Raw genomic sequence first — 144179 nt, 5'->3', positions numbered from 1 at the left:
GTCACATACCTTTCATCTCCCAGTTTGCACCTATGGCCTCATGGGGAGCTCCTTATGATCAGGTGACTGAAGGTGAGAAAACTCGTGCCTTGTTTACAGATGGTTCTGCGCAATATGCAGGCACTGGTTGAAAATGGAGAGTGGCAGCACTACAGCCCTTTGCTGGGTCCTCCCTGAAGGACAGTGGGGAAGGGAAATCCTCCTAAGGGGCAGAACTTGGGGCAGTGCACCTGGTTGTTCACTTTGCTTGGAAGGAGAAATGGCCAGATGTGCCATGGGCTGTGGCTAGTGGTTTAGCTGGATTGTCAAGGACGTGGAAGGAACATGATTGGGAAACTGGAGACAAGGACTTAGGGGGAGGAGAGCTATGTGGATAGACCTCTTTGAATGGGCCAAAGAAGTGAAGATATTTGTGTCTCATGTGAATGCTCACTAAAGAGTGACCTCAGCAGACAAAGACATTAACAGTGAAGCGGATAGGATAACGTGTTCTGGGGAAACCACTCAAACTTTTTCCCAGGTACTCCCATCATTGCTCATGAACAAAGTGGTCATGATGGCAGGGATGGAGGTTATGCATGGGCCCAGCAACGTGGACTTCTACTCATCAAGGTCGACTTGGCAATAGCCACCTCTAAGTGCCTGATCTGCCAGCAGCAGAGACCAACACTGAGTCCCCGATATGGCCCCATCCTTCAAAGTGATCATCCAGTAACCTGGTGGCAAGCTGATTACAGCGGACCACTTCCATCATGGAAAGGGCAACATTTTGTTCTTATGGGAATAGACATTTACTCTGAATATGGATTTGCCTTCCCTGCATGCAATGCTTCTGCCAAAACTATCACCCTTGCACTTAGAGAATGCCTTATCCACCATCATTGTATCCCACATGCATTTCCTTCAATCAAGGGACTCCCTTCACGCAAGTGAAATGCAGCTGTGGGCCCATGCTCATGGAATTCACTGGTCTTACCATGTTTCCCATCATCCTGAAGCAGCTGGTTTGAAAGAATGATGGAATGGACTCCTAAAGACACAATTACAGTGCCAGCTGGGTGGCAATACCTTGCAGGATTGAGGCAGTGTTCACCTAGAGGCTGTACATGCTCTAAACCAGCATCCAGTATATGGTGTTTTATCTCCCATAGTCAGGGTTCATGGGTCCAGGAATCGAGGGATGGAAATGGGAGTGGCACCACTCACTATTGCCCCTAGTGACCCACTCACAAGATTTTTTGCTTCCTGTATCCTAGCTTCTCAGTTTGTTTTGTTTTAGTATGCCCAAATGGGTTGCTTGAGTGAACTACCTTGATTATTCTTGCCTTTGAAGCTCTGACGTCCTGTCACCAGATGGCTAGAGTTGTTATCAGATATATCAGTCTAAGAGTCCATTCACTTTTCTTGTGTGGATTCAGCTCAGGTGTCCAGGTAGCTGATCATCAAGTGTGTGGTACAGGCTCTGTCCTACAGTCTTAGAAGGGCAGGAGTGATTGCTGTAGGTACTGGTATCTAGAGGCTGAGAAACATCCCCCAAGCGTCTGTGAGGAAAGTGCGTCCCTGTTCCCTAGAGCATACAGGTGGGTGGGTTCTGCAGATGGACCATGGGCACCCAATGCTTTTTGTTGTAAGGACTGGGAGGTACCCATTATCCTTGGACCCCTGTCGCAGGTGGCTGGGTGACCTGAGCAGAGCCACCAGTCCTTTTACCCCTTCTGTGAGTAGGTGAGGACCCTGTTTAATAGGCAAAGTGGTGTCAAATATCAAACACCCACCTCTCCGCCACACAGCTGAAATGGTTGCAGTCTGCCATCAAGGGCCTATTCGCCTGGAATAGGCCCTCACAGGTCCATGCAGGGGGAAAGATATTCAAAGTTCATGGACCGTTTATGCCTGAACAGGAGCTGCTTCTGTCCTGAGCTCTGCCAGTTAGTGGAACTGGCAAATTATCTTTTCGTCCAACTGTGAGTTTATTCCTGCTCCAAGGTCTGGAGGTTGACTCCAGGCACTCAGCAGGACCTATCTAAGGCCCAGGGAAATCAACAGCCACAGACGCTGGCTTGGGAGTGGGGGGCACGGTAAAATGTATGCAAGTAGTTAGCTTTTGCCAAAAGAGCTATTGTTCTCTTGTTCCTGTGAGTAGGCTGTTGCGGGTTGCTGCTTCTCCCTGAGGAAACTGAGGCAGAGTGCTACTACCAGCCCACCGCCGCCTCTCCAGGAATGTTGCCTGAGGGCTCCCTGCGATTCAGGTCCAGTAACTCCTTTCCGCCTCTGAACCGTCTCTTCCTCCCCCTGCCACTCAGTCCGTCTTCTAACTTTGCCTTTGATGTTCAGGGCTCCTAGCTTGTCATAAATATAATCGTTTCACTTGTTTTTTGGGGTATTTGTTGTAAGAGGGATCACCGGAACTGTCTGGCTATTCCATCATCTTGGCCCTATCTCCTATTTCTAGCTTTTTGAGGAAGCGTCATATCGATTTCCAAAGTGGTTGTACCATTTTACATTCCTACCAGCAGTGTCTAAGTGTTCCAGCCTCTCCAGAACCTCTCCAACATTTATTATTCTGTGTTTTTTGGATTAATGCCAGCCTTTTTAGAGTGAGATGGAATCTCATGGTAGTTTTGATTTGCATTTCTCTAATGGCTAATGAATGTGAGCATTTCCTCACGTGTCTTTTAGCTGCCTGAATGTCTTCTTCAGGGAAGTGTCTGTTCATATCCTTTGCCCATTTTTAATTGGGTTATCTGTCTTTTTGTTGTTGAGTTTTTGCAGTAACATGTAGATTTTAGAGACCAGTTGCTGATCGGAGATGTCACCAAAGGTATAGATCGTTATGGAAGCAGACTACCACATCTTTCTCCTATGGAGTGGCTGGTGGGTTCAAACCACGGACCTTTTGGTTAACAGCCAAATGCTTCACCATTGCACCACCAGGGCTCCTTTCTGCTGAATAGTACTGTTTTTTTGCTGTAACAGCTGTTCCTTCTTTAGCCGATGTTGCTACTGAGCACAGGCATCACAGATCATATTGGTAATGCTGAGGCCTGGGTACTAGAACTTAACACCCCTCATTGTCCAGAGAAGACAACAACCTTCACTGCCATCCTCCCCAGAAAATGGATGCCCCAGAAAAAGGTATGCATCTCTTCACCTTACTCTTTCTCTTCCAAACCAAATTCACCTGCAAAGCATCTGATTGGTGGAGCCAAGGTCATGTGACTGTGCCCTAGCTGCAAAGGAGATTGGGAAAATGGGACAGGTCTCATATTGTTGTATGGAATGCCAGTGTCAGGGCAGCGTATTCACAGGATGCAAGTTGGCAAGAAGGACTAATGTCCACCGCGTTTGCAAAGCAGATCCAGGATGAGGGTCCAGACTCAGACTCTAATAGGTCTAACACCACTGAGCTGCTTGGCATTTATGTTTATGCTTTGCGTTATAGCCCTTACTTTGCTACCAGACAGTTACATTTACACTTTGTCTTAATTTTAAGATCTTTATCAGCTCTACCAGACCAAGCAAACAGGGAAATAACATAAGCTAAAGGTTTGAATAGATGCTGAATGTTCTTTAAACATGACAAAAAATGTATTTGAAATTAAAATTTAATGCATATTTGTTACATATATATTTACTGCAATAAGAAAATGGTTTAGAAATAAAATGCTTCTATTTTATATTTATATGTGCATGGAGAAATAAAGCAAATGTGGCAAAATGTTAATACGTGGTAGGTTTGAAATTTTTTCAAAATGAAAGTTAAAAAAATCAGTGTATAGTAAATTCTGGAAACAGCCCAAATGTGCTTCAGCTGAGAAATAGATAAACAAATTATGGTACAACATACCAAAGAATACAGGAATGAGCTACTAATACACGCATCAACATAGATGAACCTCAAAAACGTTAAGCTAAGTGAAATAAGCCAGACTCAACAAGGCTGCATCCTGTATGAGTCCATTTATTTGGTATTCTTAGAAAGGCAAACCTTTAGGGGCAAAATACAAATTGGTGGCATGGGGGAACATTTGGGATGATGGACCTGTTCTGTATTTTGATTATGGTGGCGGTTACATGACTGTAAACATTTGTCAAAACTCTCAGAACTATACACCTACAAGGGTAAAAAAAAAATATGTAAATTTTACCTTAATTTTAAAATTTGAAAAAATTTCAATGATTAACACCTGCATTCATTTGTTCAACAAATATTTAGTGAGCACCTCCAATGTGCCAGATACTCTTTAACGGCCATATGCTTAAGAAAACTAATCCCAGTGTAGATAATGCGTTAGAAATACTCCAAGTTACTCTACCAATTCCATAAACTTGATTCAGAGCCAAATGTGATGCATGAAGAACTTTAGCAGTGGTGGGAAATGGTGGAAAGTAGTTTCTTTAATCCATAAATGACAAGCTACTGAAGTCTGGGGTGAAGGCACGTTACAGCCAATGAATTTGACACCTCCGGAACACCGATTTAGAAACTCAATTTTAGATGATAACTGGCTGTCTGAAACTCACCTTTTGGTGTGAGTAGGCCTAGAATTTCCGTTGGAAAGGACTGAGGGAAGGAGTGGTGAGGAAGGTTACATGCCTAAGTAGGAAGGTAGAGAAAAGAGACCACTGACCTAGGAGGTCAGGAGATCTTCCTGCTCCTATCCCTGTATTACGTATACACTGTTGGTCAAGGTAACTTTGCCTTCCCGGACACGTCTGCTGGCCCACAAAGTGAATGGGTTGGTAAAGTTATCAGTCAACCTGGAGTTCTTTCCCTGATCATCTGTGTGATTTTGGACAAGTCACTTGACCTCTCTAGGCTTTAGTTTCTTATGTATAAATGAGAGATATAGATGAAATGGCTGTATCTTATATTTTAAGTAATGTAGTTTGATCTATCTCTTACTGGTGGGATAAAGTTCAAATTCTTTAACAAAGTCACACATAGGGTGTGCAGACCCTGTTTATATAAAGAATTTGAGTCATCTAAAATCTATGTGTGAACACCATTCTGGTGTACCAATCTCACGTGATCCTTCACAAGAAGTACTGCTTTTGCCATCAGGAGTTATCTGCTCACCAGACTGCCATTGTAGATCCAGGGCCTAGCCCAGAAGCTCTGGGACAACCCCATGGATATATGGGCCAGAGTTTCTTGGGGCATCTGGTGAACCCTACCCATGAGGTAGAGAATTAGGGAGTGCTCCAAAGCACAAAACAGTCAACAAGGTCCATGTAGATCCCAGCCTGGGTTCTGGGCATCCTGCCCAGATGGTACTGCCCCACCTACAAGAGGAAGATAGAAAATTTCAAGGAAGCCCTCCAAAGCATAGGTTCCCTGAGGCATAGATCCTGAGAAGGGGAGCCCTTGGCCCATACCTAAGGGTGAAGCTTTTCTGTAGTATGCTTTACAAGTCTGTCAAATCCACCAGGACTGGAACCTCCTGATAATATGTTCCAGGCATGTGAGACAGGTCTCACCATCCTTGCTTCCAAGGAGCAATCTGGCTATGGGCTGTGTTTTTAAGATAAATCTGGGATCTTTGAATCTATCTTCTCTTTCTCTCTCTCAAATCTAATCACCAGAAACTTCAAAATAAAAGATAACAACATCCCATAGGAGTAGAAAACACGTTCAAGATCTGCTCCCTTCTTTCTATAGGCTGAGGAGAAGTGGGTAGTTCTGCATTCCCAGTTCTTAGGGAGGACGTCTGAAAAAGGAAGGTTGATATTAGCCCTTTTCTTTGCCAGTCCAAAGTCAATGATAGAGTTAGACATTAGTCGTGAGAGTATTTCAGCAAAGCCCTTAATCTCAAGAATAACTAGCACTGTTTTCCCAGCATCTCTGCCTGTGAGGTTTCTTTCCTTAAACTGTTCAGCTGTTTCATAGGGTAGAGATTAGAAACCAGCAGACTCCCTCTCCAAACTGTGTCTTTGTAGAGGCAGGTTAAGAAGTTTGTCTATGATCAAGTCTTGTGGAAAAATACCTTCAAAATACTTCTCTCCCTTAAGTGTCTTTCTTGTTCATTCACAGTGCTTGACAGTGAAAATCTCCAATTACAATTCTTTGCTTCCCATTTGGGCTCCTGTCCTCTTAGAGTAAATGCTACACAGTAGCCAGCATGGAAAGAGTCTCATGATCTAATAATGCAAGATAGCAGATTATCCCTCACTTCAAGCTTCCTTCAGTACTCAATGCAATGGCGTGGCCTACCCTTTGAAGCATTGTGTGCTCCTAACAAGTTTTCAGAGTCCATGTGCTCACAAATGACAGACTTATACCATGGCAAGTTGCCAGGAAAGCCTCCAGCCATGTCTGCAGGATTCACCAAGGGTCCCTGGCACACCACCGTTAACTACACCCGAGAGTAGGTTATGTCAAATATAACAGGGGCATCTGGAATGAAGGGACTCTGTGTTATTTGACTGTTATCTCTGGACCTTGTTTAGTGCCTTGAATACGGTAAGGAGCCATAAATGTTTGTCAAATGACTAAATGAAAGGATGAATGAATGAATGCATATAAATAAATGAAAACAATATAAGGGCACAATTTCAGTGGATTCAGAGACCCATTTGAATCTCATCTTCATGCCCGAGGGGGTCCGTGTTCTAGGAAATAATAAAAAAAAAAAAAAAGTAAGTTTTTGGAAAGAATGCTTCAGCTTTAGCTGTCTTGATGAGTCTCCAAACATACTGGACAGTAGTTCTCAGGCTAGATGTTTATGGGAAAGCTCCAGGGGAGGAGGTGAAGTCAGTAGTTAGAGAAGTGGGCTCAGTAGCAGTATTGAGCTCTGTGATGGTGTGGACACTATTCCTCCTGGTCAGGGTTGCCAGATAAAACAGAGGGTAACCAGCTAAATTTTAGTTTCAGATAAACAACAAATAAATATTTAGTATCAGTGTGTCCCATACAATATTTGGGATATATTTATACTAAATTTATTTGTCAGTTGTCTGAAATTAAAATTTAACTAGGTGTCCTGTATTTTTATTTGCCAAACCTGGCAACCTTTTTCTTGTCCATTCTACTTTGGCTGGATGCCCTCCCTTGGATTTGCTATACCTCTATCCTCTGTGTACCCATTTTGCCAATGGTTCCCCTTTTATCTCTAGATGCACTTTAGTTTGATCCCACACTGACAAGGATACAATGATGATTTTAGACTGGATAAAATGAGGGCACTTTGTTACTATCACTCTACTCTCAAAAACATAGGAAGAGTAAAACCTCATGTATCTGTGCCTGTGTGTGAGAGAGAGAAAAAGAGAGAAATGATGAATGAGTAAGAAAGAAGTTTAAGGTTTACTCTTTTGAGATAATCATGACAACTAGAAAAGGAATCCTAACCTGCGGTGGCCAGAGAAGGAAGTAGTACAACTAATGTGTGATCAAGATAGAGAAGTGGCTTCTGGGAAGAAATTAGGGAAAAAATCCTTGTGGTTTATAGAGAATTGCCAACTTCTTGTCAAAGAGAGTTAACTAGTTTTGAAAATCAGATGGTGTGGGAGTACTGGTAGTTGCTAATTCCAATCTCCATTCTCCTCTTTTTCTTGAAAATCAAAACTTTGAATTTCGGCTTTCATCGAGGCAGCAATGTGTCTGGCTAAAACATACATTTCCCATCAGCTCTTGCATCTAGAAATAGCCATGTGACAAGGTGTGGCCAGTGAGATGTAAACAGAAGATTGGTGGACATCTCTGGGAGATCATTCTTTTTTTAATATAGGTATTACCTCTTCTTCCTTGTTGCATCCTTCTTATTTCTGCCTTAAGTGCAGAAATAAGGCAGGGGGTGGAATAGTCATCTTGAGAGCATGAAGCAACCGTGAGCGTGAAAGCCAAATGCTAAGAGTGGCAGGTCAGAAAGGTAGAAGGAGCCTAGGATATGACGACTATGGTGGGCACTGACCTTCTCTACTGAGATCCCCTTCAGGACTGGAGTCTGTTACCCCCCACTGCTGGGAGTGTGGTTAGCTGATAGCCTTCAGCTGTAAGCCTTCTCTCGGAATTACCCTCAGCTGAAGATGGCACCTCTCCGAAGGTCATGCCTCCTTCCTGGTGGGGAACCCATGTCCAGTGACTGGCTTTTGAGGGAGTATAAAGGCCTGTTGCCTTGCCCCAACTCAGAAAATTTCTAAAAAACCATCACAGCTTCAGATCTCACGTGATTGGCTGAGGTCCTCTTGTGACGGCACCACAGCCCAACTTGTTCTCTGTCCAATCCTGCTTCCTTCCATTATCCCATAGGGATTGATCCCAAGAGCGCTCCTCAGTAAACTCCCAGCGTGCATTCTCCATCCCAGAGCTGCTTTCCCGGCAACCAATCCTGCAGCAATGACTTTGCACAGCTGCTGCCCCAGCCTGCCTCTGGACTTTTTGAGAAGGTTTTAAAAAATTTTGGATAAGCCACTGCAACTGGATTTCTCATATATATAGTCCAAAGCAATCCCCATCTAAGACAGAAGGGTATTTCATATTTTGAAATATAGTTTTAAAACCTAAATTAAGATTTGACTCACGAGACTTAGCGTGGGTTGCTGAAGGCTAATGTAATAGAAGTGAAACTGGTAGATTGACAGGGAAACAGTAATTCTTATTTGATTCCTGCTTTGGAATACGAGGATGAGGACAAGACATTCCCTAAAACTACAGGAAAGGGCAGCCCTTGACATTTCTCAGTGGAAGAGTAAAGAAGGATGAACTCCAAAGAGACTTGGCTTGATTGAAACACAAATATTGAGTCTACAAAAGCTGGGAGCCCACTTCGATGCAAATAGATGAAGGAACACGAAGAGCTGGCCAGCAAGGCCCAGAGTAAACAACTCCAGTAACAGGGATTTAATGTTTGTATGTGGATTTGTGTTGCTATTGACAGGCTCCTCAGGCATTATTAACCGCCCCCCCCCGCAAAAAAACCAAACCCATTGCCATCAAGTCCATTCCGACTCATAGAGACCCTACAGGACAGAGTAGGACTTCCCTGTAGGGTTTTCAAGGTGGCTGCAAACTGCCGACATATTGGTTAGCAGCTGAGCGCTTAAGGACTGCACCACCAGGGCTCCCAGGCATCATTAGCTCTAGAAAATCCTGATGACTAGAGATGTTAATTAAAGAAGATTTCATCATTGGTGGGGGAGTGTGGGGGAGAGCTCCACAAAAATGCCGAGAAATGAGTAAAAAGTAAAAATGGAAGCAAATGATTTTTCTTTCTTCCCAGTATATGGAAAATGAGGTTAAGTACAACATGATCTTCATAAAATTTGAAGATAGTAAATTCTAGGTAGAAATCAAGAGCAAATCCAGGTCTCTTAAGACTACAGAAAAAACAACCTAAGTGCCCATCATTGGCTGAAGGGATAATCAAACCACGATACATACACACAATGGAATAGTATGCAACGTTAAAGGATAACAATGAATCCTCAAAATATCTCACAACATGGATGAACCTAGAGGACATTACGCTGAGTGAAATAAGTCAATCACAAAAAGACAAATATTATGTGAGATCAGTATCATAAAAAGTCAAGAAAAGGTTTACACACAGAAAGAAACATTCTTTGATGGTTACCAGGGATGGGAGCAGGAGGGAAGGAAAATCACAAAGTAAATAGTAGACACATATTAACTTGGATAAAGGGAAAGGCAATACACAATAAGGGGGAGGTCAGCAACACATGCCCAAGGCAGAGGAAGGCACTGGCAGGTAAATACTATTACATACACGATTCTGCAATAACTTAACCACAAACAGTAATTTAAGAGTGGATACATAGGTAGATATGTAAGCTGAACAGGTGTGGGAGTACACCCATGAGCGTATACATAAATGCAAGTGCTGCCAACGTATCAATGTATACAGTAGAGCACACAGGGGGCAAAGTTATGGAAACTTTTTAGCCATAACCAAACTCCTTAAGGGACTGAGTCATGGGGCTTGAGGGCTTAGGACCATAGTTTCAGGGGACATCTAGGTCAATGGGCATAACATAGCCCATAAAGACAAGGTCCTACGTCCTACTTTGGTGAGTAGCAACTGGGGTCTTAAAAGCTTGTGAGTGGCCATCTAAGATAGAGCTATTGCTCTCTTTCTGTCTGGAGCAAAGAAGAGTGAAGAAAATCAAAGATTCAAGGCAACAATTAGTCAAAAGGACTAATGGACCACACGAACCAAAGCTTCCACTAGCCTGAGACCAGGAGAACTAGATGGTGTCTGGCTACCACTGCCAACCACTCTGATTGGGATCATAATAGAAGGTCCTGGACAGAGTGGGAGAAAACTCTAGAACAAAATTCAAATTCATAAAAAAGACCAGATTTACCGGTCTGATAGAGACTGGTGGAACCCCTGAAACTATGGCCCTTAGATACTCTTCAAACCTGGAACTGAACCCACTCCTGGAGATCACCTTTCCGCCAAACAAAAGACCGGCCCCTAAAGTGAATAACACCCTTGAGGAACCTGCTCCTCAGAACAATCAACCACACAAGACCAAAAGGGCAGCATTTTCCCCAGAACAAAATTCAGAAGGCAGGAAGGAGAGGGGAAGATGGGCTAATGGGAACCCAGGAAGGAACCGGGGATTGGGGGGATTGCAGCTTCTGTCACGAAAATAATGTGTATAAATTGATGAATGGGAAACTAATTCGCTCTGTAAAATTTTACTCAAACCACAAGAAAATGTTAAAAAAAAAAAAAAAAGACTACAGAAAACCTGAAACTGATACTCTGCTCAGTGTCTTAACTAGATGTTTTGCTCCTATGTTGTTTAAGGCAAAGCCCAGAGAATCTAAAATCAGAAAACACTGTGGCAGTCCAGAGGGCTTGATCAACCCACACCCATTGATGTAGCATCATTACTAGTCGATTATTGCCTTCTCTTTCACATTTTAAAGTTGGTACATCTAACTCTTGGATAAGACGGTCACTGACGTGAAAACGAGAAATGTGTACTTGGTTCATACAGCTTTTGACTTCAGAGACATTTTCCTAAGTAATTTAAATCTAATGACTCCTCAGACATTTGCTTCTCTTGAGGCTGGGACAGTGACAGGACAAGTACGTCTGTCATGTATTGAAAGCCCCAGGAAAAGCAGGGATTCAGGTTTGAATTTCTTGCACCTGGTATTTCTAGCATATATTTCCTTTCCCATTTGTCTGCTTTCCCCAGACACACCCTATATTGATAATGGCCACATTTAGCACAGTGATTGCAGTCCTTTAATTGAATACAGTTGTATAATAAAACAGTAGAAGTCACATTATACTCAGGCTAGTTGCTTGATCTAGGGACCTCCAGGGAACATTCAAGAGCAGGGAGAAAGGAGGTTGCTGAGAAGGTAAATGTTTGTGGAATTCCCTTAGACCTAGTATTCAAAAAAAAAAAAAAAAAAGCCTCAAAGCCTGGGGCATATTCCCTCCTTTGGGTCTGTGGTCTCCTTCTTGCTTAGTAGCTGAATCCAGGTTTTACTACAACGATTTAACCCAGGTTTACTACAACGATGCACTGAGTTTAAAGCAAACAACCAAAAAAATCAGCTTAATTTCCCAGCCTCCCCTGCACCTAGCAGTGGTCATATGACACAGTTCTGGGAAGGGGTTTGAGAGATTTTAGGCTGGGGAATTGACCCCTTTAGCTAAGGGTTGTAGCTGTGGCTCGTATCTGATTTGTAGATGTGTTTTGCTTGGCCCACAGAGATTTCTTTTTTAAAAATGGGTAAGTTCTCATACAAATCCAGATTTCTAGATCACGATGGAAGGGCTGACTCGTTAGGGGGAGAGCAAGTGGGAGTACGGAGTAAGGCGTATATAAACTTATGTGTGACGGTCTGACTTGATTTGTAAACGTTCGCTTGAAGCTCAATAAAAGTTAATAAAAAAAAAATCACGAGATACGGCAGATCTTGCATTCTCATGTTGCAAAAATGGGCTGCAATTTAGTAATACCACAGTCCCCAACTTTTCTTACTGTCTTATCGCTGCCTGTTTCATTCGTTCGCTTTACTTGTCTCACCCTATAGGCATCTGTCTTGTAACATCTGCCTTAAACCACAGTCTCTGTCTCTCTCACTCTTTTTTCCCTTTCTCTGTTTTATGCCATGTTTTATCTGTCTATGCCTCAGCTACGGGTGACTGCTGCATCCCAAACCTTACACACTTATCAGGACTAAATTACCATACCCAAGGAGCTCTTCCTCAAAGCTGGGGCATGTGTGAGTGAATGAATGGGATTACTATTCATTAACCTTAATATTTTTAGGGAAGCTAACAAACAGTTGTCCCCAAGTTGACTCCAACTATGGCGACCCATGTGTGTTAGAGTAGAGCTGTCCTCCACAGGGTTTCCAAGGCTGTGAACTTTCAGATACAGATCACTATGCCTGTCTTCTGAGACACCTCTGGGTGGGTTCAAACTGCCAGCCTCTGCGGCTAGTGGTCCAGCGCTTAACCGTTTGTGTCACCCAGGAACTCCCATAAATAGCTATAAGAATCTATAAAGACTATGGTTTTTGCACCCTTATTAGCAGGAACTTTTTGCCAGAGGGCTGTTGCTGATACAGCTGGAGATAGCTGATGAAATTCCAGAAGGGAGCCCAGTACAAAATGAAAGAACACTGGGGCTGGGAGGGGAGAGTGGACAGCCTGGAATCTATTCATTGGTTTTCTGAAGTTTTATTTATTTATTAAATCAATTTAAACAGTTAACATTTATTGAATGCTTACTGTGTGCTGGGCTTTTAGTTCATTTTAAACCTGTAACTTTAACAGGTTAATAAATGCACAAGTAATAGTAAGGTCATAAGAGATAAGCAAAAATACAATATGGTGATATGTAATTCTTATCCTGCCTAGTCAAACAGGAAGACAGTGTATATGATGAGGGCATTTGAAGCATGTCACATTTTGAAAGTAATCTACTTAGCAAACACTTAAGTATTTCTTTACTACAGGAGTTAAGAAGTAGGTGTATGTTTAATGTGATCCCTGAGGATTCCTACTCTTTGGACTTCATTCAGAGGAGGGCACGTTGCTGTCTATTGATTGTGCAGTATTCTGTGGTCTGTACCCCTGTTGCCATCATGGAGAGCCCAGTTAAAGTCAATTGGAAAGAAATATACTAGCCCAGAAGATAGTCATCAGTTCTCATTTGTTTAGTGACCAGCACATGTCTCCTGAAACCAGCAAATCAAGCATGCTTTTACTTTTAAAATTTACATTGTCTTTCTTTCCAAAGATGATTTTTGTTTAAATATAAAGTGATTTTTTAATCGGTGTTATAGGCTCTGTGACTTTGCCTGGTGTTAAAGTAAGACTCTTCTGACCATGATTCTTCAGGTCTCCTCTGAACTCCCTCTATGCATGAGGTTACAGCTACACATTTGTAGATATAAGCCACCCATCTGAGTCAGCAGATTCTCCATTTCTCTGCCCTGACATTTTGTCCACATTGATTTTGTCCAGCCTGGTAAAGTATCTTGAGTAGCATGCAGTCAAGTAATTCCAACTAGTCCATCTTTGGGGACATCATGGGAAAGGAAGTCTCCATTAATTCTTTCCATTGGGATCAAACAATTCAGCCTGTAAGATGTCCCCTTTTCCGTTCTTGACCAAATCCTTTACGAGGATCAAAGATCCCACTTATTCTTTGAGTGACTTCCATTTACATGTTGAAACAATCTCCTTTTATTGGTTTCTAAGATACTTGCAAGGTGCTTTTCAAAGTCTTTCTGGTGTAGTTATTATTCTCCTCATTTATAGTTTATTGGGTGTCTTTATCCTATTCACATAAGCTCTCTTGCCAGTCTGGGGAAAATGCCCTATTTTTTCTCTAGTAATTTATATGGCTTTAACTTTACCAGTTCTCTTTTTAGCTTCTACCCCAAAATGCTTGTTATTTTTATTTCTTGGTACAAACTTTTCATGGACAGCAGGGGAAAAAGTATATAGGATTTTCTTGTGGGTTATTGACTTTTTAAAGTACTTCCTTTCAATTATCTCCTGAGTGGGGCCTACATTGATCATATTTTCCTTTTTAAAAATCTAGAGTGCATGAACAGGTTTCTTGGTTTTTCTCTGTTTCATGAGGATGCAGAATTTAATTATGTTTTTAATTCTTACTGAGTGGCTCACCCACAGCAATCTCTAGAGTCCATTTCTGATCCTGTCTGGAATGAAAAAAAGAAAAAAAAAATGAAAGCCCGCTCTATTTTCTGTTGTTAAGGGTTGTAGAAAACATCCTCAAATTATTAACCCCTCCCCCATCTCTCATTCTGATTGAGCAGTTGGTCATTTACTTTTGGATGACGAAAGCATTCTTTTATTAGTATCTGGACTAATATTTTTAGCTTTTCCAATTCTTTTAACATTTTCTGTCTTATCATACCACTCAGGAAATCCATAATATACATATTTGTGCATATAGAAGTTTTAACATGAATTGTTTTAAAAATGGAAAAGCTTTTAAAAAGTTATAACAAATTGCTGCTGTGGAGTTTATTCAACAAATATATTTTGAGTGTCTACGCTATACCAGGAAAACCCTGGTTGCATAGTGGTTAAGAGCTATGGTAGCTAAGCAAAAGGTCAGCATTTGGAATCCACCAGGTGCTCCTTGGAAACTGTATGGGGCAGTTCTACTCTGTCCTATAGGGTCACTATGAGTTGAAATGGACTGGACTGCAGTGGATTTGTTCTTCTTACTATACACCAGTTCCAGGCATGGAGGATAAGCAGGGAACAAAATCAAGGTCCATATGCTTACATTCTAGAGACAAAGATATCATTCATGAAATGTTGATAAGAGCTCAGAAGAAAAATCCAGTGGGATAACCATTTACAGCAGCCCTTTTCTATCAGTTCCATGGGAGAATTAAACACTAATGCCCTAAAGCACCTGTTACATACAATGAATTAACTTCTTGTACGCAACTAGAAGGATGTTAGCTATGTACCATCCTTGGGAGGTATGAAAAAAGTCACTGACATGGTTTTCTCTAGGGAAATTCTCTCACGGAACCCTGGTTGAGAAAGGCTTGGTTAGAGAGCACCGGTTGCTGGAGGAAATGCTTCTTTGGATCATTTGACCAGGGAAGGCCTCTCTGACAAGGACTCCTTTAAGCAAAGATCTGTTCAATGAGGGAGAGAGGGCCCTGTGCGTACATGGGGGCAGAAGATCCCATCCAGAGAGAGAGTAGTGTGTTCCTGCGACAAGAGTGGGCTTGGAGTATTTGAGGAAAAGTTAAGAAGATAGTTGTGGCTGGAGCTAAGTTATCAAGGGGCAGAGAGGTGGGGCCGAGTTACGTATGTGAGGCAAGTAGACTGAGAAACAGAAAATGAATAAGGGCCTAGATGTGCTTTATACAAATTCATATCCTCAAGTAAGCATCTCTTTGTTTCCTGTTGCCTCTGTTTATAATGATGACACCCATAAAGGAAAAACAATTTTTTTTCTAGTTTAAAATTCACAGTATTCATGCTAGTTAAATATCAGTGAAATCTGTCCTTATTTTACCCAATAGATAGAGCTACAAGTTTACAAGGCGAAAAACATTCCTCCCGTTTGGATGGTGTCAAATATATTTTTAGAAGCATCAGAGCAGGACAGAAGCTAGTTTGAAGGCTCACACATTGGGCTTCCATATTTTTGGTGTCACAAATAAAGTCACTTTAGAAAAAGATGGCTGTTGTTAGGAGAGCGTTCTCAGGGGACCTCACTAATTGAGTTAAAAACTGAGTCAAGCTCCACTGCATTACACATCATTTCATAGAAAAACTCTGTGCAACAACAGCATCCCGATGCCTTATTAAAAAAAATAATAATAATGACAGAGCTTCATAAAATCCCAGTAAACAGAACGGAGAATCTCTTGGAGTTTTTAAAAATGGGATGGCCCTCCTATATTTAGCCAGCATGGCAAACTAAACTAATATCATAGCTCTTTTACTTGAGGGCTTGCCTATGTGTAGATGCTCTCTATCAGGAGGTCCAGTCTCGACTCCCATTTAACCAATACTGACTTCAGGACTGTTACATGAGAGAGGTAACAGGAGACTCTGGGGTGAGTCCTGGGGATCTGCATTTTAACAAGTACCCCTGGTGACTCCTTACACACTTTTGGAAAAGCCTCAGAGAATAACTGTTAATGATATTCAACCAGAAATTTGCTTTTGGTAAGAGGGGCATAGTATAAGTGAAGATATCACGAGAGAGCTGGTTCGCTTGGCATGGTTTACAAAAATAATAGGTTCTTTTTGAAATATTTAGCTAATCATCTACAATGAAACTGAGTTGTGGACCTGGCTTTTCAATTTGTACCACTGAACTGTCCTTGGTGTATTTATTTCCTATGGATGATTTTTGGCCTTTCTTACGTATTCTCACATATTGTGTGGAAAATGCCCTCTGTTTTCACAGTCTTCGTGTCATTAGTTATCTGTGTTGCAGAGGTGACTTTTCCTTGTGAGAGAATGACTCCATTGATCTAGCAACTTACACAGGTGTTCTCACACATGCTGGATAGCAAATCACCTGTGGGACTTTTTAAACCTGTAGCTACACAGGTTCCACGCCTGACACCAAGCAGAACCTCTGGGTACAGGGGCCCCAAATCTACACCCTTAAAACCTTTACTGCACAGCCACACTTAAGAACCACTGGTTTAATGATAAACCCGAAATCAAACCCATTGCCGTGGAGTCGATTCCGACTCATAGCGACCCTATATGACAGAGAAGACCTGCCCCATAGGGCTTCCAAGGTTGTAATCTTCACAGAAGCAGGTCGCCACATCTTCCTCCCATGATAAGCCTGATGGGTTTAAACCACTGAGTTTTGGTTAACAGTAAAGCACTTTACCACTGAGCCACCAGGACTCCTCCAGTTGGTTTAATGCTAAAACCAAGTCAAACCAAAACCATTGTCATCGGGTTGATTCCAACTCATAGCGACCATAAAAGACAGCAAAGGAAATTTTCTTTGAGACTTCAAATGTATTTTTCTCCATTGGACAGCTGTTTATTCCTGCTGTAACCAGAACTTGATTTAATGTGTTCCCAGAAACTCTGAATTTTATGCTATGTCTGCTCTGATACTGAGCAATGTGATGAACAATCTCTGAGGTTTCTAATTGGGCTTCACTTCTAGTCCTGATAAGACACACCAACAAGGACAAAGTTTTCTCTAAGTGGCAGTTTATTCCCCTTGATGAAGAGTGAGAGATAACTGCTTGAAGCAGTGTGGTGGAATATCACACCACCTGGTCTGAAAGTTTTGGAGAATTTAGCCCTTAGACTCTTGGAGCACATCAGTACAACACTGGGTAATAAGAGCTTGGCTATGCTGAACAATAAAGCTTCTAGATGCACAGTCTGTACACTAAGTTCATGTCAAGTTTGAGAGATGGCGGAGGAAATGGGCTTCTTGATGTCCTGACTCTGGAATTACAGAAGAGTATCTGGAAAATTTTTTAAGACTTCTAAGGCAGGTTAGATTACAACCACTCTAGCTTAGACTGCAAACATCAGATACCTGCATCTTTTTCCTGTACTCCAAGCTCCCTTCCTGAACTTGCCCTTGGAGTTCTATAACAGGCTGTAAATTCCACAAAGTAGGGGGCACTTTATGCCAGAGTCTGGCACAGCTGCCGCTCAGAAACACATGCCCACTATTTTAGAACAAACAGTCCTGTCATTTCCAAGGATCATACAGTCTCCATTTCTACTTTCCACACTCCAACCCCAAGTTGGCATAGGTTGTTGACCCTTAGCCTAAGGGTGGGTGGTGCGGGAATTAAACACAGCAGAGTGGTGGAAGGTCAGGGGTTCTGATCCACCAGCTGCTCCTGGGACAAAGCAGTCTGCTTCCCTAAAGATTTACAGCCTTGGAAACCCTATGGGGCAGTTCTACTCTGTCCTGTAGGGTCTATGAGTCCAAATTGACACCATAGCAGTGGGTTTGGTTAGCGGGTTTTTGTCCCTCAGCCGGTGCCCAAACTATGAGCGTCACCAGGACACCCAGTGCTTAGTCAGTCACTGGAATGCTCTGCATCACTGGAGGAAGAGGTCTCAAGACTTGAACATAACATGGGAAGGTGCAAAACCGACGCTTCCTGACAGATTTCCTTAAAATCTTGCTCCTCAAGGGTGGTCCTGGGACCAGGAGCAGCATCACCACCACCTGGGAGCTAGTTAGAAAGGTGGACGCTCAGGTCCCTACCCCAAACTTACTGGATCAGAATCTGCATTTTGACAAGATACCCAGGTGATGACTATTCATATTAGGATTTTAGAAACTAACAGATGTAGCAAATGATCAATCGAGCGCTTCTCAGTCCCCCGACACGGAGACTCAGTCTTTTGTGCATGCCCCGCACCCTCTCCACAGATAGTAAAGGAGCCCCCAGGGACCTAGGAGCCTGTGATGCTGAGGGCAATTTGGTGATTGGCTGCTGTGGCCACGTGACCGGCGCTTGGTCTCCCGTGCGAGCGGATTGGCTGTCGCGGACGCTGACGGACAGGGCAGGGGCGGGCCAGAGCCTGGTCAGAGGGGCGCGCGCGTGCACTAGAGGGGCGAAGGCGCGAGAGCGCTAGTGCGCGTGCGCGAGCGGCAGGGCTTTCTCTCGCGCAGTCGGAAGAAGCCGGAGCGCTTGTCCTGAGGTGAGCGAGGCCGTGGGGCTGCCGGTCCTATCGCGCCTTCGCCGTCCGGGCGAGCGGGATCGCAGGGCGGGGCGTGGCGGGGATAGTCTGGGGTTAACTACCGTCAGGGAGCCTCGCTTCTGAGGTGGCCGCAGACCCAGGCTCAGCCACCCCTCGGTGCCTCGGTTTCCCTTTCCTACCCTCTTAAGCGTCTCTACATCCTCCCCACCGCGGAGACGGGGCCGCCGGAGAGGAGTTGCCCACCTGGCAGCGTCGCCTCCGCCTTTGTTTCCCGCCCAGAGGGATGCTGGCAGGTAAAGGGCGCTGGTGGTGAGGTGGGGGCGTTCCAGGCGCGGACCCGGGCTGGGGCCCAGCAGAAGGTGGCATTAATGCAGCGGGAAAATGAAGGAAGAAATGGAGTGTCACGTTAAAGTGGCCCAGGCCTTGGGACGCGAACCTCTGAAGCCTCGGGACCCGCACTGATCCCGGGGCTGTGAGCGACGCCCAATTGCAGGCGCAGCTGTGCAGAAGCGCTCTCTGCCACGGTGCGGGCGGGGTGGGGGCGGCGTGACCCCGGGACCGAGCCCGAGTGTCGCCTGGAGAAGCTTCTCTGCCCGCTGGACCTGCAGGCGAGCCTTGGGCCCAGGTTCCCCGCAGTCGGGCGCTCTGAGTGGGCTGAAGGTCCCAGGTTCCCCGCAGTCGGGCGCTCTGAGTGGGCTGAAGGTCCCAGGTTCCCCGCAGTCGGGCGCTGTGAGCGGGCTGAAGGGCCCAGGTTCCCCGCAGGTGGGCGCTCTGAGCGGGCTGAAGGGCCCAGGTTCCCCGCAGGTGGGCGCTCTGAGTGGGCTGAAGGTCCCAGGTTCCCCGCAGGTGGGCCCTCTGAGTGGGCTGAAGGGCCCAGGTTCCCCGCAGGTGGGCGCTCTGAGTAGGCTGAAGGGCCCAGAGATTGGTTACAGGGGTAAAAATGTTCTAAGCAGCTGGGCGCTGGCGGAGCAGGTCTAAATGAGACCCTTAACTCTGGTGACTGGTAAGTTGTGAGGAAAGAAATGCGTGCAGTGAACTGCGGACCAGGTCAGCACACTGAGATTCTTCTTCAAGAAGACAGATTTTGTGTGTGTGTTTTGGGGGGGGGGGGGGGAGGTCGCTGTAAACTAAGGTTTTTCAGGGGCTGTTGAAGCGCGTAATTACTTGTTTTCTGCTTATTAATGGACTGTAGGGAGAGGAACGCAGGGTCTAAATTAAGCCTCTTCAGACCTCCTCAGTTCTTTGAAAAGGGTGTGTTTGAAGAAGACCATTTGGCTGGCAGAAAAGGGATGTGTGGGGAGGGAATCTCTCTTGTAAATCACACTTTGAAAAGGGGAGGTGTGTGCAGGAGTTTCAGAGCAGATTAAAACTGCAGGGTATCGCCTACCTCTCTCCTCCATTTCCGCAGACCTGCAATAGGAAGGGTATACTGTACATCCTTACAGTGAAACATAAAAGGTCCCTTCAGTTTTCCCCTGGTTAACTACTTTGTTAATTTTCCTGTATTCTGGAGTTTCAGTGTAATCGACTTAGAATTTATTCTGGCATGAGATTAACAAAGGTGTTTATTTACCTGATTCCTTGGAGACATCCTGATACCTTTTCAAAGCCCTTTTATTCCTCTTCTTGCTACAGATTGGTTTCTTTAGGAAACAGTATGATTTTCAAACATCTAAGACATACTCCAGAGATGGATTATCCAATAAGCAAGGTACACATGGGGTTACTTGTGCCTACTTACTAGTCTGTAGTCAAAATTTTACCTGTTTTTCACCACATGAAAGTGGTGATGAAACCCCCATGAAATTGTGCCCTACTGATTGGTAAGCAAACACAATTAAGCCTGTTGCACACCTCGCTTAATGTAATCCCGTGAGTACCTTGCTTACTGCTTAATCCGCCCCTGCATCCTGACAAAATGTCTACACTTGATAGGAAACCAATTAGCTTGACAAGTCACAAAAAAAAAAAAAATTGAAGAGGGAGCACTTAGATTTGTTAGGGAGCAGAGAACTCTGAGGTGCATGAAAGTAAAAGAAGTTGCTGTGAAGCTCAAGGTCTCTGGGAACATAACAACTGTTCCTAGTAAAGTGAAATACAGGTTGTTAGTTAGTGGTTGGAACACAAAGCAAATTATTGGGAATAACTTAAAACTTTGCCTAAAAGTTTTAAGTTGGTATTGGTGATGGTGGGGGAAGGAATTCTGAAGGTTGAGAGAGGTGGTATAACTTGAAAAACTATATGCTTTCTGGTCTAAAGAAAAAAAAATGTCATTTTTGTCATGCAGGCGGTTCCTGGATTACGAACGAGTTCCGCTCCTAAATCTGTCTTTAAGTTGAATTTGTACGTAAGTCGGAACAGTTAGGTACGGTTGGTATCTAACGTCAGTTAATCAAATGTTTGTCTTAGGATGTAGTGTTCCTTTTCTATACATAAACATTAAAGAATCATTTCCAGCTACACTAAAATATCTTTAACATGATAATATGGTAATAATAACAGTGTTCTAATGCGCTTCCCAAAGTAGCGCCAGTTTATTATTACGAACCTTTGTATACACCTCAAATTTTTAATGTAAATAGGCTTTACGGGGATTGGTTTGTAACTACAGGTTGCACGTTAGTGGCACGTTTGTAACTGGGGACTGCCTGTGAAAACTACACAAAGGGCATGCAGTTCTTACGTTCAGCCTACAGAAGGGGCTTTGAAAACGTGGAAAAATACTGATCAGTTTAAGGAAGGGAAACCAGGAGGATTGGCAGGCTTAGTTCATCTTGAGGGACGCAACATGTATCAGTGACCTATAGCACAAGGTTTTATTGTCTGAATCAATGAAAACTCATTACTGTTACTTTCAAAACAACAAAATCATTTCCTTTCTGTTGTTTCTGTCCCTTGGGTAAGGCACCGGGAGGATGGAGAGCAAATGAAAGAAATTAGAGTCCGACCTGCATGCCTAAGGAGTAGTGTCCTTTGAGAAGGATCTGTGTCACATTGTGTACATGTAAGAGCCTTCACATTGAGAGGGGTCTGAGCACCTTCCTTAGGATGTGAGACAGAGCTAGATAGCATAGCCACATTTCGGGGCTGGGAGTGCTATTATGCGATGCTGAAGCAGTGGGGGAAAAGGAGAGCCAGGAAATGTTGAATTCAGTGAGGCTCTTGCATTTGCAGCATTGAGGAGGCATTTCCAGGCAGAAGTGCCTCATTGTTGGCTAGCCTGGCTTTGCTTTATATGGCTTCCAGACGACCTGCCAGTCACAGTGGAGGCTCCTGTGGAGGTTATGCATCTCAGGTGGTAGCTTATGCTTATAATGTGCTCTAGGAAAGAAAGGCTCCCAAAGACAGAAATCTAGGCTGCCATTCCTGTCACCCATAAAAAAAAAAAAAAATTTCCAGAAAGCAGATTGTGCCCTCCCTACCAGCAGGTGGCACTGCTGTCTCTGGGAATTCCTTGAGGAGATGAAATAATGGAGCTGGCAAACCAGCAGTATGTAGCATCTAGTCTAGAAGATCTTGAGAGGCTTTGTGCGATCTCAGTCAAAGAGAAGCTCAAAGAAAATAATTGTGAAAGCCAAACTTTTTCTATAAGGTTTCTAGAGCACATTACAAGCGTAAGCTACAACCTGAGATGCATAACCTCCACAGGAGCCTCCATTGTGACTGGCAGGTCATCTGGAAGGTTGGATGGTTGTGGTTACTTTGCTGGTTGTGTGTGTGTAGTGGGGGAGAAGGCAGAATGTAACCTACTAATTAAGCATCATAATACAGGGTTTGAAAGCACTTTGAATAAATTGGTTAATTGAATGTGAAGTTGAAATCATAATTCAATCAAAATTCCCCATAACTTCATAGTTTCTAATTCTTTCCTTGTAAAGCTAGTCTACACACATGGGTGGGATTTTGGAAATATACATTATTGGATCAGTATCCAATAATCACATACCCTGAAGGTAGGGATGAGAGTATTAGTAAAAATACTGTTGGTTAATTAGCCACTATATTTCAGGGCTGACACAGAAGGCAGGTCAAAGTTATTCTCAAATCAGTTTCTTCTGAAACTTGAAACTTCCTAAGAAGTATGGATTTTCTTAAATTCTGTCCTTTTGAGATTTTATTCACAACCGAAAACTTGGACATTGGTTTTATTGACCTTAGGAGCCAGGGTCATTCATCCATTCTCTCTTTGGAAATAACTAGATGGCTGTTGTTTGAAATGGATTTTGTAGACATGATGTTTGAGAGAGATGGGTGCTGTTGCCAGTGATGGGGAGGTTACAGTGTATAATGAGGCCCTCAGCTTTGACCCTGACCCAGGTAGAGTACACTGCCTTTGGTGCCAGTACCCCAGCCACCTGCTTCCTCTTGCAGTTCGTATTCTATGCTCAGCTTATTGGAGGTTTATTTCTGTCTGTCTTCAAATGAACGGATGAGCTTGCTTTTATTACCAATGACAAATCCTAAAATTCTGCTGGTGCTAGCTCAACATTATTAGTCATTAAAAAAAATCAAACCCACAATGCCATACCACCTCACCCCCACTAGAATGGGTATAATTAAAAAAAAGAGGAAAAGAAGAGGTGTTGGCAAGGATGTGGAGAACTTGGAACCCTTGTTCATTGCTGGTGGGAATGCAAGATGCCATAGTCGCTGTGGAAAAGTTTGGTGGTTCCTCAGAAAAGTTAAATGTAGAACATATGACCCAGCAGTCCCAGTCCTAAGCATGTGGCCCAAAGAACTGAAAGCAGGGATGCAAACAGCAACCTGTATACCAGTGTTTATTGCAGCCCAACTCACAATAGCCCAAACTTGAAAACAAGAAAAATGTCCATTAAGAGATGAATGGATAAAGAAAATGGAATATACATAACAATGGGCTATTATTCAGCCATGAAATCCTGATACATGCTATAAGGTGGACGAACCTGGAAAACATCATGCTGAGCAAAATAAGTCAGTCACAGAGAGATACTGTTTGATCCCTCTTACATGAAATAGGCCGATTTTTTTTTTTAGAGAGACCAGAGCTTATTAGTGATTGCCGGGGTGGGAGGGAAGAGTAAAGGGGAAGTCAGTGCTTAGGGGCCACTGAGTTTCTGTTAATGGTGGTGGGATAATTTGGAAAAGGATAGTGGTAATGGTTGTACAACATTTTCAATGTAATCAATGTCACTGAATTGTACATATAAAAATTGTTGGGGAAAAGATCCTGCTAGTACTAAATAGCAATAGTCACAGCAGCTTATTAACATTGCCTCTTTATGTGACCCCAGCTCTCTTCACTTTTCTGAACCTCAGTTTTCTCGCCTGTTCTCTGGGATTGGTGAAGTGGCAAGTGTTGCTTAAGATTCCTTCCAAGCCTGAAATTGTCTGACTACGTGATTTGTGTAGGTATTTCTGAAGCCTCTGAAAAATTCTCATTTAGAAGGCGTTTTCCTACTGTGAGTGTAGGGAGTCTTAGTCATGTAGTGCTGCTATAACAAATACCACAAGTGGATGGCTTTAACAAAGAGAAGTTTATTCTCTCTCAGTCCAGTAGACTAGAAGCCCAAAGTCAGGGCGGTGGTTTCAGGACAAGGCTTTCTTTCTCTGTGGGCCCTGAAGGAAGGTCCTTGTGATGCATCTGTCTTCCCTTGGTCTGGGAGCATCTCAGCACAGGAACCTCAGATCCAAATGTTGCGGTCTGCTCCTGGTGCTGCTTTCTTGGTGGTATGAGGTCCCCAACTCTCTGCTTCCTTCCCTTTCCTTTTTATCTCTTGAGACATAAAAGGTGGTGCAGGCCAGATCCCAGGGAAACTCCCTTTACATTGGCTCAGGGAGGTGACCTGGGAAGGGTGTTACAATCCCACCCTACCCGTCTTTAACATAAAATTACAATCACAAAATGGAGGACAATCACAGAACACTGGGAATCCTGGCCTAACCAAGTTGGTACACATAATACAATTTTGGGGTGACAATACAATCCATGACATAGGGTGAGAAGAAATTTAAAGTCTCATTAGTATTTTTTTTTGATAGCAAATTTTATTGTAAAATAAGAAACAGGTATAAAAATGGGATATACAAAGGGGCGAGGAGAAGGGATACAGGTGAAGAATGCAAACGTGCCTTCCAGAGTGCAAAGAACTTAGACTCTGAGCACTGGGGGCAGTAAGACATGGTGGTGGGTGCAGATCCCACGGAAAAGCTGGAATCCTCCAGGGGGTGGGATGGGGCGAGGTTTCCTTTTAGGTGCTGAGGTTTACCTGGAGGCTAGACAGGACGTGGCTAGGTCAGCAGAAAAGGGACTTGGAAACTCCCTTCCCTTAAGCAGCTGCCCAGTCAATCCATCAACCAACAGGGACAGGGGGACCAGCACTCCCCAGAGGCCAAGTCCCAGATACCATGTAATCTAAGATGGTTTTAAGGCCAGCAGCCTGGTGACTTCCAGCCCTCTGGGATCTTTGAGTCCTACACACGTCATTTCATTAACCTCATGTCAAACCCCACGAGGTAGGTGGTGGGTGTCAGCATTTCACAGACGTGCACATTGCTGTCAGGAGGAGTGAAACACCTTGAGATAGTTTCCCTGGCTAGTCTGCTGGTGACCTAGGCTTCCAACCCAGGTATGGCCAGTTCTATGACTGGTTTTAAAATCTAATTCTTACATGCAGGAATGCTATCCTCTCTCTCCCAAGCATTTTTTATAGTAAAAACCTTAAAATCTAAGCTGGATTGTCCCAGCTGCCCTCATGCCCCCCAAAACACCAGTGTAGGCCAACATCTTTAGTGGAGGCCCAGACCAAGGTAAGTGAAAAGTTCCTGAGTGTTTTGGAGGCACACCTGTATGAAGCAGGGGTTCAAGCATGTGAATTTCAAAATGGTAGGGAAGGAAGGCAGGGGCAGGGTGTGTAAATGGGGGACAGGAAGTGAAGGACGTCAGTCTGAGTCAGGCTGCTCTCTCTTGAACATTAGTTTTTTATGGCGGGAGGTAGATTGCCTTTTCTTAGACTTGGGAAGGCTAGATTGAGCCCTGCTCCCCTCTGGCTGCTTCCCAGCCTGGGCATCCTTCAGCTCCAAGGCCTCATTGAGCTTTAGGAACATCTTGAAACATTCATGCCCATGGATCTGAAGGGTGAAGTATTTTTCATCCAGTGGCTTCTTCTTTGGCTTCGTAGAGGAGCTGGTGCTGGTGGGCAGTGTTTGCGTAGTGATCCTCCCAGAAGGTGGCTCAGGGCAAGGCTCCCACTTGTTGTGGAAATTGTCTTCCTCTGTACATCTGTGTCTCCCAGGACAGGTACAAATATGCACCTCGAAACTGTTGTGTCCCACCGGATTACCATTGGAGTCTTCCATTGTCATAATGGTGAGAATGGGTTCATGCGCCCCATGCAGGAGCTGTTACACATGAAGTTGAAGTGGATGGTGGTAGTCAGAACCGACCTCTGGTGGCTCCTAGGGCACCCCACACTGTGTCATAGAGTGATGGTGTCCTCCAAATACTCAGCATGCAGGTTTCCTCCCACTGCATGAGGTGCTGAGGAGGGTCCAAGCAATCGCTATGGTCAGAGCGGCACTCAAGGTGGCGGCAGTGCTTCACGACCTCCATCATATGCTGACGTCTGGTAGATGGCCATGGTGTGAACACAGGTGCTGGACGGGGGTGTTGAGGTGACCCATGGCTGCACTGGACAGGCCTTTGCCAGCTGGCAAAACAGCATGTTAAGTTCAGGGGAGTACGTGTAGGTGACGGACTTGGCTGTCCCAGAATGCAAGAAGCCCAGACAGAAACGATAGGTGCTGGGTAGGTCTTCTGAGAAGGGACAGAGGATGACAGCGTCCAGGAGGTGGCTAGTGTAGGGGCTTCTGATATTCCTTGAGCCCCAGCTTGGCTTTCTAGCCAGTCTGTAGCATCTTCTGGGAGTAGCAGATTGACTACTGCCTCTGCTGCTGGGGACAGTGAGGCGGATAGAACCAGCTTCTCAGAAAGGAGTTTCCCCAAGTATGAAAATGTCTCTTGACTCAGAGGGAGCTCAATGCTCAGATCTGACTGAGGCTCCTCCACTGCAGCTCCAGGGAAGGCAGTCTGGCTACGGAACCTCAGGGAAGTGTGTAACCTTCTTGGGAAGGACTCTCCAAGTCCAGAAAGAAGGTGCCCCCAGAGCCCAGCAGCTAGCTGTGCCCAGGATGGTGGCTTCGGGCTTTTGACTCGTTAACATTTCTTCCAGATAGTTATGCATTATCTTAGAATCACAAAGTCATAGCTAGAAAGAATTCCAGAGATGGTTTAATTCAAACTTTTCATTTTATAGCCAGGAAGTTTCAATTCAGAAACTAGGTGACCTGACCAAGCTAACAGGGCTAGTTAATGGCAGAAAACAAGGGGACTAAGACTGAAGCTTGGATCTCATCTGGATCTTCCAGTTCTCAGTGCTGCCTCCCTTCACCTGCCATCAGGACATAAAACATGTTTTGTCTGCAGGGCTGGGGCCAAGCAAATTCTCTGGGTAATTCCTTAATGTAGGATTTTAAAGGCACGTCATGAATAGCGTTGGGTTTGGGGAGAAAGTCAAGGTTAGACTTCTCTTTGCAGCTCATTCTTTTCTTCCCTGACTGATCCCGAGCAGGATTTTTCTGTGCATCTTTGGGTTTTTAAAACTTTTCTGCACACCGTCTGTTTCCTGTAAGAAAAAACTTTGACCATCCCAGAAGAGTCCTTCCCCAATCACTTGTTCTTAAATTGAAGTTCATGAACTCCCTAAGGGCTAATATTTTCAGGGGTCATCCATGTGGTAGCATGTATCTGAACGTCATTTTTCCTAATGGCCGAATAATAATAGTCCATCATGTGTATGTTCCAGGTTCTGTTTATCATCCGTTGGTGGACACTTGGGTTGTTTCTGTCTTTTGGCTGTTGTGAATAATGCTGCCTTGAAAATTTGTCTGCAAGTATCTGTTTGAGTGCCTGCTTTCAGATATTTTGGGTATATACCTAGGAGTGGAATTGCTGGGTCATATGGTAATTCCATGTTGAACGTTTTGAGAAACTGCCAAACTGTTTTCCACAGTGACTGCCGTTTTACAGTCCACCAGCAACGCACCAGGATTCTAATTTCTCCACACGACTTCCTTTTTAATCCTATGTGTTTCATCCTGCGTTTAACACATCATTCTGAGGAGGGAGCCCTTGGCTTCAACAGACTGCCAGAGAAGCCCACGGTACAAAGAAGACTAATAACGCTCCAGTCTGTAGTAGATTCTGGAAAACCCCCAGCATGGGAGAATTCTTTTTTTTTTTTTTAATAACTTTTATTAAGCTTCAAGTGAACGTTTACAAATCCAATCAGTCTGTCACATATAAGTTTACATACATCTCACTCCCTACTCCCACTTGCTCTCCCCCTCTTGAGTCAGCCCTTTCAGTCTCTCCTTTCTTGACAATTTTGCCGGCTTCCCTCTCTCTCTATCCTCCCCATCCCCCCTCCAGACAAGAGTTGCCAACACACTCTCAAGTGTCCACCTGATATAATTAGCTCACTCTTCATCAGCGTCTCTCTCCCACCCGCTGACCAGTCCCTTTCATGTCTGATGAGTTGTCTTCGGGGATGGTTCCTGTCCTGGGCCAACAGAAGGTCTGGGGAGCATGGCCGCCGGGATCCCTCTAGTCTCAGTCAGACCATTAAGTTTGGTCTTTTTATGAGAATTTGGGGTCTGCATCCCACTGATCTCCTGCTCCCTCAGGGGTTCTCCTTTGTGCTCCCTGTCAGGGCAGTCATCGATTGTGGCCGGGCACCAACTAGTTCTTCTGGTCTCAGGATGATGTCAGTCTCTGGTTCATGTGGCCCTTTCTGTCTCTTGGGCTCTTAGTTGTCGTGTGGCCTTGGTGTTCTTCATTTTCCTTTGCTCCAGGTGGGTTGAGACCAATTGCTGCATCTTAGATGGCCGCTTGTTAGCATTTAAGACCCCAGACGCCACATTTCAAAGTGGGATGCAGAATGATTTCATAATAGAATTATTTTGCCAATTGACTTAGAAGTCCCCTCAAACCACGTTCCCCAGATCCCCGCGCTTGCTCCGCTGACCTTTGAAGCATTCATTTTATCCCGGAAACTTCTCTGCTTTTGGTCCAGTCCAATTGAGCTGACCTTCCATGTATTGAGTGTTGTCTTTCCCTTCACCTAAAGCAGTTCTTATCTACTGATTAATCAATAAAAAACCCTCTCCCACGCTCCCTCCCTCCCCCCTCGTAACCACAAAAGTATGTGTTCTTCTCAGGTTTACTATTTCTCAAGATCTTATAATAGTTGTCTTATACAATATTTGTCGTTTTGCCTCTGACTAATTTCGCTCAGCATAATGGCTTCCAGGTTCCTCCATGTTATGAAATGTTTCACAGATTCGTCACTGTTCTTTATCGATGCGTAGTATTCCATTGTGTGAATATACCACAATTTATTTACCCATTCATCCGTTGATGGACACCTTGGTTGCTTCCAACTTTTTGCTATTGTAAACAGAGCTGCAATAAACATGGGTGTGCATATATCTGTTTGTATGAAGGCTCTTGTATCTCTGGGGTATATTCCCAGGAGTGGGATTTCTGGGTTGTATGGTAGTTCTATTTCTAACTGTTTAAGATAACGCCAGATAGATTTCCAAAGTGGTTGTACCATTTTACATTCCCACCAGCAGTGTATGAGAGTTCCAGTCTCTCCGCAGCCTCTCCAACATTTATTATTTTGTGTTTTTTGGATTAATGCCAGCCTTGCTGGTGTGACATGGAATCTCATCGTGGTTTTAATTTGCATTTCTGTAATGGCTAATGATCGAGAGCATTTTCTCATGTATCTGTTGGCTGCCTGAATATCTTCTTTAGTGAAATGTGTGTTCATATCCTTTGCCCACTTCTTGATTGGGTTGTTTGTCTTTTTGTGGTTGAGTTTTGACAGAATCATGTAGATTTTAGAGATCAGGCGCTGCTCGGAGATGTCATAGCTGAAAATTCTTTCCCAATCTGTAGGTGGTCTTTTTACTCTTTTGGAGAAGTCTTTAGATGAGCATAGGTGTTTGATTTTTAGGAGCTCCCAGTTATCAGGTTTCTCTTCATCATTTTTGGTAATGTTTTGTATTCTGTTTATACCTTGTATTAGGGCTCCTAGGGTTGTCCCAATTTTTTCTTCCATGATCTTTATCGTTTTAGTCTTTATGTTTAGGTCTTTGATCCACTTGGAGTTAGTTTTTGTGCATGGTGTGAGGTATGGGTCCTGTTTCATTTTTTTGCAAATGGATATCCAGTTATGCCAGCACCATTTGTTAAAAAGACTATCTTTTCCCCAATTAATTGACACTGGTCCTTTGTCAAATATCAGCTGCTCATACGTGGATGGATCTATGTCTGGGTTCTCAACTCTGTTCCATTGGTCTATGTGCCTGTTGTTGTACCAGTACCAGGCTGTTTTGACTACTGTGGCTGTGTAATAGGTTCTGAAGTCAGGTAAAGTGAGGCCTCCCACTTTCTTCTTCTTTTTCAGTAATGCTTTGCTTATCCGGGGCTTCTTTCCCTTCCATATGAAATTGGTGATTTGTTTCTCTATCCCCTTAAAATATGACATTGGAATTTGGATCGGAAGTGCATTAAATATATAGATGGCTTTTGGTAGAATAGACATTTTTACTATGTTAAGTCTTCCTATCCATGAACAAGGTATGTTTTTCCACTTAAGTATGTCCTTTTGAATTTCTTGTAGTAAAGCTTTGTAGTTTTCTTTGTATAGGTCTTTTACATCCTTGGTAAGATTTATTCCTAAGTATCTTATCTTCTTGGGGGCTACTGTGAAAGGTATTGATTTGGTTATTTCCTCTTCGGTGTTCTTTTTGTTGATGTAGAGGAATCCAAGTGATTTTTGTATGTTTATTTTATAACCTGAGACTCTGCCAAACTCTTCTATTCATTTCAGTAGTTTTCTGGAGGATTCCTTAGGGTTTTCTGTGTATATAATCATGTCATCTGCAAATAGTGATAACTTTACTTCTTCCTTGCCAATCCGGATACCTTTTATTTCTTTGTCTAGCCTAATTGCCCTGGCTAGGACTTCCAGCACGATGTTGAATAAGAGCGGTGATAAAGGGCATCCTTGTCTGGTTCCCGTTCTCAAGGGAAATGCTTACAGGTTCTCTCCATTTAGAGTGATATTGGCTGTTGGCTTTGCATAGATGCCCTTTATTATGTTGAGGAATTTTCCTTCAATTCCTATTTTGGTAAGAGTTTTTATCATAAATGGGTGTTGGACTTTGTCAAATGCCTTTTCTGCATCAATTGATAAGATCATGTGGTTTTTGTCTTTTGTTTTATTTATGTGGTGGATTACATTAATGGTTTTTCTGATATTAAACCAGCCTTGCATACCTGGTATAAATCCCACTTGATCAGGGTGAATTATTTTTTTGATGTGTTGTTGGATTCTATTGGCTAGAATTTTGTTGAGGATTTTTGCATCAATGTTCATGAGGGATATAGGTCTATACTTTTCTTTTTTTGTAATGTCTTTACCTGGTTTTGGTATCAGGGAGATGGTGGCTTCATAGAATGAGTTGGGTAGTATTCCGTCATTTTCTATGCTTTGAAATACTTTCAGAAGTAGTGGTGTTAACTCTTCTCTGAAAGTTTGGTAGAGCTCTGCAGTGAAGCCGTCCGGGCCAGGGCTTTTTTTTGTTGGGAGTTTTTTGATTACCATTTCAATCTCTTTTTTTGTTATGGGTCTATTTAGTTGTTCTACTTCTGAATGTGTTAGTTTAGGTAGGTAGTGTTTTTCCAGGATTTCATCCATTTCTTCTAGGTTTTCAAATTTGTTAGAGTACAATTTTTCATAATAATCTGAAATGATTCTTTTAATTTCATTTGGTTCTGTTGTGATGTGGCCCATCTCTTTTCTTATTCGGGTTATTTGTTTCCTTTCCTGTATTTCTTTAGTCAGTCTAGCCAATGGTTTATCAATTTTGTTAATTTTTTCAAAGAACCAGCTTTTGGCTTTGTTAATTCTTTCAATTGTTTTTCTGTTCTCTAATTCATTTAGTTCAGCTCTAATTTTTATTATTTGTTTTCTTCTGGAGCCTGATGGATTCTTTTGTTGCTCAGTTTCTCTTTGTTCAAGTTGTAGGGACAGTTCTCTGATTTTGGCTCTTTCTTCTTTTTGTATGTGTGCATTTATCGATATAAATTGGCCTCTGAGCACAGCTTTTGCTGTGTCTCAGAGGTTTTGATAGGAAGTATTTTCATTCTCGTTGCTTTCTAAGAATTTCCTTATTCCCTCCTTGATGTCTTCTATAACCCAGTCTTTTTTCAGGAGGGTATTGTTCATTTTCCAAGTATTTGATTTCTTTTCCCTAGTTTTTCTGTTGTTGATCTCTAGTTTTGTTGCCTTGTGGTCTGAGAAGATGCTTTGTAGTATTTCGATGTTTTGGACTCTGCAAAGTTTTGTTTTATGACCTAATATGTGGTCTATTCTAGAGAATGTTCCACGTGCGCTAGAAAAAAAAGTATATTTTGCAGCAGTTGGGTGGAGAGTTCTGTATAAGTCAATGAGGTCAAGTTGCTTGATTGTTGTAATTAGGTCTTCCGTGTCTCTATTGAGCTTCTTACTGGATGTCCTGTCCTTCTCCGAAAGTGGTGTGTTGAAGTCTCCTACTGTATATGTGGAGGTGTCTATCTCACTTTTCAATTCTGTTAAGATTTGATTCATGTATCTTGTAGCCCTGTCATTGGGTGCATAAATATTTAATATGGTTATCTCTTCCTGATCAGTTGTCCCTTTTATCATTATATAGTGTCCTTCTTTATCCTTTGTGGCGGATTTAAGTCTAAAGTCTATTTTGTCAGAAATTAATATTGCTACTCCTCTTCTTTTTTGCTTATTGTTTGCTTGATATATTTTTTTCCATCCTTTGAGTTTTAGTTTGTTTGTGTCTCTAAGTCTAAGGTGTGTCTCTTGTAGGCAGCATATAGATGGATCATGTTTCTTTATCCAGTCTGTGACTCTCTGTCTCTTTATTGATGCATTTAGTCCATTTACATTCAGGGTAATTATAGATAAGTAAGTGTTTAGTGTTGTCATTTTGATGCCTTTTTATGTGTGTTGTTGACAATTTCATTTTTCCGCATACGTTTTTGTGCTGAGGCGTTTTTCTTAGTAAATTGTGAGATCCTCATTTTCATAGTGTTTGACTTTATGTTAGTTGAGTCGTTACGTTTTTCTTGGCTTTTATCTTGAGTTATAAAGTTGTTATACCTTTTTGTGGTTACCTTATTATTTACCCCTATTTTTCTAAGTAAAAACCTAACTTGTATTGTTCTATATCGCCTTGTATCACTCTCCATATGGCAGTTCAATGCCTCCTGTATTTAGTTCCTCTTTTTGATTATTGTGATCTTTTACCTATTGACTTCCATGATTCCCTGTTATGTGTATTTTTTTTTTAATTAATCTTAATTTGTTTGTTTTTGTGATTTCCCTATTTGAGTTGATATCAGGACGTTCTGTTTTGTGACCTTGTGTTGTGCTGATATCTGATATTATTGGTTCTCTGACCAAACAATATCCTTTAGTATTTCTTGTAGCTTTGGTTTGGTTTTTGCAAATTCTCTAAACTTGTGTTTGTCTGTAAATATCTTAATTTCGCCTTCATATTTCAGAGAGAGTTTTGCTGGATATATGATCCTTGGCTGGCAGTTTTTCTCCTTCAGTGCTCTGTATATGTCGTCCCATTCCCTTCTTGCCTGCATGGTTTCTGCTGAGTAGTCTGAACTTATTCTTATTGATTCTCCCTTAAAGGAAACCTTTCTTTTCTCCCTGGCTGCTTTTAAAATTTTCTGTTTATCTTTGGCTTTGGCGAGTTTGATGATAATATGTCTTGGTGTTTTTCTTTTGGGATCAATCTTAAATGGGGTTCGATGAGCATCTTGGATAGATATCCTTTCGTCTTTCATGATGTCAGGGAAGTTTTCTGTCAGGAGTTCTTCAACTATTTTTTCTGTGTTTTCTGTCCCCGCTCCCTGTTCTGGGACTCCAGTGATCCTCAGGTTATCCTTCTTGATAGAGTCCCACATGATTCTTAGGGTTTCTTCATTTTTTTTGATTCTTTTGTCTGATTTTTTTTCAGCTATGTTGGTGTTGATTCCCTGGTCCTCCAGATGTCCCAGTCTGCATTCTAATTGCTCGAGTCTGCTCCTCTGACTTCCTATTGTGTTGTCTAATTCTGTAATTTTATTGTTAATCTTTTGGATTTCTACATGTTGTCTCTCTATGGATTCTTGCAACTTACTAATTTTTCCACTATGTTCTTGAATAATCTTTTTGAGTTCTTCAACAGTTTTTTCAGTGTTCCTTGGCTTTTTCTGCAGTTATCCTAATTTCATTTGTGATATCTTTAAGCATTCTGTAAATTAGTTTTTTATATTCTGTATCTGATAATTCCAGGATTGTATCTTCATTTGGGAAAGAATTTGATTCTTTTGTTTGGGGGGTTGGAGAAGCTGTCATGGTCTGCTTCTTTAAGTGGTTTGATATGGATTGTTGTCTCCGAGCCATCACTGGGAAACTAGTTTTTCCAAAAAATCCGCTAAAAAAAAAATGCAGTCTGATCTGTATCAGAGTTCTCCCTCTGGCTCAGGCTATTTGGATGTTAATGAAGCCGCCTGGGGAGGGTGGGGGAGGGAACAGAGAGATAGGAGAGTAGCACCTCAGAATATAGCCAGAGCTGCTTGTCTTGCTTGGAATGACTATTATATCTGAGATTCCCGCGGGCGCGTGGCCTATGTGTGCTGGCTGTGTGGAGATTGCCCCCGGGGGGTCTGGTCCGCTGGAGTCACGGTCAGATCCTCCGCTTCCAGCCCCACGCCCAGCGTCAAGGCTCCCCTACTGGGAGGGTGCACTCTCGACTCCAAAATCAGTCGCTGCCTCCCGGGGACTTCTCGTCCCTCCTGCTGCGTGGCCGTGCCGCCCCTGCGATCCAGGTGGGCCCCCTCCCGGGGTTAGTTCAGATGGGTGGAGCAGCTCCTCGTGCTTGTGCCGTGACCGAGTGTCCCAGCTGGGACGCTGTTCTCCCCGCTCCAATACCAGTCGCTGCCTCCCAGGGACTTCTCCTATTGGCTGAGTCCCACGCCGCCCGCGCGACCCGGCTGGGCCCCTTCCCGGGGTTAGTTCAGGGGGGTGGAGCAGCTCTCCGTGTTTATGCTGTACCTGTGTCCAGTCCAAATCCCGGAGAGACGGTTCCCCGGCTGGGATGCTGCTCTTCCTGCTCCAAGACCAGTCACTGCCTCCCGGGGACTTCTCCTACCGGCTGCGTCCCACGCCACCCGTGGAACCAGCTGGTCTCCCTCCTGGGGTTAGTTCAGGGGGGTGGAGCAGCTCTCTGTGCTTGTGCCGTACCTGACTGGCACGCTGGCTCCAGGCTCTGGAAACAATCGCTGCTTCCCCGTATTAGTTCGTTCTCTGTCTCTAAATCTGTGTTTGTTGTTCAGGGTTCGTAGATTGTTATGTATGTGATCGATGCACTTGTTTTTCCGTGTCTTTGTTGTAAGAGGGATCCAAGGTAGCGTCTGCCTAGTCCGCCATCTTGGCTCCGCCTCCCATGGGAGAATTCTTGATTGAGGAGTCAAAGGCCTTCTGGTGGAAGAGGGTTGTGAGGTGGGGTATGGAAATTCCTAGTAGTATTTTAAACTTTATTAAAAATACTTAAAATTGCTCACTAAATGAAGATACTCATATTTACTCATCTTAAATTAATAATGAATATGCAAGTATTGGAAACCCTGGTGGTACAGTGGTTAAGTGCTACAGCTGCTAACCAAGAGGTTGGCAGTTTGAATCTGCCATGCGCTCCTTGGATACTCAATGGGGCGGTTCTACTCTGTCCTATAGGGTCGCTATGAGTCAGAATCGACTTGACAGCAATGAGTTTGGCTTTTTTCATGCAAGTATTGATTTTCATTTACCATTCCTTGCTCAATAAGTTGTTGTTGTTAGGTGCTGTTGAGTTAGTTCTGACTCATAGCGACCCTGTGCACAACAGAATGGAACACTGCCTGGTCCTTAGCCATCCTTACAGTCGTTGTTATGCTTGAGCTCATTGTTTCAGCCACTGTGTCAATCCACCTCATTGAGGTTCTACCTATTTTCTGCTGACCCTGTACTCTCAAGCATGATGTCCTTCTCTAGGGACTGATCCCTCCTGACAACATCTCCAAAGTATGTGAGACGTAGTCTCGCCATCCTTGCTTCTAAGGTGCATTGTGGCTGTACTTCTTCTAAGACAGATTTGTTCATTCTTTTGGCGGTCCATGGTATATTCAGTATTCTTCGCCAACACCACCAGTCAAAGGCGTCAGTTCTTCTTTGGTCTTATTCATTGTCCAGCTTTCACATGCAGATGATGTGATAGAAAATACCGTGGCTTGGGTCAGACGCACCTTAGTCTTCAAGGGTGACATCTTTGCTCTTGAACACTTTGAAGACGTCCTTTGCAGCAGACTTACCCAGTGCAATGCGTCTTTTGATTTCTTGACTGCTGCTTCCATGGCTGTTGATTGTGGATCCAAGTAAAATGAAATCCTTGACAACTTCAACCTTTTCTCCTTTTATCATGATGTTGCTCATTGGCCCAGTTGTACTCCTACCTGATTTCACCAAGACATGTTCAAATTCACTTTGCTTTGTTGGAGATGACAACTGCGATTTGGTTTCCAGATATTCTGTGCCTTTCTGATTTATGACTTGGGAGTTTTTGACTCTTGTCTTTCATGTCAGTGATCCTACATCTGATGTTCTTCTCTAAGCACCTAGGACCCACCATCATCTCAGATGCAGGATAATTTACATGTCAGGAATACAAAAAAGAAAAAAAGCTTTAGATTTTTTTGTCTTCATGGCTCGCCACAGAAACCACTGTTGTTCTTCAGGGAACTCATTTATTTCCTTTTTCTGTTTGCTACTCCAAGCTCTCTCTTTTTCTAATTATCCCTGAATAGGAATGACTAGAGTTTGTATACATTGGAAACAAAATTCTGATTTTTGCCAGAAAGTAAAAAGAAGGAAATTTGTGTTTACATGATATTTTGGATACATGGGACGTAACTTTGTTAGGGCTCACTGCATTTTGAAGATCATTTTCCTGAAAAATCCCTTGCTGTGTACCATGTGACAGCTTGCCTGTATTTAGTACCCTGGTGGCCTTTCTTGGTGAATTTCACCTTCTGGGACCTTTTTGGGTATGGACCAGAATCATATTTGTTCTAGTTTTAGTGAAGCATAAAAGTACCTTTTCCTTAGAAGGTTATCGTTGAGTTTATTTAATGACAGAAAAAAAAATAAAATGTTTGCATTCTAATCCTACCACCACTAAGTTACTGAGAGATTTTGGGGGCATCAGTGATTTCTCTGAATTTGATTCCTTGTCTTAAAAATAAGCAGGGGGGGCGGTGGTGGTGGATAGTAACTCCTTAAATTCTTCCTATTCTCCAAACCCTGTGACTGTCAAATTCTATCTGATGCTCATACTAAACACATCCTAGAACTGCTGGCTAGTTGGGGATTCATTTATAATCAGTTAAAGTGAGGACCAGGAAAATTATTCTTTATTTCTATAGATCACTTTGTGGTTTACAAAAATATTCTCTAACTATCCCTTTTTACTTTCTCTTCTGTTCCTCTGAGGCCAGCAGCATTGACATCACCTGGGAACTTCCCAGAAAAGCACAATCTCAGACCTCACCGTGTCCTCCTGAGTTAGAATCTACATTTTACCAAGATGCTGAGGCGATGTGCACGCACAGGGAGTCTGAGAACTGCTGCTTTGTCTCATTCTGAGTCTCCTAATATGGTCGCGATGAGTTGGAACCAGTTCACCAACACCTGACAACACTGACAATAGTGACCCTCAGAGGAAGGCAGGGTATTTTACAGATGAGGAAATCAAGACTCAGAGTTGTTAAGTAACTAAGTCAGGGTTGCAGTGCTTGTATCTTATCCAAAATTTCTTGCTCTAAACCTTATGCAGCCAGGATGCTCATTAGATGTGAGGATAGCAAAACTTCATGTCACGTACTTTGGACGCGTGATCAGGAGGGTCCAGGCAGTGAAGAACATCATGCTCGGAAAAATAGAGGGTCACCCAAAAAGAGGAAAACCCTCAATCAGACGGATTGACACAGTGACTGAAACAGTGGGCTTTAACATAGCAACTATTGTGAGGATGGCACAGAACCAGGCAGTGTTTCATTCTGTTGTACACAGGGTCTCTGTGAGTTAGAATTGACGGCACCTAACAACAACAACAACAAACCTAATGCTCTCTTCCTGATTGGGCTGGATTCAGCCTTGTACAACAGAGACTCCTGGCTGCCTAGCAGTCCATGTGGATAGTTCTAGCCAACTAGTGGCTGAGTTCTAGCCAGCATAATGTGAGTGGAAGTAGGAAGTACTGTGATCTGTTTCTAGGGAAAAGAGACAAACTGAACAAGATAACTCCCATGCAAGCTCCTCCATTGTGTTTTCCACTGCTAACTGGCTTGAAAGGAGAGGACTCCCCAGAGCATCCTTGGTCTTCGAGGCACAGGGGAGATTGGTGTACCCACAGGCATCTGGTTGCAGCAGGGAGTCATGCTCTGAACAAGGCAGGGGGTTGTCAACTGTCCCCCGAGTGTCTGTGAGGAAAGTATGTTCCTGTTCCCTAGAACGCAAAGGTGGTTCAGTTCTGCAGCTGAACCATGGGGACCCAGTGCTTTCAGTTGTAAGGACTGGTAGGCACCAGTTGGACCCCTGTTGTGGGTGGCTAGGTGATGTGGGTGGAGCCACCAGTGCTCAGGCCCCTGATGTGGGTAGGTGAGGACCCTGTTTAATAGGCAAAGCAGTGTCAAACATGAAAAACCTACCTCTCCACCACACAGCTGAAACAGTTGAAATCACATTTCGAGCAGATACATTTGCAGTCTACCAACAAGGGCCTAATCTGAAATGGGCCCACACAAGTCCCTGAAGTCTGCCTGAACAGGACCTGCTTCTGTCCTGAGCCTCCCAGCTTAGTGGAGCTGGCACATTATCTTTTCTCCCAAGGCCAGGGGAATGGCTCAGAGTACGTAGCAGGTCCTATCTCAGGCCCAGGGAAATCGACAGCCACTGAAGCCGGCTTGGAGGCTGGCTGTGTGGTAAAATAAATGCAAGTACTTAGCTTTTGCCAAGAGTGCTATTCTTCTCTGGTTGGGGAGATGTGAGTAGACTGTGCGGCCTGCTGTCTCTCCCTGAGGAACCCGCATCCCGTACATTACCACCAGCTCTGCTGTGGTTGTTCTGGGGAATTGTGCCTGAGTGGCGCTGGTTCCTGCCGAGTCAGGTCTGGCAACTCCTTGCCGCTTCTGAACCATCTCTCCCTCCCCCTGCCGCTCAGCTCAGTCTGATTTCTGAACTTTGCCTGTGATGTTCAGGACTGCTACCTTCTCATATATATAAACGTTTCACTTGTTTTTTTTTTTTTTTGTCTTTGTTGTAATAGGGATTGCTGGAAGCATCTAACTACTCCACCATCTTGGCCCCGCCTTACCCCAGAGCAACCTTAGAAATTGTTTAGAGATGGCAAGACTGTTGTCAGCCTGGGTACCTGGATCACTGCATTGAGAAAGCCCACCACAGTGACGGGCCTGTCACCTGTCCGATATGTGTACAGGAGCCAGAAGTAAACTTTTATAGAGCTTGAGACATTATATTTGTTTGGGTCTATTTCTTAAGTGCTTAGCCAGCTCTAACAAATACATTCGAGCAGTGACCTAGTTGTGGGTCTTTTCGCCTAATGCATTCACTCATTTTTTTTTGTCTCTGGCAGTTGGTGATTGATCGATCGTGGTCCAGCATGCAGAAGTGAGTGTGTGGTGAAAAGCAGCAGAGCTGATGAGTTGTGAAGACATGTGTTTGAAGGCTGCCACACTCCCTACTCCAGGGTTAGGAAGGGGCAGTGGCTGCCATTGTTACTCTGACTTTGCCAAGTCATAGGGACTCTTGTCTCTCCAGCCTCTCAAAGTTACTGCAGCGGGTTGCCCTGCCTGTGAAAAGTTCCCAAAGCATCTATTGATTCAACTCATAGACACCATGCTAGTCAGTAATTGTGAAGAGAAAACCATTAGGTTTTGGGTGATAGGATGGAATTCATTATGTGCATTGAAATATCTCGGGCATTATTAGGGACTTCTTTGTATGACGTGTGATTTTCCTAGGACCAGGAAGGGGTTGTTGGACCTTCCTGAGGTGTGTTGTCCAGAATGGAACCAGGTCTGATTGCCTTTTTCCTGTACCCTATCAGGTTGTTAGCTCTGCCAGCTCACATTCCCTCAACCACCATCCTCCTTCTCCGTGGATCACTTTCCTTAACTATTCTTTCATTAATTACTTTTTCTAGAAAAGAAACAGCTTGCCAGAGAGTTGAGGATTCCAGGTTTGGTGGATAATAGCATTAGCAAAGCACATGGTTCTGCCAGTTCCACTTTATCCTTTTTCACTGGTGGTCACGTGTCCATTTATTCATCTCTTTACAGTTCCTAGTGATTCAGGTAAGGAGCCCTGGTGGCACAATTGTTAAGCACTTGGCTGCTAACCATAAGGTTGGCAATTTGAACCTTCCCAGTGGCTCCATGGGAGAAAGACCTGGGAATCTGATGGCACCTGACAACAGTGAATCAGGCATTGGCATTGGGAACATTAATTATGGCCAAGGCTGGCTTTGAGCTCTCATTTGTGCTGAAGATTTCTGAGGCCAGAAGGAGAAAGTCACTGTTTGGTGTACCCTTCTGAGAGTCCAGGTGGAAGTCTGGGAAGAAGGGGTAGAAAAGATACCACATCTCTTTCCGAGCTCTCCAGCTTCTATAGCTTGAACTCAAATCAGACTCCTTGAAGAGAAATCTACAACTAATAAAATCTAGGCAGAGGGGCGGAGCCAAGATGGCGGACTAGGCAGATGCTACCTTGGATCCCTCTTACAACAAAGACACGGAAAAACAAGTGAATCGATCACATACATAACAATCTATGGACCCTGAACAACAAACACAGATTTAGAGACAGAACGAACTAATACGGGGAAGCAGCGATTGTTTTCAGAGCCTGGAGCCAGCGTACCAGTCAGGTACAGCACAAGCACAGAGAGCTGCTCCACCCCCCTGAACTAACCCCGGGAGGGGGACCAGCCGGTTCCGTGGGCGGCATGGGACGCAGCCGGTAGGAGAAGTCCCCGGGAGGCAGTGACTGGTCTTGGAGCAGAAAGAGCAGCGTCCCAGCCGGGGAACTGTCCCGCCGGGATTTGGACTGGATGCAGGTACGGCATAAACACGGAGAGCTGCTCCAAACCCCCTGAACTAACACCGGGAGGGGGCCCAGTTGGGTCGCACGGGCGGCGTGGGACTCAGCCGGTAGGAGAAGTCCCTGGGAGGCAGTGACTGGTATTGGAGCGGGGAGAACAGCGTCCCAGCTGGGACTCTCGGTCTCAGCATAAGCACGGGGAGCTGCTCCACCCACCTGAACTAACCCCGGGAGGCGGCCCAACTGGTTCGCGGGAGCGGCACGGCAACGCGGCTGGAGGGACGAGAAGTCCCCGGGAGGCAGCGACTGATTTTGGAGTCGAGAGTGCACCCTCCCAGTAGGGGAGCCTTGACGCTGGGCGTGGGGCTGGAAGCGGAGGATCTGACCGTGACTCCAGTGGGCCAGACCCCCCCGGGAGCAATCTCCACACAGCCAGCACACGTAGGCGACGCGCCCGTGGGAATCTCAGATATAATAGTCATTCCAAGCAAGACAAGCAGCTCTGGCTATATTCTGAGGTGCTACTCTCCTATCTCTCTGTTCCCTCCCCCACCCTCCCCAGGCAGCTTCATTAACATCCGAATAGCCTGAGCCAGAGGGAGAACTCTGATACAGATCAGACTGCATTTTTTTTTAGCGGATTTTTTGGAAAAACTAGTTTCCCAGTGATGGCTCGGAGACAACAATCCATATCAAACCACTTAAAGAAGCAGACCATGACAGCTTCTCCAACCCCCCAAACAAAAGAATCAAAATCTTTCCCAAATGAAGACACAATCCTGGAATTGCCAGATGCAGAATATAAAAAACTAATTTACAGAATGCTTCAAGACATCACAAATGAAATAAGGCAAACTGCAGAAGAAGCCAAGGAACACACTAATAGAACTGTTGAAGAACTCAAAAAGATTATTCAAGAACATAGTGGAAAAATTAATAAGTTGCAAGAATCCATAGAGAGACAGCATGTAGAAATCCAAAAGATTAACAATAAAATTACAGAATTAGACAACACAATAGGAAGTCAGAGGAGCAGACTCGAGCAATTAGAATGCAGACTGGGACATCTGGAGGACCAGGGAATCAACACCAACATAGCTGAAAAAAAATCAGATAAAAGAATTAAAAAAAATGAAGAAACCCTAAGAATCACGTGGGACTCTATCAAGAAGGATAACCTGTGGGTTATTGGAGTCCCAGAACTTGGAGGGGGGACAGAAAACACAGAAAAAATAGTTGAAGAACTCCTGACAGAAAACTTCCCTGACATCATGAAAGACGAAAGGATATCTATCCAAGATGCTCATCGAACCCCATTTAAGATTGATCCCAAAAGAAAAACACCAAGACATTTTATGATCAAACTCGCCAAAACCAAAGATAAACAGAAAATTTTAAAAGCAGCCAGGGAGAAAAGAAAGGTTTCCTTCAAGGGAGAATCAATAAGGATATGTTCTGACTACTCAGCAGAAACCATGCAGGCAAGAAGGGAATGGGACGACATATACAGAGCACTGAAGGAGAAAAACTGCCAGCCAAGGATCATATATCCAGCAAAACTCTCTCTGAAATATGAAGGCGAAATTAAGATATTTACAGACAAACACAAGTTTAGAGAATTTGCAAAAACCAAACCAAAGCTACAAGAAATACTAAAGGATATTGTTTGGTCAGAGAACCAATAATATCAGATATCAGCACAACACAAGGTCACAAAACAGAACGTCCTGATATCAACTCAAATAGGGAAATCACAAAAACAAACAAATTAAGATTAATTAAAAAAAAATACACATAACAGGGAATCATGGAAGTCAATAGGTAAAAGATCACAATAATCAAAAAGAGGAACTAAATACAGGAGGCATTGAACTGCCATATGGAGAGTGATACAAGGCGATATAGAACAATACAAGTTAGGTTTTTACTTAGAAAAATAGGGGTAAATAATAAGGTAACCACAAAAAGGTATAACAACTTTATAACTCAAGATAAAAGCCAAGAAAAACGTAACGACTTAACTAACATAAAGTCAAACACTATGAAAATAAGGATCTCACAATTTACTAAGAAAAACGCCTCAGCACAAAAAAGTATGTGGAAAAATGAAATTGTGAACAACACACATAAAAAGGCATCAAAATGACAGCACTAAAAACTTATTTATCTATAATTGTGCTGAATGTAAATGGACTAAATGCACCAATAAAGAGACAGAGAGTCATAGACTGGATAAAGAAACATGATCCATCTATATGCTGCCTACAAGAGACACACCTTAGACTTAGAGACACAAACAAACTAAAACTCAAAGGATGGAAAAAAATATATCAAGCAAACAATAAGCAAAAAAGAAGAGGAGTAGCAATATTAATTTCTGACAAAATAGACTTTAGACTTAAATCCACCACAAAGGATAAAGAAGGACACTATATAATGATAAAAGGGACAATTGATCAGGAAGACATAACCATATTAAATATTTATGCACCCAATGACAGGGCTACAAGATACATGAATCAAATCTTAACAGAATTGAAAAGCGAGATAGATACCTCCACAATTATACTAGGAGACTTCAACACACCACTTTCGGAGAAGGACAGGACATCCAGTAAGAAGCTCAATAGAGACACGGAAGACCTAATTACAACAATCAACCAACTTGACCTCATTGACTTATACAGAACTCTCCACCCAACTGCTGCAAAATATACTTTTTTTTCTAGTGCACATGGAACATTCTCTAGAATAGACCACATATTAGGTCATAAAACAAACCTTTGCAGAGTCCAAAACATCGAAATACTACAAAGCATCTTCTCAGACCACAAGGCAATAAAACTAGAGATCAATAACAGAAAAACTAAGGAAAAGAAATCAAATACTTGGAAAATGAACAATACCCTCCTGAAAAAAGACTGGGTTATAGAAGACATCAAGGAGGGAATAAGGAAATTCTTAGAAAGCAACGAGAATGAAAATACTTCCTATCAAAACCTCTGGGACACAGCAAAAGCAGTGCTCAGAGGCCAATTTATATCGATAAATGCACACATACAAAAAGAAGAAAGAGCCAAAATCAGAGAACTGTCCCGACAACTTGAACAAATAGAAAGTGAGCAACAAAAGAATCCATCAGGCACCAGAAGAAAACAAATAATAAAAATTAGAGCTGAACTAAATGAATTAGAGAACAGAAAAACAATTGAAAGAATAAACAAAGCCAAAAGCTGGTTCTTTGAAAAAATTAACAAAATTGATAAACCATTGGCTAGACTGACTAAAGAAATACAGGAAAGGAAACAAATAACCCGAATAAGAAACGAGAAGAACCACATCACAACAGAACCAAATGAAATTAAAAGAATCATTTCAGATTATTATGAAAAATTGTACTCTAACAAATTTGCAAACCTAGAAGAAATGGATGAATTCCTGGAAAAACACTACCTACCTAAACTAACACATTCAGAAGTAGAACAACTAAATAGACCCATAACAAAAAAAGAGATTGAAACGGTAATCAAAAAACTCCCAACAAAAAAAAGCCCTGGCCCGGATGGCTTCACTGCAGAGTTCTACCAAACTTTCAGAGAAGAGTGTAACACCACTACTTCTGAAGGTATTCCAAAGCATAGAAAATGACGGAATACTACCCAACTCATTCTATGAAGCCACCATCTCCCTGATACCAAAACCAGGTAAAGACATTACAAAAAAAGAAAATTATAGACCTATATCCCTCATGAACATTGATGCAAAAATCCTCAACAAAATTCTAGCCAATAGAATCCAACAGCACATCAAAAAAATAATTCACCATGATCAAGTGGGATTTATACCAGGTATGCAAGGCTGGTTTAATATCAGAAAAACCATTAATGTAATCCATCATATAAATAAAACAAAAGACAAAAACCACATGATCTTATCAATTGATGCAGAAAAGGCATTTGACAAAGTCCAACACCCATTTATGATAAAAACTCTTACCAAAATAGGAATTGAAGGAAAATTCCTCAACATAATAAAGGGCATCTATGCAAAGCCAACAGCCAATATCACTCTAAATGGAGAGAACCTGTAAGCATTTCCCTTGAGAACGGGAACCAGACAAGGATGCCCTTTATCACCGCTCTTATTCAACATCGTGCTGGAAGTCCTAGCCAGGGCAATTAGGCTAGATAAAGAAATAAAAGGTATCCGGATTGGCAAGGAAGAAGTAAAGTTATCACTATTTGCAGATGACATGATCATATACACAGAAAACCCTAAGGAATCCTCCAGAAAACTACTGAAACTAATAGAAGAGTTTGGCAGAGTCTCAGGTTATAAAATAAACATACAAAAATCACTTGGATTCCTCTACATCAACAAAAAGAACATCGAAGAGGAAATAACCAAATCAATACCATTCACAGTAGCCCCCAAGAAGATAAGATACTTAGGAATAAATCTTACCAAGGATGTAAAAGACCTATACAAAGAAAACTACAAAGCTCTACTAAAAGAAATTCAAAAGGATATACTTAAGTGGAAAAACATACCTTGCTCATGGATAGGAAGACTTAACATAGTAAAAATGTCTATTCTACCAAAAGCCATCTATACATTTAACGCACTTCCGATCCAAATTCCAATGTCATATTTTAAGGGGATAGAGAAACAAATCACCAATTTCATATGGAAGGCAAAGAAGCCCCGGATAAACAAAGCACTACTGAAAAAGAAGAAGAAAGTGGGAGGCCTCACTTTACCTGATTTCAGAACCTATTATACAGCCACAGTAGTCAAAACAGCCTGGTACTGGTACAACAACAGGCACATAGACCAATGGAACAGAATTGAGAACCCAGGCATAGATCCATCCACGTATGAGCAGCTGATATTTGACAAAGGAGCAGTGTCAATTAATTGGGGAAAAGATAGTCTTTTTAACAAATGGTGCTGGCGTAACTGGACATTCATTTGCAAAAAAATGAAACAGGACCCATACCTCACACCATGCACAAAAACTAACTCCAAGTGGATCAAAGACCTAAACATAAAGACTAAAACGATAAAGATCATGGAAGAAAAAATAGGGACAACCCTAGGAGCCCTAATACAAGGCATAAACAGAATACAAAACATTACCAAAAATGATGAAGAGAAACCCGATAACTGGGAGCTCCTAAAAATCAAACACCTATGCTCATCTAAAGACTTCACCAAAAGAGTAAAAAGACCACCTACAGACTGGGAAAGAATTTTCAGCTATGACATCTCCGACCAGCGCCTGATCTCTAAAATCTACATGATTCTGTCAAAACGCAACCACAAAAAGACAAAGAACCTAATCAAAAAGTGGGCAAAGGATATGAACACACATTTCACTAAAGAAGATATTCAGGCAGCCAACAGATACATGAGAAAATGCTCCCGATCATTAGCCATTAGAGAAATGCAAATTAAAACTAGGATGAGATTCCATCTCACACCAGCAAGGCTGGCATTAATCCAAAAAACACAAAATAATAAATGTTGGAGAGGCTGCAGAGAGATTGGAACTCTTATACACTGCTGGTGGGAATGTAAAATGGTACAACCACTTTGGAAATCTATCTGGCGTTATCTTAAACAGTTAGAAATAGAACTACCATACAACCCAGAAATCCCACTCCTGGGAATATACTCTAGAGATACAAGAGCCTTCATACAAACAGATATATGCACACCCATGTTTATTGCAGCTCTGTTTACAATAGCAAAAATTTGGAAGCAACCATGGTGTCCGTCAACGGATGAATGGGTAAATAAATTGTGGTATATTCACACAATGGAATACTACGCATCGATAAAGAACAGTGACGAATCTCTGAAACATTTCATAACATGGAGGAACCTGGAAGGCATTATGCTGAGCAAAATTAGTCAGAGGCAAAAGGTCAAATATTGTATAAGACCACTATTATAAGATCTTGAGTAATAGTAAACCTGAGAAGAACACATACTTTTGTGGTTACAAGGGGGGGAGGGAGGGAGGGTGGGAGAGGGTTTTTTACTGATTAATCAGTAGATAAGAAATGCTTTTGGTGAAGGGAAAGACAACACTCAATACATGGAAGGTCAGCTCAGTTGGACTGGACCAAACGCAAACAAGTTTCTGGGATAAAATGAATGCTTCAAAGGTCAGCGGAGCAAGGGCGGGGGTCTGGGGAACATGGTTTGCGGGGACTTCTAAGTCAATTGGCAAAATAATTCTATTATGAAATCATTCTGCATCCCACTTTGAAATGTGGCGTCTGGGGTCTTAAATGCTAACAAGCGGCCATCTAAGATGCAGCAATTGGTCTCAACCCACCTGGAGCAAAGGAAAATGAAGAACACCAAGGCCACACGACAACTAAGAGCCCAAGAGACAGAAAGGGCCACATGAACCAGAGACTGACATCATCCTGAGACCAGAAGAACTAGTTGGTGCCCGGCCGCAATCGATGACTGCCCTGACAGGGAGCACAACAGAGGACCCCTGAGGGAGCAGGAGATCAGTGGGATACAGACCCCATATTCTCATAGAAAGACCAAACTTAATGGTCTGACTGAGACTAGAGGAATCCCGGTGGCCATGGTCCCCAGACCTTCTGTTGGCACAGGACAGGAACCATCCCCGAAGACAACTCATCAGGTATGAAGGGGACTGGTCAGCGGGTGGGAGAGAGACGCTGATGAAGAGTGAGCTAATTATATCAGGTGGACACTTGAGAGTGTGCTGGCAACTCTTGTCTGGAGGGGGGATGGGGAGGATAGAGAGAGAGGGAAGCCGGCAAAATTGTCAAGAAAGGAGAGACTGAAAGGGCTGACTCAAGAGGGGGAGAGCAAGTGGGAGTAGGGAGTGAGATGTATGTAAACTTATATGTGACAGACTGATTGGATTTGTAAACGTTCACTTGAAGCTTAATAAAAGTTAATAAAAAAAAAAAAATCTAGGCAGAGCCAAGGGTGGTTCGGAAAGAGGGAGAGGAAGTGAAAAATTAAAAAAGAAAAGTTGTATTCAGCTTAAAAACTGTTTGGAGTGTTGTCTTAAGCTTCCTTTAGTACTTTGGAGCCCTTACTAGATAATGTCCCATTGCCAGCCTCAGACAGAGGGCGACCAGAAAGGCTCATGTCCTTAGATGCCTCACATGGCTCGGTAATGAATGTAATTTACTGAGCAAAACACACAACTAGGGGCTGTAGATCTGTGGAGATTCCCATCAACATACATCATTACTGCTCTGGAGTGACGCATGTGTGTGGGGATGAGTAAAGCAGAAAAAACGCAGCTGCAAGAGCATGTCATCAACCGAAGACTCCAGGTGAGCAGCCAGGCACAGGCAGACCACAGCTCAGGGGATGGAGGTTGCTAAGGAAAGGAGCTGGTCCTGCCAGGTTTTCTCAGTAAAAGAAAAGAGTTGGGCTTTGTGAGCTCTACTCATTTCCCTCTATGACTCCCTCTATCCTCTGTTTGAACAGTAACTAAAAAGCATAGCATGTCAGAAATAGCAGTAGACCGGCATGTGTAAATGCTGTACAATGATAAAATTGTAGAGTAAGCCATTCTTTAACTATTAGTTAGGGGCCAAAAAACGTAGTCCTAGAGATACCAGTAGACCAGAGTTTCTCAACCTCAATGCGGTTGACATTTTGGTCCAGACAGTTCTTGTAGCGGGGTGGGGGGGCGGTTGTCGGAGGATGTTTAGCAGCATCACTGGCCTCTGCCCACTGGATGCCAGTAGCACTGCCCCCTTCCCCAATCGTGACAATCAAAAATGTCTCCAGACATGCCAGGTGTCTACAGGAAGGGGGCGGGGGCACCAAAGGAGCCCCAGTTGAGTGACTACAGTGGGAGATACAGGAATTTAATCTTGCTCTGAGTTTCTCTGGGAGTGTATTTTAATGATTTAACCACATCATGCCTCAGTTTCCCCACCTGTAGACACAGTCTAAGGAAGTAATGTGCATAGTACTGTGTGGCAACTAGGGGGTTCTATTAAGTGCTCGGAAACAATACCTGCCTGCCCCCCACATTTGCAGGACCCAAAGATCACTCTTAATCTTTGTGATGGCAGTAAGTGAGGGGCAGTGGGAATTCGGAGAAGGGTGAAGGCTCAGTGGTGTGGGAAATGGTGAACAGTACCGGCATCTGAGTTTACTTGAAGACATCCTGTCCTAGTTTATTGTGACAGTGTATTCTGGATGAAGGCCTTCTTTTGGAGAGGAAAGGAAGGGGAGGGTGGAGAAGGCAGGAAGGAGGCTGCTCAGAAGAGCAGCCAGGAAAGTGCACTCGATGGGGCGATCTCGTAGTGTGAAAGTGAGGCATACATAAGTAGACCAGAGGACACAGAGAAGTAACCCCCAAATCAAAATATATTTTCAAATGACTGCTGATACAGAAGAGTTTTTGCAGGTAATTAAGGAAGACCAGAGACTGTTTGGAGAAGTCTCTTTGTTTTAGAGCCTTTACATTTCTGTCTCCTCTCTTTTGGAATATGGAAAAAAGATGTCTTCACATATGCTTTTGATGAACGCATGTGTGTTCTTTTGTTACTCTTCAGAAGTATGTGTTGGAAAGGTGAAAAAGGCTGTAATCCTGATTTAGACCCGAGTGATCTGCATTATTTTGATAGAAAGCACCAACTCGACTCCAGGGAAGGGTCAGTGCGGGGATTAGACATAAACTATCCTGGCGGGCTTGCATTCACCCTTACTGTGCTTCTGGTCTCTGTAGCATTAGACACACTTACAGAGTTTATGACAAATGTGGACAGATCTTGGATCTAATACGTGGAGAAGCCGTCTTAGACAGGTAGCCTTGTTTATTTACATTCTCTCTACGCTGCATTCATACTACTAGGTGTTAAGTTTTTACTAGAAGAAAGGGCACTTCTGTGTAGCAGAAAGGGGACGGTGAGAGAAAGTATTTTGCTAGATAGGTTGGTGTCTTAGTCATCTAGTGCTGCTGTAACAGAAATGCCACAAGTGGATGGCTTTAACAAAGAGAAATTTGTTCTCTCACAGTTTAGGTGTCTAGAAGTCCAAATTCATGATGCTAGCTCCAGGGGAAGGCTTTTTCTCTGTGTAAGCTCTGAGGGAAGGTCCTTGTCATCAATCTTCCCATCCTAGGAGCTTCTCAGTGCAGGGGCCTTGGATCCAAAGGAAGCGCCCCCCTTGTGGTTGTGCATTCTTGGTGGTAGGAGGTCTCTGTACTCACTTCTCTCTTTTATATCTTGAAAGAGATTGATTTAAAATACAAACTAATTTTGTAGATTGAGTCTTGCCTCATTAACATAACTGCCCCTAATCCCACCTCATTAACATCCTAGAGGTAGGATTTGCAACCCATGGGAAATTCCATCAGATGACAAAGTGGTGGACAGTCATACAATACTGGGAATCATGTCCTAGCCAAGTTGACAAACATTTTAGGGGGGACACAATTCAATCCATGAGAGTTGGTGTTTGAATAGTTGAAGTTTTCCTTCTAGTGCTACTCAGAGTGTGGTCCTAGCAGCATCAGCATTACCTGGGAACTTGTTAGAGATGTAAATGATTGGGGCTGAACCCAGACCTCCTGAATCAGAAACGTGGGGTTGGAGCTCAATAATCTGTGTTTTAACAAGCCCTCCGTGATTCTGACGTATGCTAAAATTTGAGAGTGCTGCTCTTGTGATGCGTGATATGGTGAAATCTTATGCATAGTGTCTGTGTGTGTATGGAGGGCAAGGGTTAAGGAAGTGTTTTATCAGGTAGTCAGAAGATGAGTAAGATTGTCTTGTGACATACTTTTGGATTATTTTCCTGGTCCATGGTGTAAGCCTTTAACTATGCTGTCTAGTACAATAGCCACAAGCCACATGTGGCTATTTATATTTAAACTAACACAAGTAATACAATCAAGAAAACTTATTCAGTTGAACTAGCCACCTTTCAAGTGCTCAGGAGCCACATGTGCTTAGTGCTGCCTTATTAGAGAGCAGAGATGTAGAGCATGTTCATCATCACAGAAAGTTCTATTGGACAGCACTGTTTCAGCCTGTAATGACCCCTGTTTGACTCATACAGGCTGGAAACCCCCACTTGGAGGAGGATGGTGTGTTCTAGTTAAGTCAAGACCTCAACTCCTTTAAAGCAGAATGGAGTTTCGGACTTCTGTACCCTGGGGAGACTTTCACTTTGTAGTTGTATCCTGGTGAACTTTGTATCTTGTCCTGACATCTGCCTGGTATAGAAAGTGCTGTATGTCTCTGTCCCACATAACTGAGTGCACTGCTTCTAAAACATTTGCTCTTTAATCTGCTAAGCTGTCTCTTTCCATCTGGTCTCCCCATGCCCTGACCAGCGGTGGTAAAGCTTGTTTGTGCAGAACGTCTCTTTGAATACTGCCTAGAGCTTTATAAAGAGTCTGGAAGAGGTGGCAAGAGAATTTGACGGCTTCTGTTTCCCCAGAGTGCCTCAAAAAACTGTTTCGCAAGAGGATATTAATTTATAAACTTAATCTGTGAAGAGTTATCCTCTGAAGAATTAATCTCTAAAGTGAAATTTCAACGGATGTATTATACCACAGATTTAGTAATTAAGTCCTTTAGCAACATGGAGAAATTTTCAGTTGATACTCTATTGCTATTATCAAGCAGCTCTGGTGATGTAGTGGTTAAGTGCTCAGCTGCTAACCGAAAGGTCACGGTTGGAACCCACCAGTTGCTCAGAGGGAGAAAGATGGGGCAGTCTGCTTTCCTAACGATTACAGCCTTGGAAAGCCTATGTGGCAGTCTACTCTGTCCTGTCAGGTTGCTCTGAGTTGGAATCGACTCGATCGCAGTGAGTTTGGTTTTGGCATTGCAGTTATCAACAATAGCAATAATTATTTAGTTGCTAAGAAATTCTCCTAATTAGAACAAATGAAAAGTTGTGGAAATGCATTGTTTAAAAGATGAAATTGAAAGCTAACTGGGCCCATGGGAGGGGGTATGAGAGTAAGAACTTTGTGTGCCTTTAGCATTATTGCTGGAGGTGAGGGAAGGAGGTGCATAGGGGATCACATTGACCTTTGGACAACCTTAACTTGACTGGTTCGCTTCTGAGGGAGGATGTTGCTTATTCTCTTACTGCTCTCCGGTCTGTAATTTGCCTTTCTTACCCTCTTTTTTCTGCCCAGAATGTTGGAGGGGGCCCAGTATTTCTCAAGGAGGGTGTATTGGCGTGATTTATCATTATATGGAACTGTCCTGCCCATTTCGGACATTTAGCATCCCTGGTCACTTGATGCCCATGTTACTCCAACCTAACCAAGTCATTGTGTCAACCAAAGATATCCACCCCACCTGCAGTACACATTTCCAAATGTCTGTGATTGAGAATTACTGGCTTTTAAAGAGATGAGCTTGGTGTCTTTTTTGGGAGGGAGAAGTGATTAGAGTTGGTGAAGGTGCAGGTGCTCCGAGGGGCTGGATCATTAATTTTTGACACGACCTGGCTCCAAAGAGCCGCTTCTCGCAGTGCTAGAAGTGATGCTGGGAGCTGATTTTGTTCTATTAGACTAGAAGAATTGCTTTCTGCTACTGCAAGACTTGGACCCAGATGCTCAAAATCAACAGAGGCCTCTGTTACTGCCAGGGAGGGACCTAACTCATGAGCAGGAAGATAGTTCCTGGTCTGATGCCACTCCGGGGTGTGTCTACACTAACGCTGGTTGTTCATTCGTACTCTACTTCTTAGCCATTTACATGACACGGCGTTTCCATTTAGGCTTCTCTTCTGGGGTTTTTCTGCTCCTGCTCGCCATTCTTGCTCCTACTACCTACTGATGGTCTGTGTATGGACCAAAGTCCAAGAAAAGAATAAACTATGATAGGTTCTGTAGTAGCTATCATCCCTTTTGTCCTAAGCTCTTAAACCAGGCAATCTTGTGGATGCTGATACCTTCTCCTGGTCTGTCTTAGTCATCTAGTGCTGCTACAACAGAAGTACCACAAGTGAATGGCTTTAACAAAGGGAAATTTATTTTCTGACAACCTGGTAGGCTAGAAGTCCAAATTCAGGGCGTCAGCTCCAAGGGAAGGCTTTCTTTCTCTGTCGGCTCTAGAGGAAGGCCCTTGTCCTCAATCTTCCTCTGGTGGAGGAGCTTCTCAGGCGCAGGTACCCCGGGTCCAAAGGACACTCTCTACTCCTAGTGTTTCTTTCTTGGTATGAGGTCTCCATCTCTGCTAGTTTCCCTTTCCTTTTATCTTGTGAAAGATGAATGTGGTGCAGGCCACTCCCCAGGGAAACTCCCTTTACATTGAATCACTGATGTGACCTTAGTAAGGGTGTTACAATCCCAGCTAATCCTCTTTAACATAAAATTACCATCATACAATGGAGGAAACCACACAATATTGGAAATCATGGCCCAGCCAAATTGATACACACATTTTGGTGGTGGTGGGGGGACATAATTCAGTCTAAGACATGGTCCAAACATTTGTGGCCTAGGGCTACTTGCTTCAGTAAGGACTGTGGTCCCCGCAGTTTCCCTAGAAGGGACCAGTGGTAGGATAGACTGATAGAACATGAGACCCCTCTCCAGTGTAAACCAATAAAGCAGTTGCCCTTGTATCATTTCTGACTCATGGTGACACCATGTGTGCAAAGTAGAGCTGTTCCATAGGGTTTTCAATGCTGTGAGCTTTCAGAAACAGATCAGCAGGCCTTTCTTCCAGGGAGCCTCAGGGTGGCTTCGAACTACCACCCTTTTGGTTACTAGTCAAGTGCTTAACCATTTACACCACCCAGGGACTCCATCTTTAGTATGTTGCTGTTGTTGGTCACCGTCAAGTCGATTCTGACTCATAGCAAGAGCGTGCGTGCAGAGTAGAAATGCTCCGTAGAGTGTTCAAGGCTGTGACCTTTTAGAAGTAGATCACCAGGCCTGTCTTCCAAGGCGCCTCTGGATGGGTTCAAACTTCCAACCTATAAGCTAGTAATCAAGCGCATCAGCATTTGTGCCACTCAGGGACTTCTCTCTCTGGCATAGGGACCCTGAATTGTTAACTTCTGGAATCAATATAAATAGCATTTGTGGGTTATGTGCAGCATAGAGAATTGGAAGATGATTCACAAAACTTACATGCTCTCATGTTCAGTAGCAATTGGGGAAAAGCATAAAACCTTTCTTTTAATTGAGACGATGGGCTGCATCTCAGTATAGAACAGTAGGGAAATTGCTAGACTAGATGATTGGGAAATGGGGAGTTGTATTTTCCATATGGATAGCCTGTTTTTTCCATCTGTCAAGTATGATTCTTTCGGCCACTCATGTATCCCACGAGAATAATGGCTTTGTGAGCGTCTAAATGTTGAAAGACGTTTTGACACCTTTGACAAGTGTTGTTCAACAGCTGGGTTTGTAAGATTCCAGTTCTGACAAAGAAAATAACTTGGCTTATTAGTCTAAAAATAAATTCCGTATAAATGTTGTCATTTTGGGGATTACTGTCTTAGAAAGTGTAGTTAAAATTTTTTTATAGTGGGTTTTATTCATGTGAACAAATGAGTGTGACTTTACAAGGGAATGCATTATAATATCACAGAAGGCTCTGTCCTGATTCCTGATTCTGTGTCAGGGTAAGAACGACGGTCCAGGTTCCACTGGGACCGGCACAGCTGTGAGCGGGGTGATCTGTGGCAGCACAAAGAGCTCATGATGTCGATGAATTCATTTAAGGCTCTAACACTGAATTCTTCTCACCGAGTAGCTGGATCCCCGTGGCACTAACAGAGAATCAGTCGGCGCTTCCTTAGAGGGATGGAGCTTTGTTGATTGGGAGTCAGCAGAGAAGGGGTGCAGCAGGGCTTCTCCAGCTGGTGGGTGAGGAGGAAGTGTGGTTTGTTACCCAGGGGTGGCCTGGGTCAGCTTTCTCACCCAGCTGCTGACTACTGAAGTGAAAAGAACAGAGGGGAATCATTTGCTCCAGTTGCTCTTCTTTCTCTTCTTGAAGATTCTTACACCCTCTATGGAATTAAAAAAAAAAAAAAAATTAGAAGAGAAAAAAGTACAGAATTATATATAGTTCATTTTAACATATTTTATGTATATATATATGTATTTCTTTTGAATAGGAAGATTTATACAAAGATAACCATGTGTTGCCAGAAGATTAAAACCTTCAATTGTTATTTTAAATGAGCATTAATCTTGCAGGCTAAACTAGATAAAGGTAAAGCAGCTCAAATCTGTGCATATATAATTTTTTTTTACAGAAATAAAACAAAATTACCATTGTTCCCATAGGATCAGGAATTAACTTGCAGCAACCCTCGATGAAGATTCTGTAGCAATGGTAAAACATCTGCTCCCCCCAGGATGTAAAGAGATCCTGAGAGATTCTGAAAGATGGCTGAGAGCCTAAAATTAAAATCCTGGATCCTTGAATCCTGTGCTGCCGTAGGCCACTCCCTGTGAGTCCCCTGAGGGATAAATGTGCACCAGGGGAAGGACTGTGGGTGCAGATGCTTGACTGAGGACCTGTGACTGAGCATCCCCCATCTAGTAAGCCGCTTCACCCTTCGCATTAGGTGCGGGAAGGGGCTATGCTTCTTGGTGCTGTCTCTCCTGAGCCCATCATTGGTTCTTGCCTTGGACTTCCAAACAAGTAAAGCTGTGGCTGACTTAATGTTTTTAAATGTGACCCGTTCCTAGCAGCGCACCTCCTTAGAGGGAGCATCAGAAACAAGGAAGAAAGCAGGCAAGGGGGAGCATGATTCTCCTAGCTATCAATAGCTTTCCCTGTTCCACTGGAAAGAACGTTTATTGGTCACTTTTTTTTTCCCTCTTCTTATTTTATTTTATTCTTTTTTTATTGGAGGCTGTGTCAAGGGAACAAGGGTGGGAGGTGGGAAAGTGTGTACCCCCCAGTTACTGGGTACTCTGTTTCCTGTTGGGAGCAGCATGAAGTTTGCCTTCCCGTCCTCCTTATCTGCAGTCCTTGGTGGCTAAGTTCCAAGATGGCAAATCAGCCAGCAGTGAGCTGGTGTCTGTCCAGCTGAGTAACCATGGCCCATTGGAAAGCAGTGGTGGCCACATACAGGGAAAAAGGGTGAGGGTGGGAAAGCATGTATCCCTGGTTACTGGGTGCTCTGTCTCCTGTTGGGAGCTCTGTGAAGTTGCCTTCTTGTACTCCTTGTTTGCGTTCCTTTGTGGCTGTGGTCCAAGATGGCAAATGCGTGCTGCCTTAGCTGGTAGGGGACCTCCACTCTGTAGTTCTCCTTGTTCTCTGTCAGTTTCTTATTCCATTTGGTGCTTGATTGAGTTCTTTATTCTTTCATTTGATGCTTCGGCTTCCAGGATTGGCATTTGTCTCTGTTTTACTTAGTTTTTCTGGTCTTTGCTGCAGAAGGATGGCATGGCGCTTCTGTCTATAGCTTCATGTTGGCTCCACCTCTTTCTCATTGGATTTTAAGAATTTTTCAATTTCATTTTTAATTTCTTCTATTACCCAATAGTTTTTAAGTAAGTTGTTATTCAGTTTGCATGTATTTTTTTTTTTTTTACTGTTCTTTCTAGTATTGATTTCTAGCTTTATAGCGTTATGATCAAAGAAGATGTTCTGCATTACAGGTATACATCACTTAACATTCTTCTGGGTAATATCCAACTGCATACATGTCTGTGGTTCCATAAAGTTATAATAGAGTTTAGAAATCCCAATCACAGAACAGGGTGTAGCAGATGTACTTTGCTGGAAATCTGATCCGTCTCTCACTAGCTGTCTGGGTCCCACATCTGCCCTGGCCCCGGGGGCAGAGGGGGAGAGGGTCTCGGTGCCCATGTGTGGCTGCCTGTCCTGCTATATTCACCTCAGGCAGGGTGATGCTGCCAGAGCTGCTGAGCGGTATGCCCTGCTGAGGCCAGAGCTCCACTCAGCCTGGGCGCCCTACACTTGAAGCTCAGGCCTGAGGCTGCAACTCCTCCCTTTGTGGTTGGTCACCTAATTATTTGGCTCATGGGGGTGGTAGGAGAAAGAATAGGAAAGGCATGTGGAGATGTGATTTAAAGGAGGGGCGGGCAGGACTGGAAGAGTTTAAAGCCATTATGGGGGATGGGGAAGGCAGGGAGGAATGAAGGGAATGGAGCTGGCAGCTGTCTGGACAGCAAGTGCGTGCCACAGCAGGTTGGGGGCCAGGTGTGGCTCCTGGAGACGGGCTAGTAGCCATGCAGGACTGACTACGGCAGAGCGAAATTTTTGCACAGTCCCTTGGTGTGGCTGGTGACCATCCTGTGTACCTCTCTCCTGTATATACTGTGGTGTTCACACAACGTCCTAATCACGTAATGTCATATTTCACAGAATGTATTGTGGACATTAAGTGGTACATACCTGTACTTTGATGTTTTTTAATTTATTGAGGTTTGATTTCTGGCCTAAAATGTGGTCTGTTCTGGAGAATGGTGCATGCGCATTGGAGAAGAATGTTTACTGTGCTGCTGTTGGGTCGTGTGTTCTGTATATATCTACAAGGTCAAGTTGATCGATTGTGCTAATTTAGATCTTCTGAATCTTTTTTTTTTTTTTAATTTATTGTGGTTGAAATGAAAGTTTACAAATCAAGCCAGTCTCTCATACAAAAACTCTGCATATCTTGCTAGGTACTCCTAGCTGCTCTCCCCTTAATGAGACAGCAGACTCCTCCTCTCCACCCTGTATTCCCTGTGTCCATTCAACCAGCTCCTATCCCTTTCTGCTTTCTCATCTCGCCTCTAGACAGGAGCTGCCCACCTAGTCTGATGTGTCTCCTTGAGCCAAGAAGCTCACTCTTCACCAGTATCACTTTCTGTCTTATAGTCCAGTCCAATCCCTGTGTGAAGAGTTGGCTTCGGGAATAGTTCCAGTCTTGGGCTAACAAGAGGTTCCAGGCACCATGACCTCCAGGGTCCCTCTAGTCTCAGTCAGACCATAAAGTCATATTTTGGGGAGAATTTGAGGTCTTCATCCCACTGTTCTCCTGCTCCATCAGGGATTTTCTTTTGTGCCCCCTGCCAGTGTAGTCGTCAGTGGTAGCCGGGCATCATCTAGTTCTTCTGGTCTCAGGCTGATATAGTGTCTGGTTTATGTGGCCCTTTCTGAGACCAACTGATGCTCTTAGATGGTTGCTTGCTAGCATTTATGACCCAATACGCCACTCACCAAAGTGAAATGCAGAACGTTTTCTTAATATACTTTGTTATGCCAATTGACCTAGATGTTCCCTGAAATCATGGTTCCCAGACCCCAGTCCTGCTACTCTGGCCTTCGAAGTGTTTGGTTGTATTCAGGAAACTTCTTAGCTTTTTGTTTAGCCCAGTTGTACTGACCTCCCCTGTATTGTGTGTTATCTTTCCCTTCACTTAAAATGGTTCTTGTCTACTATCTAATTAGTGAATACCCCTCTCAGTTCCTCCCCACCCTTATAACCATCAAATAATATTTTCCTCCGTGTTTAAACTTTTTCTTGAGTTCTTATAATAGTGGTCTCATACAATGTTTGTCCTTTGGTAACTGACTGATTTCACTCAGCATTATGCCTTCCAGATTCCTCCATGTTATGAGATGTTTCATGGATTCTTCATTGTTCTTAATTGTTAGGTAGTACTCCATTATGGGAATATACCATTATTTATCCATTCATCCGTTGATGGGCACCTCGGTTGCTTCCATCTTTTTTCCTGCTGTACACGGTGCCGCAGTGAACATGGGTGTGCATATACTGTTTATGTGAGGGGTCTTATTTCTCAAGTATATATTCCAAGGAGTGGCATTGCTGGATCATTTCTAGCTTTCTAAGGAAGCGCCAAATTGATTTCCAAAGTAGTACCATTTTACATTCCCACTAGCAGTGTGTAAGTGTTCCAGTCTCTCTACAACCTCTTCAACATTTATTATTTTGTGTTTTTTTAATTAACACTAGCCTTGTTGGGGTGAGATGGTATCTGACTGTAGTTTTGATTTACATTTTTTTTTTTAATAGCTAATGATCGTGAGTATTTCCTCATGTATCTGTTAGCTCCTGAATGTCTTTGGTGAAGAGCCTGTTCATGTCCTTGCCAGTTTTTTAATTGGGTTATTTGTCTTTTTGTCGTTGAGTTTTTGCTGTATCGTGCAGATTTTACAGATCAGATGCTGATTTGATTTTTCGTAGCCAAAAAGTTTTCCAGTCTGTTGGTTAGATCTGCAGTATCTTTGCTGAGTTTCTTTCAAGTTGTTCCGTCCTTCATCGAAAGTGATGTGTTAAAGTTTCCTACTACTGTTGTAGAACTGTCTGTTTTACTATTGTAGAACTCCAGTTCAGTTGGAGTTTGCTTTATGTATTTTGGAGCTCTGTCATTAGGTACATAAATATTTATTAGGGTTATGTCCTTTTGGTGGATTAACCCTTTAATAGTTAATGATGCCCTTCTGTCTCTTATAATGGATGTTGACTTTAAGTCTGTTTTATCAGAGATTATTATTGCCATTCCTACTCTCTTTTGGTTACTATTTGTTTGATATATATATTTTTTTCCATCCTTTGACTTTTAGCCATTTATGTCCTCATGTCCGAAGTGTGTGTTGTAGGCAACATATTGATGAATCATGGATTTCTTTTATCCATTCTGCACTCTCTGTCTCTTTTCTGTGTGATTATTGATAGGTATGTATTTACCGTTGTCATTTTGTTATGCCTTTTTTTTGTGTGGTGTTAATGATTTCTTTGTTCCACTTAAATTTTTTTGCTAAGTTGTTTTTGTTTATGGATTTTCTTTCCATATCCTCAATTGTTGTTGACTTTGTGCTTACTGATTCTTTTTGATTTTCTTTTTGTTTGGTAAGTAGATTTATTAATTTTGCCTGTGGTTACTCTGAAATTCACCTTTATCTTCCTAAGTTTAAAACAGCCTGTTATATCTTGATATCGCCTTGACTTCCTCTCCATTTATTCCCCCTTTTTGTTTAGAAGCTGTCATTGTTTACAGATTGACAGCTCTGGTATCCTGTTTTCAGTTTTGCGCTTTATTTTACTTTTGAGAATTCTTTATCTGGGTTGGTATCTGTGTGATATTGTTATGTGTCTTAGTTTCAGATTGTTCTCTGATATTGTTGGTTCTCTGTCTGAAGGACTCCCTTTAATGTTTTTTTGAAAGGTTGATCTGATTTTTACAAATTCCCTTATTTTTCTTTTATCTGAAAATGTTCTAGTTTTGTCATTCTATTTGAAAGACAGTTTTGCTGAATATAAGATTCTTGGTTGGCAGTTCTTTTCTTTGAGTGCTTTACATATGTCATCCCATTACCTTCTTGCTGCATGTTTTCTGCTGAGAAATCAGTGCTTAGTCTTATTGGTGCTCCCTTGTAGGTGATATTTTGTTTTTCTTGAGCTGCTCTTTTTTTTTAGCTCTTAGAATTCTTTCTTTGGTTTTGGAAAGTTTGATTATGATATGTCTTAGGGACTTTTTTAGCGGGTCTGGAATCGACTGAATGGTGCTGGGTTTGGTTTGTTTGGTTTATCCCGTATGGGGTTTGTTGAGCTTCTTGGATGGAAACCTTCTCATCTTTGATGACATTAGGGAAATTTTCTGGCAATAAATCTTTGAAAATTCTCTCTATACTTTTTTTTTTTTTTCTCTTCCTCTTCTGGAATTTCTATTATGTGTAAATTATTATTCTTGATAGTGTCCCATATAACTTTTAAGCTTTCTTCATTTTTTGTCATTCTTTTTTGTGATTGTTCCTCAAACAACTTATTAACAAGGAAGTTGTTCTCTATTTTGCTGGTTCTTTCTCTCATTGATTAAATTCTACTTCTGTGTACTCCATTGCATTATTTACTTCTGATATTTTATTGTTAATCTTCTGAATTTCTAGTTGTTGTTTTTGTATGGTTTCTAATTGTCTGTCTTGTGATTTTGTTCTTGTATTGTTTTCCTGAATTGTTCTAGGGTTTTGTCTGTGTTTTCCTTGATCTCTTTGATGGTCCTATATATGTCTTTTGAATCCCTCATCAGGTGGTTCTATTACTGTTTCTTCCTCAGTAAGGTTTTCTGCTCCTTTATTTTGCTCAGCTTTTTGAGCTGTCTTATCCTGTTTCTTCCTATGATTTGTTATTGTCTACTGTCTCTGAGGTATTAAGGTGTTAATTTATTTATATATTTCTTTCTTGATTGTATGTTTTGTGCTGATATTTTTTTATTATACTTTAGATAGGGTTTACAGTACTAACTAGCTTCTCATTAAATAGTTGGTACACGTATTCTTTTGTGACATTGGATGTCAACCCTACGACATGTCAACACTCTCCCCTCCTTGACCTTGGGTTCCCTGTTACCAGCTTTCCTGTCCCCACCTGCCTTCTCATCCTTGCCCCTGGGGTAGTGTGCCCCTTTAGTCTTCTTTTGTTTTATGGGCTTGTTGAATCTTTGGCTGAAGGGTGAGCCTCAGGAGTGACTTCATTACTGAGTTAAAAGTGTGATCGGGGGCCATATTCTTGGGGTTTCTGTAGTCTGTCAAGCCAGTAAGTGTGGTCTTTTTTTGTGAGTTAGAATTGTGTTCTACATTTTTCTCCATCTCTGTCCAGGGCCCTCTATTGTGACCCCTGTCAGAGCAGTCAGTGGTGGTAGCCAGGCACCATCTAGTTGCACTGGACTCAATCTGGTGGAGGTTGTGGTAGTTTTGGTCCATTAGTCCTTTGGATTAATCTCTCCCTTGTGTCTTTAGTTTTCTTCATTCTACCTTGCTCCTGATGCATGCTAATTTGTTTTGTTTTGATGTATCCAGAGCCTTGTTTCTTTTCTTTCTCTTTAGAATGCCTTTATTCCTTTGTATTACTTATTTTGTGGTTCTGGCTTATTTGTAACTTTGGTGGTATATTTTGGCTGAGCATGATTTCCTCTCACTATAGGGTATGGTGGGTCACACTCATGTGTGAATCTTCTTTGGGCAGGCTCGTTTGTCTTCCCTTACTGGACTGAGTGGAGGTGGGAGAGCTGGCTCTTCTCCTGATATTGGGTGACAAGTGTTGGGTGTTCAGGTTCCTTCCATAGCACTTGTGGGACCATGGGATCCTTCTGGGTTAGTGATAGAGTTAGTGTGTTTTCTGGAGGTCAGGGCAGGATGTTTCCATATCCACCATGAGAGAGTGCTACCCAAATAGATGGGGTAGGCCCACTGTACGTGCACAAATTGTTATCTCATTAGGTGGTAGGGTATCAAGGGGTTTCAGCACAAGTGTAGACAGCGTGCAAGAACTCTTTGAATATGGGATGTGTGGCATTGCAGATGGTGAGATGTAGGCTGAGGGCACTAGGATCTCCTGATCATCATTTGACGGAGGTTCAGTTGGCACCTGTCAGGATATATTGCCATTGCTGCTGAGGTGATGTGTCTTTCCAGCTGGTTACTGGAGCATGGGTGCAGGGAGCGTTCTTACTGATCTCTGGGTTGGGCATTGTGTGTGTGCCTTGCGGGTTTCCCAGTGGTTGGGTTGAGAGTGCATGGGTCACGTGTCACTGGGTAGGTAGCACAGGAACTTGCACTGCTGATCACCAGGTGGGTGGAATGGTGGGCGGGAGAGGGGAGTTTCACTCCTCCGATTGCCAGTCTGGTGGTGGGAGTGGTGGGCTGGGTAGCGCAGGGGTGGATGGAGCGTGCATGAGCCTCTGGTTGCAGGTCCGACAGTGTACGACTGTGTGCTGTGGATTGCCACGTGTGCAAGTTGGCATGAGAATGGACGGGGCAGATGAAAACCTCGGGTTGCAAGTGTGACAGCACGGTGCTGTGTGATGTGGATTGCCAAGTGGCGAAGGGAAGAGAGGCACACTCCTGGGAACTGGGAGGGAAGCGGGGAGCATAGAGAGGGATTGAGGCACTCCCCACAGAGTGCAACCAGTGATCAGGACCAGCTCTGACCAGATGCTGGGAGTGCGCTGTTCAGAGTCTGGTCAAGTGAGGGATCTCTAGTTGCCACTTCAAGGATCCTCCACTCTGGCAGTGCCAGCTGCCCTAATGACCAGAAACTGCTGCTGGTGAGTACTTCTGCCCTATTTTCTACCTCACTCCCTACTCTGTGGTTGCCTGGATGCCTAGGGCTCTCGCCTGCCTTCCTGCACTTTGCTTACTTAGGTATGGTTCATGTTTTGCTCACCTTGTTTTGCTCCACGTTTGTCTACACAGTATCTCTGTCTCTTAATGGGGGTTCTGTGAAGTTGCCTTCCTGAGCATCTCACCTAGGAATGTAGCTCACTTTGTCTTAAGATGGCCACATGGTTCTGGGCTGGCTGGCAGGATGCCTACAGTCTGTAAGTCTTGTTTGCTGTTTTCATTCAGTTCTCCTTTCCTTCGGTGTTTGACTCATTTGGTGTTCTGGGTTCCCAGATTGTCATCTGTCTTAGTCATCTGGTGCTGCTATAATAGAAATACCACTAGTGGACGGCTTTAAGAAAGGGAAGTTTATTCTGTCAAAATCCAGTAGGCCAGAAGTCTGAATTCAGGGCGCCAGGTCCAGGGGAAGGCTTTCTGTCTTTGTCATCTCTGGAGGAAGGTCCTTATCATCAGTCTTCCCTTGGTCTGGGAGCATCTCCATGCAGAAACATCAGGTCCAAAGGGACACACCTTGTTCCCAGCACTGCATTCTTGGTGGTGTGAGGTTCCCATGTCTCTCTGCCTGCTCCTCTCTCTCGTATCTCAAAATAGATTGGCTTAAGACACTATCTAATCTTGAAGATCTCATCCGTATAACTGCCACTAATCCATCTCATTACATCATAGTGATAGGATTTACAACACATAGAAAAATATCATGAAATGACAAAATGGTGGACAATCACACTATACTAGAAATCATGGCCTAGCCAAGTTAACAAATATTTTGGGGGGACACAGTTCAATCCATGACATCGTCTTTATCTGTTTCACTTGGTTTCTTGGTTCTTTGCTGTAGGGGGACAGCATGGTGTGTGTGACTAAGCTGCCATCTTGGGTCATTTCCTCCTTCCTTAGCTTCTGTTTATCTGGGAATGTTCTATTTTTTGCCCTCAATTTTGAAGGACTATTTTGTCAGATACAGAATTAGTATTTGGCAGTTTCTTTTTTTTTTCTGTCATTGTCATAAGTATGTGACCCCACTGCTTTCTGGCCTTCGTGGTTTCTGAGGAGAAATTGATATTTAATCTTTTTGAGGATTCTTTGCATGTGATGATTTGCTTCTCTCTTGCTGCTTTGAAAACTCTTTGTCTTTGGTGTTCATCAGGTTGATTATAATGTGTCTCACTGTGGATCTCTTTGGGTTTATCCTTGGAGTTCATTGAGCTTCTTGCATGCATAGATTCATGACTTTGATCAAATTTGGAAAGTTTTCAGCCATTATTTCTTGAAATATTCTTTCTGTCCCTTTCTTACTTTCTCCTCATTCTGGGATATCCATAATGTGTATATTTTCTGCATGATGGCATCCTACAGGTGTGTTAGACTCTGTACATTGTTTTAAAGTTCTTTTTTCTTTCGGTTTCTCAGATTGGATTATTTCAGTTGTCCTATCTTCAAGTTCACTGATTCTTCCTTCTGCCAGCTCAAATCTGCTGCTGAGCCCCTCTAGTGAATTTTTCATTTCAGTCATTGTACTTTTCTGTTTGGTTCTTTTTTTTTATATGTGTAGAATTTATATCTCTAGTGATATTCTCGCTTTGTTTATCGATTGTTTTTCTGATTTCCTTTAGTTCTTTGTGTTTTCTTTTAGCTCTTTGAGCATATTTAAAAGAGTTGTTTAAAAGTCTTTATCTAGTAAGTCCGGTAACTTGGCTTTCTTGGGGATGATTTCTGTCACTTTGTTCCTTTGAATGGGCCATTCTCCCCTGTTTCTCTGTATACCTTGTGATTTTTTTAATTGAAAATCAGATATTTGAGTAATATGAGGACTTTTGAAATGAGATTCTCCCCCTTGTACCGGACTTTCTTTTCTTCCTTCTTTCATTTCTTCCTCCATTCCTCTCTGTCTGTCTCTTTGTTTTGTTGTTGAAGTCCATTGGTTTAGTGACTTTCACAAATTAGTTTTGCAAAGTCTGAATTACTTGGTGTGTGTGTTCACTGAAGTCTCTGTTTCTTTAGGTTGTGCTCAGCTATTGTTCTGACAGAGACTTCCATGAACACTAGGAGTTGAAACAAAAAAGAAAAAAAATGAAAGAAAACAGGAAAAAGAAGCAAAGGTAAGCAGTGAGAGAAAAAATCCTCTGTGGTCCTTGCAGATAGGGTCTGTCCTGCAACACTCCTTCAATACTCAGCAAGGTTTACACTGACCTAGAGATCAACCTAAAGTGAATGTTAAAGGTGTTCTCAGGTCTTTTCTGGGTGAGCATCTTAACCTAGGCATTTGTGTGTCTTTTTAAATTCCTCAGTATCCCCGGGTGCTTCTGAATGCCCCAGTTTCCCAAAGAAGCTCTCGTTCTGGCCCCTTGACCTTACCCCACAGCTTTCTAACGTGTGTCTGAATCTTCTCCTCTTAACCCAGGACTTTCCGTTAGCCCGCTACTCCTCCATCTGTACTACCTCCTATTAGGCCAACAAGGCTAATAGCAGTAACCAACAAACATTTTGACTGTTTGTGTGACTAATCAGGTATCCGTCAATTACAATTGTAATTACAATGACTCTGTGTTGGTTGCTGTTGTTTTTAGGTGCCACTGAGTCAATTCTGACTCATAGCAACCCTGTGTGCAACAGAACGAAACACTGGCAGGTCCTGCGCCATCCTCACAGTCGGTGTTATGCTTAAGCCCATTGTTGCAGCCCCTGTGTCAATCCGTCTTGCTGAGGGTCTTCCTCTTTTTCGCTGACCCTTTACTTTATGATGTCCTTCTCCACGGGCAGGTCCCTCCTGATAACATGTGCAAATTATGTGAGACAAAGTTTCACCCACCTTGCTTCTAATGAGCATTCTGTCTGTACTTCCTGCAAGACAGGTTTGTTTGTTCTTCTGGCGATGCATGGTATTTTCAATATTCTTCACCAACACTGTGATTCAAATGTACCAATTCTTTTTCGGTCTTCTTTAATTATTGTCCAACTTTCATGGGCATATGAGGCAATTGAAAACATCATGGCTTGAGTCAGGCGCACCTTAGTTGTTAAAGTGACATCTTTGCTTTCTAACACTTCGAAGAGATACTTGCAGCACATTTGCCCAAATGCAATGTGTCATCTGTTTTCTTGACTGCTGCTTCCATGGATGTTGATTGTGCATCCAAGTAGAATGAAATCCTTGACAACTTCAATCTTTTCTCCGTTTATTGTGATGTTGTTTATTGGTCCAGTTGTCAGGATTTTTGTTTTCTTCATGTTGAAGTGTAATCCATACTGAAGGTTGTGGTCTCTGATCTTCGTCAGTAAGTGCTTCAAGTCCTCTTCACTTTCAGCAAGCAAGGTTGTGTCATCTGCATGTCTCAGGTTGTTAATGAGTCTTCCTCCAATCCTAAGTTGCTAAGTAGGTCCAAATCAGTATTGTTCTCTTCTACCATCACAATCTATATTTATTCCATTTTTTTTTTTTTTTAACAGTTTACAGAATGTCGTTTTCATGTTACCTCATTTAATCTTCACTGCATCCCATGTGGAAAATAGCCTTTGTTCTCTTGTTTTACAGATGCGGAAACTGAGACTCGATGTCGTTAAGTTACTTTCTCCAAACCTTCCAAATAATTAATGGATTTTAAAACTAGACCTTCTGGAACCACAACTTGTACTTTTCATAAGGCAATATTGTATCCCCTGGAATGGAAACAGGTGGTGACCCAAGACTCTCAAGAGTTGCTGTCAGTCAGTCAGTGCCCAGGAGAGTTTCCAGGCACAACTTGTGGACCCAGGAGTAGGCAGGGAAGATGAGTGTATTCAGTCCCCTAAGCTATCCACTTGTCTCCCTTCCCCTACTTAAATGGTGCTTGGCTATAAATTGACTATGGCCCAATGGTTCCTTTGTGCATTCTTTCACTCAACAGGTATGTGTTATTTTGGCCATATATGTGACTACTATAGTTCAGAAACCATTCTGCCCACTGAGAATTCAGCAATAAGCAAAATAGATTAAAAAAAAAAAAGTCTGTGCTCTAATAGAGCTTAAATTCTCAATGGAGAATGTGATAACAGGTAAATGAACAAACATGTTCATTTACTTATTCATTTAATTTTGGGGACAATAAGTACTCTGGAGAGAAATAAAACCAGTAAGAGGAACCTGGAGTTCCAGGGCATGAGGTTTGTTGTTTTAGATAGGTGATGAGAGATGACCTTGTTAAGGTGAAGGAACTGGGAAATGAGACACAGCTATAGGGAGAAGGGTACTACTCCAGGATGAATGAACAGCAAGTTGAAAAGCACTAATGCAGCAGGGTGTGTGGGGTTTTCTAGAAACAGCAAGGAAACCAGTGAGTCCAGAGCAGAGTGAGCCAGGGGAAGATGATAAGAGAGGAGTAATAGGGGACAATCATGGAGAGCATTATTGGTCATTTGTCTTTTTTTTTATGGTCAACAGATTTTTTTTCCTGAATTTTATTAGTTTTTTTTGTTTTTTAGAATATACAGAACAAAACATACACCAATTCAACATTTTCTGCATGTACAATTTAGTGACACTGATTGCACTCTTCATGTTGTGCAACCATTCTCACCCTCCTTTTCTGAGTTGTTCCTTCCTCATTAACATAGACTCACCCTATATAGATGGTTCTTAAAAGAGCATATTGCTAAACTCTTGACCAATTTTGAGATGACTTCAGGGAATATTTTTGGTTTAATGTTTAAAAATCATTTCAGGGCAATAGTTTCAGTGGTTAATCTAGTCTGTATGGCTCCAGAAAGTATGGATTCCATGAGAATTTGAAGCTCTGCAATCAGGATTCTTCTATGGACTTTTTGATCAAAATGTTTAGTAATGGTAGACAGACACCATCCAGTTCTTCTGGTCTTATGGCAAAGGAGGCAGTTGTTCATGGAGGCTATTAGCTACACATTCCATCTCCTTCTCATTCCCGACCCTCTTTTTTCCCCGCATTGCTCCAGGTGAATAGAGATCAATTGTGCCTTGGACAGCTGCCTGCAAGCGTTTTAAGACCTCAGTCACTACAAAAGAAACTAGGAGGTAAAACAGAAGCACTAAATAATACATTATTAGGTCAGTTAACTGGGATGGTCCATGAAATCATAACCGTGAACCTCCAAGCCAAGGAACCAAATCCCATGAGGTGTTTGGTTATACATAAGCAGCCTCAACAGCTCCTTTTTTTTTTTTTTGTCGTTAAAAATATATCTCTCACGCAACTTTAGCCAGTTCAGCTTTTTACAGGTATATAGTTGACAGCAATTACAATACTTAGCTATGCAACCCTTGTTTAATCAATGTGATTTTTCCAACACCGTCAACCCCCGTTTCCTCCTCCTTCCCTGCCTCAGGTAACCACTAATAAACTTTGGGCTCTGTACATTTGCCTTTTCTTGTCTTTTTATATAATGGAGGTCATGTAATATTTTTCCTTTTATGATTGGCTTATTTCACTCAGCATACTGTCACATGTATCAAGACTTTATTTCTCCTACTGGATCATAGTATTCCATTGTATGTATGTACCACATTTTGTTTATGCATTCATTTGTAGATGGGCATTTAGGTTGTTGCCACCTTTTGACTATTGTGAATAGTGCTGCAGTGAACATTCTTGCACAAGTCCCTATTTGAGTCTTTGCTATCAAGCCTTTCAGGTATATACCTAGGAGTGGAATTGCTCGGTCACATGGTAGCTCCATTTTTGGGTTAAAAAATTTTTTCTTTTTATTCATGGTGCTTTAAGTGAAAGGCTACAAATCAAGTCAGTTTCTCATACAAAATCTTATGAACACCTTGCTATGTACTTCTAGCTGCTCCCCCCGAAATGAGACAGCACACTCCTCATCTCCAACCTGTATTCCCGGTGTCCATTGAACCAGCTCTTATACCTCTCTGCTTTCTCATCTTACCTCTAAACAGCAGTTGCCCAAATAGTCTCATCTGTGTGCTTGAGCCAAAAATCTCACTCCTCAGTAGTATTATTTTCTGTCTTATTGTGCAGTCCAATCCCTGTCTGAAGAATTGGCTTTGGGAATGGTACCAGTCTTGGGGTAACAAAGGGTCTGGGGACCATGACTTGCAGGTTACCTCTAGTCTCAGTCAGATCATTAAGCCTAGTCTTTTTATAAGAATTTGAGGTCTGCATCCCACTGTTCTCCTGCTCCATCAGGGATTCTCTGTTGTGTTCCCTGTCAGGGTAGTCATGGGTTGTCGCTGGGCACCATGTAGTTCTTCTGGTCTCAGATTGATGTAGTCTCTGGTTTATGTGGCCCTTTCTGTCTCTTGGGCTCATCTTTACCTTATGTCTTTGTTATTCTTCAGTTTTCTCTGCTCCAGGTGGGTTGAGACCAATTGATGCATCTTAGATGGCTGCCTGCTAGCATTTAAGACCCCAGATGCCACTCACCAATGTGAGATGCAGAATGTTTTCTTTGTGCATTTTGTTATGCAAATGACCTAGATGTCCCCTGAAAACATGGTCCTCAAACCTCCAGCCCTGCTACTCTGGCCTTCAAAGTGTTCAGTTGTATTCAGGAAACTTCCTTTCTTTTAGTTTAGTCCAGTTGTGCTGAGCTCTCCTGTATTGTGTTCTGTCTTTCCCTTCACCGAAAATAGTTCTTGTCTGCTATCTAATTAGTGAATACCCCTTCCCTCCCTCCCCACCCTCATAACCATGAAAGAATATTTTCTTCTGTGTTTAAACTTTTTCTTGAATTCTTATAATAGTGGTCTCGTACAATATTTGTCCTTTTGCAGCTTACTAATTTCATTCAGCATAATGCCTTCCAGATTCCTCTGTACTATAGATGTTTCACGGATTCATCATTGTTCTTAACCATTGTGTAGTATTCCATTTTGTGAATATACCATCATTTATCTATTCATCCATTGATGGGCACCTTGGTTGCTTCCATTTTTTGCTATTATAAACAGTGCTGCAGTGATCATGGGTGTGCATGTATCTGTTTATGGGAGGGCTCTTATTTCTCTAAGATAGATTCCAAGAAGTGGGATTGCTGGATTGTATGGTAGTTCTATTTCTAGCTTTTTAAGCAAGCGCCAACTCAATTTCCAAAGTGGTTGTACCATTTTACATTCCCGTCAGCAGTGTATAAGTGTTCCAGTGTCTCCACAAGCTCTTGTACATTGATTATTTTGTATTTTTTGGATTAATGCCGGCATTGTTTGGGTGAGATGGTATCTCATTGTAGTTTTGATTTGGATTTCTCTAATGGCTAATGACTGTGAGCATTTCCTCATGTATCTGTTAGCTGCCTTAATGTCTTCTTTGGTGAAGTACCTGTTCATATCCTTTGCTCATTTTTTAATTGCATTATTTGTCTTTTTGTAGTTGAATTTTTACAGTATCATGTAGGTTTTAGAGATCAGATGCTGATGAGAATTGTGGTAGCCCAAAACTTTTTCCCAGTCTGTACGTTATCTTTTTCCTCTTTTGGTGAAGTCTTTGGATAAGCATAGGTGTTTGATTTTTTTTTTTCCAGATACCGAGTTTTTCTTCTGGTGTTTGTGCATTGTTACTAATGTTTTGCATACTGTTTATGCCATGTATTAGGGCTCCTAGCACTGTCCGTATTTTTTCTTCCATGATCTTTATTGTTTTAGATTTTCTATTTAGGTCATTGATCTGTTTTCAGTTGGTTTTTGTGCATGGTGTGAGGTGTGGGTCTTTTTTCATTTTTTTGCAGATGGATATCCTCTTATGCCAGCACCATTTGTTAAAGAGACTGTCTTTTCCTTATTTAACAGACTTTGGGGCTTTGTCAAATATCAGCTGCTCATATGTGGGTGGATTTATGTCTGGATTCTCAGTTCTGTACCATTGGTCTATGTATCTCTTGTTGTACCAGTACCAGGCTGTTTTGACTACTGTGGCAGTATAATAGGTTCTAAAATCAGGTAGTGCAAGGCCTCCCGCTTTGTTCGTTTCCTCAATAATGCTTAACTTATTGGGGACCTCTTTCCTTTTCATATGATGTTGCTGATTTGCTTCTACCTCTCATTAAAATCTGTCATTGGTATTTGGATTGGGATTGCATTGTATCTATGGATCACTTTGGGTAGAACGGACATTTTTACAATGTTGAGTCTCCCTATCCATGAGCAAGGTATGTTTTTCCACTTATGTTGGTCTGTTTTGGTTTCTTGCATTAATGTTTTGTAGTTTTCTTTGTATAGATCTTTTACATCTCTGGTTAGATTTATTCCTAAGTATTTTATCTTCTTGGGGGCAATTGTAAATGTTATTGATTTGGGGATTTCCCTCTTTGATGTTCTCTTTGTTGGTGTGGAGGGATCCAAATGATTTTTGTATATTTTTCTTATATGCTGGTACTCTGCTGAAACGTTCTATTAGTTTCAGTAGTTTTCTTGAGGATTGCTTAGGGTTTTCTGCATATAAGATAATGTCATCTGCAGAGATTCTTTTACTTCTTCTTCGCTAATTTGGGTGCCCTTTTCTTCTGTATCTAGCCTAATCGCTCTGGCTAGGACATCCAGTACAATGTTGAATAAGAGAAATGATAGAGTGTATCCTTCTCTGGTTCCCTTTCTCAAGGGGAATGCTTTCAGACTGTGTGCATTTAGGGTGATGTTGGCTGTTGGCTTTGTATAAATGCCCTGTATCATGTTGAGGAATTTCCCTTATATTCTTATTTTGCTGAGAGTTTTTATCATGAGTAGGTGTTGAACTTTGTCAAATGCGTTTTCTGCAGCAGTTGATAAAATCATGTGGTTCTTGTCTTTTGTTTTATTTATATGGTGGATTCCATTGATTGCATTTCTAATGATGAGCCCTCCCTGCATACCTGATATGAATCCCACTTGGTCATGGTGAATTATTTTTTTTTGATATGTTGTAGAAATCTTTTGGCTAGAAGTTTGTTGAGGGTTTTTGCATCTAGGTTCATGAGGGATATAGGTCTGCCATTTTCTTTTTCTGTGGTGTCTTTACCTGATTTTTGTATCAGGGAAATGCTGGCTTCATAGAGTGAGTTTGGGAGTATCCGATCCTTTTCTGTGCTGTGAAATACCTTGAATAGTGGGGGGGTTAACTCGTCTCTGAAAATTTGGTAGAATTCTCCAGTGAAGGCATCAGGGTCAGAGCTTTTTTTTGTTGGGAGTTCTTTAATTACCTTTTCAATCTCTTCTTTTGATATGAATTTTAGTTGTTCTACCTCTATTTGTGTTTGTTTACGTAGGTAGTGTATTTCTAAAATTTGTCCATTTTTTCCAGGTTTTCAAATTTTCAGAGTACAGTTTTTCATAGTAATCTGAAATGATTGTTTTAATTTCAGTTGGGTCTGTTGTGATATCACCCATGTCATTTCTTATTTCAGTTGTTTGCTTCGTCTCCTGTTTTTCTTTTGTAACTCTGGCCAGTGGTTTATCGATTGTTAGTCTTTTCAAAGAAAGAGCTTTTGGTCTTGTTAACTCTTTCAATTGTTTTGTCCTCTATTTCATTTAATTCTGCACTAAATTTTATTATTTGCTTACTTCTGGTTCCTGAGGGTTTCTTTTGCTGCTGTCTTATTTGTTCAAGTTGTAGGGGTAGTTCTTTGACTTTGGCCCTTTCTTCTCTTTGGATGTGTGCATTTATGGCTATAAATTAACGTCTGAGTACTGCTTTAGTTGAGTCCTAAAGATTCTGATAGGAAGTGTTTTCATTCTCATTGGATTCTATGAATTTCTTTATTCTGTCCATAATTTCTTCTATAACCCAGTCGTTTTTGAGCAAGGTGTTGTTCCATTTCCATGTGTTTGATTTCTTTTCTCTGCTTTTTCTGTTATTGATTTCTACTTTTATGGCTTTATGATCAGAGAAGATGTTTTGTAATATTTCTATGTTTTGGATTCTGTTAAGGCTTGCTTTATGACCTAATATGTGGTGTCTTCTTGAGAATGTTCCATGAACGTTGGAAAAGAAAGCATACTTGTCTGCTGTTGGGTGGAGTGTTCTGTGTTTGTCTACAAGATCAAGTTGGTTGACTGTGGCATTTAGATCTTCCGTGTCTTTGTTGAGCATCTTTCTGGATGTTCTGTCCTTCATCAAAAGTGGTGTGTTGAAGTTATTGTATAGCTGTGTATCTCACTTTTCAGTGCTGTTAGAGTTTGCTTTATGTATCTTGCAGCCCTGTCGTTGGGTGCATAAATATTTAATATGGTAATATCCTCCTAGAATATTGTCCCTTTAATCATTATATAGTGTCCTTTCTCATCCTTTGTGGTGGATTTAACTTTAAAGTCTATTTTGTCAGAAATTAATGTTGACACTCCTTCTCTTTTTTGATTGTCGTTTGCTTGATATGTATGTTTTTTCCATCTTCTGAGCTTTAGTTTGTTTGTGTCTTTAAGTCTAAGATGTGTCTCTTGTAGGCAGCATATAAACGGATCGTGCATTTTTTTTTAAGCATTCTGCCACTCTCTGTCTTTTTATTGGCACATTAAGTCCATTTCCATTCAGGGAAATTACGGAAAAGTATGAGTTTAGTGCTCTCATTTTGATGTCTTTGTGTGTGTGTTGTTGACCATTTCTTTTTTCCACTGAATTTTTTGTGTTGAGTAGTTTTTCTTTATAAATTGTCTTTTCCTTTTTTTGAGTGTTGATTTTGTTTTTGCTGAGTCTTTATGTTTTTCTTGTATTTTATTTTGATGTGTAGGAGTGTTAATCTCCTTTGTGTTTACGGTATTATTTTCCCCTAGTTTTCTAAGTTTAAACCAAACTTTTATCTCTGTATTGCCTTGATTTCTTCATATGAAAGATCTATGAGTACATTTTCTTGTCCCTCTTGATTGATTTAATGTCTTCTTTTACATAATGACGTCTCTTTTTCCCTGTTTTGCGCAATTTTTTATTGACTTATTTTTGTGATTTCCCTACATTGGTTGATATCTGATTTCTCTGTCGTATGTTTTAATCTTGGGTTTTTGTCTGATGCTATTGACTTTTTGAACCAGAAAACTCCCTTTAGTATTTCATGTAATTTTGTTTTAGTTTTTGCAAATTCCCAAAACTTCTGTTTATCTGGAAATGTCTTAATTTTACCTTCATATTTGAGAGACAGTTTTGCTGGATATATGATTCTTGGCTGGCAGTTTTTTTCCTTCAAGGCTTTTTGTATGTTATTCCATTGCCTTCTTACCTTCATTGTTTCTGTTGAGTAGTTTGAGCTTATTCTTACTGACTCTCCTTTGTAGGTGAGTTTTTCTTTATCCCTAGCTGCACCTAAATTCTCTTTATCTTTGGTTTTGGCAAGTTTGGTTATAATATGTCTTGGTGACTTTCTTTTGGGATCTATCTTGTGTGGAGTTAGGTGAGCATCTTGGATAGATATCTTGTCATCTTTCATGGTATCAGGGAAGGTTTCTGCCAGTAAATCTTCAGCAATTCTGTCTGTATTTTCCGTTTTCCCTCCCTGTTCTAGTACTTGAATCACACGTAGGTTATTTCTCTTGATAGAGTTCCACATGTTTCTTAGGGTTTATTCAGTTTTTAATATTCTTTTATCGGTTTTTCTTCAAATATATTGGTGTCAAGTGTTTTATCTTCAATCTTGTTAATTCTGACTTTCATTGCTTCAGTTCTGCTCATCTGACTTTCTCTTGAGTTTTCTGATTCTGAAGTATTATTGTTGAAGTTCTGAATTTCTGATTGCAGTGTGTCTATGGATTCTTTCAGCCTTTTAAATTTTTCGTTATGTTCTTGAATAACTGTCTTAATTTCCTCAAATGCTTTATCTGTGTACTCTTTAGTTTGTTCTGCATTTTGCCTGATCTCCTTCCTGATCTCTTGAAGAGCTCTGTATATTAATATTTTGCATTCTACCTCTGGTAATTCCAGGAAGACCTCTTCATTCTGAAGTTTCTTTTGTTCTTTGTTTTGGGAGCGTGTTCAAGTGATCATTGTCTGCTTCTTTATATGATTTGATATTAACCGTTGTCTCCAAGCCATCTATAAGTTCCTGTATTAATTTATTTTGTTTGCTTACTGTCTTAGCTTCTTACTTTGTTTTGTTTTGATATACCCAAATAGGCTGCTGGAATGAGCTAACTTCATTATTGGAGGCTTTTAAGCTGTAATGTCTTTGCACGAGGTGGCTCGAGCTGTTACCAAGTATACGAGCATAGGAGTCCATTTGCTTTTCTTGTGTGGATTCAGGGCAGGTGTCCAGTGAACAGGTCACCAAGTGTGTGGTGCATGCTGTCACCTATGGTCTGAGAGGAGAGTAGTGATTGGTATATGCACAAGTTTCTTGTTGCAGCAGGAGGTCACACTCTGAACAAGTAGAGGCTGAGAACCACCCCCCAGGTGTCTGTGAGCAAGATAAGTCCCTGTTCTTTAGAGCATACAGGTGGGTGGGCTCTGAAGCCGTGCCATAACCACCCAGTGCTTTTAACTGTAAGGACTGGGAGGCACCACTTATCCTTGGACCGGTGTTGTGGGTGGCTAGGTGGTATGGGTGGAAACACCAGTCCTCAAGCCCCTGATGTGGGTGGGTGAGGACCCTGCTTAACAGGCAGAGCAGTGTCAAATATCAAAAACTTGGCTCTCCACCCCACAGCTGAAACAGTTAAAGTCAGACTTCAGGCACATAAACCCTTGCAGTGTAACAGCAAAGGCTTAGCTACTGAAATGGGACACAGGTCCATGCAGGGGTCAAAGGCATTCAAAGTCATGGACTGTTTGTGCCTAAACAGGAGCCACTTCTTCCGTAAGTTCCTAGTTTAAGGGAGCCGGCAGATTATTCTTCTCCCAGTTTGTTAATTTGTTCCTTCTGTAAGGGCAGGAGAATGGCTTAAGGTGCACAGTAGGACCTAGCTCAGGCCCAGGAAAACTGACTGTCACTGAAGGTGACTTAGGGCCTGGGGCAGAGGGAGGAGGGATCAGATAAATCTGCACGGTAAATTAGATGCAAGCACTTAACTTTTGCCAAGAAGGCTGTTCTTCGCTGATTCCTTAGGGATGAGTAGATTCTGCTACTCACTCTCTGTGGCTGAGAAAACTGCATTCAGCATGCTACAGCGAGCCCTGCAGTGGTCAAGGCAGGGGATTGGGGCTTAGGGGCGCTGGTTCCCACTGAGACAGGTCCAGCAACTCCTCATGCTTCTGAACCATCTCTCCCTCCCCCTGCTGCTCAGTCCAGTTTCTTAACTTTGCTTTGATGTTCACGGGTCCTCGCTTTTCATATATATAATCAATTCACTATTTTTTTTGGGTCTTCTTTGTAAAAGGGACCACCGGAAGCATCTGAGTACTCTCCCATCTTGGCACTGCCTCTCCCATTTTAGTTTTTTGAGGAAGTGCCACAGTTTACCACAACTGCTGTACCGTTTTGTATTCCCACCAGTAATGGATAAGGGCTCCAATTTTCCCACATCCTAACCAACATCTGTTATTTTTTTTTATTATTAGACGTCCTGGTGGAAGTGACATGGTATCTCATTGTGTTTTTGATTCGCATCCCTGTGATGGCTAATGACACTGAGCATCTTTTCATGTGTCTGGTGGCCATTTGAATGCCCTCTTTGGTGAAATGTCTGTTCAAGCCCTTTGCCCATTTTCTGATTTTTGTATTTGTCTTTTTGTCACTAAGAGTCAGAATTGACTCATTGGCAACGTGTTTGGTTTGGTTTTTTGTTCAAGTTTTGTATATAGTTTGATTGTTAGATTCTTATACGACATAGAGTTCCTGAAGATATTCTCCAATTTGGTAGCTTGTGTTTTCACCTTTTTGATAAAGTGTTTTTACTTTTTATGAAGTTCCATTTATTTATTTTGCCTTTTGTTCTTTTATTATTATATTAAATAAGCCATTGTTAAAAGCTGGACCTCAAAGCACTGCCCCTGCATTTTCTTCTAAGAAATTTATGGTTTTCGTTCACACATCCGTGAGAGCGAAAATACAACTTTGAGCATTCAACCGACCAACCCAACCGTGTTGCCGTCAAGTCTATCCTGACTCATAGCAACCCTACAGAACAGAGTAGAACTGCCCCCATAGAGTTTCCAAGGTATGCCTGGTGGATTCAAATTGCTGACCTTTTGGTTAGCAGCTGCAGTGTTTAACCACTACACCACCAGGGCTTTGACCTTGAGTATAGACCACCTGAATTTAGACGCCATCTTAAGGATAGATTTCATGCATTGAATACTAATGACCAAAGACCAGAAATGTTGTGGGGTGGCATCAAGGACATCACACATGAAGAAAGCAAAAGATCATTAAAAAAGAGAAGAAAGAAAGAAAAGACCAAAATGAATGTCAGAAGAGACTCTGAATATTGCTCTTGAACATAGAGAAGCTGAAATGAATAGAAGAAATGATGAAGTAAAAGAGCTGAACAGAAGATTTCAAAGGTCCGTTCGAGAAGACAAAGTAAAGTAGTGTAATGAAATGTGCAAAGACATGGAATTAGAAAACCAAAGGGGAAGAACACACTAACCATTTCTGAAGCTGAAAGAACTGAAGAAAAAATTCAAGCCATGAGTTGCAGTACTGAAGGATTCTACAGGAAAATATTGAATAACACAGGAAGCACCAAAAGTAGATGGAAGGAATACACGAAGTCACCGTACCAAAAAGAATTGGTCGATGTTCAACTCTTCCAGGAGGTAGTATATAATCAAGAAACAATGCTACTGAAAAAGGAAGTCCAAGCTGTACTGAAGGCATTGGCGAAAAGCAAGGCTCTAAGAATTGGCAGAATACCAAATGAGATGTTTCAACAAGTGAATGCAGTGCTGGAGGTGCCCACTTATCTGTGTCAAGAAATTTGGAAGCCGTGTACTTGGCCAAGCCACTGGACAAGATCCATATTTGTGCCCATTCCAAATGAAGGTGATCCAACAGAATACAGAAATTATTGAACAACATCATCAATATCACACACAGATAAAATTTTGCTGAAGGTGGTTGTAGCAATACATCAATGGGGAACTGCCAGAAGTTCAAGCCAGATTCAGAAGAGGACATGTAACAATGTGCATCATTGCTGATGTGAGATGGCCCTTGGCTGAAAGCAGGGAATACCAGAAAGATGTTTACCTGTTTTATTGACTATGCAAAGACATTCAACTGTGTAGATCATAACAAATTATGGGTAACATTTTGAAGAATGGGAATTCCAGAACACTTAATTTTGCTCATGAGGAACCTGTACATAGACCAAGAGGCAGTCATTTGAACAGAACAAGGGGATACTGAGTGGTTTAAAGTTAAGAAAGGTGTGCGTCAGGGTTGTATCCTTTCAGCATACTTTTTCAATCTGTATGCTGAACAAATAATCCAAGTACACGAAGAAGGATGGGGCATCAGGATTGGAAGAAGACTCATTAAGAACCTGAGATATGCAGATGTCACAACCTTGCTTGCCGACTTAAAAAACATACTGATGAAGATCAAAGATGACAACCTTCAGTGTGGATTGCAACTCAACGTAAAGAAAATGAGACATTTCCAACATGGCACTATAGACAGAAGCACCATGCTATCCCTCTGCAGCAAAGACCCAAAAAACAAAACAAATATATACATCAATTCTGGGACCTTAAGCATCAATTGAAGGAATGAAGAAATCGATCAAGCATCAAATGGAATAAGAAACTGATAGAGAACAGAGAAAACAGAGCTACGGAGTGGAGGTCCCCTACCAGCTAATACGGCATGGATTCGCCATCTTGGACTACAGCCACCAAGGAATACAGACAGGGAGTATGAGAAGGCAACTTCATGGAGCTCCCAACAGGAGACAGAGCACCTGGTAACCGGGCAAGTGTGTGGTCTTCAGCTAGGTTCTTTGGAGAAGGAAAACCAGTAAAGCGTATGTACATGTAGATACATATATATATATGTGTGTGTGTGTTTGTGTATCAATCACATGATTGTAGAGGCTGGAACAACCCAAGTTCATGGATCAGAATAGAGGTTTCTCCTGATTCATGTAGCCCCAGGGGCTGGCGAACCCAAGATGGGCAAGTCAAAGAGGAGGGCTCTTGCTCACAGGCTGTGAAGGCTGATGAATCCCGAGATTGGCAGGTAGGTTGCTAGCTCAAGTCCCAAGAACCAGATGTCAGATGAACTCGAGGTACTTGCAGGGTCCAGAATCAGCCAAACGCCTTGGCGAGGCAAGCAGGGAGGAAGTAGGCAGCAGAGGGAGGAGAGATGAATTTGAGGGGCGGTGAACTGCCACATGCCCTGCCTCTGCTGATGCCACTCAGCAGATTCCATCTTGGGGGTGATTACATATCAGATTTCAACAGGAAGTGATCCCAATACTATACAACTGCCAAAACATTGATAATCATGGCCCAGCCCAAGCTGACATGCAATCTTAACCATCACAGTCCATGCTTTGTCAGCTTGGTACCTGTACACATCTCCCCAAACCATACAAAATCTCTGAAGAAAGACAATTAGAAAGTCACACTTGCAGGTAATATGATACAACTAACACACATCCAGCCGAAAACACTCTAGCCCTATTGACATCTTACATTTTATAAGTGAAGAAAACAAAAATATTTGATGCACACATACAAAACAGAAATACTCATAACAATTACAGTTCTCGTTTCTGCAAGTGGTCATGTGGCCGCAACTGGTATTTAGAACTACCTTCTACCACCACCCATTCCGTATTCCCTTTGTCCTCAGCAAGCACCTCAGCAGGTCATGGTTCTTTGCCTGGTGGGATGGCCCAAACCTTCATTCCTGAAGGGCCTGGGCCATTAGTAGTCATGTCGGAATTGGGTTGCTGTAGTTTTCCGTCGACTTTAATCACAAGGCATGGTAGTACTAGGGGACACCTTAAGAGATCGCCTGCGTTCCAAACATACTCTTCTTTACTTCCATTATGTAATATCAATCTGATTTCCTCTTGGTAATAAGGATCAATCACACCAGCCAGTATGGTAACTCCCTTCTTTGCTTGTTGATCCAGAGACATAAGGAACCCAAAGTGACCAGGTGTCATTCGTAGCTTCCAGTTCAATGGAATCAGTGATGCGTCTCCAGGTGGTAGCATTCTTCGCTTTGGAACTAAGACCTATAGACATGCAAAGCATAAGGTTGCAGGGATAGGAAGAAGAATCTTATGAGTGGATGACTGGGGGTAATAGTGCATGGTGCCACTTCCATTTCTACCCCTTGATTCCTGGACCCATGAATCCTGATTATGGGAGCAACAGTACCATATACTGGGCGCTGGTTTAGAGCATATAGAGCCTCTGGAGAATACAGCCCCAAACCTGCAAGGTATTGCCACCTACCTAGCACCGTAATTGTGACTTCAGGGGGCCATTCCATCATTCTGTCATACCAGCTGCTTCAAAATGATGGGGAACATGGTAAGATTAGTGAATTCCATGAGCATGGGCCCACTGCTGCACTTCATTTGCTGTGAAGTGAGTCCCTTGATCAGAGGCAATGCTGTGTGAGATACCATGATGGTGGATGAGACATTCTGTAAGTTCACGGATGGTAGTTCTGGCAGAAGCATTGCATACTGGGAAGGGAAATCCTTATCCAGAGTAAGTGTCTATTCCACTAAGAGCAAAACGCTGCCTTTTCCATGATGGAAGTGGCCCAGTGTAATCAACTTGCCACCAGGTTGTTGACTGATCACATCAAGGGATGGTGCCATATTGGAGAGTCAGTATTGGTCTCTGCTGCTGGCAGATTGGATGCTCATCTGTGGCTGTAGCCAAGTCAGCCTTGGTGAGTGGAAGTCCATGTTGTTGTCCATGCATAACCTTCATCCCTGCCACCAGGGCCACTTTGTTCATGAGTTCATTGAACAATGATGGGAGTAGCTGGGGAAAGAGGATGACTGGTTTCCATAGAACACATCACCCTATCCACTTAATTATTAAAATAATCCTCTGGTGAGGTCACCCTTTGGTGAGCATTCACATGAGACACATATCTTCACTTCTTTGGCCCATTCAGAGAACACTATCCACATACCTCTTCCCCATAAATTCTTGTCTCCAATTTTTGAATCATATTCCTTCTAAGTCCCTGACCATCCAGCCAAACCTTTGGACACAGCCCATGTATCAGTATAGAAGCTCACATCTGGCCATTTCTCCTTCCAAGCAAAGTGAAGAACCAGGTGCACTGCTCAAAGTTCTGCCTGTTGGGAGGAGTTCCCGTCAGCACTGTCCTTCAGGGAGGTCCCAGAAAGGGCTGAAGCGCTGCTACTGTTCACTTTTGAGTGGTGCCTGCATGTTGCACAGAATCATCTGTAAACCAGGTACAAGTTTCTCTTTTTCAATCAACTGATCAGAAGGAGCTCCCCATGAGGCCATAGGTGCAGACTGGGAGATGGACGGTAATATGATAGGAATAGAGACCGTGGGCATTTGGGCTGTTTCCTCATGCAACTTACTCAGGCTTTCAAGTCCTGCTCGGGCCTGATCTTGTATATACTGCTTCCATTTAATGATGGAGTTCTGCTGTGCACATCCAACTTTATGTCTCTGTGGGTCATACAACACGCAGTTTAAAATGGGCAGCTCAGCCCAAATGGTGTTTGGTGTCCCATGGTTAAGCGTTCAGTCTCTGATAAGGCCCAGTAACAAGCCAAAAGCTGTTTCTCAAAAGGAGAGTAGTTAAATGCAGAGGATGGCAGGGCTTCGCTCCAAAATCCTAAGGGTCTGTGCAGTGGTTCACTGGCAGGGGGCTTGCCAAAGTCTCCAGACAGAATCTCCATCTGCCACGGACACTTCAAGCACCATTGGATCAGCCGGATCATATGGCCCAAGTGGCAGAGTGGCTTACACAGCAGCCTGAACCTGTTGCAGAACCTTCTCTTGTTCTGGGCCCTACTCAAAACTAGGAACTTTTCAAGTCACTTGATAAATAGGCTGGAGTAGCACACCGAAATGAGAAACGTATTGCCTCCAAATTCCAAAGAGGCTCAGTAGGCACTGTGCCTCTGTTTTAGTTGTGGGAGCAGCCAGATGCAATAACTTATCCTTCAATTTAGAAGGAATATCTCGACATGCCCCATACCATTGGACCCCGAAAAATTTGACTGAGGTGGTAGGTGCCTGAATTTTTTGTGGGATTAATTTACCACTCTCTGGCAGGCAAATGTTTTACCAATAAGTGCAGAGTCATTGATACTTCTTCCTTACTAGATCCAGTCAGCATAGTGCCATTAATGTAGTGGACCAGTGTGACATCTTATGGGAGGGAAAGGCAATCGTGATCCCTGGTGACTAAATTATGACATAGGGCTGGAGAGCTCATGGAGCGCTGAGGTAGGCCAGTGAAGGTGTATTGCTGGCCTTTCCAGCTGAAGGCAAACTTCTTCTGATGGTCCTTGGAAACAGCTATGGAGAAAAAGGCATTAGCCAGTTCAATAACTGCACACCAGGTACCAGGACATGTATTAATTTGCTCAAGCAGTGAAACTACATCTGGAACAGCATCTGCAGTTGGAGTCACAACCTGGTTAAATTTCTGATAACCTACTGTCATCCTCCAAGATCTGTCTGTTTTTTGCACAGGCCAAATAGGCGAGTTGAATGGGGGATGTGGTGGGAATCACCATCCCTGCATCCTTCAAGTCCTTGATGGTGGCAGTAATGTCTGCAATTCCTCCAGGAATGCAGTATAGCTTTTGGTTTACTGTTTTCCTAGGTAGGGGCAGTTCTAATAGCTTCCCCTTGGCTTTTCCTACCAAAATAGCTCTTTCTTCATTTGTGAGGGATTCAGCGTGGGGTTTCTGCCAGTTGTTGAGTGTTATCTATTGCAATAATGCATTCTGGAACTGGGAAAATCACTATGGGGGGATTCAGGGACCCAATGGACCTACTGTAAAACAAGCATGAGCCAAGACTGCATTAATAACCTGACCTCTGTATATCCCCACTCTGATTGGTGGGCTACAGTGCCGTTTTGGGTCTCCTGGAATTAGTGTCAGTTCAGAGCTACTGTCTGGTAATCCCCAAAAAGTCTGATTATTCTCTTTTCTTCAATGAAAAGTCACTCTCATAAAAGGTTGTAGACACCTTTGGGGAAGGCTAGGAGAGAATTGAGCATAGAAATTTTTAGCAGTGTATTGGAGTCCTTCCTCATGGGGACCTGGCCTCCCCTTCATTGAAGGCGTTGTGGGTCTTTAAATTTGCTCAAGTATGGGAGTTGACTGTGGGCAATTCGAGTTAGACTGCTGTTCACCTGAACTAGAATTCTTCTGTTCGTACAGATCAAGTAAATATTTAGTAGATTTCCTATCTAATTCACTCCTAGGGACACCATGACTAAGTAGTCATAAGTCTATATGAGTCACACTCTTCTGATTACTGCTTTGATTCTGCTGTCCATTACTGTAACCATGTCCACTTTGTTGACTGAGTGCTGCCACTTAGCCCCTACTATCACAGGGTCCAATCAACCCTATTGTATTTAGGTGTCTTGATTCAGTTAGGGCAGTTCCACTGTCAAATCTGATTTACATGAAATAGCAGTCACAGCAGTCTTCAAGGATGCTGGATTTCCCTTCAGAAATTTGTTCCTCACAGTTGTGGTAAAAGGTGTGTTCTCTGGGCATTCCATGTGTGGATCTGTGGGTTTAACGTGAGAAATGCATTTTAGCATGGCAGTATCTCTAAGCCTTTGAGCACCTTCGTCTACAGTATACCAAAGGAGGTCTGGTACTTCAACTTGATTTAGTGTAGGCCACTGCATAACCCATGCTTCAGCAACCTACCCAAATGAACTGTTAGATCTTTTCCTAACTTCTGGAGGTGAAACACTGAATGAAGAATCTGTGCTTAGTGGACCCATATCAATAAACTCAGACCGATCCATCTTTACGTTCCTTGGAGCATTATCCTGCACCCTTAATAATCATTCCCACACCTATTCCCCAGGTTCCTGTTTGTACATATTAGAAAACTCAAGTACTTCTCTTGGAGTGTAGCATACTTCCTCCTGGGGCACACTTTGTACTTCACCTTTTGTGGTTCGCTGGGACTTAAGTCTAGTTATAGGTCTAGAAGCCAGAATCTGTAGTGTGGAATTGTTTTGAGAACATTCAGCATTGTCTTGTAAAGCATCTGCCTCAGATGATGCCCCAGGGAATGGCTCAGGCAAGGGCTCTTTAGAGGCAGCTGGGCAGGGGCTAATTTCATTAAATGGAAGTGGAGGGGCTAATGCTTTTACTGGGCAGGGTGGTGTAGCAGACAAACGTGAAGTAATCTCTTCAGATGGAAGTGGTTCTATTGGCAACCCTACCAACAGGAGCGATTAAATGGAATTTAGGGGCTCAGTGTCTCCAGCTTTCTAATTACGTTCCCATATGTCCCCATCCCAAGTTTCAGGATGTTATTTCTTCCCAATCAGTGCCCTCATTTTAACTTCAGACACCTCTTGAGGTTGGCAATTGAAGTAGGATTGTAATTCAGCCACTCTTACAATAAGACTCTGGTTTGGTTTTTGGCAATATCAGTGTTATTGCTACAAGAAATAAGGCTTTCTTTCAAAGCACAAGTGTTTCCACTTTGAGATTGTTTATGCTGCACTTGAGCTTTGACACTGAAGCCCTGAGCGCATCTCTTTCACCAGTTTGTCTAGTGAAAGTAGGACCAACCAACCAGCTTCTGTATACTTCTCATTATGAGAAAATTGTTGAAAGGTATCATGTATGTGATCACCCGGAGCCTCGCCTTTCACCAATACCTAATCTATTGGTGGTGATAATTTGCATATTTGAATTGCCTCATGCCATGGATTAGCAGTGCCTTCTTTACTACTGAGAACAGAGTCATCAACATCTTTGAAACGAACCAGACTTGAAAATTAATTTAGAAAACTCATCTGTACAATTTTGTTTGTCTAGAACCACTCTTGGTAGCAATTGTCTTAGGCTGGGTTCTCTAGAGAAGCAAAACTAGTCAAGGGTATGAATATGTATAGAAAGAGAGATTTACATCAAGGAAGCAGCTCATGATATTGTAGATTTGCAAGTCCCTGAATCAGGAGAGAGGCTTCTTGTGATTCATGTAGCAATAGGGGCTGGCAAAGCCCAGATTGGCAGGCTAGAGAGCAGGGCTCTTAAACTCCCAGTCTGTGAAGGTTGATGAATCCCGGGATCAGCAGATAAGTCCCAAGAACTGGAGGTCGGATGAACAAGAGACAGCTGCAGGATCCAGAGCAAGCCAAGAGCCTTGGCAAGATGAGCAGGAAGGAAGTACGTGGCAGAGGGTGAAGAGAGAAAGGCTGAGTGGGGAGTGAGCCACCACAGGCCCTACCTGCACTGATAACCGCTCAGAAGGTTTCATTATGGGGGTTCCATATCTGAAATCCACATATCAGATTTCAACAGGGAAGTGATCACAACATCGTACAAGAGCCAAGACACAGAGAATCGTGGCCCAGCCAAGTTGACACACACAGTCTTAACCATCACACATGCCTTGTGATTAATGTCAGTGGAAAATTACAGCAATTCAGTTACGACAGGACTACTAATGGCCCAGACCCTTTAGGAATGACGGTTTGGGTCACCCGACCAGGAAAGAGCCACGACGAGCTGAGGTGCTTGCTTAGAGCAAAGGGAACATGGAATAGGTGGTGGAAGAAGGTAGTTCTAAATACCAGTTTTGGCCATGTGACCAATTGCAGAAATGAGGAGTGTCACTGTTACGAGTGTTTCTGCTTTGTATGTGTGCATCAAATATTTTTGTTTTCTCAACTTATAAAATATTAGATATAAACAGGGCTAGTGCATTTTTGGTTGTATGTGTGTTCATTGTATCATGTTAGCACAAGAATGCCTTTATAATTGTCTTTATTCAGAAATTATGTATACTTTAAGGAGATGTGTAGAGGTGAAAAGTTGGAAAGGGGTGAACTGTGATAGTTAAGAGTATGTGTTAACTTGGTGTGCCATGATTCTCAGAGTTTTGGCAGTCATGTTATGTTGTGGTCACTTACCTGTTGAGATTTGATATGTGATTACCCCCATGGTGCAATACACTGTGAGTAGCCAGTTGGTTGAAGGGGAGTTTCCTTGGGCCTGTGTCCTGCATCTAGTTTGTGCAGACATTCTGTCAGGGCTCGGGGGTTTTTGTCATTCTGGAATCTGCAGCTGGCTTCTGTTCGTCTCACCTCCAGTTTTTGGGACGTGAGCTAACAGTTTACCTGTGGTCTTGCCTGCCACTCTTTGGATTTGTTGATCTTCACAGCCTGTGAGCAAAAGCCCTGCTCTCCAGCCTCCCTATCTTGGGTACACCAGCACCTGAGGGTACATGAATCAGGAGAGGCCTCTATCCTGACCCACAGACTTGGGGTGTTGTGGCCTCTAAAACCGTGTGAGCCATTTTCTTGATATAAATCTCTCTCTATATATAGGTATTTATACCCTTAACTGGTTTTGCTTCTTTAGAGAACGCTGCCTAAGTCAGAGCATTCACATGAGATACAAATATGTTTGCTTCTTTGGCCTGTTCAGAGAGGTCTGTCACATGCCACTTCATACTTCCTTGGCTCCAAATTCCAATCATGTTCCTTCCAAGTCCCTGGCTATCCAGTCAAACTATTGGCCACAACCCATGAATCAGTGTACCACTGCATATCTGGCCATTTATCCTTGCAAGTAAAGTGAAAACTCATGTTCACTGATTGAAGTTCTGCCCATTGAGAGGCTATTCCCTCACCACTGTCCCTCAGGGAGGTCCCGGAAAGGGGCTGTAGTGCTTTGCTGCCGCTCTCCATGTTGAGATGGTGCCTGCATATCATGCAGAGAAACACCTGTAAACCAGACATCAGTTTTCTCTTCCTCAGTCAACTGATGATGAGGTCATAGATGAAGACTAGGAAAGGGCAAGTAATGTAATAGGGGTGGAGGCCATGGGCATTTGGGCCATTTCCTCGTGCGACTTACTTGAGCCTTCAGGTCCTGCTCAGGCCTGATATCGTGTGTACCACTTCCATGTAATGATGGAGTGCTGCTGTGCACATCTGGCTTTATGGCTCCGTAAGTCAGACAACAGCCAGTTCATGATGGGCAGCTCTGGATGCATTGTGACTTGGTGTCCTACGGTTAAGTGTTCAGTCTCTACTAAGGCCCTGTAACAAGCCAAAAGCTGTTTCTCAAAAGGAGAGAGTAGTTAAATGCAGAGGATGGCAGGGCTTTCCTCCCAAATCCTAAGGATCTGCACTGTGATTCACCAATAGGGGCCTGTCAGAGACTCTAAACAGGACTCCAAAGACCATCTCTGTCTGCCACTGTCGCTTCCAAAACCACTGACTCTGCCAGATCATATGGCCCACGTGGCAGAGCAGCTTGGCCGTCAGACTGAACCTGTTGCAGAGCTTTCTCTTGTTGTGAGCCCTACTCAAAAGGTGTAGCTTTCAAACCACGTGATCAATAGGCTGGAGCAGCACACCCAAATGAGGGATATGATGCCTCCGAAACCCAAAGAGGCCCAACAAATGTTGTGCCTCCACTTTACTGTAGGAAGGGCCAGATACATCAACTTATCCTTCACTTTACAAGGAATATTTCAACATCCCCCACACCACCGGAGCCCTAGAAATTTCACTGAAATGTAGGCATATGGACTTTGTCAGAATAATTTTCCACCCTCTAGCATGCAATGGAAACTCTGGTGGCATACAGTGGTTAAGTGCTTCAGCTGCTAACCAAGAGGTCCGCAGTTCGAATCCGCCAGGTGCTCCTTTGAAACTCTATCGGGCATATCTAATCAGTCCTATAGGGTCACTACGAAGCGGAATGGACTCGATGGCAGTGTGTTTGGTTTTTGGGTTAGCATGCAAGTATCTTACCAATAAGTCTAGAGTATTGATACTTCTTTCTTACTATGTTCAGTCAGCATAATGCCATTAATGTAATGGACCAATGTGATGTCTTCTGGAAAGGAAAAGCAATCAAGCTCCCTGAGGACTGAATTATGAGATACACCTTGAGAATTGATATACCCCCGAGATAAATTAGTGCAGGTGTATTGCTGGCCTGACCAAGTGACGGCAAACTGCTTCTGGTGGTCCTTTAAAACAGGGATAGAGAAAAAGGCATCAGGGAGATTAATGGCTGCATACCCCAGAAGATATATTAATTTTCAGGCCACATCCCCAAGGAAGCTTCTCTTCCAACTGATTGGCTGATCACATCAGATCACAAAATGGAAGATGATTACGTAATTTCAGCCAAATCCCTGAGAATCATGGCCTAACTAAGTTAACACGTAACATGAGCCATCACAGTGGTGACGAAAGTGTTCTGACATAGATACTGGTGATGGTTGAATAGGATTGTGAAAGTAGGTAAAGCCCACTGTATGACACACTTTAAAGCTATTAAAACAAAACTTTATTTAATAAGAAATCTACCAGTTAATACAGTATAAGCTATAAAGTATAAATTCAGCTGGAAAAATACCACAACAAAAGCGAAAAAACACCCACTGAGGTGAGAAGAAGAAAAAGTCTGGTTCTGAGGCTGATGTTCCCTGGCTGTGAATGAGGAGCTGCTGTGGAGGAGGCATGGCGAGTGGCTCTGCCTCTGGTGCCCGGGGCAGAGCTAGCGGTGGAGGATTTATTAGCCTGTGGGGCTCCAGTGTTGGCGTAGGAGCAGGATCGATATCAGCTGTTTGTCGGGAGCCAGTTGGAGGTGGCCCAGGATGGAGATCCGCCCCTCCAGCTGACTCTTTGTCTAGTGCCATCGCCGGACCTGGTGATGAAATAGCTGGTGGTCTAAGGACTTCCGGTGTTGGTGCAGGAGCAGGTGGTTGAGGAATCATTTCTGTAGGTGGCCCAGGGTGGGAATCGAGCCCTCCAGTAGGCTCTTCTCCTGGTGCCGGGGCCAGAGATGGAGATGGACGGCGGTGTGGTATATTCAGCCCTGGTGTTGGTAGAGGTACAGGAGCAGGGTTGACATCAGCCGGTGGCCCAGGAGCCAGCTCTGAATGTAGCCTAGAATAAGAATCTCATTTTCCAGCTTTCTCCCCATTTGGTGCCAGTGCTGGAGCTGGTGATGCTGCTCTGTGGAGTCGCAGTGTTAGGCCAGGCGCATGATGGACCTCACCAGGCGGTCCAGGAGCTCGTTATGGTCTTGGCCCAGGGAGAGAATCTGATCTTTCAGCAGGCTGTCTGTCAGGTGGCAGTGTTCGACTTGCTGATGGAGGACCTGTTGTTGTACCCAGGTCCAATGTTCCTGCAAGAGCGGGATCTGACTCAGGAAGCGGTCCTTGAGTGTGTTCTGGAAGTTGCCCAGGGTAAAAATCCAGCTCTTCTGCGGGCTCTCCATCTGGTGATGGGATAGGCGGTGCTGTATTGAGCGTCGGTGTCTGTACAGGATCAGAATCGACATCACCAGGTGGTCCATGGCCTGGCTCAGGCGGTGGCCCTGATTAAGAACGTGAACCTCCAGCGGGCTATCCATCCGCTGCCAGAGCTGAAGCTCGTGACAGAATAGCTGTTGCTCTGTCGACGTCTTGTGTTCGAGCAGGAGCTGGATCGACGTCAGCTGGTGTTCCAGGATCTGGTTCTGGAGGTGGCTCACGATGGGAATCCACCTCTCCATCGGACTCTCCGCCTGATGCTGCTGATTTAGCTGGGGGAAGACCTGGGCTACGTCAAGCTCCAGTGTTGAAACAGGAGCAGAAGCAGGATTAACATCAGCCAGTGGTCCGGGAACTGGTTCTGGAGGTGGCCCAGGATACGAATCTGAGCCTCCAGCTGGGTCTTCGTCAGGTTCCACTGCAGGAGCTGGTGATGGAAGCAGTGGTGCTCTGTGGAGCTCTGGTTTTGGTGCAGGAGCAGGATCAACCTCACCAGGTGGTACAGGGGCCGGTTCAGGAGGTGGCCCAGGATAAGAATCCCACCCTTCCGGCAGCTCTGGGTCTGGTGGCAGCAATGGAGCTGGCGATGGAATAGCTGGTGCTGTCTGCAGCTCTGGTGTTGGAGCAGCAGAAGGAGCAGGACTGACATCAGCTTGTGGTCCGGGAGCCATATCTGGAGGTGGCCCAGGAGAGGGGTCCGCCCCTCCTGCCAGCTCTCCATCTGGTGCCAGTGCTGCAGCCGATGACATAGTAGGCAGTGCACTATGGCACTTCGGCGCTGCTATAGGAACCGAATGTACCCCAGGAGATTGTCCAGGAGCCGGTTCTCGGGGCAAAGATAGCTCTCGAGCTCCTTTTACCATTGGCGCTGGCCCCGGCTCTGGAGCTGCAAGAGGAGAAAGGTTCACCAACATGACTGCCTCTCCTCATGCCTTGCCAATGATGGAAAACACCCACTGCCACAAAGAGAAGCCCATTCCAAGATTTTCCACCCCGGAAGGTCTTCCCAGACTGTGGTCCACCAGAGGAGGGTCTGAAGTTACTCTGAGCTCTGGCTCAACCCCCACCCCTGGGGTTTTTCCGTCGTGCCCCTCCCAAGCTCACATGCAGTCATGCCCAGTCTTCCTCACCCTCTGGCTCTGCCTCAGTGACCTCCATTTGATCCAGCTGTGCCAAGAGAAGTTGGGCACAGCACTCCAGATGTGAGCCTGGCATGTTCACCTGCACATACTCCAGCACGAGCTTTAGGCAGGGGAAGTCTGGGGGCTGATTGAAATCCTCGGAATATTCCTTCAGCCATGTGCCCAGGATAAAAGATATGGCGCTAGGGATGGGTGGTGAAGAGCAGGGTCAGAGGCCTGGCTTTTCCCACCACACTGCCCTCCCAGGGCACCCTTGCAATGGGCCAGTCCCTCTGCCTGCCCCTGCCCTTCCAAAGGTCAGGACCACCCTGCATCACACCCTCTGGTTATCCTGGCAGTGGCAGGCCTGGTTACTGACAGGGGGCTAGCACAGAACGCTGTCCCAGGGAGCTCCCCATCCATGGTCTGACCAACTCTCCCTCCTTGGGGAGCCTGAATTACATCCATTTCTGTCCCCTGGCCCTTTCCCCACTGGACAGTAACCCGCTAAGGGCACAGAAATGTGTGTCTGCATGTTCATCTCACAGCCCGGCACACAGTAGTGCTTCAGGATTATCTGATGCTGGGTGACACACAGGGTCCGCCCCCTGACCCAGATGTCCAAGCCAGAATGCCCCTCCTCTGGAGCGTGTGCACCAGCATGCTGCCTGGTTGTCTGCACATGTGTGAGGGTCTCTTCTCCCATGGACACTGTTCTCCCCTGGAACAGGGGCCCCACATGCAGCTGAGCACCCATGACTGGGGACGGGGATTTTGGAGCAATTGTCTCCACTCCCCAACGCCCCCCCCACTTCCTGTTTTGGGCCCCAAATACAGAAGGGGGCAACCTGTGATGTGAAGGAATTTTGGGAGGATGAATTGTCTCAGGAGCCTCTCTGAGCCCCCAGCCTCTCCTCTGCTCCCCAGGACACCCAGGTTCCACTCCCATCTCTCTATGATTGCTTACGTCCTGCAGGGTGCGCCCCTAAACTCATCCCTCTAGTGGAATCTAGATGAATGGGGCCCAGGGTCTGCCAACCCCAATCCAGACACAGGTCCCCTGTAACCTCCGTCCTTTTGCAGAGATAAGAGCCCCTCCTTCTCCACACAAAGTCCACTCACCCTTTCAGCTGCTCCTGGGGTTCACCGTACTCAGCAGAATAGGGGTGGTTACATCCATACCTAGAGGTGGTGTGAGGGTGTCACATCTAAAGCACTGTGGACACTACTTGCTTAAGATGTCTAGTGTTCCTGTCTGACTCTCGGACTGGAATGGAGGCCCAGGAGGGCAGGGCTTCCTATCTGCTTTGTTCACTGAACAATGCTAAATACCCAGAACAGTGTCTGCAACAGTAGGGGTTTCACGGATCATTGGTGAATGAGTGAACCCACCCAGCACCTTCCCAGGTATCTGAGAGTCCTGTAGCCTCTCTTCCAGCCTCCAGGGATCTCTTTTCTGGCTATACCAAGGACAACCCAAAACCAAAAACCAAAACCAGTTCTGTTGATACCAAGGACAAGGACACACTAAATGGAATCTCAACATCCCCTTTACAGATGGGAGGTAGGTTTGCTGAAGGGCACGTAGTCATTGAGGAGTGAGGCAGACAGCTTTTTCGTGATGGAGAACATGTGAAGATCCCAGCCCCTCCAGCACCCTTTACCATAGGGATGGGCTCCGGGTACACACTTTCTGTGGATTATCGCATGTGTTCCTGACAGTAATTCTAGCTGATTGGACCTTTATCAGCCCACTTCTCAGGGGAGAAAACTGAGGCTCTGAGTGGTGAAGTGGCATTCTCCAGACTCACAGCTGGTAGGGAGTAGAGTCCCCATTGGGCTGTGGAGGGCAGAGTGCTCACCTTTGGAGCAGCCGGTCTAGGACCTGCTGGGTGGTGGCGTAGGTTGTATAGGTTCGCAGAAAGATGTCGATGTAGGAGAAGTCACCCTTTAGGAAAGCGGGCACCAGGAGCTCCACCAGCTTCTCCAGTGAGCCTGCCTTGAAGGTTTTCATCACCCAGGCCTCATCCAGGTCCTCGTTTGAACCACAGAGACACTGAGGTGGGACAGAGGAGGGACATATTGTCAGAGGCAACCCCATAAACCACCAGGAGGGTTGGGGGCCCAGAGCTTAGACCAGGCACTTCCTCTCCCTCAGTGACCTGTGGCAGGAGGTGGGACATGAGTGCCTTCAGCAGCAAACAGGACTCGGATTTCCAAGCAGAATTGGAGGTGGGGGATGATTAGAAACATTAGGAACCTGAAGGGATTTCGTTGACTAAGTAACCATTGTTATCTCCCTGAAGGAAGAGCAGTATCCCAGTGAGTCTTCACGAAACACCCCATTCCAGAGATGAGAAAACAGAGGCTTGGTGATATCCAGTGTCTTCTCGAGGTCACCTGGTCAGAGCCCAGAACTGTCCGACATTAGTGTTCCATGATGTTCCCTCTGTGCTACGTGAAGCCTGCTCTGCCCCTGACTCAGAGGGGAAGGTCTGGTCCAAGCTCACTCCCTCCCAGCTGGAGACAGTGCACACAGCAGACACACCCATGAGATAGGCAAGACATGGATTTTTCTTTCTGTGCGTTAAAGGGGGTTTTGAGAACATGAAGCTATGGAGTACCCAGATGCATACAAGGTTGAGAGCCTAGAGACCCTGGGATGGGAGAAAGACCCCCGCAAACCTGAGGATCTGAACAGATGGCCCAGGGAGTGCAAATGTGAATGATCGGTAAAAGACTGAGAGGCGGTTCAGCTTCTTAGGGCCAACAGGTGCCTCGGAGCCACCCTGCAGTTCTGTTGGCCACCCTGACAGCAGACTGGCAAAACAGAAAGGAACCATAATACCTGGAACAGGCTCAATGCAGAGACGTGGCCAGCATCACAAACTGCTGGGCCACGGGACTGCGACCGCTGTTTTGGGGAGTCTGGCTCTAGTGATCCTAACTTGAAATGTGTGCATCCTCCCCCCCAAGCATGCCACTCCTGGGAGTCTGTCCTGGGTGGGTGAGTGTGTGAGGACACACGTAAGCGTTCCTGCAGCCCTGCAGAAGGCATCAGTCCAGGGCCAGCAGCAGAGAGAGGCTCAGTCACTGTGGGGACAGGCCTCCCTTCTGGAACATTCTGCAGCGAGTCAGGCTACAGCCCCTGACCTGAAGGGGTCACGTGATGTGTTCCCTGAGATTGCAGGTTGTAGAAAAAGATGTGTCATAGCCTAAGCCCCTCGTTTTAGGATAAAAGAAGCCTGCCAAGTGTGATGATGTGTGAAGCTGGGAGAAGTTGTGCAAGGAGAGCCGAGCCGACTGCTGCCTGAGACCGTGGGGTTGAAAGTTCAACACTAAAACAGCAGCAACAGGCAAAATATGCATGGGCTTATGTGAAGTGCAGACAGTATAAAAACCTCATTTCTGATATTCCTACAACTATGGGAAGAGTGACTTTGTGGCTGGCCAGGGCAGGGAGGACAGTGGGGGAGGGGGGGAAGATCATTTTCTTGTGAGGGGACTGGGGACCCTGGAGAGGGAAGGTCCTGGGAGTAACCTGAGGTCCACAGGGTGGTGCCTTGGTCATCTTGGGTCCCTGGGTAGGGACGTCACTCCCCTCCCCCTGCACTCACCCAGAACCTGCGGCAGCCCTTCATCGCCCGTTTCTTGGGGTAAACCGAGGAGATGATGCCATTCTCCTTTTCCTTGGGGATCTCCTGCGGGGAGTTCTGCAGAGACAGTGCCGGCATCGGCCAGGGAGGCGTCAAGAGCCCCTCTGAGCCACCTCCTTCTGTTTCTGCCCCTGAAGCCCTTGTGCCTCCGAGGAGCTCCCAGTTCTCCCGTGCTGGATGGGTCGGCCTGGGGGTGTACCATCCAGCCGTGACCATGTCCCCAGATAGAGGAATCAACCTCTAATTACTGCAGCAGGATCTGGCAGAAGCTGGACTGGCACACAGCAGCTGTGGCCCAGGCAATGCCAGCAGGTAGGGCTGCACTTTGACTGCCACACTCAGGGTGAGCTGGATCTCAGAGAAGGTCCAGGTGAGAGTGCTGACTTAGCCTGTGACTCCGACAGTCCCTCCCTACGGCCTCGTCTGAACTGGAACTCCTGGGTAGACTTACATCCCACTGTTCTGTGCGATCAGCGGGGTCAGGGCAGGAAAGTGAAAGAGGCCTCCCCATTTGCCACCCCAGCCCCCAGCCTCCCCAAGGCGCCCAACCTCATGGACTAGGCCCAGCCACGGTCAGACTCAGCCCCATGAACCCAGTGTGGTGAGAGGCCGTGGGGATGGAGCTTGGGGTTGCCCTCAATGTGTGCTAGTCCTGAAGCAGTAGCCCAATTTTCATCATCCTCATTATTACTCCTCCCCTCCCAGATCTCCCCCGGTCACATGGCTCCTCCTGCCCTGACCCCCACCACCTCTCTCCCGAATGGACCCTGCCTCATCCAACAACTTTCTGCCTCATCAGTTCTGTCCACATTTCCTCCCAGCCCCCATTACCAGGGACCCCATGAGGACAAGGGCTGGCATGGCTTGGGGGGTGGTATGACCTTGGGGAGGGGTGTGGGGCTTCCCAGGTGGGGTCACAGTGGTGGCCTGGCCTGGATTGGCAACCCTGGGCCACCCTGTGTTACCTTTGGATTCTTTTTGGTAAATGGCCTGAGCTGTCGTGGGTGGGGGATGAGACCATGTCTCAGCCTTCGTGGAAGTGTTGAACTCCTGGGTCTCTCAAGATTTGATACAAGGGAAGATGGGAGACAAGAAGAAAACATGTTTCTAGTTTGAGTGTCTCCACTCAAGTGAGCTGGGTAGCGGGCTGTGTTTTGAATGTGGGTCCCTGGTTACCAGGGTTCCAAGTTCTATACTCTGTCGTCAAGGAAGTGAGGTCATGTCCTGGATCTCCTGACTTAGGCCTGATGGCAGATAAAACCTCCCCAATGTCTCCCCTGGGCTGCTGAGTGCTCACCTCTCCCCATGCCATCTCCATACTTGTACACAGTGACACCAACACAGCCCTCCCCACCCCCACCCCCAGAACCTGAGGAAGGCCTGGGTGTAGCCAGGGCCCCAGCTTTGAGCTGACAGAGCTGGGTTCAGACAAAGGTCATCCTTGTCAACCAGTTTGTGACTGTGAACAAGTCTTTGTGTTTCTCAGAGCCTCCTCAGTCCCCTTACCCACACAATAGGAATCATTCTGGCATCTTCTTCCCAGGGACCTCAGCAGGTATATGTGAGATAACACCTGTAGAACCTGTGGGCTGACTAATCAGGGGTGGATTATCTAATAGGCAAGGTAAGCACAGGGCTTACCTGCTTGTCAGATTATGTGTAATGAACAGTTTCACTTTTTCACATTTTTTCAGCACGTCTAATACTCTGCTTCTGGGTATGGCTGGCATCTGTTTCTCCCAACCCCACAGCACCTTCCTACAGAATCAAAGCCTCTTTTCAAATTTACAATCCCTGACGCGGGCAGATGACCCTGGAAGCAAGGTAAACACAGGTCTCCTTGTGCTTACTTACTAACCTGTAGTGAAGAATTTCACATGGGTTTTGCCACATCAAAGATGTGGTGTTCACCGTGCTTACCTTGCCTATTGGAGAATCTGCCCCTGTAGCTAATGCACAAACTCAGAGATGGAAGAATTTCAAGCAGGTGTGGGAAGCAGCATGGAGTACATCTCCAAACAGGGCTGGGTTCTGGTGGTGTGAGCTTGGGAAATTCACTTGCCCTCTTGGCCTCATTTCCCAGTCAGCACCAGGAGGGGTTTGGAATTAAATGAACATCAGATGGTGTCACCCTCTGCATAAAACCCTCCGATAACTTCCATTATATTTAGAATCTGACCCAGTGCCTCATCTCAGACTAGTGGATACGCAGCCTGCACGATGGCTCCCAACAATCCTACCTCCTGGTCTCCACATCCTGTGTGACCCCCTCCCCTCAGTGTGGATTGGACTCAGGGACTCACTTCTCAAGAGTGTTGTTGTTGTTAAGTGCCATTGAGTCGATTTCAATTCATAATGACCCCATTTGGGGCAATGTTTCTTGGCTCTCTTTTATCCTCTCTCTCTGTTTCTCTCTCAGTCATCTCTGTCTGTCATTTATTTTTCTCTCTCCCTCCAGGCAGCAGCTGTGATGTATGACCTGCCCATGCAGAGACTCATGTGACAAAGACCTGGGGAGGGTCCTGATCAACAGACAGACAGGAGTGAGGCCCCCCAGTCCAAAAGCTCATGGAGTACTGCTGATAACGTGGAAGTGAGTAGGGAGCAAATCGTCCGCAGTCAAGACTCAGTTGAGACCACAACCACAGGCTCCTGAGAACTTGGAGAAGTCACCAGGTAAGCCATGCCTGGATTCCTGGCCCACAGAGACTGTGTGCTGTTGTGTGTTGTGAGTCATTAATTTGGGGGGTTCTGTTATCACAGAGCAAGAGAGAACTCCACCAGCCCACCAGGTCATGGGTCCTGGACCTGTTCTCCTCCTCCCTGCCTCCTCTCCTCCTCAGCTCCCTCTAGCTCTACTGGCTGCATTTCAACCACTTCTCTGGACAAACTCACGTCTGTGTCCCAGTCTCTGCAACAGCTCTGTCTTCTCCCTGGCACGCTGTCCCCAGACTCGCGCAGGGCTGGTACCTCCTGTCATTCTGGTCAGACATAAATGTCACCTTAGTGAGGCCTCCTGGACCACAGCCCAGTCTTGTCTCACAGCACCCTGCTTTATTTTCTCTATAAAATATGCTTTTTTCTTTGCATGTGTTTGTTTTCATGCTTTTATCCATCTTCATGTCTCCCCTACAGATTGTGAGCTCCAGCGGACAGGGACCACATGGGTCATTTTCAGAACTAGCTCCTGGAGGACCTGCTGATGTTGATCCTGCTCCTGCACTAACACTGGAGCTCCACAGTGCACCAACTATTCCGTCACCAGCTCCATCACCAGCGTCAGATGGACAGTCAGCTGGAGGCGTAGAGTTCAATCGTAGTCACCTCCTGAATGGCTCCCAGATCACCTCCTGATGTCGATCCGGCTCCTGCTCAACATAAGAGCTCTATAGAACACCAGGTCCTCCATCTCCAGCTCTGCCTCGGTCTCCAGAGGTTGAGCCATTTGCTGCAAGTCCTCCACGGCCACCCCTCATTCACAGCTAGGGAACGTCAGCTCCAGAAACACACCCTTTCTTCAACTCACCTGAGCGGGAATTTCTTTGGTTTTGTGGTAATATTTTCCCAGATCACTTTATACTTCATAGTTTATGCTATTTTAACTGGTAGATTTCTCATAAAATTTGTTTTAATAATTTTTAAGTGTGTAGTATACTGGCTTTATATACTTTTACAATATTATTCAACCATCATCAGTACCCACTTCATAACATTTTCATCACCACTGTGATAGTTAATGTTATGTGTCAGTTTGGTTAGGCCATGATTCTTAGGGGTTTGGCAGAAATTATGTAATCAGCCTCCATTTTGTGATCTGATGTGAGCAGCCAATCATTTGGAAGAGGAGTTTCCTTGGAGGAGTGAACTGCAAATTAACACATCTCCTGGTACCTGGTATGCAGCCGTTGATGTGGCCAATGCCTTTTTCTTCATCCTTCTTTTGAAGGACAGGCCCTTTTGGTGAATCACTGCACAGATCTGCAGGATTTAGGAGCAAAGCCGTACCATTCTCTGCAGGTAACTACTTTCCTTTTTTAATAATTTTTATTGTGCTTTAAGTGAAAGTTTACAAATCAAGTCAGTCTGTCACACACAAGCTTACTCCATACTCCATACTCCCACTAACTCTCCGCCAATGAGTCAGCCTGCTCCCTCCTTCCAGTCTCTCCTTTCGTGACAATTTTGCCAGTTTCTAACCCTCTCTACCCTCGCATCTCCCCTCCAGACAGGAGACGCCAACACAGTCTCAAGTGTCCACCTGATACAAGTAGCTCACTCTTCATCAGCATCTCTCTCCATCCCATTGTTCAGTCCCTTCCATGTCTGATGAGTTGTCTTCGGGAATGGTTCCTGTCCTGGGCCAACAGAAGATTTGGGGACCATGACTGCCGGGATTCTCCTAGTCTCAGTCAGACCATTAAGTCTGGTCCTTTTATGCAGAATTTGGGGTCTGCATCCCACTGTCCTCCTGCTCCCTCAGGGGTTCTCTGTTGTGCTCCCTGTTAGGGCAGTCATGGGTTGTGGCCGGGCACCAACTAGTTCTTCTGGTCTCAGGATGATGTAAGTCTCTGGTTCATGTGGCCCTTTCTGTCTCTTGGGCTCATAGTTATTGTGTGACCTTGGTGTTCTTCATTCTCCTTTCATCGAGATGGGTTGAGACCGACTGATGCACCTTAGATGGCCGCTTGTTAGCATTTAAGAACCCAGACGCCAAGCTTCAAAGTGGGATGCAGAATGTTTTCATAATAGAATTTTTTTGCCAGTTGACTTAGAAGTCTCTTTAAGCCATAGGCCCTAAACCCCCACCCTTGCTCCGTTGACCTTCGAAGCATTCAGTTTATCCAGGAAACTTCTTTGGTTTTGGTCTAGTCCAGTTGAGCTGACCTTCCCTGTGTTGAGTATGGTCCTTCCCTTCACCTAAAGCAGTTCTTATCTACTAACTAATCAGTAAAAAACCCTCTCCCACCCTCCCTCCCTCCCCCCTCTCGTAACCACAAATGTATATGTTCTTCTTAGTTTGTACTATTTCTCAAGATCTTATGATAGTGGTCTTATACAATATTTGTCCTTTTGTATCTGACTAAATTCACTCAGTATAATGCCTTCCAGGTTCCTCCATGTTATGAAATGTTTCACAGATTCGTCACTGTTCTTTATCGATGCGTAGTATTCCATTTTGTGAATATACCGTAATTTATTTATCCATTCATCCGTTGATGGACACCTTGGTTGCTTCCAGCTTTTTGCTATTGTAAACAGAGCTGCAATAAACATGGGTGTGCATATATCTGTTCGTGTAAAGGCTCTTATTTCTCTAGGTTATATTCTGAGGAGTGGGATTTCTGGGTGTATGGTAGTTCTATTTCTAACTTTTGAAGAAAATGCCAGATAGATTTCCAAAGTGATTGTACCATTTTACATTCCCAGCAGTAGTGTATAAGAGTTCCAATCTCTCCACAGCCTCTCCAAGATTTATTATTTTGTGTTTTTTAGATGAATGCCAGCCTTGTTGGAGTGACATGGAACCTCATCGTAGTTTTAATTTGCATTTCTCTAATGGCTACTGATCGAGAGCATTTTTCTCATGTATCTGTTAGCTGCCTGAATACCTTCTTTAGTGAAGTGCGTGTTCATATCCTTTGCCCACTTTTTGATTGGGTTGTTTGTCTTTTTGTGGTTGAGTTTTAACAGAATCATATAGATTTTAGAGATCAGGTGCTGGTTGGAGATATCACAGCTGAAAATTTTTTCCCAATCCGTAGGTGGTCTTTTTACTCTTTTGGTGAAGTCTTTAGATGAGCATAGGTGTTTGATTTTTAGGAGCTCCCAGTTATCTGGTTTCTCTTTGTCATTTTTAGTAATGTTTTGTATTCCATTTATGCCTTGTATTATTTTTTATTATTAGGGCTCCTAACGTTGTCCCTATTTTTTCTTCCATGATCTTTATCGTTTTAGTCTTTATGTTAAGTCTTTGGTCCACTTGGAGTCAGTTTTTGTGCATGGTGTGAGGTATGGGTCCTGTTTCATTTTTTTGCAAATGGATATCCAGTTATGCCAGCAGCATTTGTTAAAAAGACTCTCTTTTCCCCAATTAACTGACACTGGGCCTTTGTCAAATTATCAGCTGCTCATATGTGGATGGATTTTATATCTGGGTTCTCCATTCTGTTCTATTGGTCTATGTGCCTGTTGTTGTACCAGTACCAGGCTGTTTTGACTACTGTGGCTGTGTAATACATTCTGAAATCAGGTAGAGTGAGGCCTCCCACTTTCTTCTTCTTTTTCAGTAATGCTTTACTTATCCGGGGCTTCTTTCCCTTCCAAATGAAGCTGGTGATTTGTTTCTCCCTCACATTAAAAAATGTCATTGGAATTTGGATCGGAAGTGCATTGTATGTATAGATGGCTTTTGGTAGAATAGGCATTTTTACTATGTTAAGTCTTCCTATCCAGGAGCAAGGTATGTTTTTCCACTTATGTAGGTCCCGTTTAGTTTCTTGCACTAGTATTTGTAGTTTTCTTTGTATAGGTCTTTTACATCTTTGGTAAGATTTATTCCTAAGTCTTTTATCTTCTTGGGGGCTACTGTGAATGGTATTGATTTGGTGATTCCCTCTTCGTTGTTCTTTTTTTTGATGTAGAGGAATCCAAGTGATTTTTGTATGATTATCTTATAACCTGAGACTGTGCCAAACTCTTCTATTAGTACCAGTAGTTTTCTAGAGGATTCCTTAGGGTTTTCTGTGTATAAGATCATGTCATCTGCAAATAGAGATAATTTTACTTCTTTCTTGCCAATCCGGATGCCCTTTATTTCTTTGTCTGGTCTAATTGCTCTGGCTAGGACCTCTAGCACAATGTTGAATAAGAGCGGTGATAAAGGGCGTCCTTGTCTGGTTCCCGTTCTCAAGGGAAATGCTTTCAGGCTCTCTCCATTTAGAGTGATATTGGCTGTTGGCTTTGTATTGATGCCCTTTATTATGTTGAGGAATTTTCCTTCAATTCCTGTTTTGCTGAGAGTTTTTATCATGAATGGGTGTTGGACTTTGTCAAATGCCTTTTCTGCATGAATTGATAAGATCATGTGGTTTTTGTCTTTTGTTTTATTTATATGGTGGATTACATTAATGCTTTTCCTAATATTAAACCAACCTTGCATACCTGGTATAAATCCCACTTGGCCATGGTGGATTATTTTTTTGATACGTTGTTGAATTCTCTTGGCTAGAATTTTGTTGAGGATTTTTGCATCTATGTTCATGAGGGATATAGGTCTGTAATTTTCTTTTTTTTGGTGTCTTTACCTGGTTTTGGTATCAGGGATATGGTGGCTTCATAGAATTAGTTAGGTAGTATTCCATCATTTTCTATGTTTTGAAATACCTTTTGTAGTAGTGGTGTTAGCTATTCTCAGAATGTTTGGTAGAACTCTGCAGTGAAGCCGTCTGGGCCAGGGCTTTTTTTGGAGGGAGTTTTTTGATTACCTTTTCAATCTCTTTTTTTGTTATGGGTCTATTTAGTTGTTCTACTTCTGATTGTGTTAGTTTAGGTAGGTAGTGTTTTTCTAGGAATTCATCCATTTCTTCTAGGTTTGCAAATTTGTTAGAGTACAATTTTTGTAATAATCTGACATGATTCTTTTAATTTCAGTTGGGTCTGTTGTGACATGGCCCATCTCATTTCTTATTCGGGTTATGTGTTTCCTTTCCTGTATTTCTCTAGTCAGTCTGCCAAATGGTTTATGAATTTTGTTAATTTTTTCAAAGAACGAGCTTTTGACTTTGTTAATCCTTTCAATTGTTTTTCTGTTCTCTATTTCAGTTAGTTCAGCTCTAATTTTTATTATTTGTTTTCTTCCGGTGCCTGATGGATTCTTTTGTTGCTCGCTTTCTATTTGTTCAAGTTGTAGGGACAGTTCTCTGATTTTGGCTCTTTCTTCTTTATGTATGTGTGCATTTATCGATATAAACTGACCTCTGAGCCCTGCTTTTGCTGTGTCCCAGAGGTTTTGATAGGAAGTGTTTTCATTCTCATTGCATTCTATGAATTTCTTTATTCCCTCCTTAATGTCTTCTATAAGCCAGTTGTTTTTGAGCAGGGTATTGTTCAGTTTCCAAGTATTTGATTTCTTTTCCCTGATTTTTCTGTCATTGATTTCCACTTTTATGGCCTTGTAGCCTGAGTAGATGCTTTGTAATATTTCGATGTTTGGATTCTGCAAAGGTTTGTTTTATGACCTCATATGTGATCTATTCTAGAGAATGTACCGTGTGCACTAGAAAAAAAAGTATACTTTGCAGCTGTTGAATGGAGTGTTGTGTATAAGTCTATGAGGTCAATTTGGTTGATTGTAGCAATTAGGTCTTCCGTGTCTCTATTTAGCTTCTTACTGGAAGTCCTATCCTTCTTGGAAAGTGGTGTGTTGAAGTCTCCTACTGTAATTGTGGAGGTGTCTATCTCACTTTTCAGTTCTGTTAAAGTTTTCTTTATGTATCTTGCCGCTGTGTCATTGGGTGCATAAATATTTAATATGGTTATATCTTCCTGGTCAATTGTCCCTTTAATCATTATGTAGAGTCCTTCTTTAATCCTTTGTGGTGGATTTAACTTTAAAGTGTATTTTGTCAGAAATTAATATTGCTATTCCTGCTCTTTTTTGCTTCTTGTTTGCTTGATATATTTTTTTCCATCCTTTGAGTTTTAGTTTGTTTGTGTCTCTATGTGTAAAGTGTGTCTTTTGTAGGCAGCATATAGACGGATTATGTTTCTTTATCCAGTCTGAGACTCTCTGTCTCTTTATTGGTGCATTTAGTCCATTTACATTCAGCGTAATTTTAGATAAGTATGTGTTTCTATGTGTTTAGTGCTGTCATTTTGATCCCTTTTTTTGTGTGTTGTTGACAATTTCCTTTTTCCATTTGCTTTTTTGTCCTGAGACGTTTTTCTTTGTAAATTGTGTGTTTCTCATTTTCATAGTAGTTGAATTTATGTTGGTTGAGTTGTTATGTTTTTCTTGGTTTTTATTTTGAGTTATGGAATTGTTAGACCTCTTTGTGGTTACCTTAATATCTACCCCTATTTTTCTAAGTAAAAACCTAACTTGTATCGTCATATATCGCCTTGTTTTCCTCTCCATATGGCAGTTCTATGCCTCCTGTATTTAGTCCCTCTTTTTGATTATTGTGATCTTTTACATAATGACTTCAATGATTCCCTGTTTTGAGCATTTTTTTCTTTTTAAAATTAATTTAATTTGTTTTTGTGATTTCCCTATTTGAGCTGATATCAGGATGTTCTGTTCTGTGACCTTGTGTTGTGTTGGTATCTGATATTATTGATTTTGTGACCAAACAATTTCCTTTAGTATTTCTTGTAGCTGTGGTTTGGTTTTTGAAAATTCTCTAAGCTTCTGTTTATCTTTAAATGTCTTAATTTCACCTTCATATTTGAGAGAGAGTTTTGCTGGATATATGATCCTTGGCTGGCAGTTTTTCTCCTTCAGTTCTCTATATAAGTCATCCCATTGCCTTCTTTCCTGTATGGTTTCTGCTGAATTGTCTGAACTTATTCTTATTGATTCTCCTTTGTAGGAGACCTTTCTTTTATCCCTGGCTGCTTTTAAAATTTTCTCTTTATCTTTGGTTTTGGCAAGTTTGATGATAATACGTCTTGGTGATTTTCTTTTTGGATCAATCTTAAATGGGGTTCGATGAGCATCTTGGATAGGTATTCTTTCGTCTTTCTTGATGTCAGGGAAGTTTTCTGCCAACAGATCTTCAACTATTCTCTCTGTGTTTTCCGTTATTCCTCCCTGTTCTGGAACTCCAATCACACGCAAGTTATTCTTCCTGGTAGAGTCCCACATAATTCTTAGGGATTCTTTATTTTTTTATATTCTTTTATCTGATTTTTTTTCAGATATATTGGTGTCAATTCCCTCTTCCTCCAGATCTCCCACTCTGCATTCCAATTGCTTGAGTCTGCTCCTCTGACTTCCTATTGCGTTGTCTAGTTCTGTAATTTCATTGTTAATCTTTTGGATTTCTGAATGCTGTCTCTCTATGGATTCTTGCAGCTTATTAATGTTTCCACTATGTTCTTGAATAATCTTTTTGATTTCTTCAACTGCTTTATCAGTGTCTTCCTTGTCTTTTTCTGTAGATTTCCTTATTTCATTTATGAGGTCACCCCTGATGTCTTGAAGCATTTTGTAAATTAGTTTTTTATATTCTGCATCTGGCAATTCCAGGAGTGTATCTGCATTTGGGAAAGATTTTGATTCTTTAGTTTGGGGAGTTGTGGAAACAATCATGGTCTGCTTCTTTATGTGGTTTGATATCGACTGCTATCTCTGAGCCATCTATAAGAAAGTGTAATGATTTATTTTATATCTGTTCTCTGAGTCTTAACTTGTTTTGTTTTCTTTCAATATACGTAGATGGGCTACTAGATTGCACTGTCTTGATTATTGTAGCCCTTGAATCACTTATGTCCCGTTACCAGCTGGTTTGGGCTGTTACCAGATATAGAAGCCTAAGAGTCCATTCACTATTCTTGAGTAGAATCTGATTTTGGCTCACCAAGTGTTTGGTGCAGATTGTCACCTATCCACCTAGAGGAGTAGTGGTGATAGTTGCGTGCACCAGATTCTAGTGGCAGGAGGGGGTCACACTCCAGGGGGGGCAGGATGCTGACAGGCTTCCCCCAAGTGCCAGTGAGGTAGGTGTGTCTCTCTTCCTAAAGCACTTTGGTGGGTGGGCTCTGCAGATGTACCTTAGGGACCCAATGCATGCACCTCTACAGATTGGTAGGTGTCACCATCCTCAGACCCCTAAGGCAGGAGGCTAGGTGGTCTGGGGGGAGCTTCAGCCCTCAGGTCCCCGATGTGGGTCAGTGAGGGCTCTGTTTAATATGCAGAGATATCAGACCTGGGAAACTTGTTTTTCCAGTAATCCACTAAAACAATTACAGTCAGATCACTATCAGATTTGCCTTTGCATTATAATAGCCACCTTGTTCCCTGTAGGGATGAAAGCCTAAGACTGTGGATCTCATATGCTTGGCTGGTGCTGGTTCTGTATTTTTATTCCAATTTCGGGAAGTCAGGGAAGGACTTTTGGTCCCTCGGTTTTTTGTTGCTGCTTCTGTCTGGCCAGGAGGATGGGTTAGGAAAAGACCAAAAGATAAAAAAACGGCAGAGCACTTCACTCTCTGGCTCAGAAAATTCCAATGTTAATGAAGCTGCTTGGGAAGGGGAGGGGAGGGATCAGAAAAATAGGAGAGGGTAGCACCCTGGAATATAGATAAAGTTACTTATCTTGCTTGGGGATGACTGTTTTATCTGAGATTCCCAAGGGGTGTGTAGCCTGTGTGCATTGGCTGGGTCAAGATTGCCCTCGAGGGTCAGGCCTGCGTCCTGTGTTTGTGCTGTCTCAGAAGCCGTGGACAGTTCCTCTGCTCCCAGTCCAAAGCCCAGTGCCAAGGTTCCCAGGCTGGGATGCCGCACTCCAGGCTCCCAAACCAGTCACTGCCTCCTGGTGACTTCTCCTGTCAGCTGCGTTGCTGCGCTGCCTGCGTGCACTGGCTGGGCTTCCCCCGAGGTCAATTCTGGGGGCTAGGGCTGGTTCCCCTGTTTGTGCTGTCTCAAATTCAGATTCAGGAGGCGGGGTCAGGATGGCTAACTAGTCAGAAGCTTCCCCTGAACCCTCTTGCAAAAAAGACCGAGAAAACAAGTGAATCGATTATATATATGACAATGTACAAACCCTGAGGATCAAGCACAGAACTAAGGAATCGATCTGAGTGACAGAGGAGCAAGAGACAATGCAGAAGCAGTGACGAATTGCCGAGCCCACACAGCACCTCAGCTCCGATTCCTCGGCACCGTTCTCCAGTGCAAGTGTCGCAGGGCTGATGGTGGTTTCCTGAGACACGGCAGGTTCAGCAAAAGAGTGCAAGCTAAGTGGCACACCCCTGACTCTGTGGTGTGTCTACAGCAGGGCTGGCCACAGCATTTTAGAAGTAGCTGCTTCAGTGAAAAAAGGCAAATGAAGTGCCAGCACCCCAATCCCCTGGTGTGACAGCCGCTGGTCTGGCTGTGGAGTTTAGGACACAGCTGCTTTAGCGGCAGAAGGCAAGCACGGAATGCAGCCCTAACCCCCTGGGGCAATCTTGGTGGGTACCAGCCAGTGCACACAGGCTACACGCATCCTGGAATCTGTGATAAAAGAGCACTCTCGGTACAAGATAGATGATTTTGTCTAATTTACCACATGGATCTAATAGCTCTTTCTTCTGAAAGTACTCTGTCCTGTCTATCTGATCCCTCCCGCCTCTGCCCTTGCAGGCTTCATTACCTGGTGAATTCCCTGGGCCTGAGATAGAACCTGTTGCACTCTCTCTGAGCCATTCTCCAGGCCTGGGAGATGGAGCCAATTAACAAACATGGGGAAAATACTTTCCCAACTCCCCTAAACTGAAAGCTCAGAGCAGAAGTGGCTCCAGTCCAGGCATAAGTGATCCACAGACTTTGGCTTTCACCCCTACATGGATCCAGGTGGCTATTATAATGCATGGGCAAATCTGTTAGAGATCTGACTGTAATGGTTTCAGCTGTGTGGTGGAGAGGCAGGTTTTGGAGGTCTGAAACCACTCTGCCTATTAAACAGAGCCCTCACCTACCCACAGCAGAGACCTGAGGGCTGAGGCTCCACCCATGCCACCTAGCCACTCATGAAAGGGGTCTGAGGATAGTGGTACCTACCAGTCTTTACAGGGATAAGCACTGGGTGCCTAAGGTACAGCTAAAGAGCCCACCCACCAGAGCACTCTAGAGAACAGAGACTCTCCTTCCTCACTGCCACTTGGGGGAAGACTGTCAGCACCCTGCCATCCTCAGAGTGTGACCCCCTGCTGCTACCAGAAACCAGTGCATACAACCATTATCACTACCCCTCTAAGATAGTAGGTGAGAGCCTACACCACACACTAGGTGACCGACTGTCAGGACACCTGAGCTGAATCCACACAAGAATAGTGAATGGACTCTTAGGCTTATATAGCTGGTAACAGCTCTAACCATCTGGTAACAGGACATTAGTGCTTCAAAAATAAAAAGGCTCCAATAATCAAGTTAGCACACTCTAGTAGCCTATTTGGGAACATTTGAAACAAAAGAAAGCAAGAAGCTAGGACACAGTGAGAAAACATAAAATAAATTATTACAAGAACTTACAGATGGCTCGGAGACAGCAGTTGATATGAAATCACATAAAGAAGCAGACTGTGATGGCTTCAGCAAACTCCCAAAAACAGAGAATCAAGGACTCTCCCGGAGGAAGATGTATTCCTGGAATTGCCAGATGTAGAATACAAAAGGTTAATATACAGAACACATGAAGACATCAGGGATGACATCAGGCAATATACAGAAAAGCCAAGGAACACACAGATAAAGCAGTTTAGAAATTAAGATTATTCAAGAACGTTATGAAAAATTAATAAGCTGCAAGAATCCATAGAGACAGCATTCAGAAATTGACAAGATTAACAATAAAATTATAGAATTAGACAACACAATAGGAAGTCAGAGTAACAGAATTGAGGAGGTGGAATGCAGAATCACGTCAGACTCTATCAAGAAGAATAACTTGTGAGTGATTTGCATACAAGAACAGGGAGGGATAAGAGAAAATACAGAGGGAATTGTTGAAGGTGTGTTGGCAGAAAACTTCCCTGACAGAGTGAAAGATGAAAGGATATCTATCCTAGAACCCCATACAGTGTAGGTCCCAAAAGAAAGTCACCAAGACATATTATCATCATTCTTGCCAAAACCAAAGATAATGAGAAAATTTTAAGAGCAGCCAGGGATAAGCAACATCATCATCTAGAAAGGAGAATGAATAAGAATAAGTTCGGACTACTCGGCAGACACAATGTAGGCAAGAATGCAGTGGGAGGACATATATGGAGCATCGAAGGAGAAAAATTGCCAGCCAAGAATCATGTATCCAGCAAAACTGTCTCTCAAATATGAAGGCGAAATGAAATCATTTCCAGATAAACACAAGCTTAGGGAATGTGCAAAAACCAAACCAAAACTACAAGAAATAATAAAGGGAATTCTCTAGTTAGAAAATCAATAATGTTAGATATCAACAGAGCACTAGGACACAGAACAGAGCATTCAGACATCAACTCAGATAGGGAAAGCACAAAAATTAAGATGAAAAAAAGCTGAAAACAGGGAATCAGTGATGTCACTATGTGAAAGATGACAATAATCAATAAAGAGGGACTAAATGAGGTAGCCCCCACATGTCTGTGTTGCTGTGATGCTGGAAGCTAGCCGCTGGTATTCAGACACCAGTAGGGTAACCCATGGAGGACAGGTTTCAGCTGAGCTTCCAGACTAAGACAGACTAGGAAGAAGGACCCTGCAGTCTACTTGTGAAAAGAATTAGCCAGTGAAAACCTTATGAATAGCAGTGGAACATTGTCTGATATAGTGCTGGAAGATGAGCTCCCCAGGTTGGAAGGCACTCAGAAGATGACTGGGGAAGGCCTGCCTCCTCAAAGTAGAGTGGACCTTAATGATGTCGATGGAGTAAAGCTTTCGGGGCCTTCATTTGCCGATGTGGCATGAATCAAAATGAGAAGAAACAGCTGCAAACATCCGTTAATAATCGGAATCTGGAATGTATGAAGTACGAATCTAGGAAAATCGGAAATTGTCAAAAATGAAATGGAATGCATAAACATCAATACCCTAGGCATTAGTGAACTGAAATGGACTGGTATTGGCCATTTTGAATTGGACAATCATATAGTCTACTGTGCTGGCAATGACAACTTGAAGAGGAATGGTATTGCATTCACTGTCAGAAAGAATGTTTCAAGATCTATCCTGAAGTACAACGCTGTCAGTGATAGGATAATATCCATATGCCTACAAGGAAGACCAGTTAATGCGACTATTATTCAAATATACGTACCAACCACTAGGGCCAAAGATGAAGAAATAGAAGATTTTTATCAGCTGCTGCAGTCTGAAATTGATTGAACATGCAATCAAGATGCTTTGATACTTACTGGTGATTGGAATGCGAAAGATGGAAACAAAGAAGAAGGATCAGTAGTTGGAAAATATGGCCTTTGTGATGAACAATGTGTGAAAAATGTAGGAGATCGAATGATAGAATTTTGCAAGACCAGCGACTTCTTCATTGCAAACATTTTCCTTCACCAACATAAATGGTGACTATACACATGGACCTTTCCAGATGGAACACACAGAAATCAAATTGACTACATAAAGAAAAAAAAAAATCTTTTTTTTTTTTTGTGGAAGAGATGATGGAAAAGGTCAATATCATCAGTCAGAACAAGGCCAGGGGCTGACTGTGGAACAGGCCATCAATTGCTCATATGCAAGTTCAAGCTGAAAGTGAAGAAAATCAGAGCAAGCCCACGAGAACCAAAATATGACCTTGAGTATATCCCACCTGAATTTAGAGACCATCTCAAGAATAGATTTGACGCATTGAACACTAGTGACCAAAGACCAGGTGAGTTGTGGAATGACATCAAGGACATCAACCATGGAGAAAGCAAGAGGTCACTGAGAAAACAAGAAGGAAAGAAAAGACCAAGGTGGATATCAGAGGAGACTCTGAAACTTGCTCTTGAGCGTCGAGCAGCTAAAGCAAAAGGAAGAATTGATGAAGTAAAAGAATTGAACAGAAGATTTCAAAGGGGCTCTCGAGAAGACAAAGTAAAGTATTATAAGAACGTGTGCAAAGAGCTGGAGATGGAAAACCAAAAGGGAAGAACACGCTCGGCCTTTCTCAAGCTGAAAGAACTGAAGAAAAAAATCAAGCCTCAAGTAGCAACAGTGAAAGATTCCATGGGGAAAATATTAAACGACGCAGGAAACATCAAAAGAAGATGGAAGGAACACACAGAGTCAGTATACCAAAAAGAATTAGGCAATATTCAACTATTTCAAGAGGTGGCATATGTCAGGAACCGATGGTACTGAAGGAAGAAGTCCAAGCTGCTCTGAAGTCATTGGCGAAAAACAAGGCTCCAGGAATTGATGGAATATCAATTGAGATGTTTCAACAAACAGACGCAGCACTGGAGGTGCTCACTCATCTATGCCAAGAAATATGGAAGACAGCTTCCTGGCTAACTGACTGGAAGAGATCCATATTTATGCCTATTCCCAAGAAAGGTGATCCAACCGAATGTGGAAATTATAGACCAATATCATTAATATCACACACAGGCAAAATTTTGCTGAAGATCATTCAAAAACAGCTGCAACAGTACATCAACAGGGAACTGCCAGAAATTCAGACCGGTTTCAGAAGAGGACGTAGAACCAGGAATATCATTGCTGATGGCAGATGGATCCTGGCTGAAAGCAGAGAATACCAGAAGGATGTTTACCTGTGTTTTATTGACTATGCAAAGGCATTCGACTGTGTGGATCATAACAAATTATGGATAACATTGCGAAGAATGAGAATTCCAGAGCACTTAATTGTGCTCATGAGGAATCTTTACATAGACCAAGAGGCAGTTGTTCAGACAGAACAAGAGGATACTGATCGGTTTAAAGTCAGGAAAGGTGTGTGTCAGGGTTGTATTCTTTCATCATGCCTATTCAATCTGTACACTGAGCAAATAATACGAGAAGGTGGACTATATGAAGATGAACAGGCATCAGGATTGGAGGAAGGCTCATTAACAACCTGCATTATGCAGATGACACAACTTGGCTTGCTGAAAGTGAAGAGGACTTGAAGCACTTACTAATGAAAATCAAAGACCACAGCCTTCAGTATGGATTGCACCTCAACATAAAGAAAAACAATCCTCACAACTGGTCCAATGAGCAATATCATGATAAATAGAGAAAAGATTGAAGTTGTCAAGGATTTCATTTTACTTGTATCCACCATCAATAGCCGTGGAAGCAGCAGTCAAGAAATGAAAAGACGCATTGAATTGGGTGAATCTGCTGCAAGGGACCTCTTTCAATTGTTGAAAAGCAAAGGTGTCACCTTGAAGACTAAGGTGGGCCTGACCCAAGCCATGGTTGGTATTTTCAATCGCATCATATGCATGTGAAAGCTGGACAATGAATAAGGAAGACTGAAGAAGAATTGACACCTTCGAATTGTGGCGTTGGCGAAGAATATTGAATATACCGCGGACTGCCAAAAGAATGAAGAAATCTGTCTTGGAAGACGTACAGCCAGAATGCTCCTTAGAAGCAAGGATGGCGAGACTGCATCTTACATACTTTGGAGATGTTGTCAGGAGGGATCAGTCCCTGGAGAAGGGCATCATACTTGGCAGAGTACAGGGTCATTGGAAAAGAGGAAGACCCTCAACAAGGTGGATTGACGGAGTGGCTGCAACAATGAGCTCAAGCATAAGAATGATTGTTAAGGATGCTTAGGACCAGGCAGTGTTTCGTTCTGTTGTGCATAGGGTTGCTATGAGTTGGAACTGACTTGACAGCGCCTAACAACAACAACAACAACAACGAGGAACATCAATTAATGCAACTATTATTCAAATTTACACACCAACCACTAATGACAGAGATGAAGAAATTGAAGATTTTTACCAATTCTGCAGCCTGAAATTGATCAAATATGCAATCAAGATGCATTGGTAATTACTGGTGATTGGAAGGAGAAAGTTGGAAACACAGATGAAGGATTAGTAGTTGAAAAATATGGCCTTGGTGATAGAAACTATGTGGGAGATTGCATGATAGAATTTTGCAAGACCAGTAAACTATTCATTGCAAATACCTTTTCTCAGCAACATAAATGATGACTACACACGTAGACCTTGCCAGATGGAATACAAAGGAATAAAATCGACATATGTGGAATCTACGTATGTGGAGACAACTGAGACATTCAGTATCATCAGTCAGCACAAGGCTGGGGCTGACTGCAGAGCAGGCCATCAATTACTCATATGCAAGTTCAAGTTGAAGGTGAAGAAAATTAAAACAAGTCCACAAGAGCCAAAGTACACTCTTGAGTATAAAAAAAAAAAAAAAAAAAATTTTTTTTTTTTTAGCCAACCTGAATTTAGAGACCATCTCCAGAACAGATTTGATGCATTGAACACTAATGAATGAAGAGCAGATAAGTTGTAGGATCATGCATAAAGGACATCATACATGAAGACAGCAAAAGGTCCTTAAAAAGACAAAAAACAAAAAGACCAAAATGGATGTCAGAAGAGACTCTGAAACTTACTCATGAACATCCTGTAGCTAAAGGAAATGGAAGAAATGATGAGTAAAAGAGCTGAACAGAAGATTTCAAATGGCATCCAAGAAGACAAAGTAAAGTTTATAATGAAATGTGCAAGACCTGGAGTTAGAAAACCAAAAGGGAAGAATAAGCTCAGCACTTCTCAAGGTGAAAGAATTGAAGAAAAAATTCAAGCCTCAAGGTGCAATATTGAAGCATTCTACAGGTAAAAAACTGAACAAGCAGGAACCATCAAAAGATGATGGAAGGAATACACAAAATCAGTGTACCAAAAATAACTGGTCAAAATTCAACTATTTCAGGAGGTAGCATATGATCGAGAACCAGTGGTACTGAAGGAAGATGTCCAAGCTGCACTGAAGGCATTGGTGAAAAACAAGGCTCCAGGAGTTGAGGGGAAATCAATAGAAATGTTTCAACAAGCAGATACAATGCTGGAAGCACCCACTCATTTCTACCAAGAAATTTGGCCACAGCTACCTGGCCAACCGACTGGAAGAGATCCATATTCATGCCCATTCCAAAGAAAGGTGGTCCAACAGAATGCAGAAATTATTGAACAATATCATTAATATTGTAATAAGTAAAATTTTGCTGAAGATAACTCAAAAATGGTTGCAGCTCTACATTGCCAGGGAGCTGCCAGAAATTCAAACTGGATTCAGAAGGGGATGTGGAATGATGTCAGATGGACCTTGGCTGAAAGCAGAAAATACTAGAACAACGTTTACCTGTATTTTATTGACTATGCAAAGGCATTAGACTGTGTGGATCACAACAATTTATGGATAACATTGCCAAGAGTGGGCATTCCAGAACACTGAATCGTGCTCATGAGAAACCTGTACATAAAGCAAGAGGCAGCCTTTAGAACAGTACAAGTGGGTACTGCATGATTAAAAATCAAGAAAGGTGTGTGTCAGGGTTGTATCCTTTCACCATATTTATTTAATCTGTATGCTAAGTAAATAATCTGAGAAGCTGGACTATACGAAGAAGAACAGGGAATCAGTATTGGAGGAAGACTCATTAACATCCTGCCATATACAGATGACTCAGCCTTGCTTGCTGAAAGTGAGAGGACTTGAAGCACTTACTGATGAAGACCACAGCCTTTAGTATGATTTATACCTCAACAGGAAGAAAACAAAAATCCTCACAAGTGGACCAATAAGCAACATCACGATAAAGGAAGAGAAGACTGAAGTTGTCAAGGATTTCATTTTATTTGGATCCACAATCAACGTCTACCGAAGCAGCAGTCAAAAAATCAAAAGATGCACGGCACTGGGAAAATCTGCTGCAAGAGATCTCTTTAAAGTGTCAAAAAGCAAAGATGTCACTTTAAAGTCCTTAAGGACTAGGGTATGCCTGACCCAAGCCATGGTGTTTCCAATCACTTCATATGTGAAAGCTGGACAATGAGTAAGAAAGACCGAAGGAGAACTGATGCCTTTGAATTATGGTGTTGGCGAGGAATATTGAATATACCACAGGCTGCCAGAAGAAGGAATAAATGTGCCTTGAAAGAAATACAGCCAGAATGCTCCGTAGAAGCAAGGATGGCGAGACTTTGTCTTGCTTATTTTGGACATGTTATCAGGAGGGACCAGTCCCTGGAGGATATCACGCTTGGTAAAGTAGAATATCAGGGAGAAAGAGGAAGCCCCTCAATGAGATGGATTGACACAGTGGCTGCAACAGTGAGCTCAAGCATAACAATGATTGTGAGGGTGACACAGGACTGGGCAATATTCTTTCTGTTGTACCTAGGGTCACTATGAGTCATAATTGACTTGACAGCACCTAAGTACAACAACACCACCTTTCAATCATCATTTCACCCTGTCCTCCTCTCAGACCTAGTTAAACTATTTTCTCTTCCCCAGTGTTTCATGCTTCCGTGCTTTTTATATGGCCTGTTCCCCAGGCCTGGAATACCCTTGGCTGGAAGCTCTTACTAGTTCTTTGGAATTCAGTTAAGGCATTACTTCTTGCAAAAATTCTTCCCTGTTTCTATCAATCAGAAGTGGTGGTCCTATTTGCATATTACCTACACATTCCTTAAGTCTGAAATATTTTTTTAAAAAGTAACAACCTATAGAGACCATGAAGAAAATCACTTTAAGCTATGCCTTGTGTGTTAGGTTAAATCTAAATCTGTACAGGATTACACTGGATGACAAAAAAAAAAAAAAAAAGCAACAGTTATTAAAACACAACTAAAACTCTTTGGTGTCAAGTTGATTCTGACTCATAGAAACCCTACAGGACAGAGCAGAACTGCCCTATAGAGTTTCCAAGGAGCTCCTGGTGGATTTGAACTGCAGACCTTTTGGTCAGCAGTCATAGCACTTAACCTCTACGCCACCAGCATTTCCAAAAGACAGACACATAGGTATAAAATGTTAGAGAGTAAATTTTTGGATAACCTGTGAGTCTTTGTGAATGAAATAAATTGCATTTAGAGAAGCTGTTTATTGCTAGAGAGATAAAAATGTAATTAGCAATTATAAAGGAGTCTACAGAGGTTTTGCTCACAACAGACCAATGGGCGGATTTCTGGGGACTTGGCAAATTGGTGGGGTGTTTATATCTTATCTCTTTCTTTTCTTTTCAAATATACCCCAATCTCTTGTTCAGCAATTTCTGGGGGGGAAGAAAAGTGCTTGCGATCACTCGGGGTTTATATCACATCCTAACATAGCCATTTCCTGAGACAGAATAGTCGAGTTATGTATGTGAGGCAAGTAGACCGAGAAACAGAAAATGAATGAGGGCCTGGATGTCCTTTTTACAAATTCATATCCTCAGGTAAGCATCTCTTTGCTTCCTGTTCCCTCTCTTTATAATGATGACACGTGTAAAGAGAAAAACAAATGTTTTTTTCCTAGTTAAAAGTTCACATTATTCATGCTAGTTAAATATCAGTGAAATCTGTCCTTATTTTACCCAATAGATAGAGCTACAAGTTTACAAGGCAAAAAGCATTCTTCCCCCATTTGGATGCTGTGAAATATATTTTTTAAAGCGTCAGAGCTAGAAAGAAGCTAGTTTGAAGGCTCATGCATTGGGCTTCCGTATTTTTGGTGTCACAAATAAAGTCACTTTAGAAAAAGATGGCTGTTGTTAGCAGAGCATTCTGAGGGGACCTCACTAATTGAGTTAAAAACTGAGTCAAGCTCCACTGCATTACACATCATTCCGTAGAAAAACTCTGTGCAACAACAGCATCCCGATGTCTTATGAAAAATAATAATAATAATGATGACAGAACTTCATACAATCCCAGTAAAGAGAACTGAGAATCTCCTGGAGTTTTATAAAACGGAATGCCCCTCCTTTATTTAGCCAGCATGGCAAACTAATAGCATAGGTCTTCTACTTGAGGCCTTGCCTATGTGTGGATGCTTTCTATCAGGAGGTCCAGTTTGGACTCCCATTTAACCAATACTGACTTCAGGATTGTTACATGAGAGAGGTAACAGGAGGCTCTGGGGTGGGTCCTGGGAATCTGCATTTTAACGAGTACCCCTGGTGACTCTGTTACACACTTTGGGAAGAGCCTCAGAGAATAACTGTTAATGATATTCAACCAGGAATTTTCTTTTGGTAAGAGGGGCAGAGAATAAGTGAAGATATCACTAGAGAGCTGGTCAGCTTGGCATGCTTAACAAAGATAACAGGTTCTTTTTGAAATATTTAGCTAATCAACTGGAATGAAACTGAATTATGGACCTGGCTTTTCAATTTGTACCGCTGAACTGTCCTTGGTGTATTTATTTCCTGTGAGTTATTTTTGGCCTTTCTTATCTTTTCTCACATATTGTGTGTAAAATGCCCTCTGTTTTCACAGGCTTCATGTCGTTAGTGTTCTGTGTTGCAGAGCTGACTGTTCCTTGTGAAGGAATGACTCCATTGATGTAGGAACTTATGCAGGTGTTCTCACACATGCTGGATAGCAAATCACCTGCGGAGCTTTTTAAACCTATAGCTCACCCCAATCAGAATCTCTGGGCACAGGGGCCCAAAATCTATACCCTTAAAAACCTTTACTGTACAGCCACGCCTGAGAACCACTGATTTAATGATAAACCCAAAATCAAACCGATTGCCACTGAGTTGATTGTGACTCATAGCAACCCTATACGACAGAGTAGAACTGCCCCACAGGGTTCCCAAGGTTGTAACCTTCACAGAAGCAGGTCACCACATCTTTCTCCCATGAAACGGCTGGTGGATTTAAACCACTAACCTTTTGGTTAACAGTTGACCACTTTACCACTGAGCCGCCAGGACTCCTCCAGTTTAATGCTAAAACCAACCCAAACCAAACTCATTGCCATCAAGTTGATTCCGACTCATAGCGACCTTAGAAGACAGCAAAGGAGATTTTCGTTGAGACTTCAAATGTGTTTTTCTTGCTTGGACATCTGTTTATTCCTGCTATAACCAGAACCGGTGCTATACTTGATTTAATGTGCTCCCAGAAACTCTGAATTTTGTGGTATGCGTGCCCTGATACTGAGCAATGTGATGAACAATGTCCAAGGTTACTCACTGGGCTTCACTTCTAGCACTAAGACACACTGACAAGGATGAAGTTCTCTCTAAGTGGCAGTTTAGTCCCCTTGATGAATAGTGAGAGAGAACTGCTTGAAGCAATGTGGTGGAATATCACACCACCTGGTCTGAAGGCTTTAGAGAATTTAGCACTTAGACTCTTGAGCCACATCAGTACAACACTGGGTAATAAGAGCTTGGCTATGCTGAACCACAAAGCTTCTAGATGGCCACTCTGTACACTAAGTTCAGGTCAAGTTTGAGAGATGTTAGAGGCAATGGGCTTCTTGACGTCCTGACTCTGGAATTACAGAAGAGCATCTGGGAAAATTTTTAAGACTTCTAAGGCAGGTTTGCTATGGCTGCTAACCAAAAGGCCAGCAGTTCGAATCCACCAGGTGCTCCTTGGAAACTCCACAGGGCAGTCCTACCTTGTCCTATAGGGTCACTATGAATCAGAATCGACTCGACGGCAGTGGGTTTTAAGGCGGGTTAGTCTACAACCACTCTAGCTTACACTGCAAGCATCAGGTCCCTGCATGTTTATCCTATACTCCAAGTGCCCTTCCTGAACTTGCTCTTGTAGTTGTATGACAGACTGTAAATTACATAAAGTAGGGGGGGACTTTATGCCAGAGTCTGGTCCAGCTGCCACTCAGAAACACATGCCCAATATTTCAGAACACAGTCCTGTTATTTCCAAGGATCATACAGTCTCCATTTCTACTTTCCATACCCCAACCCCAAGTTGGCATAGGTTGTTGTGCCTTAGCCTAAGGGTGGGTGGTTGGTGTGGGAATTAAACACAGCACAGCGGTGAAAGGTCAGGGGTTCCAATCCAGCAGCTGCTCCTGGGACAAAGCAGTCTGCTTCCCTCAAGATTTACAGCCTTGGAAACCCTATGGGACAGTTCTTCTCTGTCCTGTAGGGTCCTATGAGTCCAAATCGACACCACAGCAGTGGGTTTGGTTAGCGGGTTTTTTCCTTCAGCAGGTGCCCAAACCATGAGCGTCACCAGGACTCCCCCTGCTTAGTCAGTCACTGGAATGCTCTGCCTCACTGGAGGAAGAGGTCTCAAAACTTTAAAATAACATGGGGCAGGTGTAAAACCGATGCTTTCTGACAGATTTCCTTAAAATCTTGCTCCTCGAGGGTCGTCCTGGGACCAGGCGCATCATCACCACCACCTGGGAGCTAGTTAGAAAGGTGGACTCTCAGGTCCCTACCCCAAACTTACTGGATCAGAATCTGCATTTTAACAAGGTACCCAGGTCATGTCTATTCATATTAGGATTTGAGAAACTAAAAGATGTAGCAAATGATCAATCAGTCCCCAAACTGGAAGACTCAGTCTTCTGCGCACGTCCCGCACTCTCTCAGAGCTGTAGCAGCCCAGCCCCAGGGACTTTGGAGCAGGTGGCCAAGGGCCATTTGGTGATTGGCTGCTGTGGCCACGTGACTGGCGCTGGGCCTCCCGTGCGAGCGGATTGGCTCTCGCGGCCCTGGACGGACAGGGCCGGGGCAGGCCAGAGCCTGGTCGGAGGGTCTGGCGCGTGGACCTGAGGGGCGAAGGCGCGAGAGCCTAGTGCGCGTGCGCGAGTGCCAGGGTTGTTTTTTTTTTTTTTTATTCCCGAGTCCTGGGCGGAAGCCGGAGCGTTTCTTCCGAGGTGAGCGACGCCGCTGGGCTGCCGGTCCCATCGCACGTTCGCCGGGTCGGGCGAGCGGGATGGGCGTGGCGGGGTGAGCGGGATGGGCGGGGCTGGGCGCGGATTCACAGGCCAGTCCCCCACCCCACCCCGGGATCCCAGGTTCTGAGGTGGTCCTAGACCCTCTTCCCTGGTGCGGGCGGGGTGGGGGCGGCGTGACCCGGGGACCGAGCCCGAGTGCGGCCCGGAGAAGCTTCTTTGCCCGCTGGACCTGCAGGCGAGGCCTGGGCCCAGGTTCCCCGCAGGTGGGCGCTCTGAGTGGGCTGAAGGGCCCAGGTTCCCCGCAGGTGGGCGCTCTGAGTGGGCTGAAGGGCCCCGGTTCCCCGCAGTTGGGCGCTCTGAGTGGGCTGAAGGGCCCAGGTTCCCCTCAGTTGGGCGCTCTGAGTGGGCTGAAGGGCCCAGGTTCCCCTCAGTTGGGCGCTCTGAGTGGACTGAAGGGCCCAGGTTCCCCGCAGTTGGGCGCTCTGAGTGGGCTGAAGGGCCCAGGTTCCCCTCAGTTGGGCGCTCTGAGTGGGCTGAAGGACCCAGGTTCCCCGCAGTTGGGCGCTCTGAGTGGGCTGAAGGGCCCAGGTTCCCCGCAGGTGGGCGCTCTGAGTGGGCTGAAGGACCCAGGTTCCCCGCAGTTGGTCGCTGTGAGTGGGCTGAAGGGCTCAGGTTCCCCACAGTTGGTCGCTCTGAGTGGGCTGAAGGGCCCAAGTTCCCCGCAGTGAGGCGCTCTGAGTGGGCTGAAGGACCCAGGTTCCCCGCAGTTGGGCGCTGTGAGTGGGCTGAAGGGCTCAGGTTCCCCACAGTTGGTCGCTCTGAGTGGGCTGAAGGGCCCAGGTTCCCCGCAGTTGGGCGCTCTGAGTGGGCTGAAGAACCCAGGTTCCCCACAGTTGGGCGCTCTGAGTGGGCTGCAGGGCCCAGGTTCCCCACAGTTGGTCGCTCTGAGTGGGCTGAAGGGCCCAGGTTCCCCGCAGTTGGGCGCTCTGAGTGGGCTGAAGGGACCCAGAGATTCGTTACAGGGGTAAAAATGTTCTAAGCAGCTGGGCGCTGGCGGAGCAGGTCTAAATGAGACGCTTAACTGGTGACTGGTAAATTGTGAGGAAGGAAATGCATGCAGTGAACTGCAGACCAGATCAGCACACTGAGATTCTTGTTCAAGAAGACAGGATTTTGTGTGTGGGGGGGGGGGGGGGGAGGACGGTGGGGGGTCGCTGTAAACTGAGGTTTTTTAGGGGCTGTTGAAGAGGGAAATTAGTTATTTTCTGCATGTTACTGGGCTGTTGTGAGAGGAAGGCAGGGTCTAAATTAAGCCTCTTCAGACTTCTTCAGTTCTTTGAAAAGTGTGTGTTTGAAGAAGACCATTTGGCTGGCAGAAGAGGGATGTGCGGGGAGGGAATATCTCCTGTGAACTACGCTTTGAAAAGGGGAGGTGTGTGCAGGAGTTTCAGAGCAGATTAAAACTGCAGGGTATCCCCTACCTCTCTTCTCCATTTCCGCAGACCTGCAATAGGAAGGGCATAGTGTACATCCTTATAGTGAAACATAAAAGGTCCCTTCAGTTTTCCAGTGGTTCACTAGTGTTAGTTTTACTGTATTCTGGCGTTTGAATGTAATCCACTTAGAATTTATTCTGGCATGAGATTGACAAAGATCTATATTTACCTGATTCCTTGGAGACACACTGATACCTTTTCCAAGCCCTTTTATTCCTCTTCTCCCTACAAATTTGTTTCTTTAGGAAACACTGTGATTTTCAAACATGTAAGACATACTCCAGAGATGGTTTATCCAATAAGCAAGGTACACACGGGTTTACTTGTGCGTACCTACTAATCTGTAGTCAAAATTTTCCCTGTTTTTCACCACATCAAAGATGTGATGAAACCCCTCTGAAATTGTTCACTACTGATTCGTGAGTAAACACAATTAACCCTGTTGTACACCTTGCTTACTGGCTAACCCACCCTTGCATACTGGCAAAATGTCTATACTTGATAGGCAATCAGTTAGCTTGGCAAGTTAAAAAAAAAAAATTGAAGAGGGAGCACTTGGATCTGTTGGAGAGATGAGAACTCTGAGGTGAATGGAAGTAAAAGAAGTTGCAGCGAAGCTCAAGCTCGTTGGGAACAACTGTCCCTAGTAAAGTGAAATACAGGTTGTCGGCTAATAGTTTGGAACACAAAGCAAATTATTGGTAATAACTTCAAATTTTGTATAAAATTTTTAAGTTGGTATTGGTGATGGTGAGGGAAGGAATTCTGAAGTTTGAGAGAGGTGGTATAACTTGAAAAAGTATATGCTTTGAGATCTAAAAAAAATAATGTCATTTTTGTCATGCAGGCAGTCCCCGGATTAAGAAGGAGCTCCGTTCCTAAATCTGTCTTTACGTTGAATTTGTACATAAGCCGGAACAGTTAGGTACGGTTTGTATCTAATGTTAGTTAACCAAATGTTTGTCTTAGCACGTAGTGTTCCTTTTGTAGACATAAAAAACATTAAAGAATCATTCCCAGGTACACTAAAATATCTTTAACATGATAATATGGTGATAATAAGAGTGTTTTAATGCTCTTTGCAAAGTAGCACCTGTTTATTATTACGAGCCATTGTATATACCTCAAATTTTTAATATAAGTAGGCTTTATGGGGATTAGATTGTAACTACAGATTGCATGTTAGTGAGACGTTTGTAACTGGGGATTGCCTGTGAAAACTACACAAAAGGCGTGCAGTTCTTACGTTCACCTATGGAAGGGGCTGTGAAAAGGTTGAAAAACACTGATCAGGTTAAGGAAGGGAAACCAGGAAGATCGGCAGGCTGAGTGCATCTTGAGGGACGCAGCATGTATCAGTGACCTATAGCACAAGGGTTTACTCTCTGAATCAATGAAAGCTCACTAGTGTTACTTTCAAAACAATAACAAAATCATTTCCTTCCTGTCCTTTCTGTCCCCTGGGTTAGGCACGGGGAGGATGGAGAGAGAATGAAAGATTAGAGTCCGACCAGCATGCCTAAGCAGTAGTGTCCTTTGAGAAGGATCTGTGTCACATTGTGTACATGTAAGAGCCTTCACATTGGGAGGGGTCTGAGCACCTTCCTTAGGATGTAAGGTAGAGCTAGATAGCATAGCTACAGGTAGGGGCTGGGAGTGCTGTTATCTGATACTGAAACAGTGGGGGAAAAGGAGAACCAGGAAATGTTGAATTCAGTGAGGCTTTTGCATTTGCAAGATCGAGGAGGCATTTCCAGGCAGAAGTGCCTCATCGTTGGCCAGCCTGGCTTTGCTTTACATGGCTTCCAGACGACCTGCAAGTCACAGTGGAGGCTCCTGTGTAGGTTACACATCTCAGATGGTAGCTTATACTTATGATGTGCTCTAGAAAAGAAAGGCTCCTAAAGACAGAAGTCTAGGCTGCCATTCCTGTCACCCATAGGCTTCCAGAAAGCAGATTGTGCCCTCCCTACCAGCAGGTGGCACTGCTGTCTCTGGGAGTTCCTGGAGGAGGTGAAATAATGGAGCTGGCAAACTAGCAGTGTGTAGCCTCTAGTCTACAGGATCTTGAGAGGCTTTGTGAGATCTCAGTCAAAGAGAAGCTCAAAGAAAATAATTGTGAAAGCCAAATTGTTTACGTAAGGTTGAAATAATGGGTTTTGTGGAGACTGAGGGATGGTTGTGGTTACTTTGCTAGGGGTGTGTGTGTGTGTGTTTTTGCGTTTGTAGTGGGGGAGAAGGTGGGATGTAACCTAACAATTAAGCATCATAATACAGGTTTTGAATTTTGGGTTGCATAAGTTGGTTAATTGAACCTGAAGTTGAAATCATGATTCAATTAAAATTCCCCATAACTTCATAGTTTCTAATTCGTTGCATGTAAACCTAATCTACACACATGGGTGGGATTCTGGAAACATACATGTGACTTTTAAACCTGATCAATATCCAGTAATTATAAACCTTGAAGGTAGGGATGAGAGTATTAGTAAAAATAATGTTGGTTAATTAGTCAGTATACTTCAGGGCTGGCACAGAAGGCATGTCAAAGTTATTCTGAAATCAGTTTCTTCTAAAACTTGGAACTTTCTAATAAGTATGGATTTTCTTAAATCCTGTCCTTTTGAGATTGTATTCACAACCCAAAACTTGAACATTGGTTTTATTGACCTCACGAGCCAGGGTTCATTCATCCATTCTCTTTTCTGAAATAACTAGATGGCTGTTCTTTGAGGTGAATTTTGTAGACATGATGTTTGAGGGAGATGGGTGCTGTTTCCAGTGAAGGGGAGGTTACAGTGTATAATGAGGACCTCAGCTTTGACCCTGACCCAGGTAGAGTACACTGCCTTTGGTGCCAGTATGCCAGTCACCTGCTTTCTCTTTCAGTTCGTATTCTATGCTCAGCTTATTGGAGGTTTATTTCTGTCTCTCTTCAAATGAACTGATGAGCTTGTTTTTACTACCGATGACGAATCCTAAAATTCTGCTGGTGCTAGCTCAACATTGTTAGTCATTAAAAAAAGATGCAAATCAAAACCACAAAGACATACGACCTCACCCCCACTAGAATGGCTATAATAAAAAAAAAAAGAGGAAAATAACAGGTGTTTGCAAGGATGTGGAGAAATGGAACCCTCGTTCATTACTGGTGGGAATGCAAAATGCCATAGTCGCTGTGGAAAACAGTTTGGTGGTTCCTCAAAAAAGTTCAATGCAGAACTATCATATGAGCCAGCAGTTCCAATCCTAAGCATATGGCCCAAAGAATTGAAAGCAGGGATGCAAACAGTACCTAACAACAATAACAGCAATGACCCTCAGAGGAAGGCAGGGTATTTTACAGGTGAGGAAATCAAGACCCAGAGTTGTTAAGTAACTAAGGCAAGGTTACTGTGCTTGTGTCTTATCCCAAATTTCTTGCTGTAAACCTAATGCAGCCAGAATGCTCATTAGAAGTGAGGATAGCAAAACTTCATCTCACATGCTTTGGACATATGATCAGGAGGGTTGAGCCCCTGAAGACCATGATGCTTGGAAAAATAGAGGGTCACCAAAAAAGAGGAAAGCCCTCAATGAGATGGATTGACACAGTGACTGAAACAGTGGGCTCAAACACAGCAATGATTGTGAGGATGGCCCAGGATAGCATTGTTCCATTCTGTTGTACACAGGGTCTCTCTGAGTAAGAATTGACGGCACCTAACGAAAACAACAAACGTAATGCTGTGTTCCTGGTTGGGCTGGAGTCAGCCTTGTACAACAGAGATTCCTGGCTGCCCAGCAGTCTGTGTGGATAGCTCTAGCCCGCATAATGTGAGTGGAAGTGGGAGGTACTGAGATCCATTTCTAGGGAAGAGAGACAAACTCAACAAGATAACTCCCATGCAGCTCCTCCATTGTGTTTTCCACTCCTAGCTGGCTTGAAAGGAGTGAAGTCCCCAGAACAACCTTGGTCTTTGAGGGGAAGGGGAGATTGGTGTAGGCACAGGTATCTGGTTGCAGAAGGGGGTCACGCTCTGAACAAGGCAGGGGGCTGCCAGCTGTCCCCCGAGTGTCTGTGAGGAAAGTGTGTCCCTGTTCCCTAGAACGCAGAGTTCAGTGGGTTCTGCAGCTGGACCACAAGCACCCAATGCTTTTGGTTATAAGGACTGGTAGGCATCACTTACCCTTGGACCCCTGTCGTGGGTGGCTAGGTGACATGGGTGGAGCCACCAGTCCTCAGGCCCCTGATGTAGGTAGGTGAAGACCCTGTTTAAGAGGCAAAGAGTTGTCAAACATCAAAAACCCACCTCTCCACCACACAGCTGAGACTGTTAAAGTCAGATCTCAAGCAGATGCACCGTTGCAGTCTACCAACAAGGGCCTAATCTGAAATGGGCCCACACAGCTCCATGCAGGGGTTAAAGGTATTCAAAGTTCACGGACCATTTGTGCCTGGACAGGAGCCGCTTCTGTCCTGAGCTCCCCAGGTTAGTGGAGCTGGCAGATTATCTTTTCCCCCAAGGCCGGGAGAATGGCTCAGGGTGTGCATCAGGACCTATCTCAGGCCCAGGGAAATCAATGGCCACTGAAGCTGGCTTGGTGGCTTGGGGATACGGTAAAATAAACGCAAGTACTTAGCTTTTGCCGAGAGAGCTGTTCTTCTGTGGTTTGGGAGGTGTGAGTAGACTGTGCGGCTGGCTGTCTCTCCCTGAGGAAACCACGTCCTGAATGCCACCACCAGCCCTGCTGCGGTTGCTCTGGGGGATTGTGCCTGAGGGGCACTGGTTCCTGCCGAGTCAGGTCTAGCAACTCCTTGCAGCTTCTGAGCCATCTCTCCGTCCCCCTGCCACTCAGTCTGACTTCTGAACTTTGCCTTTGGTGTTCAGGGATCCTACCTTGTGATATATATAACCGTTTCACTTGTTTTTTTCAGGTCTTTGTTGTAAGAGGGATCCCGGAAGCATCAGACTACTCCACCATCTTGGCCCCGCCTCACCCCAGAGCAACCTTAGAAATTGTTTCAGAGATGGCAAGACAGTTGTCAGCCTGGGTCCCTGGATCACTGCATTGAGGAGGCCCACCTCAGTGACAGACCTTTCACCTGTCCAGTATGTGTACAGGAGCTAGGAGTAAACTTTTATTTTGAGCTTGAGCCATTATCTGTGTTTGGGTCTATTTCTTCAGCACTTAGCCAACTTTAACAAATACACTCGAGCAGTGACTTAGTAATTGAAGTCGTGGGTTTGTTGGCCTAATGCATTCGTTCCTTTTTTTGTCTCTGGCAGTTGGTGATTGATTGATCGTGGTTCCGCATGCAGAAGCGAGTGAGTGGTGAAAAGCAGCAGAGCTGATGGATTGTGAAGATGTGTTTGAAGGCTGTCACACTGTCTACTTCAGGGTAAGGCAAAGGCAGTGGCTGCCACTGTTACTCTGACTTTGCCAGGTCATAGGGACTCTTGTCTCTCCAGCCTCTTGGAGTTAGTGCAATGGGATACCCTGCCTGTGAAAGGTTCCCAAAGCCTCTGTTGATTCAACTCATAGACACCATGCTTATGAATAATTGTGAAGAGAAAACCATTAGGTTTTGGGTGATAGGATGGAATTCGTTATGTGGGTGGAAATATCTCAGGCATCATTAGGGATTTATTGACATGAGACATGATTTTCCTAGAACCAGGGAAGGGTTGTTGGGCCTTCCTGAGGTGTGTTGTCGAGAATGGAACCAGGTCTGATTGCCTTTTTCATGTACCATATCAGGTTGTTAGCTCTGCCAGCTCACATTCCCTCAACCACCATCCTCCTTCTCCGTGGATCACTTTCCTTAGCTGTTCTTTTGTTAATTACTTTTTCTATAAAGGAAACAGCGTGCCAGAGAGTTGAGGATTCCAGGTTTGGTGGATAATAGCATCAGCAAAGCACGTGGTTCTGCCAGTTCCACTTTATCCTTCATCAGTGGCAGTCACATGTCCATTTACTCATCTATTTACAGTTCCTAGTGAATCAGGCAAGGAGCCCTGGTGGCGCAAAGATTAAGCACTTGGCTGCTAACCATAAGGTTGGCAGTTCAAACCCACACACCAGCTGGGAGAAAGACCTGGGAATCTGATGGCACCTAACAACAGTGAATCAGGCATTGGCATTGGGAGCATTATGACCAAGGCTGCCTTTGAGCTCTCATTTGTGCTGAAGAGTTTTGAGGCCAGAAGGACAAAGTCACTGTTTGGCATACCCTTCTGAGAGTCCAGGTGGAAGTCTTGGAAGAAGGAGTAGAAAAGATACCACATCTCTTTTTGAGCTCTCCAGCTTCTCCAGCTTGAACTGAAAGTAGACTCCTTGAAGAGAAAATTACAACTAATAGAAATCTAGGCAGAGCCAAGGATGGTTAGGAAAGAGGGACAGGGAGTGAAAAATTAAAAAAGAAAAATTGTATTCAGCTTAAAAACTGGTTGGAGTGTTGTTTTCAGCTTACGATAGTAATTTGGAGCCCTTAGTAGATAATGTCCCATTGCCCAGCCTCAGACAGAGGGCAGCCAGAAAGGCTGATGTCCTTAGATGCCTCACATGGCTTGGTAATGAATGTAATTTACTGAGCAAAAGAGACAACTAGGGGCTGTAGATCTCTGGAGATTCCCATCAATGTACATCATTACTGCTGTGGAGTGATGCATGTGTGTGGGGATGAGCAAAGCAGAGAAAAGGCAGCTGCGAGAGCCTGTCAGCAACTGAAGACTCCAGGTGAGCAGCCAGGCACAGGCAGACCACAGCGCAGGGGATGGAGGTTGCTAAGGAAAGGAGCTGGTCTTTGCCAGGTTTTCTCAATAAAGAAAAAGAGTTGGGCTTTGTGAGCTCTACTCATGTTCCTCTATGGCTCCCTGTATCATCTGTTTTAAAAAAAAATTTTTTTTTTTTTTAAGAGTAACTAAAAAGCATTTTTTTTTTTAAAGTATAACATGTCAGATATAGCACTTGACTTCCATGTGTAAATGCTGTAGAATGATAAAATTGTACAGTAAGCCATTCTTTAACTATCAATTAGGGGCCAAAGAACGTAGTCCTAGAGATTAGGTCAATGCAGTTGACATTTTGATCCAGACAGTTCTTGTTTGTTGTGGGGGGGAGGGGGAGAGGGAGTTGTTGTAGGATGTTTAGCAGCATCACTGGCCTCTGCTCACTGGATGCCAGTAGCACTGCCCCCCTCCCGAATTGTGACAATCAAAAATGTCTCCAGACATGGCAGATGTCTGCATGAGGGGGGAGGGGCACCAAAAGAGCCCCAGGTGAGAGTGACTACAGTGGGAGATAGGAATTTAATCTTGCTTTGAGTTTTTCTGGGATTGTATTTTAATGATTTAACCTCATCGTGCCTCAGTTTCACTACGTGTAGACACAGTGTAAGGAAGTAATGTGCATAGTACTGCGTGGCAACTAGGGGGTTGTGTAAGTGCTCAGAAACAATACCTATCTCCCCACATTTCCAAGACCCAAAGATCACTCTTAATCTTTGTGATGGCAGTAAGTGAGGGGCAGTGGGAATTTGGAGAAGGGTAAAGGCCTAGTGGTGTGGGAAATGGTGAACAGTAGTGGCATCTGAGTTTATTTGAAGGCATCCTGTCCTAGTTTATTGTGACAGTGTATTCTGGATGAAGGCTTTCTTTTGGAGAGGAAAGAAAGGGGAGGGTGGAGCAGGCAGGAAGGAGGCTGTTGAGAAGAGCAGTCAGGAAAGTGCACTTGGTGGGGCGATCTCCTAATGTGAAAGTGACTCATGTATAATTGGACCAGAGGACACAGAGAAGTAACCTCCAAAATCAAAGTGTCTTTTGAAATGACTGCTGATCCAGAAGAGTTGTTGCAGGTGATTAATGAAGACCAGAGACTTTTGGAAAAGTCTCTTTGTTCTAGAGCCTTTAGGTTTCTGTCTCCTCTCTTTTGGAATATGGAAAAACGTTGTCTTCACATAGGCTTTTCATGAATGCTTTACTATGATCCATGTGTTCTTTTATTACTCTTCAGAACTGTGTGTTGAAAAGGTGAAAAAGGCTGTAATCCTGATCTAGACCTGAGTGATCTACGTTATTTTGATAGAAAGCACCAACTTGACTCAAGTCGGGCAGTGCAGGAATTAGATGTAAACCATCCTGGCAGGCTAGCTTTCACCCTTGCTGTGTTTTTGGGCTCTGTAGTGTTAGACACACTTGCAAAGTTTATGACAGACGTGGACAGGTATTGGATCTAATACGTGGAGAAGCCTTCTTAGACAGGTAGCCTTGTTTTTTCATATTCTGTCTGCCCTGCATTTATAGTACTAGGTGTTAAGTTTTTTTAAAAAAATAATTTTTATTGTGCTTTAAGTGAAAGTTTACAAATCAAGTCAGTCTGTCGCACATAAACATATATACACCTTACTACATACTTCCATTTACTCTCCCCCTAATGAGTCAGCCCACTCCCTCCCTCCAGTCTTGCCTTTCGTGACCTTTTTGCCAGTTTCTAACCCTCTCTACCCTCCCATCTCCCCTCCAGAGAGGATATGCCAACACAGTCTCAAGTTTCTTTACCTGATACAAGTAGCTCACTCTTCATCAGCATCTCTCTCCAATCCATTGTCCATTCCCTTCCATGTCTGATGAGTTGTCTTCGGGAATGGTTCCTGCCCTGGGCCAATAGACGGTTTGGGGACCATGACTGCCGAGATTCTTCTAGTCTCGGTCAGACCATTAAGTATGGTCTTTTTATGAGAATTTGGGGTCTGCATCCCACTGTTCTCCTGCTCCCACATGGGTTCTCTGTTGTGCTCCCTGTCAGGGCAGTCATTGGTTGGCCAGGCACCATCCAGTTCTTCTGGTTTCAGGATGATCAAAGTCTCTAGTTCATGGGGCCTTTTCTGTCTCTTGGACTCATAGTTATTGTGTGACCTTGGTGTTTTTCATTCTCCTTTGATCCACGTGGGTTGACACCAATTGATGCATCTTGGATGGCCGCTTGTTAGCATTTAAGACCCCAGACGCCACATTTCAAAGTGGGATGCAGAATGTTTTCATAATAGAATTTATTTTGCCAATTGACTTAGAAGTCCCCTTAAGCCATAGTCCCCAAACCCCCGCCTTTGCTCCACTGACCTTCGAAGCATTCAGTTTATACCGGAAACTTCTTTGATTTTGGTCCAGTCCAGTTGAGCTGACCTTCCCTGTATTGAGTATTGTCCTTCCGTTCACCTAAAGTAGTTTTTATCTACTAACTAATCAGTAAATAACCCTGTCCCACACTCCCTCCCTCCCCCCTCTTGTAACCAGAAAAGAATGTGTTCTTCTCAGTTTGTACTATTTCTCAAGATCTTAGAATAGTGGTCTTATACAATATTTGTCCTTTTGCATCTGACTAATTTCACTCAGCATAATGCCTTCCAGATTCTTCCATGTTATGAAATGTTTCACAGATTGGTCACTGTTCTTTATCGATGCGTAGTATTCCATTGTGTGAATATACCATAATTTATTTAACCATTCATCTGTTGATGGACACCTTGGTTGCTTCCAGCTTTTTGCTATTGTAAACAGAGCTGCAATAAACATGGGTGTGCATATATCTGTTAGTGTAAAGGCTCTTATTTCCCTATTCTGAGGAGTGGGATTTCTGGGTTGTATGGTAGTTCTATTTCTAACTTTTTAAGAAAATGCCAGATAGATTTCCAAAGTGGTTGTACCAATTTACATTCCCACCAGCACTGTATAAGAGTTCCAATCTCCCTGCAGCCCCTCCAATATTTATCATTTTGTGTTTTTTGGATCAATGCCAGACTTGTTGGAGTAAGATGGAATCTCATTATAGTTTTAATTTGCATTTCTCTAATGGCTAATGATCGAGAGCATTTTTCTCATGTATCTGTTAGCTGCCTGAATACCTTCTTTAGTGAAGTGCGTGTTCATATCCTTTGCCCACTTTTTGATTGGGTTGTTTTTCTTTTTGTGGTTGAGTTTTAACAGAATCATATAGATTTTAGAGATCAGGCACTGGTCGGAGATGTCATAGCTTTAAATTCTTTCCTAATCTGTAGGTGGTCTTTTTACTCTTTTGGTGAAGTCTTTCGATGAGCATAGGTGTTTGATTTTTAGGAGCTCCCAGTTTTCTGGTTTCTCTTCGTCATTTTTGGTAATGTTTTGTATTCTGATTATGCCTTGAATTAGGGCTCCTAAGGTTGTCCCTAGTTTTTTTTCCATGATCTTTATCGTTTTAGTCTTTATGTTTAGGTCTTTGATCCACTTGGAGTTAGTTTTTGTGCATGGTGTGAGGTATGGGTCCTGTTTCATTTTTTTGCAAATGGATTTCCAGTTATGCCAGCACCGTTTGTTAAAAAGACTGTCTTTTCCCCAATTAACTGATACTGGGCCTTTGTCAAATATCAGCTGCTCATATGTGGATGGATTTATATCTGGATTTATATCTGGGTTCTCAATTCTGTTCCATTGGTCTATGTGCCTGTTGTACCAGTACCAGGCTGTTTTGTCTACTGTGGCTGTATAATAGGTTCTAAAATCAGATCGTGTGAGGCCTCCCACTTTCTTCTTCTTCTTCAGTAATGCTTTACTTATCCGAGGCTTCTTTCCCTTCCATATGAAGTTGGTGATTTGTTTCTCCATTACATTAAAAAAGGTCATTGGAATTTGGATCGGAAGTATAGATGGCTTTTGGTAGAAAAGATATTTTTACTATGTTAAGTCTTCCTATCCATGAGCAAGGTATGTTTTTCCACTTAAGTAGGTCCTTTTTAGTTTCTTGCAGTAGTACTTTGTAGTTTTGTTTGTATAGGTCTTTTACATCTTTGGTAAGATTTATTCCTAAGTCTTTTATCTTCTTGGGGGCTACTGTGAATGGTATTGATTTGGTGATTTCCTCTTCGATGTTCTTTTTGTTGATGTAGAGGAATCCAAGTGATTTTTGTATGTTTATGTTATAACCTGAGACTCTGCCAAACTCTTCTATTAGTTTCAGTAGTTTTCTGGAGGATTCCTTAGGGTTTTCTGTGTATAAGATCATGTCGTCTGCAAATAGAGGTAATTTTACTTCCTCCTTGCCAATCCTGATGCCCTTTATTTCTTCGTCTAGCCTAATAGCTCTGGGTAGGACCTCTCGCACAATGTTGAATAAGAGCGGTGATGAAGGGCATCCTTGTCTGGTTCCTGTTCTCGAGGGAAATGCTTTCAGGCTCTCTCCATTTAGAATGATGTTGGCTGTTGACTTTGTGTAGATGCCCTTTATTATGTTGAGGAATTTCCCTCAATTCCTGTTTTGCTGTGAGTTTTTATCATAAATGGGTGTTGGACTTTGTCAAATGCCTATTCTGCATCAATTGATAAGATCATGTGGTTTTTGTCTTTCTTTTTTTTTATATGGTAGATTACATTAATGGTTTTTCTAATATTAAACGAACCTTGCATACCTGGTATAAATCCCACTTGGTCGTGGTTGATTATTTTTTTAATATGCTGTTGAATTCCATTGGCTAGAATTTTGTTGAGGATTTTTGCATCTATGTTCATTAGGGATATAGGTTTGTAATTTTCTTTTTTTGTGATGTCTTTACCTGGTTTTGGTATCAGGGATATGGTGGCTTCATAGAATGAGTTAGGTAGTATTCCATCATTTTCTATGCTTTGAAATACCTTTAGTAGTAGTGGTGTTAACTCTTCTCTGAAAGTTTGTTAGAACTCTGCTGTAAAGCCATCCGGGCCAGGGCTTTTTTTTATTGGGAGTTTTTTGATTACCGTTTCAAACTCTTTTTTTATTATGGGTCTATTTAGTTGTTCTACTTCTGATTGTGTTTGTTTAAGTAAGTAGTGTTTTTGTAGGAATTCATCCATTTCTTCTAGGTTTGCAAATTTGTTAAAGTACCATTTTTCGTAATAATCTGATATGATTCTTTTAATTTCAGTTGGGTGTGTTGTGATGTGGCCCATCTCGTTTCTTATTTGGATTTTTTGTGTCCTTTCCTGTATTTCCTTAGTCAGTCTGGCCAATGGTTTATGAATTTTGTTAATTTTTTCAAAGAACCAGCTTTTGGCTTTGTTAATTCTTTCAATTGTTTTTCTGTTCTCTATTTCATTTAGTTCAGCTCTAATTTTTATTATTTGTTTTCTTCTGGTGCCTCATGGATTCTTTTGTTGCTCAGTTTCTCTTTGTTCAAGTTGTAGGGACAGTTCTCTGATTTTGGCTCTTTCTTCTTTATGTATGTGTGCATTTATCGATATAAATTGACCTCTGAGCCCTGCTTTTGCTGTGTCCCAGAGGTTTTGATAGGAAGTGTTTTCATTCTCATTGCATTCTATGAATTTCTTTATTCCCTCCTTAATGTTTTCTATAAGCCAGTCTTTTTTGAGTAGGGTATTGTTCAATTTCCAAGTATTTGATTTCTTTTCCCTGATTTTTCTGTTATTGATTTCCACTTTTATGACCTTGTAGTCTGAGAAGATGCTTTGTAATATTTCGATGTTTTGGACTCTGCAAAAGTTTGTTTTATGACCTAATATGTCATCTATTCTAGAGAGTGTTCCATGTGCACTAGAAAAGAAAGTATACTTTGCAGCTGTTGGATGGAGTGTTCTGTATAAGTCTATGAGGTCAAGTTGGTTGATTGTAGCAATTAGGTCTTCCGTGTCTCTATTGAGGTTCCTACCGGAGGGAAGTCCTATCCTTCTTAGAAAGTGGTGTGTTGAAATCTCCTGGTATAATTGTGGAGGTGTCTATCTCACTTTTCAGTTCTGTTAAAGTTTGTTTTATGTATCTTGCAGCTCTGTCATTGGGTGCATAAATATTTAATATGGTTCTATCTTCCTGGTCAGTTGTCCCTTTAATCTTTATGTCATGTCCTTTATCCTTTGTGGTGGATTTAACTTTAAAGTTTATTTTGTCAGAAATTAATATTGCTATTCCTGCTCTTTTTTGCTTGTTGTTTGCTTGATATATTTTTTTCCATCCTTTGAGTTTTAGCTTGTTTGTGTCTCTAAGTCTAAGGTGTGTTTCTTGTATGCAGCATATAGATGGATCGTGTTTCTTTATCCAGTCTGAGACTCTCTGTCTCTTCATTAGTGCATTTAGTCCATTTACATTCAGCATAATTATAGATAAGTATGTGCTTATTGCAGTCATTTTGATGCCTCTTTGTGTGTGTTGTTGACAATTTCACTTTTCCACTTACTTTTTTGTGCTGAGACGTTTTTCTTTGTAAAATGTGTGTTCCTCATTATCATAGTAGTTGAATTTATGTTGGTTGAGTCGTTATCTTTTTCTTGGTTTTTATTTTGAGTTATGGAATTGTTATACCTCTTTGTGGTTACCTTAACATTTACCCGTATTTTTCTAAGTAAAACCTAACTTGTATCGTCCTATATCGCCTTGTTTTCCTCTCCATATGGCAGTTCTGTGCCTCCTGTATTTAGTCCCTCTTTTTGATTATTGTGATCTTTTACATAATGACTTCAATGATTCCCTGTTTTGAGCATTTTTTTCTTTTTAAAATTAATCTTAATTTGTTTTTGTGATTTCCCTATTTGAGTTGATATGAGGATGTTCTGTTCTGTGACCTTGTGTTGTGTTGGTATCTGATATTATTGATTTTGTGACCAAACAATTTCCTTTAATATTTCTTGTAGCTGTGGTTTGGGTTTTGCAAATTCTCTAAGCTTGTGTTTATCTGTAAATGTTTTAATTTCACCTTCATATTTGAGAGAGAGTTTTGCTGAATATAGGATCCTTGGCTGGCAGTTTTTCTCCTTCAGTGCTCTATATATGTCATCCCAATGCCTTCTTGCCTGTATGGTTTCTGCTGAGTAGTCTGAACTTATTCTTATTGATTCTCCTTTGTAGGAGACCTTTCTTTTATCCCTGGCTGCTTTTAAAATTTTCCCTTTATCTTTGGTTTTGGCAAGTTTGATGATAATACGTCTTGGTGATTTTCTTTTTGGATCAATCTTAAATGGGGTTCGATGAGCATCTTGGATAGATATCCTTTCGTTTTTCATGATGTCAGGGAAGTTTTCTGCCAACAGATCTTCAACTATTCTCTGTGTGTTTTCTATTATTCCTCCCTGTTCTGGAACTCCAATCACACGCAAGTTATTCTTCTTGATAGAGTCCCACATGATTCTTAGGGTTCCTTCATTTTTTTTTAATTCTTTTATGTGATTTTTCTTTATATTGGTGTCCATTGCCTTATCCTCCAACTCCCCCACTCTGCATTCCAATTGCTCGATTCCGCTCCTCTAACTTCCTATTGAGTTGTCTAATTCTGTAATTCTACTGTTAGTCTTTTGGATTTCTGAATGCTCTCTCTCTATGGATTCTTGCAGCTTATTAATGTTTCCACTATGTTCTTGAATAATCTTTTTGATTTCTTCAACTGCTTTATCAGTGTGTTCCTTGGCTTTTTGTGTAGATTGCCTTATTTCATTTTTGAGGTCACCCGTGATGTCTTGAAGCATTGTGTAAATTAGTTTTTTATATTCTGTATCTGGCAATTCCAGGATTGTATCTTCATTTGGGCAAGATTTTGATTCTTTAATTTGGGGAGTTGTAGAGGTAATCATGTGATTTGATATTGACTGCTGTCTCTGAGACATCTATAAGATATTGTAATGATTTATTTTGTGTTTGCTCACTGGGTCTTATCTTGTTTTGTTTTCTTTCAATATACGTAGATGGGCTACTAGATTGTGCTGTCTTGATTGTTGTAGCCTTTGAATCACTTATGTCCTATTACCAGCTGGCTTGGGCTGTTACCAGGTATATAAGCCTAAGAGTCCATTCACTATTTTTGGGTAGAATCTGATTTTCGGTCACCAAGTGTGTGGTGTAGACTGTCGCCTATTCAATAGAGGAGTAGTGGTGATAGTTGTGTGTACCAGATTCTAATAGCAGCAGGGGGTCACACTCCAGTGGGGGCAGGATGCTGACAGGGTTCCCCCAGGTGCCACTGTGGTAGGTGTTCTATATTCCTAAAGCACTTTGTTGGGTGGGCTCTGCAGATGTACCTTAGGCACCCAATGCATGTACCTCTACAGATTGGTAGGTGTCACTATCCTCAGACTCCTATGGCAGGAGGCTAGGTGGTTTGGGTGAAGCTTCAGCCCTCACTTTTCAGTTGTGGGTCAGTGAGGCCTCTGTTTAATAGGTAGAGATATCAGACCTGGGCATTCTGTCTTTCCAGTAATCCGCTAAAAGAATTACAGTCAGATCCCTATCAGAATTGCCTTTGCATTATAATAGCCACCTTGTGGCCTGTAGGGATGAAAGCCCAAGACTGTGGATCTCATATGCTTGGCTGGAGCTGGTTCTGTATTTTCAGTCCAATTTCGGGAAGTCAGGGAAGGAATTTTGGTCCCTGGGTTTTTTGTAGCTGCTTCTTTCAGGCCAGGAGAATGGGTTAGGAAAAGACAAGAAACAAACAAACAAAGAAAAACCGCAGAGTACTTCACTCTCTGGCGCAGAAAATTCCAATATTAATGAAGCCGCCTGGGAAGGGGAGGGGAGGGATCAGATAGATAGGAGAGAGTAGCACCCAGGAATATAGACAAAGTTACTTACCTTGCTTGGTGATGACTGTTTTTTCTGAGATTCCCGAGGGGCGTGTAGCCTGTGTGCTCTGGCTGGGTTGAGATTGCCCCCGAGGGTCAGGCCCATGTCCCGTGCTAGTGCCGTCTCAGAAGCCATGGTCAGTTCCTCCGCTCCCAGTCCAAAGCCCAGCTCCAGGGTTCCCCGGCTGGGACGCCGCACTTCAGGCTCCAAAACCAGTCACTACCTACTGGTGACTTCTTCTCCTGTCAGCCGCACTGCTGCGCTCCCTGCGTGCTCTATCTGGGCTTCCCCTGAGGTTACTTCTTGGGGCTACGGCTGTGTCCCATGATTTGTGCCGTCTGAGAAGCCGTGGTCAGTTCCTCCGCTCCCAGTACAAAGCCCGGCGCCAAGGTTCCCCAGCTGGGACGCCGCACTTCAGGCTCCAAAACCAGTCGCTGCCTACTGGTGACTTCTCCTCCTGTCAGCCGTGTCGCTGTGCTGCCTGCGTGCACTGGCTGGGCTTCCCCCGAGGTCACTTCTGGGGGCTAGTGCTGTTTCCTGTGTTTGTTCCGTCTCAGGATGCCGTGCCCAGCTCCCCTGCACCCAGTCCAAAGCCTGGCGCCAAGGTTTTCTGACTGGGATGGTGGCTCCAGGCTCCGAAAACAGTTGCTGCTTCCCCATGATTGCTCGTTCTCTGGTTAGCTGCATCAGTGTGCAGCCTGCTTCCACTGGCTGAGTGTCTGTCACTCAGGTCAACTCTTTAGATTTGTGTTTGATGGTCAGGGTTCGTAGATTGTCACGTATGTGATCGATTCACTTGTTTTTCTGAGTCTTTGTTGCAAGAGGGATCCGAGGTAGCTTCTACCTAGTCAGCCGTCTTGGTCCCGAGGTGTTAAGTGTTTACTAGAAGAAAGGGAGACTTCTGTGTAGCAGAAAGGGGACAGTGAGAGAAGCTGTTCTTGTAGATAGGTTGGTGTCTTAGTCGTCTAATGCTGCTGTAGCAGTCATGCCACAAATGGATGGCTTTAACAAAGAGAAATTTGTTCTTTCACAGTTTAGGAGGCTAGAAGTCCAAATTCATGATGCTAGCTCCAGGGGAAGGCTCTTTCTCTGTGTGAGCTCTGGGGGGAGGTCCTTGTCAGCAATCTTCCCATCCTAGAAGCTTCTAAGTGCAGGGGCCTTGGGTCCAAAGGAAGCGCTCCCCTCCTGGGTCTGTGTTCTTGGTGTTAGGAGGTCCCCATGTGTCTGTCCTCACTTCTCTCTTTTACATCTTCAAAGAGATTGATTTAAAATAAAAACTAATTTTGTAGATTGACTCCTGCCTCATTAACATAACTGCCGTCAAGCCCAGCTCATTAACATTCTAGAGGTAGGATTTACAATGCATAGGAAATTACATCAGATGATCAAGTGGTGGACAGTCATACAATACTGGGAATCCTGGCCTAGCCATGTTGACTTACATTTTGAGGGGGACACAATTCAATCTATGACAGTTGGTGTTTGAATGGTTGAAGTTTTTATTTTAGTACTACTCAGAGTGTGATCCTAGCAGTATCAGCATTACCTGGGAACTTGTTAGAGATGTAAATGATGGGGGCTGAACCCAGACCTCCTGAATCAGACACTTGGGGTTGGAGCTCAATAATCTGTGTTTTAACAAGCCCTCCATGATTCTTACGTGTGCTAAAATTTGAGAGTGCTGGTCTAGTCATGCGTGATATGCTGAAATTTTATGCGTAGTGTCTGCATGTGTATGGAGGGCAAGGGTTAAGGAAGTGCTTTATCAGGTAGTCGGAGGATGAGTAAGACTGTCTTGTGAAATACTTTGGTATCATTTTCCCAGGGCATGGTCTAAGCCTTTAACTATGCTGTCCAGTACAATAGCCACAGGCCACAGGTGGCTATTTATACTTAAATTAATTACAATTAAAAAAAAACTTAGTTATTCAGTTGAACTAGCCACCTTTCAAGTGCTTAGTAGCCACATGTGCTTAGTGCTGCCTTATTGGAGAGCACAGATGTAGAGCGTGTTCATCATCACAGAAAGTTCTATTGGCCAGCACTGTTTCAGCCTGTAATGACCCCTGTTTGACTCATACAGGCTGGAAACCCCCACTTGTAGTGATGGTATGTTCTAGTTAAGTGAATACGTCAAGTCGTTGAAAACAGAATTGAGTTTTGGACTGCTGTACTCTGGGGAGACTTTCAGTCTGTAGTTGTATCCTGGTGAACTTTCTACCTTGTGTTGGCATCTGCCTGGTATAGAAAGTGCCGTGGGTCTGTCTCCCACATAATTGAGCAGACTGCCTCTAAAATATTTGCTCTTTACTCGTTAGAGGGAGCATCAGAAAGAAGAAAGCAGGCAAAGGGGAGCATGATTCTCCTAGCTATCAATAGCTTTCCCTGTTCCACTAGGAAGAACTTTTATTGGTCACTTTTTTTTTTCTCTCTTCTTATTTTATATTATTCTTTTTTTATTGGAGGCTGTGTCGAGGGAACAAGGGTGGGAGGTGGGAAAATGTGTACCCCCAGTTATTGGGTACTCTGTTTCCTGTTGGGAGCACCATGAAGTTTGCCTTCCCGTCCTCCTTATCTGTGGTCCTTGGTGGCTAAGTTCCAAGATGGCAAATCAGCCAGCAGTGAGCTGGTGTCTCTCCAGCTGAGTAACCATGGCCCATTGGAAAGCAGTGGAGGCCACATACAGGGGAAAAGGGTGAGGGTGGGAAAGCATGTATCCCTGGTTACTGGGTGCTCTGTCTCCTGTTGGGAGCTCTGTGAAGTTGCCTTCTTGTACTCCTTGTTTGCGTTCCTTTGTGGCTGTGGTCCAAGATGGCAAATGCGTGCTGCCTTAGCTGGTAGGGGACCTCCACTCTGTAGTTCTCCTTGTTCTCTGTCAGTTTCTTATTCCATTTGGTGCTTGATTGAGTTCTGTATTCTTTCATTTGATGCTCAGGCTTCCAGGATTGACATTTGTATCTGTTTTACTTAGTTTTTCTGGTCTTTGCTGCAGAAGGATGGCATGGCGCTTCTGTCTATAGCTTCATGTTGGATCCACCTCTTTCTCATTGGATTTTAAGAATTTTTCAATTTCATTTTTAATTTCTTCGATTACCCAACAGTTTTTAAGTAAGTTGTTATTCAGTTTCCATGTATTTTTTTTTTTACTGTTCTTTCTATTATTGATTTCTAGTTTTGTAGCGTTATGATCAAAGATGTTCTGCATTACAGGTATACATCACTTAACATTCTTTTGGGTAATATCCAACTGCATACATGTCTGTGGTTCCATAAAGATATAATAGAGTTTAGAAACCCCAGTCACAGAACAGGATGTAGCAGATGTACTTTGCTGGGAATCTGATCCATCTCTCACTAGCTATCTGGGTCCCACATCTGCCCTGGCCCCAGGGGCAGAGGGGGAGAGGGTCTCGGTGCCCATGTGTGGCTGCCTGTCCTGCTATATTCACCTCAGGCAGGGTGATGCTGCCAGAGCTGCTGAGGGGTATGCCCTGCTGAGGCCACAGCTGCAGTAGCCTGGGCGCCCTACACTTGAAGCTCAGGCCTGAGGCTGCAGCTCCTCCCATTGTGGTTGGTCACCTAATTATTTGGCTCATGGGGGTGGTAGGAGAAAGAATAGGAAAGGCATGTGGAGATATGATGTAAAGGAGGGTGGGCAGGACTGGAAGAGTTTAAAGCCATTATGGGGGATGGGGAAGGCAGGGAGGAATGAAGAGAATGGAGCTGGCAGCTGGCTGGACAGCAAGTGCGTGCCACAGCAGGTTGGGGGCCAGGTGCGGCTCCTGGAGACGGGCTAGTAGCCATGCAGGACTGACTATGGCAGAGTCAAATTTTTGCACAGTCCCTTGGTGTGGCTGGTGACCATCTTGTGTACCTCTCTCCTGTATATACTGTGGTGTTCACACAACGTCCTAATCACGTAATGTCATATTTCACAGAATGTATTGTGGACATTAAGTGGTACATACCTGTACTTTCATGTTTTTTAATTTATCGAGGCTTGGTTTGTGGCCTAAAATGTGGCCTATTCTCCAGAATGATACATGCGCATTGGAGAAGAATGTGTACTGTGCTGCTGTTGGGTGGTGTGTTCTGTATATATCTAGAAGGTCGACTTGATTGATTGTGTTAATTTAGATCTTCTGTATCTTTTTTTTTTAAAGTTTATTGTGGTTTAAATGAAAGTTTACAAATCAAGTCAGTCTCTCATACAAGAACTCTGCATATCTTGCTATGTACTCCTAGTTGCTCTCCCCCTAATGAGACAGCGCACTCCTCCTCTCCACCCTGTATTCCCTGTGTCCATTCAACCAGCTCCTATCCCCTTCTGCTTTCTCATCTCATCTCTGGACAGGAGCTGCCCACATAGTCTCATGTGTCTACTTGAGTCAAGAAGGTCACTTCTCACCAGTATGACTTTCTGTCTTATAGTCCAGTCCAATCCATGTCTGAAGAGTTGGCTTTTGCAATAGATCCAGTCTTGGGCTGACAGAGGTTCCAGGGACCATGACCTCCTGGGTCCCTCTAGTCTCAGTCAGAGCATTAAGTCGTCTTTTGAGGAGAATTTGAGGTCTGCATCCCACTGTCTTCCTGCTCCATCAGGGATTTTCTTTTGTGCCCCCTGCCAGGGCAGTCGGTGGTAGCTGGGCATCATCTGGTTCTTCTGGTCTCAGGCTGATGTAGTGTCCGGTTTATGTGGCCCTTTCTGAGACCAACTGATGCTCTTAGATGGCTGCTTGTTAGCATTTATGACCCCAGATGCCACCCACCAAAGTGAAATGCAGAACTTTTTCTTAATATACTTTGTTATGCCAATTGACCTAGATGTCCCCTGAAATCATGGTTCCCAGACCCCAGTCCTGCTACTCTGGCCTTTGAAGTGTTTGGTTGTATTCAGGAAACTTCTTAGCTTTTTGTTTAGTCCAGTTGTGCTGAGCTCCCCTGTATTGTGTGTTATCTTTCCCTTCGCCTAAAATGGTTCTTGTCTACTATCTAATTAGTGAATACCCCTCTCAGTTCCTCCCCACCCTCATAACCATAAAAATAATATTTTCTTCCATGTTTAAGCTTTTTCCTGAGTTCTTACAATAGTGGTCTCATATAATGTTTGTCCTTTGGTAACTGACTGATTTCACTCAGCATTATGCCTTCCAGATTCCTCCATGTTATGAGATACTTCATGGATTCTTCATTGTTCTTCATTGTTAGGTAGTACTCCATTATGGGAATATACCATTATTTATCCATTCATCCGTTAATGGGCACCTCGGTTGCTTCCATCTTTTTTGCTGCTATAAATGGTGCCGCAGTGAACATGGATGTGCATGCACTGTTTATGTGAAGTCTCTTATTTCTCAAGTATGTATTCCAAGGAGTGGGATTGCTGGATCATTTGGTAGTTCTATGTCTAGCTTTCTAAGGAAGCGCCAAGTTGATTTCCTAATTAGTACCATTTTACGTTCCCACTAGCAGTGTATAAGTGTTCCAGTCTCTCTACATTTTCTTTAACATTTTTTATTTTGTGTTTTTTGGATTAACAGTAGCCTTGTTGGGGTGAGATGGTGTCTCATTGTAGTTTTGATTTACATTTCTCTAATAGCTAATGATAGTGAGCATTTCCTCATGTATTTTTAGCCCCTGAATGTCTTTGGTGAAGAGCCTGTTCATGTCCTTTGCCCATTTTTTAATTGGGTTATTTGTCTTTTTGTTGTTGAGTTTTTGCTGTATCGTGTAGATTTTAGAGATCAGGTGCTGATCGGATTTTTCGTAGCCAAAAACTTTTTCCCAGTCTATTGGTTAGACCTGCTGTATCTTTGTTGAGTTTCTTTCAAGTTGTTCTGTCCTTCATCGAAAGTGATGTGTTAAAGTTTTCTACTACTGTTGTACAACTTTCTGTTTTACTATTGTAGAACTCCAATTCTGTTGGAGTTTGCTTTATGTATTTTGGAGCTCTGTTATTAGGTACATAAATATTTATCATCATTATGTCCTTTTGGTGGATTAACCCTTTAATAGTTAATGATGCCCTTCTGTCTCTTATAATGGATGTTGACTTTAAGTCTGTTTTATCAGAGATTATTATTGCCACTCCTACTCTCTTTTGGTTACTATTTGTTTGATTTTTTTTCCATCCTTTGATTTTTAACCATTTATGTCCTCATGTCTGAAGTGTGTCTGTTGTAGGCAACATATTGATGGATCATGGATTTTTTTTAATCCATTCGGCTACTCTCTGTCTCTTTTCTGTGTGATTATTGATAGGTATGAATTTACTGTTATTTTGTTATGCCTCTTTTTTTTTTTTGGTGTTGGTAATGATTTCTTTGTTCCACTTAAATTTTTTTGCTAAGTTCTTTCTGTTTATGGATTTTCTTTCCATAACCTCAATTGTTGTTGACTTTGTGCTTACTGATTCTTTTTGATTTTCTTTTTGTTTGGTGAGTAGATTTATTAATTTTGCCTGTGGTTACTCTGAAATTTACCTGTATCTTCCTAAGTTTAAAACAGTCTGTTATAGCTTGATGCCACCTTGACTTCCTCTCCATTTATTCCCCCTTTTTGTTTAGAAGTTGTCATTGTTTACAGACTGACAGCTCTGGTACCCTGTTTTCAGTTTTGCACTTTATTTTACTTTTGAGAATTCTTTATCTGTGTTGGTATCTGTGTGATGTTGTTATGTGTCTTAGTTTCAGATTGTTCTCTGATATCGTTGGTTCTCTGTGTGAAGGACTCCCTTTAATGTTTTTTTGAAAGGTTGGTCTGATTTTTACAAATTCCCTTATTTTTCTTTTATCTGAAAATGTTCTAGTTTTGTCATTCTATTTGAAAGACAGTTTTGCTGAATGTAAGATTCTTGGTTGGCAGTTCTTTTTTTTGAGTGCTTTATATATGTCATCCCATTACCTTATTGCTGCATGTTTTCTGCTGAGAAATCAGTGCTTAGTCTTATTGGTGCCCCCTTGTAGGTGATATTTTGTTTTTGTTGAGCTGCTCTTAGAATTCTTTCTTTGGTTTTGGAAAGTTTGATTATGATATGTCTTAGTGACTTTGTGGGGGTCTGGCATTGACTCAACGGCGCTGGGTTTGGTTTGTTTTGTTTATCCTGTATGGGGTTTTTTGAGCTTCTTGGATGGAAACCTTCTTGTCTTTGATGACATTAGGGAAATTTTCTGGCAATAAATCTTTGAAAATTCTCTCTATACTTTTTTTTTTCTCTTCCTCTTCTGGAATTTCTATTATGTGTAAATTATTATTCTTGATAGTGTCCCATATAACTTTTAAGCTTTCTTCATTTTTTGTCATTCTTTTTTGTGATTGTTCCTCAAACAACTTAGTAACAAGGAATTTGTTCTCTATTTTGCAGGTTCCTTCTCTCATTGATTAAATTTTACTTCTGTGTGCTCCATTGCATTATTTACTTCTGATATTTTATTGTTAATCTTCTGAATTTCTAGTTGTTGTTTTTGTATGGTTTCTAATTGTCTATCTTGTGATTTTGTTCTTGTATTTTTTTCCTGAATTCTTCTAGGGTTTTGTCTGTGTTTTCCTTGATCTCTTTGATGGTCCTGTATATGTCTTTTGAATCCCTCATCAGGTGGTTCTGTTATTGTTTCTTCGTCAGTAAGGTTTTCTGCTCCTTTATTTTGCTCACTTGTTTGAGCTGTCTTATCCTGTTTCTTCCTATGATTTGTTATTGTCTACTGTCTCTGAGGTATTAAGGTGTTACATTATTTATATATTTCTTTCTTGATTGTATGTTTTGTGCTGATATTTTTTTATTATACTTTAGATGAGGGTTTACAGTACACACTAGCTTCTCACTAAATAGTTGGTACACATACTGTTTTGTGACATTGGATATCAACCCCAAAACATGTCAACACTCTTCCTTCCTTGACCTTGGGTTCCCTGTTACCAGCTTTCCTGTCCCCACCTGCCTTCTCATCCTTGCCCCTGGGCTAGTGTGCCCCTTTAGTCTTTTGTTTTATGGGCTTGTTGAATCTTTGGCTGAAGGGTGAGCCTCAGGAGTGACTTCATTACTGAGCTAAAAGTGTGATGGGGGGCCATACTCTTGGGGTTTCTGTAGTCTGTCAAGCCAATAAGTCTGGTCTTTTTTTGTGAGTTAGAATTTTCTTCTACATTTTTCTTCATCTCTGTCCAGGGCCCTCTACTGTGATCCCTGTCAGAGCAGTCAGTGGTGGTAGCCAGGCACCATCTAGTTGCACTGGACTCAATCTGGTGGAGGCTGTGGTAGTTTTGGTCCATTAGTCCTTTGGATTAATCTCTCCCTTGTGTCTTTAGTTTTCTTCATTCTACCTTGCTCCTGATGCATGCTAATTTGTTTTGTTTTGATGTATCCAGAGCCTTGTTTCTTTTCTTTCTCTTTAGAATGC

General features: G+C 43.2%; 1 pseudogene; it reads right to left on the bottom strand.

Moving 5' to 3' along the window:
- Positions 1-25580: 25580 nt before the first annotated feature.
- On the bottom strand, positions 25581-89644 carry LOC126068247 (cellular tumor antigen p53-like; annotated as a pseudogene).
- Between the last annotated feature and the right edge of the window lie 54535 nt (positions 89645-144179).

The sequence above is a fragment of the Elephas maximus genome, chromosome 27 (genome assembly GCF_024166365.1).
Source record: "Elephas maximus indicus isolate mEleMax1 chromosome 27, mEleMax1 primary haplotype, whole genome shotgun sequence".
Lineage (NCBI taxonomy): Eukaryota > Metazoa > Chordata > Mammalia > Proboscidea > Elephantidae > Elephas > Elephas maximus.
Note: the sequence above shows the minus strand (reverse complement) of the source record. Positions and strands in the feature narration are given on the sequence as shown.